Source organism: Stenella coeruleoalba (genome assembly GCF_951394435.1).
Source record: "Stenella coeruleoalba genome assembly, chromosome: 1".
Taxonomy (NCBI): Eukaryota; Metazoa; Chordata; class Mammalia; order Artiodactyla; family Delphinidae; genus Stenella; species Stenella coeruleoalba.
This window is the reverse complement of record NC_137169.1, coordinates 108,133,965-108,241,045: the sequence shown is the minus strand read 5'-3', so window position 1 is coordinate 108,241,045 and position 107,081 is coordinate 108,133,965. Positions and strand designations below refer to the sequence as shown.

The 107,081-nt window shown below is 39.3% G+C and overlaps 3 protein-coding genes and 1 pseudogene across 10 annotated transcripts; 3 read left to right on the top strand and 1 right to left on the bottom strand.

Moving 5' to 3' along the window:
* Positions 1–3,491: 3,491 nt before the first annotated feature.
* Positions 3,492–3,662, bottom strand: CTXND2 (cortexin domain containing 2; the record flags this gene model as incomplete). The annotated part of the gene is made up of 1 exon (XM_079931569.1): positions 3,492–3,662. Exon 1 carries the CDS (start codon positions 3,657–3,659, stop codon positions 3,492–3,494), a length of 168 nt encoding a protein of 55 aa, XP_079787695.1. The 5' UTR covers positions 3,660–3,662.
* Positions 3,663–9,391: 5,729 nt separating this feature from the next.
* LOC307197056 (WW domain binding protein 1-like) lies at positions 9,392–10,546 on the top strand (annotated as a pseudogene). Its single transcript has 2 exons — positions 9,392–9,487; positions 9,957–10,546. The product of its transcript is annotated as a WW domain binding protein 1-like (transcript).
* Positions 10,547–29,794: 19,248 nt separating this feature from the next.
* ARNT (aryl hydrocarbon receptor nuclear translocator) lies at positions 29,795–92,167 on the top strand. 6 transcript variants are annotated; one of them, XM_079944571.1, is made up of 22 exons: positions 29,795–29,948; positions 52,728–52,839; positions 56,683–56,727; positions 61,626–61,670; positions 64,420–64,464; positions 66,769–66,982; positions 70,702–70,915; positions 72,111–72,213; positions 75,477–75,542; positions 75,965–76,050; positions 77,599–77,675; positions 78,333–78,467; positions 80,728–80,802; positions 82,974–83,125; positions 85,752–85,862; positions 86,027–86,099; positions 86,250–86,373; positions 86,565–86,667; positions 87,055–87,196; positions 88,342–88,504; positions 89,341–89,507; positions 90,277–92,166. In XM_079944571.1, the coding sequence occupies exons 1-22, from the start codon at positions 29,924–29,926 to the stop codon at positions 90,364–90,366; spliced, it is 2,367 nt and encodes a 788-aa protein (XP_079800697.1). In that variant the 5' UTR covers positions 29,795–29,923; the 3' UTR covers positions 90,367–92,166. The 6 variants fall into 6 exon arrangements, with proteins under 6 accessions (XP_079800697.1, XP_079800696.1, XP_079800695.1 ...); XM_079944570.1 differs by having other exon boundaries at positions 87,049–87,196; positions 88,345–88,504; XM_079944569.1 differs by having other exon boundaries at positions 87,049–87,196; positions 90,277–92,165.
* Positions 92,168–93,285: 1,118 nt separating this feature from the next.
* On the top strand, positions 93,286–106,844 carry CTSK (cathepsin K). 2 transcript variants are annotated; one of them, XM_079944603.1, is made up of 8 exons: positions 93,582–93,804; positions 95,395–95,518; positions 96,003–96,125; positions 96,211–96,363; positions 97,843–98,061; positions 101,434–101,599; positions 101,864–101,969; positions 103,876–106,844. In XM_079944603.1, the coding sequence occupies exons 2-8, from the start codon at positions 95,396–95,398 to the stop codon at positions 103,973–103,975; spliced, it is 990 nt and encodes a 329-aa protein (XP_079800729.1). In that variant the 5' UTR covers positions 93,582–93,804; position 95,395; the 3' UTR covers positions 103,976–106,844. The 2 variants fall into 2 exon arrangements, with proteins under 2 accessions (XP_079800730.1, XP_079800729.1); XM_079944604.1 differs by lacking the exon at positions 101,864–101,969 and having other exon boundaries at positions 93,286–93,804.
* The last annotated feature ends 237 nt before the right edge of the window (positions 106,845–107,081 follow it).

Below are 107,081 nucleotides of genomic sequence, written 5' to 3'. Positions count from 1 at the left end.
CACTTTATTAAATGAGAAAAACAAGTGCAGAACATGGTATACACCATGCTATCAGTTGTTAAATAATAGTAAAAATATACATTTTTATACATATACATAAAATATCACTGGATGGATACCTAAGAAATTAACACTGGTTGTCTCTGAAGAGGGCAAATGGAAGGGTGGGGGACAAGAGTGAGAGTAAGAGTTTTTACAGTACACCATTTTATACCTTTTGAATTTTGAAACATGAAAATAGATAGTTTATTCAAAAATATTACTTTAAAAATAAAAGGAAAAGAAGAATGTCTGGAAAGATACACATATATGCAAAAACAAACTACCTTAATTGCAGTTACCTCTAGAAAGAAGGATTGGGAAACAAGGCAATGTCTAGGAACTTTCTGCATTTTTATCCTTAGGTAATGATTGAAAAAAATTTTTTTTTATTATGTGCATTTGTTACTTTTACAATAATAATTTTAAAATGTCAACTCAAAAAGCAAATATAAAACCCAACACATAACCACACACGCTTTGTAGATTACACTGGAGGGGGTCTGGCCCAATAAAACTTCTTTGCAGACCCACTGGATTTCTAAATCGCCAGTTTAAGGTAAGTGAAAGGAATGTTTAAGGACACCAGATTAACAGAGGTAATGTGGGCAATAAAACCAGACAGACCCAAGGTCTGTGGGCTGCAGCTCCCTGAATCTCTGCACCAAGGACTATCTGGCTACTGAGCCTAGAAATAATCAGCTGTCCAATGGCTAATTGCCTTCTTTCCTGAACAGCATTCACTCTGGCCCTGTGTGAGTTTGCCTTGGGTTGCTACTCTTTCTCTGCTTCCACATATGATCCGTTTCTTCTGACTGACGCACTTTTTTTTTTTCCTTGGATAGGTTACTGGAGAAAGTAGGATAACAGTCAAACCTGTCACTCTCTAGTGACTATATATGGATGCTCTCATTAACCATGTGTTTGTCTTGCATTTTATTTTATAAGGTGGAGAAAAGGTTAATTTCTGAGCTTCTGGAGGGAAACACATGTAACCCTCAAGTACTGCTTCAATCTTAATCTGCTTTCATTGTACCCTGACCTGCACCTTGTCCTGAATTTCTTTTCAGCCAATAAGGGTACAATCACCTCTTGCTCTCTTTCTCCAGTTTAACCAATACAGCACCATCTGTTCTGGTGAAGGCAAAGTCTAGTATCTCCAGTGGAAGGCTCCAGTATCCCTGCCTCCATTTTCAAATAATCCTGAGCATTTACTCATGCCAAGCAGGGGGGCAGTCCTGCTTCCAGGAATCAGGAACACAGACAATTATCAAGTCTCTGCTAACAGTGCATGGCTAGAGTTATGTCTCCATACCATTTCGTATTGCTGCTAAAGCCTGGTCCAGCATGGTCCCAAGGATACAAGTCTCCTCTGAAGTGACTGCATGCTGGTACAAGTCCCTGCACAAGCCCAAGTGATGCCCCACACTTAGATTCCAGGGTTACAACTCTCTTAGTTCACATTCCCATGCGAGGTCACTGTTGCCTAGAACATTTGGCCAGCCTGGTTGGACTTGAGAGCTTTAGTCTCTATTATTTACTGTGCTAGAACCAATTCTCTTCAGCCAAACCTGTGTTGAGCCTTGGTCAGTGGCCTAGATACCTCCTTTCCTTCTAATGAATTCTCTTACAGACTTTCCTGCCGGTTAGCCCTAGTTCACTCTACCAAATTTCCATTAACTTCAGACTTTGGAGAGTAGGCATTATGATTTCCTTCTTTTTTCTCTTAAAAGGTCCCTGGGATGCTGATTGTGACACTCATCATCATCATCATGATGTATTATATATGAACTTCCTGTGACTGCCATAACAAATTATGGCTTAAAACAATAGAATTTTGTCTCAGAGTTGAGACAAACTAGGTGGCTTAAAACAATAGAATTTTGTCTCAGAGTTCTGGAGCCTAGAAGTCCAAAATCAAGGTGTTGGCAGGGCTGCACTCCCTCCAAAGGCTCTGGGGAGAATACATCCTTGCCTCTTCCAGCTTCTGATGGCTCCCACCAAGGATTCTTTAGATGTGGTTGCAGAACTCCAATCTCTGCACTCATCTTCACATGACCTTTTCATCTCCCTCTCTCTGTGTCTTCTCTTCTGTCTTTTATAAAGACACTTGTCATTGGATTTAGGGCTCACCCCACTAATCCAGGTTGAGTTCATCTTGAGGTCCTTAACTTTCCATTTGCAAAGACCCTTTATCCAAATAAGGTCACATTCATAGATTTCAGGGGTAAGGACATGGACATATCATTTTGAGGGCCTCTTTTCAACCCACTAGATGTTATTTTATAAATGAGTAAATGAGTAAATGTAGGCTGAGGGAGATTAAGGGACTCACGCAAGGCAAATTTGTTCCCCTCTACCACAGAGCTCTGCCTGCTTGAGAAGGGCATCAGCTTTTTTTTTTCTTTTTTTGGCTGCGTTGGGTCTTCGTTGCTGCGCACGGGCTTTCTCTAGTTGCGGCAAGTGGAGGCTACTCTCCATTGCAGTGCGCGGGCTTCTCATTGTGGTGGCTTCTCTTGTTGAGGAGCTGGGGCTCTAGGCGCACGGGCTTCAGTAGTTGTGGCTTGCGGGTTCAGTAGTTGTGGCTTGCGGGCTCTAGAGCACAGGCTCAGTAGTTGTGGCGCGTGGCTTAGTTGCTCCCCGGCATGTGGGATCTTCCCGGACCAGGGCTTGAACCCACGTCCCCTGCACTGGCAGGCAGATTCTCAACCACTGTGCCACCAGGGAAGCCCCGGGTCATCACGTTTTATAAAACCTCACACACTAAAAAGGTCCTGTAAGACTCTTTATCTTATAAGGTTCCTGCTGCCCTTATATTTGCATAGCTAAAGGTACTTCCTAGGGCCACCTCTAGGAGGGCTTCTAGTTTTAGATGCACCTTACCAAGCATCATGATATTATATTACATTACCTCATAAAATTATGGCCAACTTTCTTATCTTAAGAATATTAGATACTGGAGGATTGAAACCCATGGCCTTATTTTTTTTTTTTTTTTGCTGTACATGGGCCTCTCACTGTTGTGGCCTCTCCCGTTGCGGAGCACAGGCTCCAGACGCGCAAGCTCAGCGGCCATGGCTCACGGGCCCAGCTGCTCCGCGGCACGTGGGATCTTCCCGGACCGGGGCATGAACCCATGTCCCCTGCATCGGCAGGCGGACTCTCAACCACTGCGCCACCAGGGAAGCCCATCATGGCCTTATTTTAATCAATAAGTTCAACCTGTCTCTGTCCCACTTTGGTAACTATTTTCCTGAATAGGAACAACACAGACTGACTTGTGTTTCATCCTTGTTATTATTCTCAACTCAACCTCATGTGCCTATTGTGGAATGCAAGAGTGAGAAGGCTGAGAAACAGGGAGGTGAAATAATAAAAGTCTGTTTCATAAATGTCTGTATAAAAGATTTCATATCTCCTGTGAAGGAAGGTCTACCAGGCTTTTTCATAGTTCAGCTCAGAGATGATTCTGTGGCTGTGGAGCTGGCCTTATAGGGATTCTTCACCAACTTGGCACACCGAAAAATCATCACCATTAGGAACAAAAAAAGAAGAACAACAAAGGCAATGGCAAAGCCTTTGTCTACATCAACACTGCTGGACAGGCTTGAATCATCCATGAGAACACACACCTCTTTACCCTTGTCCAGCTGTAGCTACTTCCTCAGGAATGTCTTCAGATTTGTCATATTCCTAGACAAAAGAGGATAAAACAAGTTTACTGGTTTGTATAGGTATATATGTATTTTCTTAATAATGCTATGCTGAAACCAGAGGGTTTTCAAAAAAAATTAGCAAGATTTATTTGAGGCACTTGTGAAACTGATAACATTAGTATAGGTGACCTTCAAGAAATACACATATGCAAAAGCGGAAGAAATACTCCAAGGCAAAACATGAGCAATTATGTGTATCTCAGAAATCAACTGGGGCTTCCTTGCTCTGTTAAATCCAGGTAAAATTGTCTTGAACACCCCAGTTCTGTGTTAAGTCCAAATCGTTCTCTAATATTTATTCAAATTCTGAGTACTTTAAGTAATTTCTTGTAGGGTCTTAACTTAGTAGGTATGAACATAAAATTGTTTTATTTTTTCTAATCACTATGTGCTGTCATTCCCATGTCTTAATTAAAAATCAGGTATGTCGCAGAAGTGATCAGTTTCAGTTATTAAAACTTAATCGGACTTCCCTGGTGGTCCAGTGGTTAAGAAACTGAGCTTCCAATGCACGTGATGTGGGTTCGATCCCTGGTCAGGGAACTAAGATCCTACATGCCGTGTGATGCAGCAAAAAACCCCCAAAAAACAAAAGACAGCTTAATCCACCAAAACAATACTGAAAAGAACAAAGTCAGAGGACTCCCTCTTCTCAATTTCAAAACTCACCATAAAGCTACAGTTATTGAGATAGTGCCGTATTGGCATAAGGATAGACATATAGATCAATGGAATAGAATTGAGAGTACAGAAATAAACTCATATATGTATTGTCAACTGATTTTTGAGAAGGGTGCCAATACCATTCAATGAGGAAAGAAAACAAATGGTGCTTGGATAACTGAATAGCCATATGCCAAAGAATGAAGTTGGACCCTTTCTTCACACCATATATAAATATTAACTCAAAATAGATCAAAGACCCAAATGTAAGAACTAAAACTATAGAACGCAGAAGAAAACAAAGGGGTAAATTTTCATAACTTTGGATTTGGCAAAGGATTTTTAGATATGACACCAAAATCACAGGCAACAAAAGAAAAAAATAGATAAATTGGACTTCCTCAAAATTTAAAACTTTTGAGCTTCAAAAGACACTATCAAGAAAGTGAAAAAACCCACACAATGGAAGAAAATGTTAGCAAATCTTATATCTGATAAGGGATTTGTATCTAGAATATCTAAAGTATTCTTACAACTAAATAATAACACAACCCAATTAAAAATTGGGCAAAGGATGTGAATAGATATTCCTCTAAGGAAGATATACAAATGGCCGATAAGTACATGAAAAAATGCTCAACATCATTAGTCATGGGGAATTACGCTAATCAGCAGGCATAAAGTTTCAGTGAAGCAAGATGGATAAGCTCTAGAGATCTGCTGTATGACATTGCACGTGTAGTGAATGATAATGTATCATACACTTAAAAATTTGTTAAGGTATATCTCATGTTAAGTGTTCTTACTATAGTAAAACAAAATTTGAAAAAAGAAAGAAAGAAAAGAGGTTGGCTGAAGCAGCCTGTGGCAGTAGAGAAGAAGGCAGCGTTGAGATTGAATTGATCAAGGGGGATTTTTTTTTTTCTTGAGGACCAGATACGGACCACAGATAGGGACCAGCCTGGGGGTCACATAAAAGAGGATCTAGCCCAACAGAGCTTCTTGCTAAGATGACGGTTACCTTAATAGAAAATGGCTGGAGGTGAACTCGGATTCAGCATTGTAACGACCAGTCAGAGGAGAAACATTGACCTGGAGGGATCTGCAGTTAGATAACCCTAGTGAGGGAATTTCTGGGGAGCTCACGAAAAGCACATCATGAGCGAAAGAGTCCTGAACATCATCCAAGCCTAGAGAGAAAAAATGTCAATAGATTTGTTGTGAAAAATGGTTTAATGGGTCTTTTGGTGACACACAGAGAAAACTAAAATATTGTTTTATAAAAGATTAATTGGGATGGTGAGGAGATAAATTGCTCTGTGAAACAATATCAAGAATTGCGTTCATAATGGGCAGAGTTGTACCTTGGCAGAGAATTGTAAGGAAGTGTTCCTAAACTGAAGATGAGAGAAAAACTAGTCTGGTAGCTGGAAAATGGGGGAAGATTGGTAGATATTTGTACCGTCTTTAAGATATGTATCTCATTTACGTATGTATTACATTCTTTATGTGCCTTATCCTTTCTACAGTGCAGAGTCATGTGTATTTTTGCATTGAGCATTTCAGTGGCTTATCACTCTCTACCTCTGTTAATATCCTTTCAGGCCTACTTCCCAAATATGTCTCAGATCAATTCCCTTTTCTTTATCCCTTATGGCCACCCCTGTGCTCTAGGCCATCAAATGCCAGACACCTGCAAATACTCTCTGATCTCCTGAAAACACTCTTATTCTCCTCCAAACCACAAAGCAATCTTTAACAAATGTAAATCAATCAGTCTGCAGATTAAAATCCTTCAGCAGCTTCCCACTGTCTTCAAACTTCTTGATGGGGTTTCAAGGCTGTCCACGATTTGGTCTCATCTTGTTTCCTGCCACTCTCTTCTTTGTACTTTTTTACCCAGCAATGCTGGGCTTCTCACAGTTCCATGAGTTTTGCATGATCCTCCTTTGCCTCCATCCCTTTTCTGTTAACATTATCTTTGCATTACTCCCATCCTTCTACATTCAACTTTTAGGCCTTAGCTTAAATGTTAATTTCCTAGGGAGATATTCTAGTAACATTCACTATAGTTTATTATAGTTAGTTTCTGTCTTCTCTGATAAAATAGTAATCCTACATGAGACTAAGGACCTTAGATAATTTTTTTTTTTTTTTTTGCGGAACGCGGGCCTCTCACTGTTGTGGCCTCTCCCGTTGCCGAGCACAGGCTCCGGACGTGCAGGCTCAGCGGCCATGGCTCACGGACCCAGACGCTCCGCGGCATGTGGGACCTTCCCGGACCGGGGCACGAACCCGTGTCCCCTGCATCGGCAGGCGGATTCTCAACCACTGCGCCACCAGGGAAGCCCTATAATTTGTTTTTTTATCTAAAAGTCTGGCATACATTAGATGTTCAGTAAGTATCTGTTCAATGAATGACAGTAGCACTACACTTTGTAAAGATGCTCATTGAATGAATGAATGACTTTGAGAATGTGGCACTGAATTAAGAAAGGAGAAGACTGTTGCTGATGTAAAAGGATAGTGTTAGCAGAGTGGTAAAGAAGGAATCCAGACTTTAGTGGATTAAGCAGGAAAGGGCAGTGAGGAAATGAAGACACCGAGATTTTAAATCGTTTATGAGGAGTTCATCTAGGAAAGAAAGAATAGCAGCTAAAAGCCTATTGCAGAATCAAACGAGGGATTCCTTTTCAAAGGCAGAATGGAAAGGTATCAGGTAGGATGTTTTTGGTTGCAAGAGACAGAGAAGTCCACTTAAGTGAGATTAAATAATACATGAAATTTATTGACTTATAAGACTGAAGTCCAGAGTAAGGATAACTTTAGGTATGGTTGGATCCAGAGATTCAAGGTGTTATCAGGGTTCTGCATTTATATGTCTACCTTTCTTCTATGTTGATTTTATACCCAGGCTGGGTTCCCTGTTGTAACAAGAATGGCTCCAGAAAATCCAGACCTCACATATTCCCCTTTCATATTATCTCCTCTTCATCAATTCCAGAGGAAGAAAGAACACTTTTATATCCGTCAGGATTCTTGTTTGCAAGCGATAGAAACAGGGTTTCCTTTACTTAAGCAAAAAAGGGTATTTATTATAAAGAGATCAGGTGGCTTCCAGAATCAAGCAGAAGGAGAACTGGTCCTATAAAACAAGCAGAAACCAAGAGAGGCCAGGCGTTGGGAACCACAGCCAAGGTCAGCACAGGAAAAGTCTGGTTAGGACACTGTCGGCACTGGACACTACCACAATTGGACACTGCTGCTGCTGAGCACTGCTGCTACCGTCATTGGATACTCTGCCTCTGCCATGCCTGAATTATAAATTGTGTCATCTTTGTGTCATTCAATATTCCAGACCCTGGCTGGAGCATCCGACTGGTCAAGGCTGAGTCATGCCCCAGGACTTAGCCACCACAGGGTGGAAGAGGGAATATTTGGTATCTCTAGGCACTGTAGTGAAAATGATGTTCTGCCTCTCACAGACTCACATAAAGGAAGATTTCCCTCAAGTAAGACGAGGTTTGGGATGTTGAGCAGACCAAAAATGACAAACATCTATTTTTCGGTCTTGGCCCCAATCCAACTATATGCTGTTTATAAGAGACTCACTTAAAATTTAAAGGCATAAAAACATTGAAAGTAAAATGTATGCTAAGTAAATACTCACCAAAAGATAACTGAGGTGCTATATTAATGTCAGACAAAATAGACCTTAAGACCAGAAGCATTATTAGGGATACAGAGGAATAACATTATGATGAAGGGCAAAATTCAGTAGGAAGATGTAACAGTTCTAAATTGTATGCACCTAATAAAATAGTCTCAAGAGAAATAAGAAAACAATAGGACTATAGGGAGAAATTGATAAAAATTGTAGTGGATAATAAACACATTCTTCTCAATCATTGATAGGTCAACTAGACAGAAATCAGTGAAGATACAGAATATTTCATTAATACAATTAACAAGCTTGATTTATAGAACCATGCATTCAACACTGAGCAAACTCATACTTTTCCACATATTGTTTAATCACATTTGAGTTGGCTTTGGGATTTTTTTTGGTAATTTGAAACTAAAAACATCCTAATTCCATGTATTAAATCCTGTTCTGCTTAGAATAGCTAGAATGGTTTCTGTTCTCTGCAAGTAAGCCTTGATGGATATAGATACCAAGCTGAGTTTATCCCAGAAGTAGAAGTGTACTATATATATATGTAAACCATATGAATACCTCAGTTGTTGCAGAAAAAGCATTTGATACATTTCAATACTAATATAAAACACCCATATTAATATTCTTAGCAAAATAGGGGTAGAAGGGAACACCTTTAACCCAATAAAGGTACCAACAACAAAAAATGTATAGCAAACATCCTACTTAATGGTCAAAAGTTGAAAGATTTTCCTTTTAAAATTGGGAACAAGACAAAGATGTTCACTAGCTTCACTTTATTCAACATCATTCTGGACGTTCTAGCCAGTGCAGTAAAATAAGATAAAGAAAGAAAAAAAAAGGGCTTCCCTGGTGGTGCAGTGGTTGAGAGTCCGCCTGCCGATGTGGGGGACACGGGTTCGTGCCCCGGTCCGGGAAGATCCCACATGCCGCAGAGCGGCTGTGCCTGTGAGCCATGGCGTCTGAGCCTGTGCGTCCGGAGCCTGTGTTCCGCGACGGGAGAGGCTGCGGCAGTGAGAGGCCCGCGTACCGCAAAAAAAAAAAAAAAAAAGAAAGAAAAAAAAGAAAAAACAAAGATTTAAAAGGAAAAAACAAAAATGTTCGTCATTCACAGATGTCATTTCCTTCAGAATAGTCTATAGAAAATATGAGAAATAGGCAATTTAGCAAGGTGTCTGGATGAGATACATAAGTCAATTGCATTTCTAAATGCCAGTAACAAACAATAAGCAGAAGGAAGAAGAGGGAGGAGGAGGAGGGAGGTGGTGGAGCGTGGTGGAGGAGGGGGAGGGGGATGGAGAAGAGAAAGCTCCTGGGTGGCGTGGCGCCCCTGCTCCCCCAGGCGCTGCCCAGCCCCCTGTCAGCCAGGGCTGATCCCCCGCAGATCTTGGCTCTCCTCTCATTTTCGGCCTCACGAATGTTATTTTGTTCTCACACACGCTCAGCCTGCAGAAACCGTTAGATGTTCTCAGGTCGCCACGAGGGAAGCTGAGGGTCCTGGACTTCACCAGAGCTGTGTCTGGAGGACAGCTCTCTCTTCCAGGTCCAGGATGCCCCTCATCTGTGGGTGCTGGGCACAAGCTGGGTACTCTGTGGGTGCTGTGGTTGCTGGACTGATGTTTGAGGTACCATGAGGACCAGGTGGAGCAATGACCAGTTTGCTAGATTCCTAGAAGTGGAACTGGGGACTGTGGGATTACAGGCTCTCCAGGGCCTAGGCTGGCTATCCCCATCCCGTGTCTGGCTGACCATGCCCACCCTCAAGATTCCTTGATTGCGAAATGAGAAACTCAGGGGCCCTCAACCCTAGTCTCCTTTAGCCTCCACTGGCCAGATGACAAACACTTTACCAAGATAAGGAAACCTGCGTGGGTCCCAACAATCAAAGCTACATCTGTGACGCAGGACACTGCTGTGGACAGTCTCAGTGCTGCAGCTACTACTATGAATTCTGGTGGTTCTGGCCCTTGTGGACCATCATCATCCTCCTGAGCTGCTGCTGCGTGTGCCACCACCGCCGAGCCAAGCACCGCCGTCAGGTCCGACAGCGGCAACATGAAATCCACCTGATCGCCTACCGGGAAGCCCACAATTACTCAGCGCTGCCATTTTATTTCAGGTTTTTGCCAAACTATTTACTACCTCCTTATGAGGAAGTGGTGAACCGACTCCGACTCCTGCCCCACCATACAGTGCCTTCCAGCTCCAGCAGCAGCTGCCTGCACAGTGTGGCCCTACAGGCGGCAGCCCCCGGGGCGCCGACCCCACCAGGGGCTCCCAGGGGGCTCAGAGCAGCCCCTCGCCCGGGCCCAGCAGAAGCAGCACGCGACCCCCGAGCATCACTGACCCTGAGTCCTCCAACATGCCAGCAGACCCAGCAGTCGAGCCAGAAGGAGAAGTTTTGTGTGCAGGCTTGGCTGGGGGCTATCTCTGGAACTTCTACGGGTGAGCAGAAGGCCCTGCACTGTGGCAGTGGATAGAGGTGCAGCTTACTGCATCTCTCCCCTTTTCATCTGTGCCCACAGGTGATCAGTACCTCCCCCATCCCAAACACACGTCTGCCGGCCTTCACGTCTCACTGTTCTCTATGAACAAATGAGGAGGCTGTGGGACCTGAGAAAGGGGAGTCCCGCAGCCTGACTCTCACACAGTATTTTCTCTTGATTCTGAGTAAGTTGTTTTGTTTATTTGTTTGTTTTTTCAAACTGACCATTTGGAAAAAATGCCTTGGTTATCTGTGGTTTTCATGTCCTTTCCCTGCTCCGCCCCGCCTTGAGTGGGGTAACTAATTTTGTAGCCTATGTAAAGTGTCTAAGTGGCCCAGGTAGGAGGGTGAAGGCAGCCATCCTGAAGGACCACAGGATCCTTATTACTGTAGTTTGGCTTCAAAAACCAGTTGAGTTTTGATAGGAATAATCTGAATGGAGAAAGCGAACTTCTGAAACTAACATTCCCTGTCCAGCCCTGTTCATATGAAGAGTTTGGTTCTTCCCCCACTCTTGAACGATGACATTCAGACTAGGCATTGATGTTATGGTAAGAAAGGAAGGTATATATATGTATATATATGAATACACACGTATATATGTGTATGTGTGTATATATGTGTATACACACACACAAAATAGACAAATCCAAGGCTGTGAGGTGAACGAGTGTCTGAGTTTGGAGTCCACAAAACCAAAATCCATGTTGAACAAAGTGCAGTCCGTATACAGTGACTTTTTGGATAACCTGTGTGTGTCTGTTGTGTGTGAGCCCGCAGCCCTGTTTTCCTGTGACTACACTTTGAACGGCAGCCTCTCTGCTCACGTTACCCATGCGTTTGGAGCAGGCGCAGCCTTCTCAAGGTAATTTGTTTTATGCATTTACTGTTTACTGAGCAAATGTCTGACTGTGCGCTTGGGTGTACCCAGCAGCGCTGTCGGCGGCAGTCCCCACGTTTGCCAGAGATCCTGTGCTCCAAGTAGAGGTTTTACTTTACCCATCACTGCAATTTGCACATTGCTCCGTGGACACTCGGAGGCCTGTGTTCTGCTCCCTGTAAACAGAAACGTGCTCTGAGCCTATCTGCCTCCCTCAGCTGCTCCTGGCCCTCGGCCTCAGCCCCCGGGGGTGTCCACAACAGCTCGGGACAGAAGGCCAGGGTGGAACCTCCGACAGAAGCTGGACTGGATCTTCAGTGTCCAGCTTGGACTGGCTGTGGCCCAGACGTCAGCCCTGCCCAGAATTGCCAGGAGGGTTTGGCGGCCACCACAGTGCCGTAGGGCTTACCTCCCTCTGCTGAGGTCCAGCGCGTGGCTGATGTGTGGTGAAAGTGGGCAGAAATGTGCCACAGCCCTCAGATGCCTTTCCTGCCACCTTTTGGTTTTTGGTTTTTGTTTTTGTCTCAAACAACTCACTGAAGTGTCTCAAAGGAGATCAAGTTTTACCAAAATGAACCCTGCTTGAGTTAACTGGTCGAAGGGATGGATTCTGGCCCTCTCAGGATTCCTTCTCCAGTCAGAGTGGGGAACTGGTCCACGTGTTTACTGCTGGGTTCACTGCAGCATCCAACCCAAAAGGCATGAAAAGAAGAAAACGCAACGGGTGGAGCTGGGCTCGAGTCCAGCGTCACAGTCTGGTCCCTGCTACATGAGGCTGCCCTGCATGACGAAAGACGGAAGTAGGGAGCTGAAGGACTTGGGAGGGGGCCAGGGAGATGTGAGGGAGTCTTGTGTTCCAGGTGAACGAGAAGAAAGGGGTTGGTCGAGTGTTTGGTGCTACAGTCGGAAGATTTGCAAATGCTAACACATTCCCCTGTGAGGCACATCACCTTTTGTCAGTTATTGTGAATATGTGTATTTTAAGCAATAAGATTCAGTTGGTCAGACTTTTCTGGGCAGTCTCGGTGGCGCATTTCCTGTGCTGTGATTGTTCTGAAGACGGAGTGGCTCTAACCACTGTGAGAAGCCCAAATAAAATCGATCCCCGAAAAACAAAACAAAACAAAACAATAAGCAAATGTAATTTAAAAAAGACACCGCTGGGAATTCCCTGGCGGTCCAGTGGTTAGGATTCAGCACTTTCACTGCCGTGGCCCAGGTTCAATCCCTGGTTGAGGAACTAAGATCTTGCAAGCCATGTGCCGTGGTCAAAAAAAACCAAAACCAAAACAACTCATTATTTACAATAGCATAAGAATATATAAGGTATTTAAAAATAAATCTAAGAAAAGTTGAGCAGGACCTGTTTGGAAGAAATTATCAAACTTTACTGAAAGTCATTAAAAACACCTAAGTAAATAGAGAGATATGCCATATTTATGGATTCAACATGGTAGAGCTTTAATTCCAACTCTCCCCAAACTAACCTTTAGAGGCAGTGTAACTCCACCAAAATCCCATCAGGGTTTTTAGAGAAAACTGACAAACTGATTTTCTTAATTGTATATGGGACCTCACAGGCCCAAGAATTAAAAAGACATTCTAAAGAAAAAGAATAGGGTGGGGAGATTTCCCATATCAGTTATTAAGGTTTATTACAGAGCTATAGTATTTTTGACATGGGGTATATGTACATGTGTAGATAATAGACTATTTGAGCAGACTAGAAAGCCCAGAAACAAATTGCACATTTAGGGAAACTTGAGTTATAACAGAATGGGCATTTTTGACTGCAGAAAAAGAATGGACTATTTAATAAGTGATACTGGAAAATAGGATATCCATTTAAAAAAACACATCTATGGTCAAGATCAAACTTTAATAAAACGTTTAGAAGAAAATACAGAATTTTTTTTGACCTCAGAATAGGAAAAGATCTCTTAAACCAGACACAAATGGTACAACATATATTTTAAAAGATGGATAAGTTTAACTTCAGAGTTAAGAACTCCTGATCACCACAGACATGATAAAGTAAGTAAAAATACAAGTCACAAACTTGGAGAAACATATTTCTAAAAAAGGATTAGTATCCAAAGTTAGAAAAATAACTCCTCCAACTGAATAAGTAAAGGACAAATAATAGGAAAATTAGCAAAAGACATGAACTGGCATTAAAAAAAAAGAAACATGAAAGGTACAAAAATATATGAAAAGGTGTTCAAGTTCACTAGTAATCATTGAAATACAGATGTTAATTTTTTATCAACTAGATTGGTAGACATTAAGAAGTCTGATAATACAAAGTGTTGGCAAGGATGCAACTCATCCAAAGTTCTTATACACTGCTGATCAGTGGTATCGAAGTACAAATTGATAAAAATCCCCTGTAGAAAACCATCTAGCATTACCTCTTAAAGTTGAATATACATATTCTCCACAAACCAACAATTCCACTCCCGTATATATACCAGGAGAAATATAAAAGAATGCTATTGTGGCATTGTACATACAAGCAAAAACCAAACAACTCAAATGACCACAGCCTGGAGAATTATCACAAAAATTATGGCATAGTCACAATTGAATATTATAAAGCAGTGAAAAGAATGAATGAATGAACTAGAGTTGCATCCAATAATATGGGTGACTCTTAGAAACATATTAGTGAGTGAAAGAAGCAAATTACAGAAGATTGCATACATTATTATATTATTTTTATAAATCTCAAAATAAAACACTATTTACAATAACAATGCACTATTTAGGGATGCATACCTATGTGATAAATCTATTTTTGAAAAAGCAAAGGAGGGAATTCCCTGGCAGTCCAGTGGTTGAGACTTGGCACTTTCACTGCTGTGGTCTGGGTGCACAGCCAAAAAAACCAAAAAGCAAAGGAGTGATATAGAAAATTCAGGATAATGATCACTTCTGGGAAGGAGGCAGGAAGATGATTTAAAGGAAAAACACACAGGTAGATGCACTGAAATGGTAATGCTATATGTTTTAAACTGGGTAATGGATTCATAATAGTTCATTTATTACTATGTTTCATAACTAATATGTTACATATCTTCTTTTGAATGTATCAAGGGACTTCCCTGGTGGCCCAGTGGGTAAAAACTCCGCACTCCCAACGGAAGGGTCATGGGTTTGATTCCTGGTCGGGGAACTAGATCCTGCATGCTGCAACTAAGAAGCCCACATGCCACAACTAAGGAGCCTGCATGCCACAATGAAGATCTTGTGTGCAGCAACTAAGACCCAGCGCAGCCAAAATAAATATTTTAAAAAGTATTAGACTTGATGAAGGCAGGGAAAAGAACAATTTTCCTGCACTGCAAGTATATTATCAGAAATCCAAAGTTCTTTGGCATACAGAACTCATTGGCTCCAGAGATCACTATGTGTTCGTGGGGGTGTCCTCTGAAGAGCCGAAGAGGGAACAGCTTAGAGAAAGCTCATTGGAAACTCTTGCTTGTCCATGCAATTCTTGGTTTCAGAGGGGCAAAGGGCTTTCCTTCCAGATAAGTCAACCCCCAATGAGAACAATTCAATGGCAATCATGAAATATAACATGGTAGTGGAGAGCATGAATTCTGTAGTCAGTCCCTCTGGATTTGGATCCTGGCTCTAATAAAGTTTGGTGATCCTGAGCAAGTTACTTAACTTTTTAGAGCCTTGGTTTCCTCATCTGTAAAATGGGGATAATAATACAATAATCCTATGACGCAGATGTTGAAATTAAATAAATAAGTGTATGTAGAACACAGCACAGTGCCTGGCACTTAACAACTGCTATATAAGTGTTTGCTAGTATTATCCTCCCTGGGTTTACTATGTTCCTCATTTCTTGCACCTTTTCTCTTGCTATGGAGTGTCTGGAAGTCAATGCTGTTTTACTTTTTCATTCAAGTGGAGTTCTAGAGCAAACTCTTCCCATATCACAGTTGTGCAGTATTGATAGTGTGTAACAGCAGCAGAGAGGGGAGGCTAAGAAGTTCCACAGTTCCACAGTACAGTTCCACAGTACTGACAACTACTCTGGGTTACATACAGTTCATTTGGTGCTAGAAATGTAATAGATATTCAATGTATGATACGACTTGAAGAAAGGATTCCAATTTAAGCTTAGCCTGTATGTGTCCCAGAATTTAAGTGTCAAAACAAGTCTTGGGACTTCCCTGGTGGTGCAGTGGATAAGAATCCACCTGCCAATGGAGGGAATGCGGCTTTGAGCCCTGTTCTGGGAAGATCCCACATGCTGCGGAGCAAATAAGCCTGTGCACCACAACTACTGAGCCTGCGCTCTACAGCCCGCGAGCCACAACTACTGAGCCCACGTGCCACAGCTACTGAAGCCCGTGCACCTAGAGCCCGTGATCCGTAACAAGAGAAGCCACCACAAGGAGAAGCCCGCGCGTGGCAACGAAGAGTAGCCCCTGCTCGCCACAAACTAGAGAAAGCCCGTGCGCAGCAACGAAAACCCAACATAGCCAAAAATAAATAAAATTAAATCTTTAAAACAAACAAAAAAAACAAGTCTTTATGATGGTTGGGGATTGGTCTTCCAGACATTTGGTTTATTTCTAATTAGAAATTTCCCTGGTGAAAAATTCATCCTAAGGGAAGAGATAGTCTAGGTTGTGGGTTTAGCTAGAGTCAGAGCAGAGGTAATATTCTGACAATACAGTCTCTATGAGGTAAAGTGTTTTTTGACCCACCTCTTCTGAGTTCACTCAAACCTCAGTCCTAGGGTATGGGAAATTCTCCTTTATCGTTGCTCTTGTCACTTTATTTTACCTACAGACTTGTGTGGTTTGGGAACTAGAGATTACAAACAGATCCGTCTCTATTACTATATGAACTCTATCAACTTTCAATTTACTTTCAATGCACCACTTACCATTTAATAAGTAAAGCACAAAAACTAGGTTCTGTGGGCATAAAAAGATATATAACAAGGCCTGATTTCTGTCTTTAGGAAACTTACAGTCTGGTATGGGAGATGACATATCCATACAACTATGACACCAGTATTAAAATGATAAATGCCAGAACAGAAGGTAGTGGGCCTCTGTGAAATTGTCTGGCCCACACTTCCCCTCCTGTCCATCCATATGGCTATTGTGAGAGCTGCCGTGTTCTGACATGGCTCCACCATGCTGGCTGCCACAGTTCAACAGTCTGGGGTAGACATCCAAGCTGGGCCAAAGCTCTTCTCTTGAATTTTTGTAACTGGAATGGGAAATGCATCCTGGCACTTACTAGGTATTCAATATGTACTTGCTGATAATTGAGTTGTAGTGAGAAAAGCAATTTCATTGCAGTTTTAATACCATGCCTGTGTCTTTATCCATTTGTATATACCTCAGATGTCACTTTCTAGATATATTTCTTTAATATCTCATTACATTTGCAGGCATGTACCTTCTCTTTATTCATCATTACAGTCCCTCAAAAAGGTCATATTATTTTACCCTGGTACTTACGTATCTCACTAGACCCTTTACAGTCTGGATAGTTCATTAATTTCCCAACTTCTCTCCATTATTGCATTTCAAGAGACTTGTGTTTCTATCATTTATTCTCCTTACTACAGATTTCTAGCTATGATTTTATATACTATGTAAACCATCTCCATTTTATAAAGTTAAAGAGAAAAATAAATAAAAATATATACCTCCTGAATGAAAATAAATAATTCCAAAGCAATCGCTGATAAAAGTGTGAAAGGAACCCAAAGGGAAGAATCAGGAATGTTTCACTGAAGAGGCAAATACCTGAATTGAATTGAGAATGAGTAGGAGTTTACCAAGCTGATAAACGTGGGAAAGGGGAGAAGCAGGAGAGAAGATAGTTCAAGTACAAACATGAAAGTTTAAGGGAGGACAGCATAGTATGTTTGAGAAACAGTAAGTGTTCAGTAAGTATTTGAGATGTATTCTCCCACCGAATGGGCAGAAGCAGTAACCTAGGGGCCTTATATGTCACTTTAAAGACTCTGGACTCAACTTTGCAATCAGTGGGAAGCCATTAAAAGCTTTTAAGCATGGAAATTATACCATTAGATGGTGGTTTTAGAAATATTAGACTGACAGGAATATGGAGGGTGCACGAGACAACAATTAACCTGAAATTCTTCCATTAATATGAGCTTCTAGAGGGCAAAAATCTCAAAGTTTTTCTTTTTTTTCTTTTTGTGACTTCTCGCAACATAGATTAACACAGTGCCCACACCTAGTAGGAAATGTTTGCTGATGTAGAGACTCCAGTGTCAGAAGGAACACTCTGCTCCTCTTGGGTGATGAGAATGGACAGGATGACCCTTGTCTGATTAACAAACTCAGCTGGGGTAGGATTAGTCATAGAAGTCTTTCTACAGGTGATGGTCAAGCTCAATCTGGAGGACGGAAAGTACACTCCAAATGAAGGAACAGTGATAGAGACAAGGAAGCATGGGAACTTTTGGGGAAATACTGCTTAATTCAGTATGTTGGAGCTGACAATACATGAAAATGAAAGGTATAAAATCACAGAATCTCAGAGTTGGAAGGAACCTTTAAAAGTAATCTTGTCGCATCAGCCTTCTAATCATTCCTGCAAAGCCCCTGGGGGTAGGGTGAATTTAAAGGTACTGGTGTGGCATATGCTCAGGTGGCAAAAACATGGGACTGAAGTTTAGGCGTAAAGAAGAGCGAGATCTTTAGAGCTGATAGTCACCCAAGGACAGGATAGTTGAATCACAGGAGTAGATGAGATGGTCAAAGGAGAATTAGAAACAAGTGAATGTCTGCATTTATGGTGGAGGAAAGAGGTCAAGGAACCACAGATGGAATAGTTACAAGTAGGAAAACTAGAAGAGATGGGAGAATTTCAGGGAGGGGGCGGTTTGCAAACAGCCTTGTATGCTAGAGAGGCACGGACAACCTTCAATGTCTGGAAATTTGAAAACGTCAAGTTATCTTTGATTCTCCTTCTCCTCTAATTACATCTGAATTCCTGAACTTTGAATCAAAGGTCTCTAGTTTACTCATTCAAACTTCTCACTCATAGCTGCCAAATTTCAACAAACTAATTTTGCCCCTGTTAGGCTATCTTTCCTCTCTCTCCCTTAAAAAGTAAAACACATTCTTATTGAGAAGAGAAAAGAAAAAGGATGATGTTGTTTTGGTTTCAAGTATGACATATATGTTCTTGGCTTTTATTTTCAAATGTATGGATCTGATCCAGGTTTTATAGGGTCTGAAGTTTATACAAGTTGGAGGTCTCTCTTTAAGAAAAAAAAAATTTTTAATACAAAATTAGGTTTAAAGTTTTTAGAATGGGAAAAGATCACAATAAATTATTGGAGACTTGGATATTCAGTTTCCATTCTTCTGAAAACTCTTAGATAAAATAGCTTTTCTTGACAGATACAAATGACAGATAAAGTGGTAAATTCAAGATCTGTTTTCCAAAGAGAAGAACTGCCCTAGAATTTTTTAAAGTAGCACTTAAGTTCCTGTTTTGTTTGGGTTGAATAGCAGCACTGCTCGGGACTAGCATAGGGAAAAAGAGGTAGGGCCTGAATCTATCGGTTTATGTAAAATTTGGTCTTGCTAAAATAAGAAACAGAATAACCGTACTTACTTACAAATCTATAGCAATGTCAGTCCCTCTTTCACTTAACACTTTCCAGAAAGATCAATCACCTTCTCCTTTCCTTGTGTTCTCTTCCCAAGTCACTTAATTTTTCCCATCTGTAGTGCCCTATATTTCTTTTCTGTTTTTAAACATTTTTATTGGAGTATAATTGCTTTACAATGGTGTGTTAGTTTCTGCTTTATAACAAAGTGAATCAGTTATACATATACATATGTTCCCATATCTCTTCCCTCTTGCTATATTTCTTATAAAAAAAACCCCAAAAACCAAAAATCCCAAAACTTAAAAAGACCCAGATTCTTTCGTGGCCATAAGTTTAGTCTGAAGGGAGAGGTGATGGTGAAGAACTACAATAATGAAGATTTCTTAACGATAATCCCTAAAATCAAAGACTTCCTCTAGCTAATAGGACTAACAGAAGTTCCACCTAATTTGCCTCAAACACGACTGTGCCCAAGATATCCCCTCTCAAATGAAAATTTCGCTTTTCAAAAACTCTCTAAGGAAAAAAAGCTCTTTACTTCCCTCAGTCATATCCCTAGTATTCCCCAAGCTTGTAGAAAGGTGTTATTAAATTCAGAAGAATTGTTGGAATTATTCCCATAAAAACTTTACCAGGAAGGTAATACAGGTAGTTATTTACCTTTTGAGAGAGTGATATCCAAGGCTGGCTGTTGGTAGGGCAGTCTCCTCCTACTCAAGCACATCTCTTGGCAGCCTCTCCTCTTTTCATCAACCCCTTCTTACAAAAGGAGAGTGGTTGGTGGCTCTCTCCCTTCCCCACTCCCACACTGAACTCAGAAGCGTCATGAATAGTTCAACTAAAACAGGATCAAGTTTCAGACACTCCCATAGTGGGTGAGAAAATGATCCCACTAGATTAAATTGGAGCCTAGATCAGTAGAAGTATATTTCCACAACTCTAGTAGGGCTGGGGCAGCCAAGGTTAATGGCTCAAGTAATACCTTTTAAGTAGGATCACATGGGTGGTAGAAGTTGGGTCAGTAGCCAGCTTTTTTGATCTCTGCGATGATTCTCTGCACTAGTAGCATCACCTGAGAAATTGTTAGAAATGTGAATTATTGAACCCCTATTCCAGCTTTAATGAATCAGGAACTTTGGAGGTGTCGGCACCTTTGTTTTAACCAGCCCTTCTGGTTACCTGCAATGCTCAAGTTTGAGAATTACTTGCCAACAAGATCAGTGAAGCTCTAAAATCTCCCCTTTTCCTCAAAAAGAATTTACTTAGGACATTTGGATCAGAAAAGTCAAAACTATTTCACTTAGCATTAGTTATTATACATGTACATACACTTCAAATGCAAAATTTACTGCTATTTCCTCTTAGGTTTTATTTGGTTCATTTAAAAAACTTCCATAGGATGTGTGTGCCTGTGTGTGTGTGTGTGTGTGTGTGTGTGTGTGTGTGTGTGTGTGTGTGTGTGTGTGTGTGTGTGTGTGTGAGGGAGAGTGTGTGTATGCTTATAAGTATACAGAATATTTCTGGAGGGACGCACTCCAGGGCTTCAAGGTGAGAATTGGGTGGCTTATATTGTACCATGGGCATATTATCTAGTCAAAATTAATTTGTTTCAATTAGACAAAATTTTAAACTATCATCACACCTTAAAAAAGTAACTATCCCAAAAGATGTGCTATATTTAATAAATATTTACCGAATGCCTACTGTGTGTCAGTCATTGTGCTGGATCCTGAGGACAGAATGGAGAATGAAGTGTAGTCCCAGCCCTCAAATTTTTATTTTCCCAGAACACTAATTATAGCAATTAAAAAATATTTTCAGTTTCCAAATTTCTTTTGAACTTGCCCGTACCATTTCAAATTGTGTGAAGGAACTGAGGGAAGGTAAGCGTATTATCTCTTTCTTTCCAGGAAAAACTAAAACCTGAAACAAAACCACTCACTATAATAGGTACCATCTATTTAGTGATGCACCTTAAAACAAAATTGTTATATCTTTCTGTTTTGCATAATTATAAGTGTAATGTAAAGTCATAGTACATTCAAACATTACAGACATACACACCAAAAGGTAGAAATCTCCTATTAATCCCACTCTCTAGAGATATACTGTTAACAGTTTGGTGGATTTCTCCAGCTTCAATTTCTATATTTACCATAATTTATTATTATTTACAAAATAATACTTATTTTATGCTTTTTCATTTAACAGTATATCTTGGACATCTTTCCATTTTAATACATATAAATCCATTTCATTCTTTTTAATGGCTGCTGAGCACGCAGGTACTCCATTACATAGATATCCCATGGTCCATTTTCTCTATAAATAGGCATTTGGGCTGTCTCAAAAAATCTTTTTAAATTAATTAATTTATTTGTTTTTGGCTGCATTGGGTCTTCGTTGCTGCGCACAGACTTTCTCTAGTTGTGGTGAGCGGGGGCTACTCTTCGTTGCAGTGTGTGGGCTTCTCATTGCGGTGGCTTCTCTTGTTGCGGAGCACGGGCTCTAGGCGCGTGGGCTTCAGTACTTGTGGAACGTAGGCTTCAGTACTTGTGGCTCACAGGCTCTAGAGCTCAGGCTCAGTAATTGTGGTGCGCAGGCTTAGTTGCTCCGTGGCATCTTGCTCTGTGGGATCTTCCCAGACCAGGGCTCGAACCTGTGTCCCTTGAATTGGCAGGCGGATTCTTAACTGCTGTGTCACCAGGGAAGTCCCTTGAATTTCTTATTATTATACCAACATTGCAATGGATATCCTGTACATATATCTCTGTGTACTTGTGGAAATATTTTGTGGGATGCATTCTTCAAAATATTAGAAATATAAATGCTGAGTTACAGGTTATGAACATCCAGAATTTTAATAGGTATTGCCAAATTACACACTAAAATGGTTATAGCAATTTGTGCTTCATTCTTGTTTTTTTAACGGGGTCACCAATATAGATTACTTTCAATCTCTGAAATACTTGTCCATCCAACAGGCAAAAAATAATATCTTAGTTTCTTAGAAACTTGCATTTCCCTAAATACTATGGTATTTGAAGCTCTATTGTTTGAACATCTTTTGTAGATTTCCTGTAACCTATCCTTTCCCTTCTTTTAACTGGGCTATTCATCTTTCACTTACTGATTTGAAGAATATATGAATTCTTATATATTCTTATATATATACATATACATATATATTAAAATATATTTTTACTTATAACTTTTTTTGATTTGTGCTTTTCCTAGTTCCTATCCTCTACCACTCCCAATCCCTCATATTTTTTGTGTGTGTTATAAATTTATTTATTGATTTGTTTTTGGGTCTTCGTTGCTGCGCACGGGCTTTCTCTAGTTGCGGTGATCGCTTTGTTGCAGTGCTCAGGCTTCTCATTGCAGTGGCTTCTCTTGTTGCGGAGCGCAGCTCTAGGCGCACAGGCTTCAGTAGTTGTGGCTCGTGGGCTCAGTAGTTGTGGCACACGGGCTTAGCTGCTCCGCAGCATGTGGGATCTTCCCGGACCAGGGCTCGAACCCATGTCCCCTGCATTGGCAGGCGGATTCTTAACCACTGCGCCACCAGGGAAGTCCCAATCTCTAATTTTTGAATCTGCTCTTTATCAACATCAGCTTCCAGAATTCAACCTCTTTTCTCAGCCCAATAACCTCTTTCTGGCTTCTCTTGTTTCCCTGAGCAGTCTCACCCCCTTCCAGACACTTGTAAACTATACTTCTTCTGCAGCTCTAGAATCTTCCATTCTCAAGATACTGATCTAATTTGTCAGTCATTTCTCCAATTCTGGGTAAATTGCTCTGTTTCCTTTCTTTCCTCAGGCTTCTGAGTATTGGCAGAGAAAGTAATTACAATGCTCCATAGTTTCACGAAAATTTATGCCTTCTCACTTTGGGCTCTCAGAGCATTTGACAATCTTTGTATTATACTTTTTTTTTTTTTTACATCTTTATTAGAGTATAATTGCTTTACAATGGTGTGTTAGTTTCTGCTCTATAACAAAGTGAATCAGTTATACATATACATATGTTCCCATATCTCTTCCCTCTTGCGTCCCCCTCCCTCCCACCCTCCCTATCCCACCCCTCCAGGCGATCACAAAGCACCGAGCTAATCTCCCTGTGCTATGCGGCTGCTTCCCACTAGCTATCCACCTTAAGTATTCATACTTTTTTATCCATACACTTCCTAACCAATTGCCTACAGCTGTACAGCTACAACCAACACCATTTCTACCTCTTATTCTCAGTGGAAGTTTCAGCTATTATTTCTCTTTGAGCATTGAAGCCATTGCACATGTGTTGTCAATTACTCTCTCTTCTAGTTCAAAATGTTTATACATTTTCAGTAAAAGGGTGCCTTGGTTTTTCCGAGACTAACACTTCCGCACGCAGCCCAACCTATCTCCTGGTCCCTACTAAGATCAGTCTTACTTGTTTTCTTGAGCATATATATTTTATTGCATTTTTAAATTGTATTTTTCATTTGCCCCTTTCCACAAGCTCAGTCTGTAGACATATTTTTATATCTCTACCCCTACCCTATGCCTCACCCCAAACTAATGTTTGATTATATTCTCTTAATTGCCATATTTCTTGAGAAAATGGTGTATGCTAACAACCTGCCTGTATTTACCCACTTTCTATTCACGTCTCACTCATCTGAACTATGGGTTTCATTCCTTCTACCTCCCTTAGGTTTGTTCATCCTCATCTCTGAACATATGATGCTGTTTCTCAAACTCTTTTATCTGGAAATTCCTTTGGCTTCCATTGCCCTGTTCTTTCCAGGTTGCCTCTTCCTTCTTCTATAACCTGAAACAGGCATTTCTTTTTTTTTTTAATTGAAGTACAGTTGATTTACAATGTTGTATTAGTTTCTGATGTACAGCAAAGTGATTCTGCTATACATACATATATATATATTCTTTCTCATATTCTTTTCCATTATGGTTTATTACAGGATATTGAATAGAGTTCCCTGGGATCTACAGTGGGACCTTGTTGTTTATTTTATATATAATAGTTTGTATCTGCTACTCTCAAACTCCTAATTTATCTCTCTTCCCTTTCCCCTTTGGTAACCATAAGTTTGTTTTCTATGTCTGTGAGTCTGTTGCTGTTTTGTAAATAAGTTCATTTGTATCACATCTTAGATTCCACATATATGTGTTATCATATGATATTTGTCTTTCTCTTTCTGAATTACTTCAGTATGATAACCACTAGGTTCATTCGTGTTGCTGCAAATGGTATCATTACATTCTTTTTTTTAATGACTGAGTAGTATTCCATTGTATATATATACCACATGTTCTTTGTTCATTCATCTGTTGATGGATATTTAGGTTGCTTCCATGTCTTGGCTATTGTAAATAGTGCCGCTATGAATATTGGGATGCATGTATCTTCTCGAATTATAGCTTTGTCTGGTTATATGCCCAGGAGTGGGATTACTGGATCATATGGCAACTCTATTTTTAGCTTTTTAAGGAACCCCTGTACTGTTTTCCATAATGGCTGTACCAATTTACACTCCCACCAACAATGTAGGAGGGTTTCCTTCTTTCCACACCCTCTCCAGCATTTATTATTTGTAGACTTTTTAATGATGGCCATTCTGACTGGTGTGATGTGATACCTCATTGTAGGTTTGATTTGCATTTCTCTAATAATTAGCGAAGTTGAGGATATTTTCATGTGTCTGTTGGCCATCTGCATGTCTTCTTTGGAGAAATGTGAATTTAGGTCTTCTGTCCTATTTTCTTTTCTTTTCTTTTTTTTTTTTTGCGGTATGCAGGCCTCTCACTGTTGTGGACTCTCCCGTTGCGGAGCACAGGCTCCGGACGCGCAGGCCCAGCGGCCATGGCTCACAGGCCCAGCCGCTCCGCGGCATGTGGGATCTTCCCTGACAGGGGCACGAACCTGCATCCGCTGCATCAGCAGGCGGACTCTCAACCACTGCGCCACCAGGGAAGCCCTTCTGCCCATTTTTGATTGGGTTCTTTTTTGTTATTGAGTTGTATGAGCTGTTTGTATATTTTGGAAATTAAGCCCTTGTTGGTCGCATTGTTTGCAAATATTTTCTACCATTCCATAGGTTGTTGTTTCATTTTGTTTATGGTTTCCTTTTCTGTGCAAAAGCTTATAAGTTTGATTAGGTCCCATTTGTTTATTTTTGCTTGTATTTCTATTGCTTTGGGAGACTGACATAAGAAAATGTTGCTACAATTTACATCAGAGAATGTTTTGCCTATGTTCTCTTCTAGGAGTTTTATGGTGTCATGTCTTATTAAATATATTTAAGTCTTTAAGCCATTTTAAGTTTATTTTTGTGTAGGGTGTGAAGGAGTGTTCTAACGTCATTGATTTACTTGTGACTGTAACAGGCATTTCTTGAGGTGTTCTTTGTGTCCTTTTTCTTACCTGTTTTAGTTTTTGTGCTATCATTCCTGCAGCCACAAGTCTCTTGTGGCTGATGTACAAATTTAGGTCTAGGTCCTATCCTCTCTTTTGCACAGATGTCCTGTAATTCCATACGCTTAATAAGCATTTTTACCTGGTTTTCCCACCAAGCAATCCAACAACTGAACTTCAACTGAACAAATCTGAACTTCCAGTTAGCATCTGTCTCTGTCATTGATATCATCCAAAAGACTTCTTTGACATCACAGCTTCCTTTCATTCCATATACAATTACATGGTAGGCCTTGTTGATTATTCTGTCACAACAGTATTTGTGGCAATCATTTTCTTTTCAGTTCCATTGACCTATGTCAAGTCCTTGTAATTTCTCCCCTGGATTTCTGAAAAAGTAGAATCCACCTAAGTGGATTTCCTGCTTGTAGTCTCTCCCCTCCCCAAAATAACCTGGATCAGTGTTCCTTAAAATTTTAACTTCGAGAAGTAGTATTTCCAGATAAAAGATGAATATTTTTAATTATAAATATGTCACATGCAATATTTAGAACACACTGATACTAAAAATTTATTTGTTGTTTATCTGAAATTCAAATTGACTGGCCAGCTTATATTTTTATTAGCTAAATCTGGCAACTCTATCTGGAGAGACTAAGTAAAACTGATGTATCTGCAGACCACCATTTTAAGTAATTAAAAAAACTGGCTTATCATGAACTTACCAAAAAACTTGTGATAGTTAAAAATTTAATAGTAGTAATGGTAACTGTTTAATATTGGCAAGCTGAATACACGTGCAATAGGGCAGGTTTCACAAATGACTTCTTAATTTTTATTTCTACTAAAATTAGAAAATCTAAATGCACAATGAGCTTGTCAGATATTGCAATGAGTGTTAGGTGGCTACTAGATAATTCCGAACAGTTGAATCTAGCGTGGATCTAGCATCATGAGGAGCTTCTAATTGAAGACAGCTTTTAGTAGTGTTAGATCCTAAGTAGAAGAGCATATGGCAACCTAAAAAATTGAAGTTTCAAGTTGAGAAAGAGTAGGAGTTGTATTCAATTGCATGGATTGCATTCAGCTCTGAAAAGCATTTTTTCCATACAGTTGCAACATTTGGATGTGGTTGAAAATATGTTGAATAATGTGTCATCCATTTTTTTCTCTTAATAAGAAAGAAAATTATCATGTATTGGGAAATAATAAACTCCTGGAAGTAAAGGCATTTGCATAAAAGTCTGGTTTTCTTACAAAACCCTGATACTTTGTTTTTTTTAAAAAAAATTAATTTATTTATTTTTGGCTGCGTCGGGTCTTTGTTGCTGCGCACAGGCTTTCTCCAGTTGCAGAGAGGGTGTGGTACTCTTCCTTGCGGTGCATGGGCTTCTCATTGCGGTGGCTTCTCTTGTTGCGGAGCACAGGCTCTAGGCGCATGGGCTTCAGTAGTTGTGGCTTGCGGGCTCTAGAATGCAGGCTCAGTAGTTGTGGCACACAGGCTTAGTTGCTCCAAGGTATGTGGGATCTTCCCGCACTAGAGCTTGAACCCGTGTCCCCTGCATTGGCAGGCGGATTCTTAACCACTGCACCACCAGGAAAGTCCCGAAAAATCCTGATACTTTGTTCCTAACATTAAAAATCATGGCATTTAGAATTTGAAGTAATAATTCAGGTTAATAAAAAAAATGAAAATGTTGCTCAGATAAGCCATTTGAACAAGTCTACTTGGAAAAATTAAAATAGTTTTTGTTAGCATTATTTGTATAGTAAAGAAGGGATTTTTACTCTAGCCCTTATTTAGAAACTTGTGAGAGCACCTTCCCCATTACTGGCCTCCATACTTTATTGTGGAAAAAGCAGTGTTCTAACATTTGCCTGTTTCTTCTCAATGATTATGCTTACTGGCTGCTATTACTATATACATAGTAATATGTTTACAGTTTACACTACTTTGTTATATGTTGAATCAGAATCAGGAGAAATATTGTTTGACTACCAATGTTCTCTGAATAAAACACGAAGTGGACTGACATTTTGCTTATTGTAGGAATAATATCCTTTGTACACCCAAAGCTACAACCCCATCAGTTTTTTTTGCGGGGGTACGCGGGCCTCTCACCGCTGCGGCCTCTCCCGTTGCGGAGCACAGGCTCCGGATGCGCAGGCTCAGCGGCCATGGCTCACGGGCCCAGCCGCTCCGCGGCATGTGGGATCCTCCAGGACCGGGGCACGAACCCGTGTCCCCTGCATCGGCAGGCGGACTCTCAACCACTGCTCCACCAGGGAAGCCCACAAAATAATTTTCTAAGTGAAAATTTTTCTAAATGAAAATGTCTTCTTCTATAAGCTGAATTTTTAATGATAAACCAAACAGGAAATTTCTGGGCATCTTTCCTTGTGTACCACATATACACTGTGAAATGATTCATATTGTGTATATCAGTGCATCCACTCATAAGATAAACGTCTGTTTAGCAAGTACAGGGTGATACTGCCCTTTCATGTTGTATACCATGATTTTGTATGATATTGATATTTGATTAGGGATTTTTGCCTAGAGCTTGTTATACTTTCTGCAAGCAAAATATTTATTAACTGTGTAGCTAGTTGCACAAGTTATCTCTGAAACAAAGTGACCTTTACCATTTTTTTAAAAAATGAGGGAAGTAACTTGATCTTTTTTTATCCACAAGTTCATCTATTTCATTCTGGAAAACATTGCTTTTATTCCAGAAAAATACATTTCTTGGCAATGAAGTTATTGTATTTGGGTCAAAACTGACTTGAAGGCTTTGATGGCTTTCCAAGTCATTGACAAAATTTCCTAAACAGTCGAGGTGTATTGGGCAAGGGACAAATGGATGCTAGCCCAATAAAATCCAATTTTTAGATCTTCATAGCTGTACTTCCTATTTACTGTTTATTTTTTGTTGCTTGGATCAACTTACCACATTTAAAGCCACATAATGATTCATATTCTATATCTGCACTGCAGTCTTGTTTAATAGCTAGCTACCTTTAACACGTAATTTGAATTGAAGTACTTGTTACCTTTTTTCACCACTACTTCTAATGCTTCAATGTACTTCATTTGAGTGAATGATTTTTCTCTTTTTGGTGAATTGGAAATATAATACAACAAAATGGTAACAAAGAAAAATTTAATTTTAACAAATGTAAACAATAATATATGAATTATGTTAAAATACCTTGGTTGAGATAAACTATACTGATAACTAAATGAGGGAAATGGATCTGTGTAATCTTTGTAGTACATATACAACCTACAAGAATTCAAAGATGCTCAATAGCATAATGGGATTTCTGTTAAAATTGGAATAAATTTATGTTAGACAATTTGTGAAAGATGTGTGAAGAGGTAGTACACTGTAGTGCTAAAACAGGGGTATGGGTGGAATATAGTCCCAGAGTCAGCCTTCTTCAGTTTGCCTCCCGCAACACTACTTACCAGCTGGGTGTCCCTTGCTTAACCTCTTTGCTTCTGTTTCCTTATCTGCAAAATGTAAATAATAGAATCTACCTCACAGTGTTGTTATGAGGATTAAATAAGTACTTATAAAGCAGTATGGACAGTGTCCGGCTCGAAGTGCTCAATGCTTCCTATTATTATAAAATAAATCTGTGCAATCATCTTACCACTTCTCTACTAAAAACTTGTCACTATGTCCCTATCGTTGATCAAAGGAAGTTATCCCACTCTTAATCAAAATACATTGCCTCCTGTTTTGGCTGTCGGTATTTCTCCTACCAGACATAAGCGCCCAGATCCTCTTACACTACCAGTTCTATAGCAGGCATTCAAAACTTGCTGAACTTTTTCCCACTAGGGACAAAGGTCCTTAAAAGAGGAAAAAACTAGAAAGGATTACAAATCACGAAGTGAAGTTTAAGCAGTAGGGCACCTAAAGAAGATTTACAAAACAAATCATCTGCAGAGTGGCCAACCAGGCGAATCCACCACCCAGCGAAGCTTTTTAGTAAAATTATTTTTCACTGACGTCACTCGATCGCTGACCTCTAAGGTAGAAGAGGCGGAATTAGAGAGAGACAGCTGGACTTCTTCCTCGCCCTCCCTCCTCCACTGGACTGGCTGGCAGCTCCGTGGCCAGCCCTGCTTCTGGTCGTTTTGCGATTCCATTGGTCAGTTTTCCCGAGGAGGCTGGCCTTGGGGATGACCCCGCCCCCTCTAGGGGCGGGTCTCTCCGTCGTAGGGGCTGGGGATGGTGGGGCGGGGGGCGGTTGCTGCAGCCGCCATCTTGGATTCCGCGGTAGCATTGGCGGCAGTACGGCGCCGCGTCTGGGGAGTGGCTCTCCCCTCCCCCTCCCCCCGGTTCCTTGGCGGTGGCTCCTCCCACTGGGGGGGGGTGCGGCGGCGGTGGCATCTACAGCTATGGCGGCGACTACTGCTAATCCCGGTGAGGAGACGGAGGACTGGGGTGCCTCTCAAGGAGGAGGGGCTGAAGGGGTTGGCAACTGGGTAGACCCAGCGCTGAGGGGCCGTAGTTGGGGCTGAGGGCGCTGAGACGCGTGGGGGTGGCTACGGGGCGGTGGGGGAGGGGAGTGACCTGGGGGAGGGGAGTGACCTGGGGGAGGGGCCCGCCCCTGGGGAACAGGGGAGACCCGAGGTGGAGGGAGGGAGCAGGCGGGTGGGAGTTGGGGATTCCTTGCCCCGAGTTCTGTTTGAGCAGCTGTCCGTGCGGGGCTGGCCCGCCTCCACTCTTGTGGCGGCTTTCTGGTGTGCGATGTAGTCCTCTTTCAGCCTTCTGCCCACTGTGGACCTGCTTGATGCCGAATAACTGTGGGCAGTGTGGCTCGTTTTACTTTAAAGGTAGTTGGGACTCATAGGATCATGTTGCTGTTTAGCTGAGGTGTTACTTCCAAACGTTTAGATTTTAAATTTTAAAAATCTTTGAATTCATACTCAGTTTCTTAAAAAAAAAGAAGCTGTACCTCCTCCCTCCCTATCCGAGGGCTATCCTTTGAAACTTGCGTTTATGTATTAAGAGGTGCCTCTAGTGTCATTAGCTGCTGAAGGCAGAGGTTTGTGTAATGTTTGAGTTACAGGATAGATCTTGCCAACAGCAAGCATCCAGGACCCAGGTTTAAATCTTGTTAGGTGGGTCAAGGCAGTTCCCATTCTTTAAGAAAAGTTCAGTTCATGCTATTTCTCAATGAACATCTCTTCTAAAGTGGGAGCTTGAACGTTAAAAATCTAGTCAGTCATGTCTAAAAGATGGAATGGGGTGTAGTGCAGCAGCAGGTCTAGACAGATCAGGTCTTCAAATTCCTAGTCCCAGTCCTCTTTCCAGTACATTACAGTCATTTCTCCCTAGGAAGTATTTCATTTAAGGGATCCTAGTTTACTTTGCTGACCTTGGCTATTCCCCAGAAATCCTTATCTTTGATAGCCTTAGAAAAGAAGTGAGAGGTGGGGGTGAATAACTTGAAAATATGGTAGTGGGAAGGATTCACTGCTGTTCCCTTGTTAAAACTTAAACTGGATTTTTTTTCGTGTCTCTGAAAGGCAGTAGTATTTTACAGTACTCAGCTTTTGCTATTACAATTGAATCACTGAAATTTACTGTCTTTCCTACCATGTTTCTGGGAACAGACCTATTTAAAGAAGTTAATTTGTCACATGTCAATATCATATTTTTAAATCTTTTAAATATTTTAAGAGGAAAAGGAGATAAAGTTAATGGCTAAAATTGCATTGCAGGAAGTGCTGAGTGATGGAATAAAATCAGAAAGATGCTATTATTATGGCAGACCTGACCTTGAAGTAAAATAACCTGTTAACTAGGGAGTAAATAAACAAGATTTTAAACTGATAACACATTGCAAAATACTTATATAACCCTAGTCAAGTTGCAAAGCATTTCTCTTATTAAGAGGTGGCCTGGGTAAAGAAGTTTAGTGCATATGTCAGAAGCTTTTTTCCCAGCAGTGTGGGTTGGGTTGCTTTATTTTGTTTTGTTTTTTAAACAACAGTAACCAGAATGACAATCTCTTGACCACATTTTCATTAGCTGATCAATATCAACTTAAAACTGTAAGCAGAAAATAACATTCATTTGTGCAGAATCCTTGCTTATGATGAAACAGTTACTTTGTTTATTGCCCTTTGGCAGCCTGCTTCTGCAGTTTTTAGGGTTCTTTTTTTGCGGACCTCTCACTGTTGTGGCCTTTCCCGTTGCGGAGCACAGGCTCAGCGGCCATGGCTCACGGGCCTAGCCGCTCCGCTCGGCATGTGGGATCTTCCTGGACCAGGGCACGAACCCGGGACTCTCAACCACTGCGCCACAAGGGAAGCCCTAGGGTTCTTTTTCGATGTTGGATAATTCTCCCATCTCTTACAAGTTATTGATCCCAAGTTCAACACATGATAATTAAATTAGAAAGTGCATTTTCTTCCTTCAATTCTTGTTTTGCCTCTTTGTATCAAAAGGAAGAGATCATAGTTGCATTGTGGAGTTTTGATAGCCTGTTCCATTTTGGGAAATGAGGACCATAAATGTAGGGACACAGGGTGGGAATGAACTGTGCTCAGTGAAAAGAAAGTAAATGGTTTTCAGGTCAGAATTCTTTGTTGCATGGTCAAACCTTTAATCCTTAGAGTCATTTTAAGGACTAGGGACATCAGACTGATTTCTTTGAGTTTTTTCTACTTTGTCATTTTGCTAGTTAAGTTTCCCTATGGTTCTTGTTTGTTCTGTCCTCACATATGTCTGCAAAGAATTTTGGTAATAATTATTTAACTCTTCTAAGCTTCATTTAAGTTAATCCTTAGTGTTAATAACAATACTTGATCATTTTAGTTGTATTTAGAGTTTGATTTAGAGACTGTTGGTGTTCTTTCAGGGTCTTGCAGGGGACCTGGTTCCTTTGCATTTTTCTCTATGTCTTAACATGGTGCTGGATCAAAAGAAGAGTAAGATATAGTTTATACTCCACAATCTAAGAGTTACGTTGAAGTAATAGTTCTAATGTGGTGGTGGCTTTTTTCTGCGTAATTGATAATTCTTCATATTCTATTATTTTTCACTAATTCTACTTAGCAGTGGCAAGATAAGTGAGTGGGTGGGTGGTCCATGAAGTCTTAGGCTATATCTTTCTTGTCTACATAACTAAACATTTTGAGAAACATTTAAAAAATTGCACGTGTGATTTGTAATGTATCGGCTAAGGCACTGTTTGGGAATAGATTAGTTATTTGATTTATAATTCAGTATTCAAACCAGAGATGTGAATGAATTTTTAGGAGTACAGTTTTCTTCTTCCTTGATTCTGGTGTTCTCTTTCCCAGGGACCTCTTTTTGTGGTATTAGGTACCATTTATTGTGGGTAGAGAACGGGTAGAAGGCAAAGGAAGGAACACACTTGTTTGGGTTTGTAAGGCTGACACTTAGGAAAACTTTTTTTTTCCACATAATTTTTACCTTCATAAATTATAGTTTTTAAAGCATCAATTAGCAGACTTCTTACCCATTACCTTTACTTAACCTTTTTCAGATACAGGAAAATAGGAATTTATGCAGTATAAAATTACAATGCCAAGATACTTTAAAAATTATATTCTATTGCAAAAACCTATTTCAAAAGTGTTTAAATATAGTTTACTAATTCAGCAATTGAAATACAATTAACATTTTTGAAAAAGAACCTTAATCCATATACTTTTTATGCTGTTCGAATTGTGGCACCAGACTGAATCTTTTCTGTTTTTTTAGAAATTAAGAAGTAGATACTTCTGCATTCTTGAAACTCTACTTTTCTTGTTGTTTTGAAATAGTGGTCTCTCACTTTACTTTTTTGCATTCCAACCCTACTCCTCTACTCAAACAATCCACTAACAGATGAGAATATGTTGTTTCATGGATGTTTTGTGAAAGTCTTTTGTGGTTGTCTGCTATGGATGACTTTCTTCTAAGGCAGTAACAGTAGGGATTTCCACAGTACCAAGTGGTGGTTGATCTTCAAAAAACTAAATTGCAACACTCAAGGAAACTAAACACTTTTTCCTTGATTTTACTTAGGTTATGACATTTGGGGCATATTTAATTTCAAAACTAGTAAAATTTGAATCCTTAATTGTAGAAACTATCTTTGGAACCATCTTTTTTTTTTCCCCTTCAGGCTATTTACCATATTTATTTTAAATGTTAATTCCCTGGTGGTATAGTCCTGTATAGAGGTGCAAGGGTGACATTTCTGTCAGTGTTATCCAGTGTCTCTGTGGTTGTATAGCTGATCTTATTTAGATGTAACAGTAAAGGATACATTTAAAGCTCTTGTGATATGCAAGGCCTGAGCTCAGTGGAGTCTATTTGGGCCCATCACCCACACCCAATGATAGGCCCTGCCTGTACAGCCATCTGTTTTTAAGAATGCTGCCTAATATGCCATGATGATTTCAATAAGTAGACATCAACGAATATTGGAGTTGGATTCAAGGTAACTCCTGTCATTTTACATGTAAGAAAACAAACCTAGAGAGAGGAACTGGCACATTTATTAAACATCTATTAAGTTCTTACTATATGCCAGGCTACACTTTCCTGTTTTGTTGGCTATTCTGTATGTTAGAAACCATCTCTTAGTTTCCAAATAAATTCTCTAAATTTGCATCTCTTTTCATCATTTCTTCATTTTGTATTTGTCCCTTCACATTTTCTCTAGTTGAGTAGACAAACTAAGTTTATGACTTCAACAACTTAATTAGAATTTAAGTTCCATGAGAGTAGGACCTTTACCTCCCTTGTTCACCACAGCACCCTACTGCTCCCAGGGGTGCCTAGTACGTAGGACTACAGTTCAGTAAATGTTTGTTGAATAAATGAATGTTGTAAAACCTGGCATTGGAGGTTCATATCTTTATGCACTGTTAATATGAAAATACCTTTGAAAGGATAACACTAATTAAACCATTAACAACATGAATTAATTTATAATAGCTAACAATAATTATATGCCAGATATTGTTATAAATATATTACCTCACTTAATATTCATATATTTATCTCATTTAATATTTTTCTTTAGAAAAAGTTATTTATTTATTTTTTTAATTTTAGCTGTGTCTGGTCTTAGTTGTGGCGCACAGACTCCAGAGCACACGGGCTCAATAGTTGTGGCATGTGGACTCTCTAGTTGTGGTGCAGAGGCTCAGTAGTTGCGGTGCGCGGACTTAGTTGCCCTGCGGCATGTGGGATCTTAGTTGCCTGACCAGGGGTCGAACCTGGGTCCCCTGCATTGGAAGGCGGATTCTTAATCGTTGGACCACCAGGGAAGTCTCCTCATTTAATCTTTACAAGACTCCTATGAGGTATATATTAATATTCTTGTTTTCAGATGAGGAAACTAAGGCACAGAGTGAATAATTAGTTTGTCTGAAGTCACATAGCTAGTAGCGGGTAGAGACAGTTTTTTTGGGGGGTGGGTAGAGACATTTTGATTGCTGGCAGTCCGTCTACACAAATTTTTTTTTTAGGAGTTTTTTTTTCTTTTTTTAAATTAAAATATAGTTGATGTACAATATTATATGTTTCAGGTGTACAACATAGTGACTCACAATTTTAAAGGTTATATTCCATTTATAGTTATTATTAAATATTGGCTGTATGCCCTTTGTTGTACTATAGATCCTTGTAGCTTATTTATTTTATATATAGTAGTTTGTAGCTCTTAATCCCCTACCCTCATCTTGTCTCTCCCCTCTTCCTTCTCCCTACTAGTAACCACTAATTTGTTTTCTATATCTGTGAGTCTGTTTCTTGTTTGTTACGTTCAGGAGTATGTATTATTTTTTAGATTCCACATATAAGTGATATCATACATTGTTTGTCTTTCTCTGTTTGACTTATTTCACTTAACATAATACCCTCCAAGTCCATCCATGTTTTTGCAAATGGCAAGTTTCATTTTTATGGCTGAGTAGTATTCCGTTGTATATATGTACTACATCTTCTTTATCCATTTGTCTGTTGATGGACACTTAGGTTGCTTCCATATCTTGGCAATTGTAAATAATGCTGCTATGAACATTGGAGTACAAGTATCTTTTGAATTAGTGTTTTGTTTTGTTTTTTTTGGATAAATTCCCCCGAGTGGGATTGCTGGGTCATATGGTACTTTAATTTTTAGTCTTTTTTGGGAAACCTCCATACTGTTTTGCACAGTGGCTACGCCGTTTTACATTTCCACTAACAGTGTCTGAGGGTTCCTATTTTTCCACATCCTCACCAACATTTATTATTTGTGGTCTTTAGACAGTATTCTTTTTTTTTTTTTTTTTTTTGCGATACGCAGGCCTCTCACTGTTGTGGCCTTTCCCGTTGCAGAGCTCAGGCTCAGCAGCCATGGCTCACGGGCCCAGCCGCTCCACGGCATGTGGGATCCTCCCGGACCGGGGCACGAACCCGTGTCCCCTGCATTGGCAGGCGGACTCTCAACCACTGCGCCACCAGGGAAGCCCTAGACAGTATTCTTAATTACTAAGTTATAAGACTTTCTCCATTGTGACTTAAAGTCACTTCCTACAGAAATGTGGCACAATGGATACTTTTTGAGGAGGAGGAGGGTGGGGTATTGTCTTTTTTAGTAGATGAAGAAGGTGAAATACCACGTCCAACAGCCAGGATGGCACAGTTGCTTGGATGGAGAAGTGAGTGCAAGGTGCTGAAAAAGTTGCTGGAAGAGTGTTGCAGTTCCTAAAATCGTTTCTATAACTTCTTGTATTCTTTCTTCATAGTTGTTTTTCACCTCTTTAAACAACTTTTACTGGAATCCTTAACTCTTACTGGAATCCTTCTCCTAGTTTTTCATACCCCATTATTGTCCCTTTTTGATGAACTTCTTGAATTTGGCTTCAGAGACACTGCATTGCTTGTTCTTTCTCACTGACTCTTCCTTCTTTGTTCCTTAGGCCTGCTCATTTTCTTTTTCTTGTTTATTATGCTTCTCCTTTTCTAGTCTCACTCCTGGGACTGGAGCTCTTAATTGATTAATTAATTAGTAAGCCAGTCAACTTCCTTCATTTCTATTTGCCCACCTACCTGCCTCAATTAAACATTTATTTGGTAACTACTGTATCTCCTTCCCTCATTTATCTTTTATATATTGAAGACTCTCTAAAATTTTTATTCCTGTCTTCTCACATAAGCTTCTTTTCCTGTATTTTCATCTATTTAAAAAAAAACTTTATTTGAATAACTGTAACATGTTATTTTTATATATATATATATATATATATATAGTCACTAGTATTTCCTTCAGATCTGCTGACCTTCCTAATTTTTCTGTATCTTTTGTGACTATTGCAGTTTTTCCAGTTCCCCAGGTTAAGCAATTAGATGTGTTTGGATTCTTTTATGTATTTATCTGATTTGTTATCACATCTTGTTTTTTTTTGCATTTAAAAAAAGCATTTTTAAACATATAAGGATATTAAAACATATAAAACATTTTAACCATATAAAATATATACCCAAAATAGATGTATTTATTAATTTTTTAAAATTGATCTTTATTGGATTATAGTTGCTTTACAATGTTGTGTTAGTTTCTGCTGTACAGCAAAGTGTATCAGTTATACATATATGTATATCTACTCTTTTTTAGATTCTTTTCCCATATAAGTCATTACAGAGTATTGAGTATAGTTCCCTGTGCTATATAAGTAGGTTCTTAATTAGTTATCTGTTTTATATATAGTAGTGTGTATATGTCAATCCCAATCTCCCAAGTTATCCCTCTCCCCCTTTCCCCCTTGGTAACCATAAGTTTGTTTTCTACATCTGTGATTCTTAAAATATATTTATTTAAACATATATATGTTAAAAATTATTTTAATAAAAATTACCCATGCATATATTTAATGACTTAGTGTTACATGATTTGTTATAAAAACAGCAGTCCTCTACCCCTTCTCTCAGCTTCTTCTCGCCAGTGACATCCATTTTTATTTCTTTTAACCAAACTTTTAACTTTTGATTAAATAAAATGTCCCAGAAGTAAAAGGCAAGAGTTTTCAAATTGAAGGAGCCAGAACAATGAATGAAAAACTCACCCACTCAAGGCACATTATTATGAAATTTCAGCATCAGATACAAAGAGTATCCTATAAGCTCCAGAGAGAAGAAAATTGGTCAGTTAAAAATAAGAAGGGGGCTTCCCTGGTGGCGCAGTGGTTGAGAGTCTGCCTGCCGATGCAGGGGACACGGGTTTGTGCCCCAGTCCGGGAAGATCCCACATGCCGCGGAGCGGCTGGGCCCGTGAGCCATGGCCGCTGAGCCTGCGCGTCCGGAGCCTGTGCACCGCAGCGGGAGAGGCCACAGCAGTGAGAGGCCCGCGTACCGCAAAAAAAATAAATAAATAAGGAATCAGATTAGTTTTGCTTCTCAGTAGTCACACTGGAAGATAGATGACAATGGAGCAATGCCTTCAAAATTCTGAGGGAAAGTAATCTCCAACTCAGAATTCCATACCTAGGCAAACTATCAGTTAGTGAAGTGGAAGAAAGATACTTTCACATACCCAAGGTCTCCCTTATACTCTTTCTCAGGAACTTACTAGGGGATGAGATTTACCAATAGGCAAGAGTAAACCAAGAAAGAGGAAACATGGAATACAGGAAAGAAGCAGTACAACAGGATACATCCATTTTGCATACATTGCTGTTAGTTACCCTGTTTTCAGTATTGTAACCTCACTTTCAAATTTGTCTGGTGTTCCCCAGTCCAGAGGACCTCTGGTTTACACTCTTCAGAGAATAAATCAGTTTTTTGACTGGGTGGTGGAGGGGCATTTTCCCTGCTGGAAGGGACAGGGAGAGGATCTGGGAATCCACCTGCTGCTTAAACAGATATCAAACTAATCCTTTTTATTTTAGCTTTCATTTGCCCTGCCTTCTACACCCCACACCTCATTTTTGATTAGTCTCGTTTCCCTGCTTCTATTCAAATTTTAAATCTGTCAAATTAATCTTTTAACTTACATTTTCTTCTTGTCACTCTGACTTAATATATTTTGTCTTTCAGTTGCTTATTGAATCAGATTTAAGATCTCATCTTGGCATTCAAGGCCTTCTTACAGTTGGCTAGCATTTGACATCTTATATTTTCTCCTGAATACAGACTCTGCTCTTTACAGGCCTGTTTCCCTACACCTCCTCACAGCTATGTTCATACCTCCCTTTATGATTTGCTCATGTTCTTTTGTCTATGTGGGATGTCTTTTTCCTCTTCTTTAGTTTTTCTGAGGTCCAGCTTGACCAACTTTTCTGAAACTTCCTGGCTGGCTGGCTGGCTGGCTGGTAGCTTTATTTCCTTTAGTTTTTCCTTCCTGTTGAGTACCTTCTCTGTGCTAGGGAGTGTGTCAGACCTTAATTTAAACCATCTCAATTATCTTTTTTTTCTCTAAATTTCTCTATCCTTTAGATCCCATAAAAACCTATTATTGAAAGTATGGAATTTATTTTTTATGGGAAAATTTTGTTTTTTCTTAGGAAAGTTACATATATTAGCTATTTAAAATTTAACTGGAAAAAGTTAATAGTAATAACATATAAAGTAAACTCAGTTTTACTAATGATAGAGAAATCCACATCAAACCAACAATGATAATCATTTTATACCTGGAAAATTAGTAAAAATTTGAAGATTGCTAAGGTCCAGTGCTGTTGGAGGTATGGGTAATTTGATACCATTGGTGAGGTTCTTAATTGGTATGACCTTCTTGGAGGGTAATGGGCAGTTTTAAATATGCTCCTTTACATCCAGCGAGTCATTTTTAGAAATTTTTTAGTTGTAGGTAATACTGGCATCTTTGCTTAAAGATATACAAGGATATTCATTGAAACATTATTTATGATAATGATAGTTTGAATGTCATAAATGTGTACGTTTGTACTATGAAATACTGTATAACTTAAAAAGAATGAGCTAACAGTATTTATCGACATGATATACCTTCCAAGATACATTGTTAATTGGAAAAAAATAAAAGTTTCAGAATAAATATAATATGGTCCCTCTCCTTTGTTATGTAAAAATTGCTAAAACCCTGTAATATATGGTGTATAGAAAAAGGTCTGGAAGGATTCGTATCAAAATGTTAACAGCAGTTTCCCATGGGGGAAGCTGGGGTATATGTGTGGAGGATTTTACTTTTGACTGTTTGCTTCTGTATTGAGTATTTTTAGAGACGTCTACATCTGAGTTTCTGTATATCCATATTTTAATATATTACTTTTGTAATGTAAAAATTAGTAATGGCAAAACCAGTTAACAAATTGGTGTTCGATATATTTTTACAAAGCTACTATTCAAGGCGTACTTTACAATGTCAGGCACTATTCACGTGCAGTATCTAATTTAATCTTCCCCAAAGGTAGGTACTGTCATTAGCTACATTTTACAGATAAACCCTGAGAGATTAAATAATTTGCCCAAGGTCATACGTAGTAAGTGGTAACCCTAGGATTGGAATCTAGATTTATCTCACTTTAGAGTTTGATTTGTGTTCTCTAAGATTTTCAACACATGCCACACACATAGACACATGCACATAAATTTTCTTTTTAAAAAATTGGGATCACGCATTTCCTGATTGTAAAAGTAATATATGTTTAATGTAAAAGAGAAAACGAAATGGATATGTAGAAAATCAAATATAGGAGTCTCTAAATGCCATCCCATAGATAACGACTGTTAATAGTTTATTGTGTAACATTTGCTCACTCCGTTCTAGCCATGATGTCATCCACACCATTTCTAGAACCTAGGCATGCTCTCACCTCTGGGTCTTCGCACTCTGCCTGGAATGCATTTTTCCCAGATACCTGCATGGTTTGTTCCTTTACCTCCTTCTGACCTTTCCTTAAATGTTAACCTTTTCAGCGAGGTCTTCCCTCAGCATCTAAAATTGCTGGAACCTTTATGTATTTCTGAGTTGACTCCCCTAGTTTATTTTTCTCCACATTTATCACTATATAACATATCGTTAGGTCAAACCAAATGAAATGACTATCCATTTTTTACCTATAAAATGTCAGTTTCGGGCTTCCCTGGTGGCGCAGTGGTTGAGAGTCCGCCTGCCAATGCAGGGGACACGGGTTCGTGCCCCGGTCCGGGAGGATCCCACGTGCTGTGGAACGGCTGGGCCCGTGAGCCATGGCCGCTGAGCCTGCGCGTCCGGAGCCTGTGCTCCGCAACGGAAGAGGCCACAGCAGTGAGAGGCCCGCGTACTGCAAAAAATAAATAAATAAATAAAATGTCAGTTTCATATTATCAACCCATTTTATATTTTAATCATTTCTCAATTTATCTTTCTCTTCCACTAACATGTAAAAAAAGTTAGGATTTTTGTCTCTTTTATTTATTGTTCTATCTCTAGGGCCTGCAACAATGCCTGGCATATAATAGGCATGCACTAAATAGAAATGAATTCTTCCAGGCTTTTGTTATGCATATAACCTTATAAAGGATTATATTATATATAATTTTCTGTAGCTTATTGTTCCATATCATATATGGTGAATAACTTTCCATTTCAATCATATAGATCCACCTCAAAAATTTTTTTATATATTGAAATTTTTTTATTGTGGCAAAATACACATAAAATTTGCCTTTTTAACTTTTTAAAAATTTATTAACAATTTAAAAACAATTTTTATTTTATTTATTTCTTTTTGGCTGTGTTGGGTCTTCGTTGCTGCACACAGGCTTTCTCTAGTTGCGGCAAGCGGGGGCCACTCTTTGTTGTGGTGTGCGGGCCATCCATCACGGTGGCCTCTCCTGTTGTGGAGCCCGGGCTCTAGGCACACGGGCTCAGTAGTTGTGGCTCACGGGCTCTCAAGCGCAAGCTCAGTAGTTGTGGCGCACGGGCTTAGTTGCTCTGCGGCATGTGGGATCCTTCTGGACCAGGGAACAAACCCGTGTCTACTGCATTGTCAGGCAGACTCCTATCCACTGCGCCACCAGGGAAGCCCCTAAAATTTATTTTTAATTGAAGTGTAGCTGAATTACAATGTTGTGTTAATTACTGATGTACAGCAAAATGACTCAGTTACACCATTATATGTACATTATTTTTCATATTCTTTTTAACTATTTTTAAGTGTACAGGTCAGTGGCATTAGTATAGTCACATTGTTATGCAGCCATCACCACCATCCACTTCCAGAACTTTTTCATCTTGCAAAATTAAAACTCTGTACTTATTAAACAATTACTTCCTGTTCCCCAGTCCCTCCAGCCCACGCCGCCATTCTACACTCTATGAATCTGACTATTCTAGGTACCTTATATAAGTGGAATCCTGCAGTATTTGTCTTTTTGTGACTGGATTATTTCACTTAGCATAATATTTTCAAGGTTCATCCATGTTGTAGCATGTTGCAGAATTTCCTTCTTTTTAAAGGCTGGATAGTATTCCATTGGATGTATATGCTGTGTATTTAAAGATCCATTCATCTTGATCAACACTGGGTTGCTTCTTCCTCTTGGCTTTTGTGACTAATGCTGCTTTGAACCTGGGTGTTGTACAAGTGTCTTTTCAAGACCCTACTTTCAAATTTCAGTTCTTTTTAGTATATGCCCAGAAGTGGAATTGCTGGATTATATATTCATTGTAGTTTTAATTTTTTGAGGAATTTCCATACTATTCTCAATAGTGGCTGCCACTTTTACATTCCTACCAAAAGTGTACAATAGTTTCAATTCCCTCACATCCTTGTTAACACATATTATTATTTTTTTTATTTTTCATGGTGTCCATCCTAATGGGTGTGAGGTGATATCTCAGTGTAGTTTTGATTTGCATTTCTCTAATGATTAGTGATATTAGGCATCTTTTCATGTGCTTATTGGCCATTTGTATATTTTCTTTGGAGAAACATGTTCAAGTCCTTTGTCCATTTTTTAATTAGGTTGTCTTTTTTTTGTTGTTGTTGAGTCATAGGAGTTCTTTATGTATTCTGGATTTTAATCTCATCACACATATGGATCACAACTGTTTTCTCCCATTCTGTGGGTTGCCTTTTTACTCTGTTGATACAGTGTTCTTTGATGCACAAAATTTCTAATTTTGATGAAGTCCAATTTATCTATTTTTTACTTTTGTTGCTTGTGCTTTTGATATATCCAAGAAATTGCCACATCCAGTGTCATGAAGCTTTTTCCCTGTTTTCTTCTATGAGTTGCATACTTTTTGCTCTTACGTTTAGATCTTTGATCCACTTTGAGTTAATTTTTGTATATTAGGTAATGTAAGGAAGGATACAACTTCATTTTTTTTAACATGCAGGTATCCAGTTTTCCCAGCACCATTTGTTGAAAAGATTATCCTTTCCCCATTGAACGGTTGTGACACTCTTGTTGAAAATCGTTTGACCGTATATGTGAGGTTTTATTTCTGGGCTCTGTATTCTATTTTGTTGGTCTATGTGTCTGTCTCTATGCCACTGTCACACTATTTTGATTACTGTAGCTTTGTGATGCATCAACATTTTAATGGTGAGTATTTGAGTACTCTCTTTATCCAGTATTAAAGGCAGTTATAATGCTTGGGCATGTAACAAAAGACATGCATAAAAGAGGTTTTGTATTTTGAGTTTAGATGCAGTTTATTATAAATATAATTTGGAGGTAGGTTTTAGGAATAATAAGTAAAATATTAAAAAACACATCCAGGACTTCTCTGGTGGCACAGTGGTTGGGAGTCTGCCTGCCAGTGCAGGGTACATGGGTTCGATCCCTGGCCCGGGAGGATCCCACATGCTGCAGAGCAGCTGGGCCTGTGTGCCATGACTGCTGAGCCTGCGCTCTAGAGCCTGAGAGCCACAACTACTGAGCCCTTGCCCCTAGAGCCGGTGGTCTGCTGCGGGAGAGGCCACAGCAATGAGAGGCCCGTGCACCACAGGGAAGAGTGGTCCCTGCTCCCCACAACTGGAGAGGGCCCGCGTGTAGTAGCAAAGACACAACGCAGCCAAAAATAAAAATGAGTAAATAGGGCTTCCCTGGTGGCGCAGTGGTTGAGAGTCCGCCTGCCGATGCAGGGGATGCAGGTTCGTGCCCCTGTCTGGGAAGATCCCACATGCCGTGGAGCGGATGGGCCCGTGAGCCATGGCTGCTGAGCCTGCGCGTCCAGAGCCTGTGCTCTGCAACGGGAGAGGCCACAACAGTGAGAGGCCCGCATACCGCAAAAAAAAAAAAAAAAAAAAGAGTAAATAAACAGGTTTATGAAAAAAAGAAAACACATCCAAAGTGGTTCATATTTTATACAAGGTAGGAATATGATGAATTATTGTTATCAACATTTCTTTTTGAACATTTCATTATCTGTTCAACTTTTAATGCTTCCTTTATCATTTCTGTTTTCGTCATTCATGTTTTCAATGACTTAGTTTTGTATTATTTCTCCTATTTCAGGAAAGGAAGTCACATTTAGTTAAAATTTATTTATTTATTTATTTGGGTGTGCTGGGTCTTAATTGTAGCACGCGGGATCTTCATTGCCGCGTGCAGGATCTTTTTTGCAGCATGCGGGATCTTTAGGTGCAGCATGCGGGATGTAGTTCCCTGACCAGGGATCGAACCTGGGCCCCCTGCATTAGGAGTGCGGAGTCTTAACCACTCAACCATGAGGGAAGTCCCGAGAAGTACCTTTTCTATAAATTTGGGAGACTGTGTTGACTAAAATATTTACTATTTTTCTGTAATTTATGTCAAGTTATGATTTTAATAGAAGGTGCTTTTGTTCAGTGCACTAAGAATACTCCTTAACTGTGCTACACTTAACATCACGCTAAGTTCCTCTTCCATTTAAAAGGAGCTAATCTTAGTAAGTTAAATCCAGAGTATGTTAAAAGAATCATACATCATTATTATATTAGGTCCTCAGGCCTGTAGTGACAAATTACCACAAACTAGAGGGCTTAAAACAACAGAAATTTATTCTCTTGCAGCTCTGGAGACTCAGCGTCCGAAATGAAGATATTGGCTGGTTAGGTTCCCTCTTTTCTAGGTTGTAGACACATCACTCCAGTCTCTGTATCCAAATGTCTGTCTCTTTACGTTTATAAAAACAGCAGTCATTGGATTTAGAGCCCATCCTAACTCAATATGATCTCCGTCTTCACTAATTATATCTTCAGAGACCCTATTTCCAAGTAAGATCACATTCTGCGTCTCTGTGGACATGCATTTTTACACTCTTCAGCCCACTACAATTTATTGAGCAAGATTTATTCTAGGAACTCAAGGATTGGTCACCCTGAGAAAACCTATATACTTGGGTCGTTAACAAACTAAAGGGGGAAAAATGATTGTATCAATAAATGCTTTATAAAAACATTTGTTTCTGATTTTTAAAAATCCATTCCTGATTTAAAGAAAAAAAGACTATTAAATCAGAATATGGGAATTCCTGAGCAGTCCAGTGGTTAAGATTTGGTGCTTTGCTGTCACTGCCGTGGGCCTGAGTTCAATCCCTGGTCAGGGAACTAAGATCCCACGAGCTGCATGGCATGGCCAAAAAAAAAAAGTGAGTAAAGAAAGAGATTCTTAACCTTTTGTATCACGTGGACCCCTATGACTGGTGACATTTGTTGAACGCTTCTTCAACCTCATTGGGTCATTGTGGGAATAAATGAGAGGCACACAAGTTGCCCAGCACAGTGCCTGGCACACAGTGAAGACATAGAAAAAAATTAGTCATTATTATCACTGATTATCCATGCACTCACTGTAAAGCCAAGGAGTAACACTTTTGCTTCGAGGCTTCAAAAGTTCTTATCACACTTTTTGTGTTGCATCCACTCCTAAATAAAAACCTTCTCTGGCCTGGGCCAAGTTGGAGACCCTGGTGAGGGACAGAAAGACTTGCACATGGGAGGAAACTCTGGTGAGCTGGTGGGGCAGGTCCCTAGGCCCCCAGATCACCCTGGCGTGCAGCTTGCTCTCCCTGTTGAACCCGTAGAATGTTGTTCAGAGTGTAAATAACACTACATAGTATTTTGAAAAATCAATTCTATTAAAAATATAGCTATCAGAATATAAAAAATTACAAATTTGTAATACAAAAATTAATGTTTCTTCTTTATTAACACAATAAATAAGATGTAGTGACAAGTCTAATAATTGCCATATTCTCAAAGTAGTATTGAATGTAACAGTAATTCTAGATATCTGTAATAACTGTCATGTGATATCTGATTTTATTGATGACAAAATCACAGATACTGCTAAAACTACTGTTATACTGTACTTTCATGATTGAAGGAAATGCTAAATTTCAGCTAGAGATTAATGAAAGTAAAGAAAGAAAATTGTTCTTCATCCAAGTTTACCGGTGGATTTTATCCATTGACACACAGATTAAGAACCCTTGCAATAATGCAGTAAGAGAAGGAAACTAATTACTAGTGTAGGGCTTCCCTGGTGGTGCAGTGGTTGAGAGTCCGCCTGCTGATGCAGGGGACATGGGTTCGTGCCCCGTTCCGGGAAGATCCCACATGCCGTGGAGCGGCTGGGCCCGTGAGCCATGGCTGCTGAGCCTGTGCGTCCGGAGCCTGCGCTCCGCAACGGGAGAGGCCACAGCAGTGAGAGGCCTGCGTACCGCAAAAAAAAAAAAAGACTGTTTGCTTTTTTACTGTTGAGTTTTGAGAGTTCTTTTTATATTCTAGATACAAGTCCTTTGTCCTTTGTTGCAATGTTTTTCCCACTCTGTAACTTGTCTTTTGATCCTCTCACAGTCTTTCACAGAGCAAAAGTTTTTCATTTCAGTGATGTCCTTCACAGAGCAAAAGGTTTTCATTTCAGTGATGTCCAGTTTGCCAGTTTTTCCTTTCGTGGATCATGCTTATGGTACCAAGTCTGAGAACTCTTTGGCTAGCCCCTAGATCCTGCAGATTTTGTCCTATTTTTTTTTAAATTTATTTTTATTTATTTATTTTTGGCTGCGTTGGGTCTTCATTGCTGCGTGTGGGCTTTCTCTAGTTCCGGCGAGCGGGGGCTACTCTTCGTTGCCGTGCGCGGGCTTCTTATGCGGTGGCTTCTCTTGTTGCCGAGCACATGCTCTAGGTGCACAGGCTTCAGTAGTTGTGGCACGTGGACTCAGTAGTTGTGGCTCACGGGCTCTAGAGCGCAGGCTCAGTAGTTGTGGCACACGGGCTTAATTGCTCTGCGGCATGTGGGATCTTCCCAGACCAGGGATCGAACCCGTGTTCTTTGCACTGGCAGGCGGATTCTTAACCACTGCGCCACCAGGGAAGTCCGACTCCTGTGTTTTTTTCTAAAAGTTACATAGTTTTACACTTTACATATAAGTCCATGATCCATTTTGATTAATTTTTGTATAAGGGGTCAAGGTTCATTTTTTGGCCTATGGATGTCTGGTTGCTCTAGCACCATTTGTTGAAAAGGCTATCTTTCCTCCATTGAATTGCTTTTGCACTTTTGTCAAAATCATTTGGGCATATTTGTGTGGGTCTGTTTCTGGGTTCCATCGATCTAAGTGTCTGTCCCTTTGCCAGGGCCACACAGTCTTAATTGCTGTAGCTATATTAGAAGTCTTTCAGGTAGATTTTTCTCCCACTTTTTCTTTGTTTTAGCTATTATAGTTTCCTTACCTTCCTGTATAAATTTTAGAATGGTCATGTTTAATTTTTTATTTATTTTTATTTTTTTTGTGGTACACAGGCCTCTCCCTGTTGTGGCTTCTCCCGTTGTGGAGCACGGGCTCCGGATGCGTAGGCTCAGTGGCCATGGCTCATGGGCCTAGCCTCTCCGTGGCATGTGGGATCTTCCCGGACCGGGGCATGAACCTGTGTCCCCTGCATCGGCAGGCGGACTCTCAACCACTGTGCCACCAGGGAAGCCCCATGTTTAATTTTTTTTTTTTTTTTTTTTGGGTACGCGGGCCTCTCACTGCTGTGGCCTCTCCCGTTGCGGAGCACAGGCTCCGGACGCGCAGGCTCAGCGGCCATGGCTCACGGGCCCAGCCGCTCCGCGGCATGTGGGATCTTCCCGGACGGGGCACGAACCCGTGTCCCCTGCATCGGCAGGCGGACTCTCAACCATTGCACCACCAGGGAAGCCCTAATTTTTTAAAAAAAATTTTTAGTTAAAAACATTTTTTTTAATACAATTAGTTTTTTAGTTTTTTTTTTTTTTTTTTACCATTAGTTTTTTTTTATTTTTGGCTGCGTTTGGTCTTCATTGCTGTGTGCAGGCTTTCTCTAGTTGCGGCGAACAGGGGCTACTCTTCATTGCAGTGCACAGGCTTCTCATTGCAGTGGTTTCTCTTGTTGTGGAGCACGGGCTCTAGGCATGCGGGCTTCAGTAGTTGAGGCACATGGGCTCAGTAGTTGTGGCTTGCAGGCTTAGTTGCTCCGTGGCATGTGGGATCGTCCCAGTCCAGGGATCGAACCTGTGTCCCCTGCATTGGCAGGTGGATTCTTAACCACTGTGTCACCAGGGAAGTCCCTAGAATGGTCATGTTTATATCTTCAGAAACATCTGGGTAGAATTTTGATAGGAATTGCATTAAACCTGTTTATCAGTTTGAAGAGAATTAACATCTTTTGTTGAGTCTTCCAATCCATGAACATGGTATGTCTCTCCATTTATTTAGGTCTTTGGTTCTTTGATCAGCATTCTTTCAGCATACAAATCTTGTGCCTGTTTGATAGATTTATACTTAAATATTTTTTCTTTTTTGAAGTGGTTATGAATGGTTTTATAGTTTAAATTTTGATGCCCATGTGTTAATTGCTAGTATATAGAAACACAATTGATTTTTGTATATTTATTTTGTATACTGCAACTTCGTTGAATTCACTTATTTGTTCTAGGAGGGTTTTTTGTTTGTTTTGGTAGATTCCTTAGGATTTTCTGCAAAGACAATCATGTAATCTGCAAATGGGGGCAGTTTTATTTTTTCCTTTCTGATCTGTATGCCTTCTATTTCCTTTTCCTGCACTTTTGCACAGGCTAGAACTTCCCACACTATGTTTAAATAAGTGATGAGAGTGAACATTTTTTCCTAGTTCCCAAATCTTAGGGAGAAAACATTGTCCTTCACCATTAAGTATATTAGCAGTAGTTTTTTTTTTTCTTTCTTTTTGTAGATACTTTTATCAAGGTGAGGACGTTTCACTTTATTTTAATTTTTCTATGTTTTTATCAGAATGGGTATTGAATTTTAGCAAATACTTTTTATGCATAGGCTGATATGATCATGTTATTTTTCTTCTTAGCCAATTAATATGTTGATTGATTTCAAGTATTGAACCAGTTTACTTCCCTTGAATAAAACACATGGTCATGTTGTATAGTTCTTTAGCTATTGCTAAATTCTGTTTGCTAAAATTGCTAAATTTTATTTACTAATATTTTGTTAAGGATTTTTGCATCTATTTTCATGAGGAACATTGATCTCTAGTTTTTGTTTTGTTTTTCTACTGTCGTTGTCTGGTTTTTGTATCAGGGTAATACTAGCTTCAAAAGATGAATTGGTAAGTGTCCCCTTCCTCAAATAGTTTCTGGAGGAGATTGTGTAGCATTGCTGTTAGTTCTTTAAATGTTTGGTCGCATTCTCCAGTGAAATCAGCTAGACCTAGAATTTTTTTTTTTTGAGAGTGCTTAAATTATGAATTCAGTTTTCTAATAGGTATGAGGCCATTCATATCAACTATTTTGTGTTTGAACAGTTGTTTTAGTTTGTATTTTTTAAGGAATTGATCCTTTTGGTCTAAGTTGTCAAATTTATGTGTGTAAGTTTTAGTATTCCTAATTATCTCTTAGATTTCTTCAGGGTCTCTAGTGATATCCCTGGGTTTTTTTCCCTGATTTTGGTAGTTTGTGTGTCTTGCTAGAGGTTTGTCAATTTTATTGATCTATTTAAAGAATTCTTTGTTTTATTTTTAAATTGTTTTTCTGTTTTAAAATTTTATTATTTTGTGTTTTCCATTATTTCTTTCCTTTTGCTTGCTTTGCGTTTATTTATTTATTTATTTATCCTAGGTTCTTGAGGTGAAAGTTTAGATGATTTATTTGACTTTTCCTCTTTTCTAATATAGCATTTTAATGACTATAGCTTCTGGGGTGTCCCACAAATTTTACCATCTTGTAATTTCATTAAAATTTTTAAAAATAAATTTATTTATTTATTTATTTTTGTCTGTGTCGGGTCTTCGTTGCTATGCATGGGCTTTCTCTAGTTGCAGCGAGTGGGGGCTGCTCTTTGTTGTAGTGCGTGAGCTTTTCATTGCAGTGGCTTCTCGTGTTATGGAGCACGGGCTCTAGGCACACGGGCTTCACTAGTTGTGGCACAGGGGTGGGCTCAGTAGTTGTGGCTTGCGGGCTGTAGAGTGCAGGCTCAGTAGTTGTGGTGCACGGGCTTAGTTGCTCCGCGGCATGTGGGATCTTCCCGGACCAGGGCTTGAACCTGTGTCCCCTGCATTGGCAGGCGGATTCTTAACCACTGCACCACCAGGGAAGTCCCTCATTTTAATTTTAGTTCACTGTACTTTTTATTCCCTTTGAGACTTTCTCTTTGACTGATTATTTAGAAATGTGTTATTTAATGTCCAAGTGAATGGAGATTTTCCTGTTATCTTTCTGTTACTGATTTCTAAATAGTTTGATTCCACTGTGGTTGGAGAATCCAATCTATGATTATTTTATTTATTTGTTTGTTTTTTAAATTTTTGGCTGCACTGGGTCTTCCTTGCAGCGTGCGGGCTTTTCGTTGTGGGTTTCTCTCTAGTTGCGGGCTCAGGAGCATGCGGGCTCAGTAGTTGTGACACGCAGGCTTCTCTCTAGTTGTGGCTCGCAGTTTTGGTTGCCTCGTGGCATGTGGGATCTTAGTTCCCCAACCAGGGATCGAACCCGCATCCCCTGCATTGGAAGGCGGATTCTTCACCACTGGACTACCAGGGAATTCCCGCAATTCTTTTATACTTGTTGAGGTTTGTTTAAAGGCCCAGGATATGGTCTATCTTGGTATATGTTCTGGGGACACTTGAAAAGAATGTATATCTGCTGTTGTTGGGTGTAGTGTTTTTATAAATGTTAATTGGACCCTGTTGATTGAGGTATCATTGAGAACTTCTATATCTTTGCTGATTTTCTTTTTTTCTTTTAAGTTCTCTTTAATACTTATTTATTTTATTTTGGCTGTGTTGACTCTTAGTTGAGGTATGCCAGATCTTTGTTGGCGGCATACCGGATCCTCCCCTGCGGTGCGGACTCCTCGTTGTGGCGCGCGAGCTTCTCTGTAGTGGCGCGTGGGTTGCAGAGCGTGTGGGCTCTATAGTTGTGGCGTGCGGGCTCCAGAGCTTGTGGGCTCTGTAGTTTGCAGCACGTGGGCTCTCTAGTTGTGGCCCGCATGCTTAGAAGTTGCAGCGCGCAGGCTTAGTTGCCCCGCAGCATGTGGGATCTTAGTTCCCTGACCAGGGATCAAACCCACGTCCTCTGCATTGGAAGGTGGATTCTTAACCCCTGGACCACCAGAGAAGTCCCTGTTTAGCTATAGGTCTGCTGGTGACAAATCCTCCTTAGTTTTCCATCATCAGAGAATGTGATTTCCCACTCATCTCTTAAACTTTTTTTTTAATTTTTAAAAATTTTATTTAATTTTGGCTGAAGCAGAAGTAGTATATGACATTTAATAAGAAAATTTTGTAAAATAAATTAATGGAGAATGGAGGACTTTCCTATTAGATAATTCAAATGTACTATAAAGCTGTAGTTATCAAACATGTTCAGTATTGACATAGGAGCTGGAAAATATATTAATACAGAATAAAAGTATAGAAAGAGATCAATTATTTGCAGACACCTAAAAGTAAAGTAAAGTAAGTAAAGTAGTAAAGTAAAAGTAAAGTAGTAAAGGAGTCATTTCCGATAAGTGAGGAAAGGATGGATTATCCCATAAATGATATTAGAATAATTATCTAACCATGTGTAAGAAAATAATCAGAGTCCTGCCTTATGCCAGGTAGGCATAAGTAGTAAATTCCATATGGATTAAAAATCTAAATGTGAAACACAAAAGTATTATAAGAAAATATAGAAATAATCTCGAGGGTGGGGAGCTTTCCTAAGTAAGACAGAAATCCCGGAATTATTTAGGAAAACACTGATAAATTTTACAGCATAAAATTGTGAAATGTTATATATTTAAAGGCTAAGGTAGGTGATGAAAAATATTTGTAATACGTAACAGGCATATATTATCTTTTATATATTGATATCCTTTAATATCCTTTATATACTGATAGATCTTACAAATTCATTAGAAAAAGATATTCAGTATAAAAATATTAAAGATATGAAGAGTCAACTCATTGATTTCAGATGACTAATGTAAAAAGATACAAGAATTACAACAAATACTGTACCATTTTTACCTGTCAGGTTTGGTGAAATTAAAAAGTATAATATGCAGTTCTGGTGAGGGAAATAGGTACTCTCATATCCTGTTAGTGGGAGCAAAAATTGTAGCAGGCTTTCTGGAACATAATTAGCCATGACCAAATGTGCCTGTTTTTGATCAGAGAGATAGGTGTATATAATCTGAGGGAAAAAATAAGAAATAAAATGAGCTCAACTTAAAAAAAAAACACATTTGTTTATTTATTTGGCTGCACTGGGTCTTCGTTGCAGCACGTGGGATCTAGTTCCTTGACCAGGGATCAAACCCGGGCCGCCTGCATTGGGAGCGCAGAGTCTACTGGACCACCAGGGAAGTCCCTACTCTATATAGTTTTTTTTTGAGTATTGGAATTTAGGTGATTTTTTAAATTTTGGGTTTTTTTTGTATTTTCCAAAAAAAAAAAATCAGAGGAGCTAAGTTATGTATATTTGTTGCATTAGTGAAATATGTAAACCAATTTGTGTGTGTGTTTTAGATTAATATTATGTCACTATTACCAGCTTTTAAAAGAGAAGGCTATAGAATATAGTGCTACCTCTTCCAAACTGTATGAAGTTGGGGGAATTGAAGTGTAGGGAAATCTTTTCTCAGGGTAAGAATTAAAGAAAAGCAGCCTGGACGTGAGCATTTGGGTTTTCTAGCAAACTCCTGAGATTTTATCCATAGCTTGAGCCTTTCTTCTAGCCAGTTTGATGATGATGATAAGCAAGAACAATCTTTTTAAAATCTGTATTTCTGTTTTTCTCTGACAGAAATGACATCAGATGTACCATCACTGGGTCCAGCCATTGCCTCTGGAAACCCTGGGCCTGGAATTCAAGGTGGAGGAGCCATTGTCCAGAGGGCTATTAAGCGGCGACCAGGGTGAGTTTGAGTGTACTATGTTACAAATGTCTCTCCTTTAAACCAGCCTGATTTTGTTAGTCGCTGAACCATCTATTCCTAACCCTCTCACTTCTTCTGGCTACTTACTACACTCCTATCAGATAACTTTCTTTAATCCCTGGATTTTTCTTTGTATGGAATTGATGTCTTTATCTTAGTTTCTTACAAGCAGTTTTATTTTGTTTTTTTAAAACAAAAATCTCTAAGAGGTAAAGGACTCTGGCTAAGCCCAAAGATTTCACCATTGCTGAGAAAATTTCACTGCTTTCATTAAGCTTTGTATCTGCATTCTCAAAATTTTTTTGGTAGGCCTTTTTTTTTTCTTGGCTGCGTTGGGTCTTCGCTGCTGCACTTGGGCTTTCTCTAGTTGCAGCAGGCAGGGGCTACTCTTAGTAGCGGTACATGGGCTTCTCATTGCGGTGGCTTCTCGTTGTGGAGCACGGGCTGTAGGTGCGTAGGCGTCAGTAGTTGCAGCACACGGGCTTAATAGTCACGACACAAGGGCTCTAGGGCGCGCGGGCTTCAGTAGTTGTGGTGCTCAGGCTCCGTAGTGGTGGCTTGCGGGCCCTAGAGCGCAGGCTCAGTAGTTGTGGTGCACGGGCTTAGTTGCTCCATGGCATGTGGGATCTTCCCAGACCAGGGATCGAACCTATGTCCCCTGCATTGGCAGGTGGATTCTTAACTACTGTGCCACCAGGGAAGTCCCTGGTAGGCTTTTTACTTTTCTGAATTTAGAGAATGCTGAACTGTAGAATATGTCTCCTTTAAGTTATTGATCTGTTGCCTTGCTTGGAACCTAGAGTCCATTCAGTTCCAAAATTATTTATTAGATGCCTCATTAGTGTAAGTCATTGTGCCGATTGCTACTAGGATACAGAGGTAAATAAGGCACAGTCTTCGTCTTTTAGTTGCTTATGTTCTGAAAGGGATAATCACTACATGCATAAATATAATTCAAGATAGAATATGCCAGGTTTGCTAAGAAAGGAGCAGATACACTGCTGTGTGTTCCAGTGTATGGGAATACCACCATTGGTTGTTAGAAATTGGGAAAGGCTTCAGAAAAGAGGTTGCTTTAGAAAGGCCTGGAAGAATGGGTAGTATTTTACCTACTTTTTAAAGTATTAAAGTATTGAATTTCTTTTTCTTTCTTTTGCTTTTAATAATTATGTAGCTAGTGTTATAACTAGTCTTTAAGTTTCCTCTTACCAGTAGTAATGAAAGAGTGATCCCTGGGTTAAGGTGTTAACATGAGTAACATATTAAGACTTGCTATGTCTCCAAGAGCTTTATACATTTTAACTCATTTACTGAGGTATCTGGTGAATAAGTAACTTACCCAAGGTTTTGAAGCTAGTAAGTGGAAGATCTATGATATGAACCTTGGGAGGTTAGCTTTTATTGTCTACTCTCTTAAACACAGTGTTATGGTTATATATAATAGCAAACAATTAGAAGCAGTATTATCAAAATTAGGGGATTGATTGAGAAAGTTGTATTGAAAATGTACAGCTATTAGAAGTGACAAATATGTATTGGTACAGAAAAATGTTTACAGTATATTGAGAAAAGAGGTTACAGGGGCTTCCCTGGTGGCACAGTGGTTAAGAATCCGCATGCCAATGCAGGGGACACGGGTTCAAGCCGTGGTCCGGAAGCTCCCACATACCACGGAGCAACTAAGCCCATGTGCCACAACTACTGAGCCTGCGCTGTAGAGCCCACGAGCCACAACAACTGAAGCCCGTGTGCCACAACTACTGAAGCCTGCACGCCTAGAGCCTGTGCTCTGCAACAAGAGCAGCCACCACAATGAGAAGCCCTCGCACCACAATGAAGAGTAGCCCCCGCTCACCGCAACTAGAGAAAGGCACACAGCAACAGAAGACCCAACGCAGCCAATAAATAAACAAATAAATAAATAAAATATATTTTAAAAAAAGGATAAAATGAAATAAAAAAGGTTACAGTGTATGTAATATACCAACTCTATCAGAAAAAAATATATAAATAACATGTGTGCATAGCAAAAAAACTGAAAGGATACTCATCAGATGTATGGGTGATGGGATTATGGGTGATTTATTTTTTCTTTTGTTTTTAGTTATTTCTAGATTTTCTGAAGTAAGTGTGTTTTATTGATAATCAGGAAAATATATTAAAATAAATATACATTTTTTAAAAGAAAGATTGGAAAATATAGAAAGAAGACTAAAGAGCAATAATCCTACTACCCAAAGTCATCTCCCATCAGTTTTTTTTAGGGTAATTACTTCACTCTTTATTCTATATGTAGATTTCTTTAAATAGTTATAATCATATAATTATGTAGGTTTATATAGCCTGGTCTTTTCACCTAATTGTATACAATAACCTTTTTTCCATATTGTCACATATGCTATAGAAACATAATTTAAAATACTTACATAGAGGGGATGTACTTAATTGCTATTTTGGGACATTTAAACTGTTTTGAAGATTTGCTGTTATATATAATGCTTAATGAATATCTTTGTATATAAATTTTTTTCTCTGAGTTATTTCTTTAGGATAGATTCTTAGAAGTGGAGTTATTGGGTAAATAGGTAGACTTTGACAGGTGATCTGGGGCTACAGAGAGGAAGAAGAATGGACACTTTCAGGGTTGATGCTATGTACTTCATATATAACCCATTTAGAGGCCCATAATATCAGGTTATCACAGTAGTAGAGATGCCAAGATCATTGGGTTAAGGTGGTAACATGAGTAATGTTTTAGTTTAATGGAGTATAGAGATTAATAGGAGATTGGCCTATCTTGTTACCTATAATCTTGCCTAATCCCTTGAAATGAAAGTCACCTCTGCTTTTACGAAACATTTAAAGTTTATTGATTGTGCTCTCCATATGAAGCTTTCTCATTCTCACTTGTATATTTTATTTGTCTAGGCAAAGAATCCCTTGAGGGCAAGTCTTTTGTTTTCACCTCATCTAGCACAGTATCCGGAATGTAGCATATATTACTTGTTCATTAGGTGAATGAAGGAGAGAAACATCATTTAACAACCTTCGGGGAATTCCCTGTTGGTTCAGTGGTTAGAACTCCGCGCTTTCACTGCTGAGGACACGGGTTCAATCCTGGGTTCAGTCCCTTGGGAACTAAGATCCCACAAGCTGTGCAGCGCAGCCAAAAAGCAACCAACCAACCAACCAGCCAACCTCCAGAGGTCTTAAAATCACTCCCTATGGAACATCACTGTTTTGAGAGATGTTTCAGAGAGCTTAACATAGCCTAAGGCAGACTATAGAAATGAAAAACAGTCCTGAATTATTCATATTAATTTTTTCTTGTCTTTTTGAGTTGATCCTGCTCCTTTTGTAGAGGTTGTACTGTGATATAAAACTTTGGCAAAGGTGGATTGCTACCCTAGGAAAATGAAAGGTAGCAATAGGTATTCCTTTTTTTTTTTTTCTTTTTGCGGTACGCTGGCCTCTCACTGTCGTGGCCTCTCTCGTTGCGGAGCATAGGCTCACAGGCCTAGCCGCTCCGCGGCATGTGGGGTCTTCCCGGACCGGAGCACAAACCCGTGTCCCCTGCATCGGCAGGCGGACTCTCAACCACTGCGCCACCAGGGAAGCCCCGGTATTCCCTTTTGATTGGCTAATTTCTTTGCCCAGTTTGGTACAACAGGAAGAGGTAATATACCTTTACTTATTCCACTTCCTCTTTTCCTTCTTCCATCTGAGTGGGTGTTCAGATAGCTTGTAGATTTAGAATTTTAATTTTTTTAATGTTCTGCATTTTCAATAGGCTGATAATAATTTTTTGTTGGCTTTCCCCAGATTGGATTTTGATGATGATGGAGAAGGGAACAGTAAATTTTTGAGGTAAGATCTTAAAAAACTTTCTCTAGATTTCTGATATTAAAAATTATTTCATTATCTTTATATTTCTGACTCATAATATTTTTGTCTTTAGGCCTAAGGAGAGTGCTTCACCCTAAAACTAAAGTTACCTATTACATTATACCCCATAAAATTTTCAAGCATTCTGGTAATAGCTCCAGAGGAAAGAGCTCAATGAGGGGAGAGCAGAGGAATTTACAAGACCCTCTGTGTCAGTTATCTATTGTTGTGTGGCTTAAAAAGAAAACTGATTTATTATTTCTCACAATTCTGTGGATTGGTTAGATGGTTATTCTGCTGATCTTGCCTAGACTCACTCATAAGACTGCATTCAGCTGCCTTGTCAGCTGGGAACTGGACTCAGCTGATAAGGCTGGGTATCTCTTTCTTTGTGGTCTTTTATCCTTAAGGAGGGCAGACTGAGTGTCTTTACATGGTGATGGCTGCAATCCAAAGGGCAGGTCCCAGTCTGAATGCTTATCAAGCTATTGCTTTGGATTGACGTTTGCTGTTGTCCCATTGGCTAAAGCAAGTCATATGTCTGAGTCCTGATTCAGTACAGGATGGTGCTATACCAGGTAGTGAATACTGCAAGGTGTAATTAGTTTGGGGGTCATTAATGTACTAATCTTTCATGCCCTCTAATACTCACTGACTTCTCCTACAGAGCAGGAATTGGAATTTGTATCTTTGAGTAGTGAATCTTCTGGAGAACTGAAAATGGACTTTTCAGTATATTGATGAAGGAGTTTTTTCAGAAAAGGGAAATTTTTATTTTTGCTTAAGACCAGTCACTTGGCTTTGTTTTTAAGTAAGGAAAGCAATAAGAGTCAAAGAATGGAAGATAACCTTGACTGCAACCTGCCTTTTTTCTTTTCAAATTTGAAAATATTACCTAGGTAGTGTCTACATTGCAGAATAACAAATATTTGAGAAATAAATAAAGGAGCCCTATTTTTTAAACAATTTATTTTATTATGTGAGTGCCCAGGCTTCATTATTTGTTTGTTTTATTAACTAAGTTCTTAAAAGAAATATAAACATTATATTGCAAAATTTTTAAACAGTGCAGAGTTATATGTAATGAAAGTACATCTTCCCTCACTTCAGACCTTCAGAATCCTTCCCCTTAGACAATTATAGTTTCCAGTTTATTAAGTATCCTTCCAGAAATATTCAGTGCATATGTAAGTGTATTTAAATGCACATATATGTGTGCACATACACACACTGTCTCCTCAGTTTTTGTTTTTACACAGAGGATGCCCATATTCTAAATTGCTTGCCATTGTTTAGTTTTGTAATGCTTAGTCAGTTACATCTATCTGTGTATTTTTTTTAATATCTTTGTTGTTTTTGCAATGTTTAAAGTGAAAGCTTGTGTTTCTAGCAACTGCCTAGTTGCAGAACACTGCCATATATTCTTGAAAACAACAACCATGGCTTGGCCACCATAAAGAGATAGTTGCAAAATATTGGAGAAAGCAATTCTCCAGGAGAGCTCTTTAGACTTAATGAGTGTCAACAAATGTGAAGAGGGGTAGAGATTTCAATTTCTGTTCAAGAATAGACTTTTTTCATACAGTTCCATTGGGAATTCCTCCAGTTAGGAATCCCTAATTATAATGATAAATACTGTTAGTGGAACTGTGTTGTGCATATGAATGAGATAGGGGTAACCACTAGTCTTATTTATACCTATCAGTTAGCTCTATCCCTGAGTCATTGCTTCCATTTCCACAAAATCTGGTAGTCACAAACTATATGCAAATTTAAAAAGGTTTATTTGTCTTTTCCCCAACCATAAAAAAAGGTTTTCATAATTCATCTTACCAAGTAGGTCATTATGCCCAAGTGAGGCATCACCAATTTTTTTTATTTGACCATCGGTACTTTTTTTTTTTGGCCTCGCGGCTTGTGGGATCTTAGTTCCCCAACCAGGGATCGAACCCATGTCTCCTGCAGTGGAAGCATGGAGTCCTAACCACTGGACCGCCAGGGAATTCCCAGTACTTTTTTTTTTTTTTTAATTGGAATTCTCCACTTTGGTCAATGAGTGAAAGTCTTATTTGCATTGTATCTGTAAATCAATATTAAATCTCCTTGGTGGATGAAAGCTGTAATTTATTACCTCTTTTCATCACTTTGTTCAAGTGTCATTTTTTTAAAAAATTCATTTTTTAAATTTATTTACTTTTGGCTGCATTGGGTCTTCATTGCTGTGCGTGGGCTTTCTCTAGTTGCGGCGAGCGGGGGCTACTCTTCATTGTGGTGCGCATGCTTCTCATTGCAGCGGCTTCTCTTGTTGCAGAGCACAGACAACAGAGAGATATAGGCTATATATAACGCTATAGGCGTGCGGGCTTCAGTAGTTGTGGCACACGGGCTCTACTAACTAACTAACTACTGATAGCTGTGGCTTGTGGGCTCTAGAGTGCAGGCTCGGTAGTTGTGGCGCACAGGCTTAGTTGCTCTGTGACATGTGAGATCTTCCGGGACCAGGGCTCGAACCTGTGTCCCCTGCGTTGGCAGGCGGATTCTTAACCACTGTGCAACCAGTGAAGTCCCAAGTGTCATTTTGTTATATTCTCCAGACAACATCTATAAAATATATATATTTTTTTAAACAGAAGAAATTTATTTTCTTACAGTTCTAGAGGCTGGAAGTCTGCGGTCAAGGCACCAGCATGGTTGGGCTCTGGTGAGAGCTCTCTTCTTGGCTTGCAGATGGTTGCTTTCTTGTTGTGTCCTCACACAACAGAGGAAGAGGAAGAGAAGTAAGAGAGAAAAAGAGAGAGAGAGAGAGAGACCATAAAATAATTTTTAAGAATATAAAGGCTTTGAAATTCTAGGTACAATATTAGAGTTGCTAGTATCTGGAATGCTTCTCAAATTCAAACAAATGCATGTACAAATCCACCAGGGGTTCTTGATAAGATAGAGATTATAATTCATTAGGTCTGTGGTAGTACCCAAGATTCTGCATTCTAATAGATTCCTAAGTGATGCTGCTGTTTCTGGTCCACTGACCACATTTTGAGTAGCAAATATCTGCAAGATTCATTCTTGAGATTCAAAATTAATATGAAAGGACTTCCCTGGTAGTGCAGTGGTTAAGAATCCGCCTGCCAGTGCAGGGGACATGGGTTCGAGCCCTGGTCCGGGAAAATCCCACATGCTGTGGAGCAACTAAGCCTGTGCACTGCAGCTACTGAGCCCATGTGCCACAACTACTGAAGCCTGTGTGCTTAGAGTCCGTGCTCCGCGACAAGAGAAGCCACCGCAGTGAGAAGCCCACACACGGCAACGAAAAGTAGCCCCTGCTTGCCACAACTAGAGAAAGCCTGTGCACAGCAACGAAGACCCAACTCAGCCAAAAGTAAATTAAAACAAACAAACAAACAAAATTAATATGTAAATTATAGGTCTCTTTTTTCAGCTTAGATCACTGTTTTCATTAAAAGTTTGTAGCGGGCTTCCCTGGTGGCGCAGTGGTTGAGAGTCTGCCTGCCGATGCAGGGGACACGGGTTCGTGCCCCGGTCCGGGAAGATCCCAGGTGCCGTGGAGCAGCTGGGCCCGTGAGCCATGGCCGCTGAGCCTGCGCGTCCAGAGCCTGTGCTCCGCAACAGGAGAGGCCACAACAGTGAGAGGCCCGAGTACCACAAAAAAAAAAAAAAAGATAATTTCCATGATACTTGAAGAACTCCTGCAACTCAATAACAAAAAAACAACCTGATTAAAAAATGGGCAAAGGACTTTCAATAGACATTTCTCCAAAGAAGATACACAAATGGCCAAAAAGCATATGGAAAGATGCTCATGATCACTAATCAGAGAAATGTAAATCAAAACCACAATGAGTAGGCCATTAGGCTGGCCACCATCAAAAAACCCGGAAAATAACAAGTGTTGGTGAGGATATGGGGGAATTGGAACTCTTGTGTACTGTGGATGGGAATGTAAAATGGTGCGGCCACTTTGGAGGAACATTAAAAACAGAATTATCATATGATCCAGCAGTGCCACTTCTGGTGATATATCCAAAAGAATTGAAAGCAGGATCTTGGAGAGATATTTGCACACTCATGTTCACTGCCCAATTTTTCATAATAGCTGAGAGGTGGAAGCACCCCAAATATCCATTGACGAATAAAGAAGTGTGGTATATACAGCTAGTGGAATATTATTCAGCCTTAAAAAAGAAGGAAGTTCTATCACATACTACAACGTGGGTGAACCTTGAGGACATTATACTAAATGAAATGAGCCAGTCACAAAAAGATAAATACTGTACGATTTCACTTATATGAGGATGTAAATAAAGTAGCCAAAATCAGAGAGACAGAAAGTAGAATGGTGGTTGCCAGGAGCTGGGCGTGGGATGGGGGCAGGGAGAGTGGGAGGATGGTGTTCAGTAGCTATAGAATTTCAGTTTTTCAAGGTGAAAAAGTTCTAGAGATATTTTGTACAACAGTGTGAACATATTGTAGTTAGCACTACTGAATTGTACACTTAAAAATGGTTAAGATGGTAAATTTTGTGTTACACGTTTTTTGCCATAATTAATGAAAAACAAAAACAAAACAATCCCTAACCTCAGTGGTGTTGACAGGGTAGTCAGCTGTGCCCTCATGAGATCATCATCTGTTTTTGGAGTGTCTGATAAGTAAGAGTAAAGGACACATTAGAACCCTGACAAATAATAGTCATGGGTTTTTAAGTTCTGTGGGATGCTGTTATTATCTCTGTTGTTTTGTGATGCCTTTTCATTGGCTTTTTTTTGTTGAATATTTTTTACCCCTTTCTAGTTTTCCTTTCAGAGTGAAATAGATATAACAAGTGTAATGCCTTGGACTAAGCCCCTTTTTTTCTCCTTCAGGTGTGATGACGATCAGATGTCTAATGATAAGGAGCGGTTTGCCAGGTAATGTAGTAGAGCATCTTGGTCCTTGTCGTGGGACCAGGCAATTCAAAAATACTGAGTTTTAATTTTATCTCAGTGAGAGTTAATTTCTCTATCCAGTCTGTTTCTTCTTCTGAAAGCTGTTGAAATTTAGTATTATACTTGTTTACGTTCGGGTAACAGGGCTTCAGACTTACGGCTTCAAACTAATGGTATATTTTACCCAGTGTTTTTATGTATGTGTTAGATAGCTATACAGTGTGCTTGCTGGGTGTCCACAGGAACACAAACAATATGAATTTCTTTGTTGCATTTATTATTAAGTGGATCTACAAAATCTGTATAGATAATGGTTTTATTTTTTTAAAAATAACAGCAAAGAAATGATTTATGTGAAGACTGGAGTTTTTATTGAAAACAATATGTTTATCTGTCAAGAGGATGAAAAATAATTTGCTTTATTAAACAGATCCTTCTCAAGTCAAATATTGGTTTATTTTTAGAAAGTTTATTCTATATATTATTAAGTAGTAAGTTATTTGTTTTTTAAATATCGAGTTTGCAGCCACCTCAGAAAAGTGAATAATCCCAAATCCAGTGCTTAACTAATAAGCATTTACTATTTATTCATTGCTGATACTGCTGGTCTGGGGCCCATACATTGAGAACAATTGATGTAGAGGGCTAAGAAATATCAGTCAGAGTAGTTTAAAACTACTCTGAAGCAGTGAGATGCCATCATAAGCTTTGAATGAGATGCTAATATATAAAATGCATATGGGATTTTTCTCTAGTAGCAGTATATAGGACTGATTAAACAGAAGCACTATAGTGAGGGAGGTAGATATGAGGCTATTGAAATAATAAGACAGTGATAAAATCATGAGGGCCTGGGCTAGAATGGTGGCAATGACAGTAGGAAAGGAGTGAATTTAAGAGGTTTTTGAAGAATTTGTTTATCGAAGTAGATACTTGTAAACATTTTAGGATGTGGACCATCTCTAAAATGAGAAGTTAATAATAGGGATTTGGGGAGTAGTTTTTCAAAAGCTGCATTAGAAAGTGAAGCCATCAAATAGTAGTGGTGGTGGTACAGGTTCATAGTCTCTTGACTGAAATTCCTAAAAGCTATGAAAACATGACCTGAACTGTTTTAGACTTCATTTGTCTTGCTTAATGTGAATATTTATACATTCATGTATTTCACTCGGAAATATTAGAGTGGATAAGGGATTATGGATCTGTAGGAGTAGGAGTAGTAATAGGAATTTTAGATATTTAACTTTCAAACAAAGGAACTCATTTCTTTTTCTTTTTTTTTTTTCTTTTTGGCTACACTGTGTGGCTTGTGGTATCTTAGTTCGCTGACCAGGAGTTGAACCTGTGCCCTCAGCAGTGAAAGTGTGGAGTCCTAACCACTGGACTTCCAGGGAATTCCCAGAACTCATTTCTTTAAGATATGATTTGTTAAGCTAGTTCACCTCACATATCCTCCTTCGGAATTCAGTTAGAGGGTCTTTAGAAGCTTAAATGAATTTTCCCAACTTTTTGAAAAAATGATTTGTAGTTTGTTAAGGAATTATAACAACCCAATGAACATGAAACTTCACTTAATATCACTGTTTTCTTTCTCTTCTGGTAAGTATGCATAAGTTTTCACATGATTCTTATCATTACTGTGTTATTTTTTGTCTCTTTTTTTTTCCTGCTGGCCATTTTTTAGAAACTTTCCCATATATTGATAAAGTCATTATATTTGTCATTTTTAATAGCTAGTCTTTCAGCCTGTTATGTCATACTTAGACTTTTTTTGTTACTCTATTTATTGTTATCTCTTTATGTTTATATATATATATATATATATATATATATATATATATATATATATTTAAGATGGAATTGATTACTGATAAACTGGCCTACCGACACCTTGTTTCTTCAGCTGTCACCAACCCTTATAGTATTTTAGTTATCCAGAGAAATTTAGTGATAATCTTTGTAGCCCCCTCCAGGAAGGGGGAGTTGGTACTAGGATCTAGCAATGTTATGGCTTTATTGCAGAGAAATGGGAAAGTGACTGAATCGAAATTTACTACTTTAGGATCAAATCATTGATAGGGAATATATCAGAAACTTAGCTCTTAGTTTTATTTATGTAATTTCTCCAGTGAAGCTGTTTGGTTATTTTGTCTGTGAGTGCATGTGTGCTATATGTGTGTTATAGAAAGATTGTGATCACTTGTTTGACATTCTTATCATGATTTACTGTTTGATTTTTTTTCATTATAGAATAGCATATGTGGATATCATTTTCTTTTCAGATTGGGATCATTGTGTGAGAATGGTATTCCCTTGTTTGTTTCTTGTTCAAACTGTATATCCTTGGTTTCTACAGAGAATGATTGGCTTACTGTGCTCAGATTATGTTAATTTATAATGAATATTAGCCTTGCTTTTATGTTGACCTTTGTCCTGTAAGTAACTTTTTCTTAATCCTAACAGATGGCTTTTTAGAGTTACAGGCAAGGTTCTTGTCCATATTTCCATTTTCCCCTCTCTTCTCTGCATCTGTTTTGTTCTATTTCTTTTCTTTCCTTCCCTTCCCTTTTTTCTCTGTCCCTTCCCTCTCTCCTTCCCTTCCTCCCTCCCTTCCTTTCTTCCTTCCTTCCTCTTTCTTCCCTTCTTCCCTTCCTCCCTCCCTCCCTTCTTTCCTTCCTTCCTTCTTTCTTTTTATTTTACTTTTAGCTTAGTTCGTTAATTCTGTTTTTAGGTCGGATGATGAGCAGAGCTCTGCGGATAAGGAGAGACTCGCCAGGTAGGAGAACAGTGTCTTTTGGCATGATGAAGCAGATCATGCTGCTTTTTCTATCCTTTTTCTTATTCTGCTCTTTTCTTCCCCTTTCTCTTCGTGTTTTTCCTTGTCTGTGGCAAGAGAGGACAAGATTTTTAGAAGTTTGTGTGTAACAGGAACTTTGGCTTCCCCCATCAGAAAGTGGGTGGTTGAAGGAACTTTACTTAGGAATTTAAGAAATTGCTATTAGTTTTTATAGATTTCTCTTTTTATCTTTATCTTAGCACTAAGTTTCACAGAATAAAAAGCTTTCAGAAACAGTGCAGCTGTGCCAGTTGGTACTTTAGCAGGGAAATACTCCTTTATCAGAAAACCAGTAAAATATATCTGTGTTTGCAATTAGTTCCCAGTCTTTAGGCCTCAGTATTTACTCCACACCTCTCTAGAAGGCTCACCCTTATTTTCCTGTGTAGACTCACAGTCTAGATTACTTTGTCACAGCAGTACTGGTGTTGCTTTGGTGATTGAATCTTTTGTGTTTCCCAGAAAAGCTTAGCAGCCTAGATGTGGCTGTTTAAAAGATCAGCCTTATGGATTTCAGTGTCAGAAATCTGTCAGATACTAGGAAAATGGGTGCTTTATGTTTGAGTATTGAATTTTATGTTTCTCAGGCAAAGTAACTGAATGTCAATCTATGTTGTGAGACCTTTTCAGTAAAGGAGACTCTATGGAGTTCTCTTTGGAGACTGTTGTCGATAATGTAGAAATACTGTGGAAGAAATGTTGTGCCCAAATTTTCCTGTTTTTTGGTCTCTGTGATTTGGGATACTCAGTAGGAGGTAGATCACTAATACCAGTACCAGTTTTTATTACTTCCCCCCTCTTACCTACCATTTCCTCTTTCAGCTGGGCCGCAAGCTCATTTTGCTGCCATTTCAACTTATGTCTCCTACGAACTCTTTCACTTTCATAAAACTGATTGGTGTGGTATGGTGGGAAGAACATTGCCTTCATTGGGAATGAGGGCAGCCCTTAGAAGAGTCAGTTAACTGCTTGACCTTAGTTTGCTCTTATCATAAAAAAGAGATTTATGTTAGATTTGTTGTGTTCTTTTTGTTTTGGCAGAGAACTTTTGTTCCAATAGAATCCTTAAGTGGTAATAGAAGTCAATAAAAAAGACAAAAGCAAAGCTGCTCAAGTAAAAACAGAAATGTAGCATGTTGTTTGGGTCTTTCCTTGAAGCAGTCCCACAGAAGACACTGAGGAACTATTAGGCTTTTCAGAAATCCAGTTTGAAAACTACTGGATTACTATTTTTAACAATGATACTCTGTTTGATTTTGAGGAAGTCAGTATTGGAGATATGTTCCACTTACCCTGGTGAGATCCAGATTGTATGTTTTCAGGCCTTTAAACATCTTCCTGTCCACTTCACTCCTATTCTCCAGTTCGCTTTGTCCCAAATTGGGCACCCATAAGGGACCTCTAGTAGATGATATCTTACAAATCTCATGAGCTCAGTATACTGGCACCAAACCCAGATAGAGAAGGTAGGGCTTTGTGCATTAGTGGGACAAGTAAAACTTCCAATTCTGCTGTCTAGTATTGAGAATAAGAGAGAAGCTTAGAACAAACAGCATTTTATAGACCAAGGGAATCTATACTATCAATTCTTGTATCAGCTGTTGAGCAACATACTTGTGTTGGAAAAAATTGGTCATTTTATGTTTTCAGCCTTTAAAAAGTTGAATTGGTAGACATGAAATCAGCCAAGCTGCTTTCAGCATTTTTTAAGACTGTCATTTCTTTTTTTTTTCCTAACATCTTTATTGGAGTATAATTGCTTTACAATGGTGTGTTACTTTCTGCTTTATAACAAAGTGAATCAGCTGTACATATACATATATCCCCATATCTCTTCCGTCTTGTGTCTCCCTCCCTCCCACCCTCCCTATCCCACCCCTCTAGATGGTCACAAAGCACTGAGGTAATCTCCCTGTGCTATGTGGCTGCTTCCCAAGACTGTCATTTCTTAAAACACATTTTGTTCTGAGGGAGTGGTAATTTACATAGGAAGTGAAGTTTCCAGGAGTTAGAATTGCTGGTATCTGCTTGTACCCTGTCTGCCTCATTAGTTTCTATTCCATACTTGCTCTGCATGAGAAGTTTGGCAAACTTTACTTTAACTTCTGAGACTTAAGCATCACTAAATCTGAATACCATATTTCTTCAGCAGCTCACTTGGTATTCATATCTCTCTCCCGGCTCCCAAATGGCCAGATGTGACCACCTGGATGGGGCTTCTCCTCTCTCTCTCTCTCCATGCAGGGAAAACCATAGTGAAATTGAACGGCGCCGACGGAACAAGATGACAGCCTACATAACAGAACTGTCAGACATGGTACCCACCTGTAGTGCCCTGGCTCGAAAACCAGACAAGCTAACCATCTTACGCATGGCGGTTTCTCACATGAAGTCCTTGCGAGGAACTGGCAACACATCCACTGATGGCACCTACAAGCCGTCTTTCCTCACTGATCAGGTCTCTGGGAAGCACAGCTGAGAGAGTCTAGAATCTTTTGAAGGTTTTGATCCTTTTGGGGTAGATGACCATAATCCTGAATAGCACATTATATTGGGAGTCAGAGCAGAGCTAAGTCTGTAGTTTCTTATTTATTTATTTAATTTATTTTTCGACTGCTTTGGGTCTTCGTTGCTGCGTGCAGGCTTTTTCTAGTTACGGTGAGTGGGAACTACTCTTAGTTGTGGTGCGCAGCCTTCTCATTGCGGTGGCTTCTCTTGTTGTGGAGCACGGGCTCTAGGTGCGCGAGCTTCAGTAGTTGTGGCTTGTGGGCTCAGTAGTTGTGGTTTGTGGGCTCTAGAGAACAGGCTCAGTAGTTGTGGCACATGGGCTTAGTTGCTCCGCAGCATATGGGATCTTCTGGGACCAGGGCTCAAACCCGTGTCCCCTGCATTGGCAGGCAGATTCTTAACCACTGTGCCACTAGGGAAATCCCTGTAGATTCTTTAAAGCACAAGAATTCCGCTCTGAAGGAAATATTCAGACCATGGGAGAGTGAGTTTTGATCCCTGACTATATCATTTATTAGCTTTGGAGCAGTGAGAAGTAGAGAAGAATTGTGAAAGCTATTTAGCAAAACTTATAGGTACTTTAGAACTGTACTCATGAAGAACAGTGGAATCACAGGGAGAAGAAATGACTGTGTCCATGAACCAGTTCTTTTCCTTGGCTTTAGGGTTATAGAAGATGGAAGGAAACTAGTTTTTATTCTTGAAGCAGCTTCCAGTTTTAGTGATACAAGGAGTCTAATAGGAAGTTGTTGCTTAGAGATGTACTCTGGTACATTTGATGCACTATGAGAGAAATAGAGAAGGCAAAAACATTTCCAGCCTTTCAGGAACTCAGTCTGAATATGGATATGTGAGTGGTAGGATACACACATAAGTGAAAAATGATAGGAAAATGGGTACGGAGAAGAAATGCCTTAAAAAACTTATTAATAATTTATATAGGATTAAATATGTGTGTGTGTGTGTGCGCGTGTGTGTGTGTGTGTGTGTGTACACACATTAGAGGAATAGCTAAAGTGAATAGAATGGCCAGGCCTGAGTGAGAATAGTCAGCAAAAACTTCAAAGAGTAAGGAAGCCATGTTGTGTTTTATTAAAAATAACACTTGGTTATTGCAGAAAAACTTGTAAAATATAGGAAGTATAGGGAAGAAAAAATTGACCTGTGATGCCATGCTTTTATTCAGAGGATTAGAAGGAAAGAAAGAATATAATTTGGAAGAAAGGAATAAGAATTTTCCAAATAGGATGGTCTGTATGACAGTACATATAGCACAGATATTATATATATGTACAATGAAATAGCTAATCAATTTGTTCTAACAGAACACATACAGATATTGATTCAACAAACTCCAGTAATGCACATTTTTAAGCTAACCAGGTTCTTTGTGCTATTAGAAATGTAAAGAGTGGTAAGAGATAGTCACTGGTAGAAACAGACATGTAAGTAAATCAATCATAATATAAACACAGAATCAGTTCTGTATCAGAAAGAGGTGCAGTAATAAGTCCTGTAGAAGTGCAAATATGGAAAGCAAAGAATAGGGGAATAGGATTGTAAGTATTGGAAATAACTTGATCAAAAGCATAGTGAGAATAATCAGGTTATTCAAGGAAAATCAGGTAGTTTAGCGTGCCTTGGGAGATGGTAATAGGAAAGTAGGCTGGGACCTGATGATGGAATATTTAGGTGTTATGTTAAATAATTTAGATTTTAATTTTTAGGCAATGGGGAGCTATAAAAAATGTGGTAGCATTTTAAGGATGGATTGGAGACAGTGAAAGCAGGAAGACCATTTGTCTTGGCATGAGATGATTAGGACAGTGACGTTGTATTTGAAAATAAAATTGATAAAACTGAATTATCCCTGGAGTGTGAGAAAAAGGAGTTAAGAGTTTTGAGGCCTGTATCCTGAGAGGAAGGGAATACTGTTAATCAAGAAAGGGAATGCTAGAAGAGCACAGAGGATTGTTTTCGAAGGGGGAAATGATGGGTTTTGAGATGTTGAAATTGAATTGCTGGTAAAATGTCTATTTGGAGATGCTTAATAGATTTTAGGCAAGTCTAGGCATATGGATTTGGGTATCATTTCTTAGTGGAGGAGTGGATATGATTTCTCAGGGAGAGAGTATGGGATAGAGAAGAGAACTTAGGATAGAACCTTGGAAATGCCTACACTTGAGACTTGAATAAAGGAAAGGGAACCTGAAGCAGAGAAGGTACATTTGGAAAGGAAGTATAAGTTGGAGTGCAGTGTCATAGAAGCTAGGGAGAAATAAAATTTAAAGGGTAAAGTGAACAACACTATCAGATATGCAGTGACATTGAGTAAAATGATATGGACTCAGGAAAGGGGACTTGAGTTGGCATTTAGGAATACATTAGTAACCTGAAAAAACATGAATGTAGTGGTTTAGAGTGAAGATTGCAGTGGGTTTGAGAAATAAGTGAAAAGAGAGTAGAGCCAGTGAGTGTAACACTACTCTTAATTTAAGCTTGGCGCTGAAAGATGAATTGGGCGAAGTTGAGGGAAGTTTTGTATAGAATTGAGAAAACTTGATCATGTTTAAGATCTGAGGGGAGGGGCTTCCCTTGTGGCACAGTGTTTAAGAATCCACCTGCCAGTGCAGGGGACACAGGTTTGAGCCCTCGTCCAGGAAGATCCCACATGCGGCGGAGCAACTAAGCCCATGTGCCACAACTACTGAGCCTGCGCTCTAGAGCCCGTGACCCACAACGACTGAAGCCCGTGTGCCAAGAGCCCGTGCTCCGCAACAAGAGAAGCCAGCGCAATGAGAAGCCCGCACACTGCAACGAAGAGTGGCCCCCACTCGCCACAACTAGAGAAAGCCCGCGCACAGCAACCAAGACCCAACGCAGCCAAAAATAAATAAATAAATAAATTTATTTTAAAAAAAAAAAGATCTGAGGGGAAAGAGAGAGAACACCAATATTTGCAGAGCAAGATCCTAAAAAGAGACCAGAGAGAGTGAGATCTAGAACTCATTTATTTATTTATTTATTTAAAAAGTAATTTTTAAAAATTTATTTATTTATTTAATTTATTTTTGGCTGTGTTGGATCTTCATTGGTGTGCGCGGGCTGTCTCTAGTTGTGGAGAGTGGGGGCCACTTTTCGTTGCGGTGCGCAGGCTTCTTATTGCGGTGGCTTTTCTTGCGGCGGAGCATGGGCTCTAGGCATGGGGGCTTCAGTAGTTGTGGCGAGCGGGCTCTAGAGCGCAGGCTCAGTAGTTGTGGCGCATGGGCTTCGTTGCTCCACGGCATGTGGGAACTTCCCGGACCAGGGCTTGAACCCGTGTCCCCTGCATTGGCAGGTGGATTCTTAACCACTGTGCCACCAGGGAAGCCCAAGAACTCAATTATTGTTAATGGTAAGCCTTTTTATTCCCTGTCTTGAGTTCTGAGGTAAAGAGGAGGAGATGGATAGTGACATAGACACATTGAGGAAATACCTATTGGAAAAACCTCTCTTGTCCATGAAGGTGGTTACATTTAGGTTGCAAAGCTGTGCCTGTGGATTAGACAGAAGCCAGCAATTACTTATGGAGAGATACATATGGCCTGAAGTGTCTTACTTCTTTCCATGAATAATATTTGGTTTTTCAGAAGAGTTCAGTTTTAACTTGTATTTCTCTTCCTTGGGCAGGAACTGAAACATTTGATCTTGGAGGCAGCAGATGGCTTTCTGTTTATTGTCTCATGTGAGACAGGCCGGGTGGTATATGTCTCTGACTCAGTGACCCCTGTTTTGAACCAGCCGCAGTCTGAATGGTTTGGTAGCACGCTCTATGATCAGGTGCACCCAGATGATGTGGACAAACTTCGTGAGCAGCTTTCCACTTCGGAAAATGCCCTGACAGGTATGAGTTAATACGGATGGAAAATGAATAGCAAATTCTTCCTTCTTTTTTTTTCTGAGATAGAAGAGGTGTTTTAACTCTTAAATTTTTTGATTGAATCTGGCAAAACTTTTAGAATTTTCTCCTTCAATGAATATAATTGTTCTTTTTATCCACATGCAGGTAATATATTTTGTAGCTCATCTTTAGAAAATGTTTCATTAGTGACAATGCTTATAAAAAGTTTACTTTGATCTTAATATTAGTGTAAATACACAGTAAAGGCCAAGCCTACAATAACCCCCACCCCCACCCCTCCAGCCATTCCAGAAGAATGAAATTATCCATTTTCTGTCTCATTTGTTGGGTAAATACCTGGTATTTTTTCTACCCAGTTGTGCTTGGCTTTGACTTGGTATTAGGTTCTATGATAGTAGATTTTTATTTTAGAGGGGGATGATTATCAGTGTGTAAGGTGTTTTCTTGGTTTTTTTTTGTATTTATACTATCTTTCTGTCTTGTTTTTGCCCCCACCTCCACACCCCCATTTAATGTTATTCAGTCCTTCTGCCCTAGTTTGGCTGAAGGAAACAAGTCACATCTGCTCCTAAGCGATCTAGAAAAAATTTTAATGTGGAAGCAGATTAAAACTGGTAATTAAAATAAAATCCATTACGGTCATATTAATGTTGGTATTTAGCTTTCATTTATGTTTTTATGGGTTTCATTTTCCTAATTCTTCTTTTTCCCAAAAGTTCCCACTGGTTTCTGTATAATAAAGGGAGGAACAATTTTAGCATGAGACAGATGGGTGTTTCTGTAGCATATAAAATTACTTGTTATTAAACCAGTGACATTCACTCCATGTGTGTGTGTGTGCGTGCATACGCACATGCATGTGTGTTTATAAAAATAATCAGACCTAAGGATATAGCCTTGCTCTTGCTTGCCAACTTTACCTACTTCTACTCCTGTCTTGCCTTGCACAAAGTTATTTCCAGTGCTTTGAACTGAAGAGTAAGTAAGATTCACTGATGGGAACAGAGGTGTTTTAGGCTTGAAAAAAATCCATCTCCTACTTGGCTTATTCTCTTATAAGCAAGGAGATTGGAGAGCATGAATAGGCTACTTACTTATCTTTGCCTCCAGTATCTCTCTCTCCCTCTTCCCCACACACAAGAATGTACTCCAGACTGTTCTTCACATCCTTCTTCAGGGCGTATCCTTGATCTGAAGACTGGAACAGTGAAAAAGGAAGGTCAACAGTCTTCCATGAGGATGTGTATGGGCTCAAGGAGATCTTTTATTTGCCGTATGAGGTGAGTGTCAGGATGAGGATTGTGATTTGCCATAGGAAGAATTAAGAGCTGAGGGTTTGATTTCTGGTCAGAGGAGTTAAACTTCTAAATCCAAGATCCAATTAGATTAAATTTAGCTCTCGAGACCCACGTAAGTTGTAACACAGAATAAAGCGTTAAGGAAACTAACATTTACTGAACTCCTCCTATGCCAAACATTATGATAGGTGCTTTATGTCTGTCATCTCATTTCCCACAACTGCCCAGTAGGGTAGAATTCATGGTTACTATTTTGCTGATTAAAAAAAAAAAAAAGACTCAAAGAAATTGACTTCCCAGGATTACATAGATAATGTTTGATACAAGATTTTATTCTAATCCATACTAGTCGGATGCCGATACCTATGTTTTTTCCCAGTATATCACAAGGCAACATCCATGTACTCAGATCATTTCTGCACCCCTCCTTTTTTTGTAGAAATTTAAGACTTTATTATGTCTTTCACTTAATATTTAGCATTAATAAATTATATACTATACATTTTAGGATTCTGAAGAAAGGATAGTGATACTTTTCTTCACAGCTAGAGAAAATACTTCTTAAAGTCACAAATTCAGGTTGTATAATGGAAATTGACTACATTGTACGAGAGGATGCTTCTTAGAAATGATGAATAGGATATTAAGAAAGGTTTCCTGGGGGAGTTTAAAAATTGAATATTATATGGCTTAGTGGTTTAGTTTCTGGACCCAGACTACTGGATTTATCACTTATCTTCTGAGACCTTGAGCAGATTAAATGACTGCTTTGTGTTTGCTTTTTTAAAAAATATTTATTTATTTATTTATTTTTGGCTGGATCGGGTCGTAGTTGCAGCGCATGGGCTCTTTGTTGCAGTGCATGGGCTTCTCTCTATTTGTGGTGTGCAGGCTCCAGAGCACATGGACTCAGTAGTTGTGACGTGTGGGCTCTCTGGTTGTGGTGCGCGGGCTCCAGAGCGGGTGGTCTCAGTAGTTGTGGCTCACAGGCTTAGTTGCTCCACAGCATCTGGGATCTTAGTTCCCTGACGAGGGATCGAACCTGCCTCTCCTGCATTGGAAGGCAGATTCTTAACCACTGGACCACGAGGGAGGGTCCCCCTGCTTTGTGTTTTTATTTCTTCATCTAATATAGGGAGTTATATCAACCTCATAAAGTTGTTATAAGGATTAGATGAATAAATATATGTAAAGATGCTTAAAATAGTGCATGACACATGTAAAATTCTGTGTAAGTTTTATTTATTATTAAAGAAGTGAAAGAAAGAAAGTAGAGGATGGGAGAGAGTGTTGCAACATGTGGACATGGCTAATGCAAAGACATAGGCAGGAACAAGATAAATAATAACGAAATGTAGCAAATAGATTGTGTTGCAGCATAGCGCTGGAGTCAACAAACCACAACTCTTAGTTTGTAAATAAATCTTTATTAGAACATAGCCATGCCCATTTGTTCGCATACTGTCTGTAGCTGCTTTTGTGCTATAATAGCAGAATTGACTAGTTGCAACAGATTGTATGGCCCACAAAGCTGAAAATATTTACTGTCTGGTCATTTACAGAAAAAGTATACTAACCCCTGATGTAGAGAATCTCTGCATTTGCAGAGCATGTAGAACATTTTGACTTAAAATTCTGGGACAGTTACAAGTTTTAGAAATACCAAACCTGACTTCTTTATCCTTCCTTGTTAGGGGCATTGTTACCAATTTTCTGTGTCAAGTTGTATTCAGAACCTGTTATCTGGCTGTTAACTGATGGAAGCTTCTTTGATAGTGTAGTGCAACTTTTTTTTTAATTTATTTTTTTATTGAAGTATAGTTGAATTATAGTGTTGTGTTAATTACTGCTGTGCAGCAAAGTGACTCAGTTATATATTTTCATATTCTTTTCCATTATAGTTTATCACAGGATGTTGAATATAGTTCCCTGTGCTATGCAGTAGGACCTTGTTGTTTATCCATTCTACATATACCAGTTTGCATCTGCTAATCCCAGACTCCCAATCCAGTCCTCTCCTACCTCCCTCTCCCTTGGCAACCTCCAGTCTGTTCTCTATGCCCCTGATTCTGTTTCTGTTTCATAGATAGGTTCATTTGTGTCATATTTTAGGTTCCACATATAGGTGATATCATATGGTATTTGTCTTTCTCCTTCTGTTTTACTTCACTTAATATAATGATCTCTAGTTGCATCCATGTTGCTGCAAATGGCATTTCATTCTTTTTGTGGCTGCATAGTATTCCATTGTATATATGTATCACATCTTCTTTATCCATTCTTCTTTCAGTGGACATTTAGGTTGTTTCCATGTCTTGGCTATCGTGAAAAGTGCTGCTGTGAATGTAGGGGTGCATGTATAATACCCTTTTTTTTTTTTTTTTTTTGGTAGTACGCAGGCCTCTCACTGTTGTGGCCTCTCCCGTTGCGGAGCACAGGCTCCGGACACGCAGGCTCAGCGGCCGTGGCTCACGGGCCCAGCCGCTCCGCGGCATGTGGGATCTTCCCGGACCAGGGCACAATCCCGTGTCCCCTGCATCGGCAGGCGGACTCTCAACCACTGTGCCACCAGGGAAGCCCTATAATACCTTTTTTTTTTTTTTTGTGGTACGCAGGCCTCTCACCATTGTGGCCTCTTCCATTGTGGAGCACAGGCCCCGGACGCGCAGGCTCAGTGGCCATGGCTCACGGGCCCAGCTGCTCCGTGGCATGTGGGATCCTCCCAGACTGGGGCACGAACCCGTGTCCCCTGCATCGGCAGGTGGACTCTCAACCACTGTGCCACCAGGGAAGCCCTATAATACCTTTTTGAATTATAGTTTTGTCTGGGTATATTCCCAGGAGTGGGATTGCTAGATCATATGGTAATTCTATTTTTAGTTTTCTGAGGAACCTCCATACTGTTTTCCACAGTGGCTGCACCAACTTACATTCCCACCAACAGTGTCGGAGGGTTCCCTTTTCTCCATACCCTCTCCAGCATTTGTGATTTGTAGACATTTTAATGATGGCCATTCTGACTGGCATGAAGTGGTACCTCATTGTAGTTTTGATTTGCATTTCTCTAATAATTAGCGGTGTTGAGCATCTTTTCATGTGCCTATTGGCCATCTGTATTTCTTCTTTGGAGAAATGTCTCTTTAAGTCTTCTGCCCATTTTTCCATTGAGTTGTTTGTTTTTCTGTTGAGTTGTATGAATGATAGTGCAACTTAATTGCTTTTAATCTCTCTGTTCATTGAAACAGGTGTGGCAGTAGCTCTGTGGACCCAGTCTCCATGAATAGACTGAGCTTTGTAAGAAACAGATGCAGGTGAGATCCTAAGCTGTAAAAATAAAAACCCAAAGGGATGGCCAAGTACCTTTAGAGATCGTCACATTTTCAACTATTTTACTATTGTACTTCCTTCAGCAGCCCTCACCCTCATCCCTCACTTCCCAGTTACTTTTTTTCTGGCAGTATTTTCCTGAACTTCTAAATCTTTTGCTCATCCTGTTTAAGGAAGTTACGCTACCACTTTACCTATTGATACTTTCTTCCTGCTGCAGTACCTTTCAGTTGCTTTACTTTGGCAAAGGTAAAATATATGCTGGTCACTTTTGGGTGGGAAAGGTCCAAGTACAGTCGTCCTGTTTTATAAACACCCAAGAGCCTAAAGTTAAAGGTACTAAGCCAGCATTGCCTTTTAAATGTTACTGGGTAGGGTTTTCTCCTCACACCTGTAATTTTTCTAGGAATGGACTTGGCTCTGTGAAGGATGGGGAACCTCATTTCGTGGTGGTCCACTGCACAGGCTATATCAAGGCCTGGCCCCCAGCAGGTAGGAAAGTTGAATAGTGACTTCTTCCTGGGTGCAGCAAGTTCCTCACAGTGTCCAAGAAAGTTAGCTAATATTTATCATGTACCTGTAGTATATGAAATGTACTTTGGTATAAACTGTAATAGGAAAGAAAAAGTGGACTCCTTCCCTTCCTCTATGGATCTTATATTCCAGTTAGGGAGATGGATTACTCAGACTTGAAAATGACTTGGTGATGGCTGTGTCACAGAATGTAGTTTTTAAATGTCCAAATAGTAATGTATACTGAATACCTGTATCTAAGTATTTGCGTGCAAAGAAGCAGTTGACATTGAATGCAGTTGATTTGGGAAGGTTTTCTAAAGAAGGAGCAAGACTTGGATGGAGAAGCGGGTAAATGGCTTGATTGTAGTAACTTGTAAAGGGGATGTTCTCTGCAAAGACTTTAAATCAGGATGTGAGCGGATTAATTTTACTAGAACTTGAAGTCAAAAAGGGAATGTGAGAAAAGTGGTTGGGGTACAAGGATCAGCCTTTTAACCTGGCTTGTCAGAGTTTCCAAATCGTAGCAATTTTATTACCTCCCTGCTGGCTAGGTGTGCCTGGGAAGTGGGGGTTTTAGGGAGATAGAAACTAAGAGAGGCAAGGTGGTGTGTTTTGGTAAAGGTTAAACTTTGGATTTGGAAAAACCTGGGTTTGATTCTGGCATTGTTATTTATTAGTGGTATAACTTAGGGTAAGTTGCTTGACTTGTATGGGAAAAAAAAACCCTCAATTTTCTCATCTATAATTTAGAGATAATATAACCCATATAGAGTTATTGTGAGGATTAGATTTAATGTAAGGAAAGCACCCAGCCTAGTGCCTGGCATATGGTAGGCACCCAATAAATGGTAGTTAAATGTAATTAAGAAAAATTAATTTTAAGTCATAATGAAGTTTGAACTTTTTAGTTTATATACTGTATAAACCATGCGTTTGAGATACACATGATCTTTTATACTTCTATGTAGCTCTCAAAGAAATACTATTTTTCTTGGTAAAAAGAAGAAAAATATGCAAAGAGTAGGGGGAAAGTGCATCCTTCTTCCCTTTCCACATAAACATTGAAACACTAGCTTGTCTCTTTTCCAAAGTACATAAATAACTATTGGTGTTTGGTTTAATCTCATTTTTGGTTGTTTGCTTACTTTGAAAGTCACAGGTTAGGCAAGACATCCGTTCTCTGCCTGTGATATGGTCACAGAGTAAATGGCTGTCTTCATATGTATTTGGTTTGGCCAGCATAGTCTTTTAGAATACTTTGAGTGGGACTGTACTCTGCAGTTTATTATAATTAATGTGAGTATAATATATGAATTAATATATATATAAGTACTTAAAATAGTACCTGATATATATGGTAAGTTCTTTGGGTTGTTTACCTTTATTTCTTATTTTCAGCAGTCTGTATTGTTTCATACCTAGTCTCTTCATACCTACATGTGTTTTAAATCTTTACATATCTGACTTTTGAAGGCAATTGAGTTTGAGATACCTGTTAAACCTTTTAACTTCACCTTCCTGAAGGTGTCTCCCTCCCAGATGATGACCCAGAGGCTGGCCAGGGGAGCAAGTTTTGCCTGGTGGCTATTGGCAGACTACAGGCAAGTATGAATTTTTCACATCTATATCACCCATTTTCAGTGGGAGAAAATCTCCTTCAGGATGTGTTCATGTTATTTTTTCTTTTACTCTCTGAATACAAATGAAGAATTCTGAAAAACTCCGAACATTTTGAGGAATATGGTATTCATAGTTAACATTGCTTCTCTTGGATTTAGCAGAAGCTGAAGAGAGTGAGAGAGAGAGATCTTTTCCTCTTTCATACTTTTAGCTTTGCAATGCTGAATTTTCTATTTCCAACTAATTTCTTTTGCTCCTATACAATAGAAGAGAGATCTTTTCATTTTTCATTACATGACTAACAGTAGAGAATTGGAATTATTTTGATTCTCCTTATAAAAACAGATGTTTCTTGGTTACTTGGGAGTATAATTTTCCAATCTGAATAGTGAATACCACCTAGCTAAATGAAAGTAAGTGGGTTTTAGGTTGAATGAATTATTACCTTTCTTTACAAAGTTCGTGAAGAGTACATGTGTAGGAGTGGAGCTAGGCCTCATGCCCTATCTGTGATGATCACTTTTTCCTTTTTGGATGGGTTGTGAAAGTTTAGAAATTCCTAAAATTGGAAACCTGATGGGAAATACATCTGTAAAGAATGGTGTCATTTTATCTCATTTTTATCTCTTTTCTTTCAGGTAACTAGTTCTCCCAACTGTACAGACATGAGTAATGTTTGTCAGCCAACGGAGTTCATCTCTCGACACAATATTGAGGGAATCTTCACTTTTGTGGATCATCGCTGTGTGGCTACCGTTGGCTACCAACCACAGGTGAGGAGCTGGAGCTATTACACCACTGATATTTAGGCTTCTGTTTTCCCTTTGCTATGCTGAGATTATTCAATCGTATAATTCCAGAGATAACCAAAACATGTCAGCCCCAACTCAGAAAAAGAGATGATCCTAGTCTGTTGATAGCTAAATATAATTTCAGCTTCCTACCAAGGTTGTCTGATCTAGAAAAATATGGCTTGTGAAACCAGGCTGGAGCAGCAGGTACAGGTAATGTATTTCTTTTTTGTTAGTGATATTAATACAGATGATGATGCAAAAACTAGTTATAATGATTTGGCCACCTTTAGATAATTCATATAATCATCTAGTTGCATAGTAACCCATAAAGTATGCAAATTTAGCACCAGTTATTATGATTTATTTAGATATCTCATTCAGCAGACCAGGTAACTATGTCTGAATTGAGAAACAAGTCATTACATAAACTTTCAAAATTATAGCTGCCAGGAGGGACTTCTGTAAAGAGGTTGGTGCAAAAGAGATCTTGAAAAAGGAGAACAAAGTCAGAGAGCATTTACAGTACCTGATGCAACACCTGTTGTAAAGCTGTTGTTACCAACACAGCGTGGTGTTGGTGTAGGAATAGTTACATAGATCAGTAGATAAGAATCGAGTCTGTTCTCATATTTATGGTCAACTGATTTTCAACAAAGATGCCGAGACAATTCAAGGGGAAAAGAAGCTTTTCCAATAGATGGTGACGGAACAATTGTATACTCATAGGCAAAACAAAACAGAAAGAACTTAGACTCTTACCTCACACCATACACAGAACTCAACTCGAAGATATAAATGTGTAAGTGCCAAAGTTTTATAAAACATCTAGAAGAAAATAGGATAAAATCTTTGTGATCTTGAGTTAGGCAAAGATTTTTTTTTTGGCCACGTTGTGCAGCTTGCAGGATCTTAATTCCCCCACCAGGGATTGAACCAGGGCCACAGCAGTGAAAGTGCCGAGTTCTAATGACTGGACTGCCAGGGAATTCCCTAGGCAAAGATTTTCTATATGACCCTAAAAGCATGATTCACAAAAGAAAAAATTTGGTAAGTTGGGTTTCATAAAAGTTAAAATTTGCCCTCTTAAAAGGGCATCATTAAGAAAGTGAAAAGACCAGCCACAAATTGGGGGAAAATATTTGTAAATCATATGTGTGAAAAAGGATTTGTATCCAGAATAAAGAACTCTCAGAACTCATTAAGACAACCAGCCAGTAAAAAAGGGGCACAAGATTTGAATAGACATTTCACCAGAGAAGCAATATGAATGGCATATAAATAGTTGCTTGTCATTAGGAAAGTACAGATTAAAGCCACAATGAGATACCACTATATGCCCATTAGAATGGCTATCATCAAAAAGTACTGGCAGGAACATGGAGAAACAGAACCTTCATACATTGTTAGTAGATAAGTAAAATGGTATAACTACTTCGGAAAACCATTTTGGCAGTTTCTTTAAAAGTTAAACATACACTTACCCTACAAATTAGCAATTCCACTCTTAAGTATTTACCCAAGAGAAATGAAAACATATGTTCACACAAAGATTTATACACAGATGTTCATATCTGTATTATTCATAATAGCCAAAAAGTGGAATGTCCATTAACTAGTGAATGGATACACACTGTGTTATATCCATGTTAGAATATTTATGAGCAATAGAAGGGATATACTATTGATACATGGAACAACATAGATGAACTTCAAAAATATTGTGTTAAATGAAGGCAGCCAGACACAGAAGACTACCTATTGTATGATTCCATTTGTATAGAAAAGGCAACACTGAAGAAGCAGAAGCAGATCAGTGGTTGGCCAAAGGATTAGGAGCAGGGATTGACTACAAACGGGCAGAAGGGCACTTTTGGGTGCAGTGGACGTGTTCTAAAACTGAATTGTGGTAATGGTTGTACAACTGTATAAATTTATTATAGGTCATCAAATTAGAATTATAAAATTCATTTAGAATGAGTGAGTTTATCTAAATTATACCTCAAATCTGTAAAAAATTCACTTAAAATAAATGTACAATATCCTGAAAAAGAAGAATGCTCTAGAGGTCAGTTGTTTAGCAGATTCCATCTTTTTTTGTTTGTCTTTTTTTCCCCCCTCCACTCTTATCCATAATCTTAGGATAAAAGCAAGAGAAATGAAATCCAAGTCTCCTACTAATGGCCCAGGAAAGTTCGATGATCATAAAAGTGTCAATTTTACTCTTCTTTTTCTCTTTTAGGAACTCTTAGGAAAGAATATTGTAGAATTCTGTCATCCTGAAGACCAGCAGCTTCTAAGAGACAGCTTCCAACAGGTAACTTTTTTTCCTGGTTTGGATTGGAATAGTATTTTAATCTAATATCTATTATTACATTCATTCCACAAATATTTATTGACTGCTGATTAACCTAGTACTGTGGCAGGCCCTGCAGTTTTATGTACTTTAGTACTTAACCTGTATTTTTAAGAAACAGAAAAGGACCAGTACTTTGAAACTATGGATAATGTTCAAGGTATTTTTCTTTGGCTTTGGCTACTCAGTGTCTTATATCCAAGAGGCTGTCTTTAAAATATTTAAAATAGTCTACACTTCACTGAACAGTGGATAGTAGTTGAAAAATTCATTTCATGGTTCTTTTATAGATAAGTGAAAGTTGGCTCTTAATTGTAAGCAAACTCTTAATTTCAGGCCCTAGATCCTGAAAACATCTGGCGAATTTAATTTCAGGACAGGCTTCGCTTTAGATAGTAGCTCTTACTTTATATTAGACTGGTTAGTTTTCCTCTTTAAACCTCAATAGTGTTTTTACTGATACAATGGGTATATAAGATAAAGCATTTAAAGCACAAAGGCCAACTTCTAGAGGAAATCAGACAATGGCAGTAAAAAGTCTCTCTGTCTCTAATTCCTCAGCATCACCTGTTCCATCCACTCACATTCCATGTACGGGTAGTCTTTTTTTTTTTTTTTTTTGGTAGTGTAGTCTTAGAAAAGCTATTCTGACTTCTGTTGAAACCATTCAAAGCTAAGGACGTGGACTTCTGGCAGTGCGAGATGTTGTACAGTATATTTTAAATCCATGAAATTCATAATTCTCACGCTTAGGGCCACAGAGTATCACTTGATCATTTCTAGAAAAATGTTTATTCCAAAGCAATGGGCCATATATACACTCTGTAATCTCATGGTTTTTATTCTGACATCAGTTGCTGCTATGATACTAGAGTACAGAAGCAAAGGTACTTTTTAATGTGCAGACTAGTTGCTGCTTACTAGTTGCTGATATCTAGATTTTGATGTTTCTTATGTCTAGATGGATTTGTATTTCTTTTTGCTTTTCAGTACATAAATTTAGTTGCTATTTCTAGGGAAGGTTGTTTTTCTCTTTTTTTTTTTTCTTCCATTTTGGTTCTTGTCATGCTTTGTTTCACATTTGATTTTTTAAAATTTTATTTATGTATTTTAAATGTGCCATTTTATTATTGCTAAGTGAAGTATGTCCCGTTTTCTGTTATAATTATTTCTCAGTCAGATTGTAATGTCAGCGGTTACTGCCACACTCTTGTCAACTTAAACACAAATGTTATCACTTAACTTTTTCTTAAAAAGCAATTTAAAGTGTAGGTATTTTGAATTACTGGGCTTATACTTCATTGGCATGAATATGTACAGTAATAATCAGGTTTCAAATCCAGTATTTAGTTTGTATACAAATGTAATGATGTTCGTTGTGCATATATTATACAGTGAGCGCATGTATTAAAGACTACTTATTATTGTTTAAATGTAGATGTTCATATCTCATTTCTTTTTTATAATGTTAAATAAATGTTGTTCTTAAAAAAAGAAAAAATACATAGCCTAGTGCTTGACATATAGTAAGTACCAAATAAATGTTAGCTGCTAATATTATTTTTTTACTGTTAAGGAGGGGATTCAAAAGATTATTTTCTGTTCTTTGAGATTAGAAACTAAAATGATCTAAAATTGCTTTCTTTTAAAAAATAAAAGCAAAACAAAACTAAAGCCAACTTAGTTTTATTTATAGAAACCTTCATGGGTGCTATGAAAACAAATTCTCAGGCTTGGCAGAAAAAGCTAGGATTGAGGGGCAACATATAAGCTATGTTCAGTGTCATTAAACTTATAAACTCCTAGTAAATTTGCTAGATCAGTGTATCTTTAAGGGACTTTCTAAAGGAAGTGGGGAAAGGTAGTCTTTTCTCTCCTGGAATAATTGTTACTCCTGTTTGATATTGACAAGAGTGGTTAGATAGCTTGGGACTCTGAGAAGAAACATGATAAATATACCTCCTTATTGTTTAGTCACTTATTTTTACTCCCCAAAACAACAAAATGTTGTTTTGCTAGTAACATTGCAAGAGACTGTTACTTCAAGGACAGTGACACAAGGATCTTAAGGTTGTAAATGTCTAAAGAAAATTTTTTGTGGGTTTCAACTGATAGCATGAAAACTTTTTCAGGTGGTGAAGTTAAAAGGCCAGGTGCTATCTGTCATGTTCCGGTTTCGGTCTAAGAACCGAGAATGGCTCTGGATGAGAACCAGCTCTTTTACTTTCCAGAACCCTTACTCAGATGAAATTGAGTACATCATCTGTACCAACACCAATGTGAAGTATGTACCATAAAGACCTTTTCCAATGTTGGGATTTCTCACGGGCCAAGTCTGCTTAGCCTTATCAGGTTACCTCCTCTTCTACTTTTCTAGTAGTAAACACCATTATTTCTTCATCTTCCAACTTCTTAGAATTTGGGGTAGTTCATCCAGGTAGAGTAAAATTTTTTTTAATTTAATTTTTTACTAGAGTATAGTTGACTTATACAGGTAGAGTAAAATTTTAACAAACAGTAGCTTAGAGACTAGATTCTGAAATGTGAAGGGTTTGGTCAGTTGACCTTTGAACAACATGAATTTGAACTGTGTGGGTCCACTTATATGCAGATTTTTTTCAGTAGTAAATGCTACAGTACTACGTGAGCTGCATATACAGAGGGCCGACTATAAGTTATACTCAGATTTTCGACTGCTCAGAGCGTCGGTTCCCCTAACCCCCGTGTTATTCAAGGGTCAACTGTATTTCAACTTTATGTTTCAACCCTTTTTAGAAAGGATTTTTTGTTGTTGTTGTTGTTTTTGTTTTGTTTTGCGGTACGAGGGCCTCTCACTGTTGTGGCCTCTCCCGTTGCGGAGCACAGGCTCCGGATGCGCAGGCTCAGCGGCCATGGCTCACGGGCCCAGCAGCTCCGCGGCATGTGGGATCTTCCCGGACCAGGGCACGAACCCGCGTCCCCTGCATTGGCAGGCGGACTCTCAACCACTGTGCCACCAGGGAAGCCCAGGATTTTGTTTTTTATACACCAGTTTATTACTCTAGTCTGACAGGAATTTCTTCTAGAGCAGGTATCTGCAAACTTTCTGTAAAAGACCAGATACTAAATATTTTAGCATTGTGGGGCATACAGTCTCTATTGCAGCTTCTCAATTCTGCTGTTACAGCACGAAAACAGTTCCAGACAAATGAAATGGATAAAGATGGCTGTGTTCCAGTTAACTTTTATTTACAAAAGCAGGCAACGGACTGGATTTGGCCCACGGACCATAGTTTGCTTTAGAGCATAGCTATATTCACTCTTTTGTTAGCTTCTGTTTCTCTGTTCCTTGATTCTTTTCTCTTTGAAATTTCTCAGCTTTGTAAGAAACAATTTTATTAAAATAGATTTCATATACCGTACAGTTTACTCATTTAAAGTGTACAGTTTCTTAAGTATGTCACAGGGTTGTGCAAGTATTACCACACACACACAAAAACTATTACCTCCAAAGAAATCCTGTACTAATTAACAGTCATCCTCCCCAAGCCGTATGTAACAACTATTCTATTCTGTGTCTCTATAAATTTGTCTGTTCTTATAAATGGAAACATATAATATATGGTTCTTTTGTGACTGGCCTCTTTCACTTAGTTTAATATTTTAAGGATCATCCATGTTGTAGCATGTATCTGTACTTCATTTCTTTTTATTGCCAAATAATATTGCTTTGTATTGGTATACCACATTTTGTTTATCCACTCGTCAGTTGATGGATATTGAGTTGTTTACACTTTCTGGCTACTAAGACTGCTGCTATGAACATTTGTTTACTAGTTTTTGTGTGGATATGTTTTTATTCTCTTTGGTATATACCTAGGAGTAGAATTGCTGGGTCTCATGGTGACTCTATGTTTAATCTTTTGAGGAACTCCCAAACTGTTTTCCAAAGCTGCTGTACCATTTTACATTCTCATCAGCAATGTATGAGGGTTCCAGCTTCTCCATGTTCTTGCTGTCTTTGTTTATTGTACCCATCCTAGTGGGTGTCGGTTGTCAAGGTACTTCTTTTCCATTTAATCTATCTGTGTAGAATTGGCCTTAAACCCACGTGTGAAGATCTGATTATGAATAATTAGCAAGTGTGAATAATATCGGTGACAACATTGAGTCTCTGTCCTCCAATTCAACTTTTAGGGCTTGTAAAGTTTAGTTCTTTGCTAATTAATTTTAGTATAACTGAGTGGATTCAGTTAGAAATTTTCATTAACTTAGGACTCAGGTCATTGTAGTTTTTTTGGGTTTTGATTTTGTATCTTTATATTACAGAACAACAACTGTTTTGTATTTCTGTTTTGCTTAAGTTTTGAAATGTGTTAAGTCTTTTTAAGAAGTTGTTTCTGGAAATAATGGCTTTCCCCATTTTTGCATACTACAGTTTTTCCCCCTACAGTAAGTTTTAGTTGATTCTTAATATTTTATTTTGTAATAAATACTCTTTGTAGAAAATTCGGAAGGTATTGAAAATAGTAAAGAGAAGGAAAAAAATTCTCACTATCCAGAAATAGTCTTTGTTAATGTTTCATTGTGTACTTTCAGTTTTTTACTTATGCTTTTTTTAAAACACAATATATGGATATACAACATATACATACACACATCCACAACGACTAGGTATTGAATACCTGGAAGGAGTTAGAGCCCAAACAGGATGAACTCTTGTTCCATAGGACATAGTTTCTATTTGTACCATGTTTTCTGTAGTGTGAATTATTTGCTGAATCTGAAGTTACAGGTTATCATAGGATTGGACTTGAAAGGGGAATTGATCCAGTGATTACCCCATGTACAGGTGAATCTATAATGTCTTATGTACAAACAGAGTCAGATACTTTTTTTTTCTTTGTTCTCTCTACTCTTCATTTTCCTAGGAACTCTAGCCAGGAACCACGGCCTACACTGCCCAACACAATCCAGAGGCCACAGCTAGGTCCCACAGCTAATTTATCCCTGGAGATGGGCTCAGGGCAGCTGGCACCCAGGTGAGAAATGGTCGGAGAATCATTTATTGAGCAGTGACTAGCCTGGGGTGGTGGCCGTATACAGTCCCACTTTTTTGTTTATTTGTTTGTTTTAAGCCCTTTCCCCAGATTCTTTTTAAAAATCTCTTTTCCCGTTTCTCTCTTTACTTGCCTTTAACATATAGGCAGCAGCAACAGCAAACAGAATTGGATGTGGTACAAGGAAGAGATGGACTAGCCAGCTACAATCATTCCCAGGTTAGTGTGTCTTCTTTGAAGGATGGTGAGCATTTCCTTAAGAAGTATCCCTGAGAGCCAGTTAGAGTATATTTGTATCTTTACATGAATTTTAGGGTTATTGAGTTGTCATGTTAAACCTTCGTTATTTTTATCATTGTATTTCCACAGGTTTCTGTTCAGCCTGTGACAACCACAGGGCCAGAACACAGCAAGCCCCTCGAGAAGTCAGAGGGTCTATTTGCCCAAGATAGAGATCCAAGATTTTCAGAAATCTACTCCAACATCAATACGGGTATGTTTCTTCCTTATTCTCGTTTTAAATTCTCATTTTCATCACTTACTGATGGGCCTACAATTGCCCAATCAGTAGTCTCCCAGTATATTTCCATTTAATCCTAATACCTCGTGAGTAAATAGGAACTTGCTGAACTAATATACTACAGCCCCTTGACTGGCCCTCCCCCAACTCCTTTTGGTCCACAGATCAGAGTAAAGGCATCTCCTCCAGCACTGTCCCTGCCACCCAACAGTTATTCTCCCAGGGCAACACATTCCCTCCTACCTCCCGGCCGGCAGAGAGTTTCAGGTGAGCCCCACATGTGTGTGCTACTTTACATGGCAACTGAGGGATTCAGTTACTGAATCCAAGTTTTATTCTTCCCTAACTTTCTCTGGTTATTTCACACAAAGCAGTGGAACTTGTAGGCCTAGGATGAGACAAGCTTGTTTTTCTTCCTCCTTTTTCTTTGCACCTGTCCTGTTGCCATGTTCTAGGTTCCATCTCTGTGTGTCCTGATCAGTGTGTGACTGTCAGTCTTTCTCGTCTTTTCCAAATTCTGTTATCAAGTTTTCCTTAACCCCAGGGAGTCAAGGGAATCTAGGTATAGCACTAGATTGTCCTGTGATTCCTAGATTCTGTGATAAATGCACCTTTTAAATCCTTACCTCACTATGTGTTCACTCCTAGAAATAGTGGTCTGGCCCCTCCTGTAACCATTGTCCAGCCATCAGCTTCTGCAGGGCAGATGTTGGCCCAGATTTCTCGCCACTCCAATCCTACCCAGGGAGCAGCCCCAGCTTGGACCCCTAGCACCCGCCCAGGCTTCTCTGCCCAGGTAAACCTTCTCATCTGTCTGTCCCTTGTGTATTTTTTGTTTGCTTGGTTAGGCTTTTCTACATATGTAAAATTATTGCTGTCTGTCTTAGACATCTTCTTTCCACCCCTCCATCCCCTTCCTTCCAATTTTTATCTTTATTGGGAGCAGCTAGATAATTAAAAACCATAGATAATATAAACATCTCAGAGTCCATGGTTTTCACATTCACCTTAAATCAAAAATTGCTCACAAACATCTTGAACAGGTTTCAGTTTCAGATTTGTTTTGGAGTAAATTCTGAGACGTTTCCACTTTGGTTAGGGCTACAAAATACAGGGACAAAGGAGAAAATTAATCACTAATTTATACACAGTGATATCTATTTACCAAAATAAAAAAAATTGTGTTGAAAAATCCTCATATAGTATATATGTGTATATATAAAATATATGTTAAGGCTAAAGCTAATGTCCTGTCATATGTTGATATATACTTATATTGCTAAGTAATATCTTAAATAAAAAAGCCAAAACCAGAAGTAAGCTCCAGAATTGTTATATGCAGTATGACCTCATTGTATAAAAAATGCATAGGAAAATAAAAACTGGAAGAAGTTATCCAAAAATGTTAACCATGGGTCTTTGGTGGTAGAATTATGGATGATTATTTCCTTTTTATTTTCCTTCCTTTTGAAAATATCCCACAGTACATATGCATTAATATTGTAGTGAGAAAAATGTTTAGTTTCCAAAAACAAAAATCATTAGGAATAAATAAATGTGGTACAGACTAAATAAAATGATACAAAGTGTTTTTTCTCTCTATATAATGCTATACTATTATTAATACCTCTAGTTTTTGTATAACTTTACAGTTTATAAAATGCTTTCGGTTAAGTCATTTTCGTTTAATTCTCACAACTCTAAATAAACGTGTACTGTTACTAATCCCATAGTTCTTTGTTTTTTGCAATTTATCACGTGTCTAAAAATAGTGTCAAGGGAGATTGGGAGTTAATTGGAAGAAATATACAATGGCATATAAGTAATGAGCTTGGCTCAGAAGAATCCAGTGATTGACAGAGGTAACATTAACTCTCACAGGAATGGCCTGTGCAATAATATTAATGTTCCATTTGTTCTCTACCCCTTTCTTTCTTTTAGCAGGTGGCTACCCAGGCTACAGCCAAGACTCGTTCTTCCCAATTTGGTGTAGGCAACTTTCAGACTCCATCCTCCTTCAGCCCCATGTCCCTCCCTGGAGCTTCCACTGCATCACCTGGTGCCGCTGCCTACCCAAGTCTCACCAATCGTGGATCCAACTTTGGTGAGTTCAGACTAGAAGGAGAAATATCACACCACTAAAGTGAAAGGATTTTGGGCTTCCCTGGTGGCGCAGTGGTTAAGAGTCCCCCTGCCAATGCAGGGGACACGGGTTCCAGCCCTGGTCTGGGAAGATCACACGTACCGCGGAGCAACTAAGCCCGTGCACCACAACTGCTGAGCCTGCGCTCTAGAGCCCAGGAGCCACAACTACTGAACCCACGTGCCACAACTACTGAAACCTGCGCGCCTAGAGCCCGCAAGCCACAACTATTGAGCCCGCGTGCTTAGAGCCTGTGCTGCACAGCAAAGAGAAGCCACTGCAATGAGAAGCCCGCGCACCACAAGGAAGAGTAGCCCCCGCTCGTCGCAACTGGAGAAAGCCCGCATGCAGCAATGAAGACCCAGTGCAGCCAAAAATAAATAAATAAAATAAATAAATTTATTTTAAAAAAAAGAGAGAGAAAGAATTTCGTAGTTAAAATTGCTTGCTTTTGTCACGGCTGTACTGACCTAACAAGGTGACAGTCCATTTGGAATATAAAACATACCCACATGAAAAAGACTTTAGCACATATAACAGAAAGCATGTAAAGTATTATAAATTTAATAATATGCAAGTATAGTGTGAATGAGCAAAGGACTCTTTGGAAAGGGTACCTAGAGAAGAAAAATGAATCTGAGACCAGGGTTTGAAATAGAAGAGGCATTGATTTGCAGAAAGAAGGGCAGAAAGTGTCTAGGTAAAATTAATTATTTGCATGTGATAATATGCTAGTTTCTCCTCTCTAGTGGAGTTAGCAGATTGAAGTTGTTTATTCTTCCTTGCTGTATTTTTAGCTCCTGAGACTGGACAGACTGCAGGACAATTCCAGACACGGACAGCAGAGGGTGTGGGTGTCTGGCCACAGTGGCAGGGCCAGCAGCCTCATCATCGTTCAAGTTCTAATGAGCAACATGTTCAACAGCCATCAGCACAGCAACCTGGCCAGCCAGAGGTCTTCCAGGTGAGAGGGTGAACAGACTTCAGAAAACCAGAAACTGGGAGAGAGTCAGGGAGGAGAGACAGAGAAGAAAGCATGCATGGATTCAGGTGTTTGATTGAGGTTAGTAAGAAGAGAAGAAAAGAGTCAAGACATATAGGAATAGATGTCATTAATTGAAAAGATTGTGAAGTTAGTGTGCTGCACAGCCTTTGACTAGACCATCGTTAGTGATGTGAAGCGCCATGTGAAGACATCAAAAAAAGTAATTTTGGCCCATTCACAGAGAACCGTGTGCCTGCTTGATAGTACTTTAGGTATAAAAATACTGAATACAGCTCTAAAGGTCTATTTACATACATCCTGAGGGGACTGCAAGAGTCAGTGGAGTAATCTCAGGTGGGACAAAGGAGGAGCTTAGTTTAAAACACAGGTCGAAAGATGGCAAAACAAGGTTTTGGTGGAAAACATAATAGGATAAGAGATATTCCATATGTATCCAGAGGGGGGTTTTATGAAATGTGACAAGCAGATTTTTCTCCTTTTGAAAATACTGAGGTCTAGAAAAGAGGGAAAATGTGGAACTGTAGGAGGAAGACAGAGAAGGAACTAGGAAAAAAGGTTGTCATCTAAAGGAGTCATTGTTGCTGGGAGTAAGGAAGGCTAAGAGAACTCAGCACAGCAGAAACTCTCTGGGGCCAGAGATGACAGTTCAGGGGAATGTTGGGAGGCAGCTTGATAAATGTAAAGGATCAAGGTGTGTGACCCAAACTTATTCTTTTTCACTTATTAGGAGATGCTGTCCATGCTGGGAGACCAGAGCAACAGTTACAACAATGAAGAATTTCCTGATCTAACTATGTTTCCCTCCTTTTCAGAATAGAACTATTGGGGTGAGGATAAGGGGTGGGGGAGAAAAAAAAGATCACCATTTGTTTTTAAAAAGCAAATCTTACTATAAACAGAATAAAAGTTCCTCTCCCTTCCCTTCCCTCACCCCTGATGTATACCCCCTTTTCCTTCTGACCTTTCCCTTGTCTTCCTTGTTTCTCTCTGAGAGAACATTTATAGAAGAAATGGAGTTGAATCCTCAAGGCTTTGGGGACCCTTTGAAAAATTGAGACTGGATAAGGTTAAGAATGCCTTTCCTTATGTCTCCTGACCAGAAATTTTGTGCAGAGATGATTTGTGCTGGGTCAAGGGGCAGGTTAGAGAACCTGGCATCCACTATTTGTCTTGGATACTATGGCTTATTTCTGGAAAGAAATTCTCAATAAGGTGGAGGAGGGGAGAAATGTCCTCATGTTTGAGGACCATGAAGCATGGTAGGTATACATGGGGCTTTAGGAAGTGAGCATAGGCTCTTTCTGCTGCCTGTGAGCAATTCCTCTGGAAAGAAACATGAGTAAGGAAGTGTGAGAGAGAGAGGGAGAGAGAGAGAGAGAGAGTGTGTGTGTGTGTGTGTGTGTGTCTGTGTGTGCGCGTGCATGCATGTGCACATGTGTGTGCATGAGCACATGCACGTTTGTTTCTGTGTTTCTTTCTCCCTGTTGGGGAGTTATGCAAAATTTGTCCCAGATTTTGTCTTTCTTTGTGTTTTTTAAAGAGTCCTAAGGAGTTAACTCTTCCAGGTATTTTCCACTTAGTATTGCAGCCAAAGAGTATTTAAATAAATGTCTTTGCTGCACTTATATCTATGCCCAGCCAATAGGCAACTATAAGCAAGTATATAAAGTCTTCTATTGAAATCGTTGGTTTCTCATCGAACACATATAGTGATAAAGATGGGTCATTCCTGCTTTTGGTGCTCTCACCTTATATGGAAGATCTGTAAACATTACAGAAGTAGGCTGGCAAGATAAACACTTTTAGAAACCCCCTACTTGGCCATAATGATAATGCTGCATTTTTCTGTCAGAATCACATATGATGTGTGTTCTGTAGAGGTTATATATGCATGGAAACTCAACTTCTTGGATTAGCAGTCCCAGTGAAAATCCTCACTGGTGGAGTTTAAACCAAATACCAAGCCTTCTTGCAAAGTAACCTCTTTCATCCCATTCTCAAAGTATCCAGTCTGCAAGAAACGGAGATTTAGGTCTCTTCTGGGCCTATAGTTCTTTCCTCTTTGCTCCCTTTCCAATCTTGAGATTGGATTTTGCTTTATAGTACAAGTGTAATAAATCCATGTGATAGATGGGACCTGGACTCCCATCCCGACAGGGTCACTTAGCAATTAACTATAGCCATATAAACGCGGATACAGGTTACTACTCTCACTCTTTCCCTTCCTCAGGTAACAGCCATGTGTATCGGCCTTTTTTTGTTTATTTGTTTGGCTCAGGCCAGTATCTTAAGTGCAAGATTGAATAAGGAGAAGACATACTAAATGTAGCCATAGGGGACTGAGGAACATAGGTGGCCTTGGAGAGGCTGAAAGAATGTCATTAGGTTTCCCTCCCTTTTGTCTCCAATCTGGTGCCAGGTAGTGGAATGGAAAAGGAGACAGTTTATTTTTTTATTCTATGTGCACACATACAATATACATATATATTTATATCACAGTTTAAGAAACCAAAAAGTTGAGTTTCCAATGAAATCCTTGTTTTTTAATAATCAGCTGTTTTTAAATGTGATCAGGACTATAATATTGTACAGTTATTATAGGGCTTCTGGGGAAGGGGAGGGGTGGGAGAAGATGCTCTGGGGGTTTTGTTTCTGCTTTTCCTTCAGGGTTTTATTTTTGATTTTTTTTTTCCTTGTTGGCCATTTCTGTACTGCTGGCATCTGTGCTGAGCCTTACAGTGGCAAAAATAATGACATGTAGCAAAGATTTTAAAACAAAATATTTTTTCCTTTTGTAAACTTTCCTGTGTTGTGTGATCTTGATTGCGGCTTTATTATTCCTTCCCAGCTCATAAACAACAAACACCCACAACTAGTTGAATCCATAGCTTGCGCTTCAAATATACAAACATAAAAGCACAGTATGTCTATAATTCCAGGAATCAGAAATCATAGGGCTCTGATCACTCAGCGTTCCTTGGTTGTCCTCCTGATCTTGACTCATTCTGAGTAAAATCATCGGAAACATCTGACCATGGGATGGGAGTGGGGGATTGCCCAAGTCCTTGGGAGAGGGGGAAAGTTGGGACTTGAGACCAAGAGGGCACTTCTGGATTTAAAGGTATTAAGAATGGGGAAATTTAAACTATTCAGGTCTAGACCTAGTTTCCCTCTAGGACAGTGTGTTTCATTAGGAAATTTAAAAAACCCATAAGCATAAGCCTGTGTTCTTGAGGGTCTATGTGTGTAATCCAGCTAGAAACTGACTCTAGATTCCATGTGTTATCCTTTTTGTTCCCAGGACCCCTTTTCCTCTTCGCACACATCTGTTTATGGAAGAAAATGTTTGGGGTTGTGGTTTAGGGACTGAACTAGATTCTTATGATCTGTCACATGCCTGGATGTTGAGGGAAGCATTTGGTGAAGCTCATATGACTGGACCTGGATTGGGGATTTTAATAATTGAGACAGATAATGTTCATCATCCCACCATCTGAGAGTTGTAGCAACAAAGAAGTCACATGTGAATTTGTCAGTACTTATGGCATTGATTCAAGTGCTGTCATAAATAACCAGGAATACTGTTTCTGGTTACTTTTAGAACTGGTTTCATCTGGACTTTTCTTGATGTATCCTTCCTCAGCAAAACCATGTTAGTCTGGGGAAGATATTCCCCTGCCTGGAAGCAATGACAACTTTTAGTCAACAAGTTTATAAAATACAAATGATTTTGGAGCCTGTGACTTCCCTTACATACTTTTTTCTAGCCTTTTGTGTTCATTTCCTCATCCCTCATGTGAGGGTCAGACATATTGGAAAACTGAGGTTTCAAAGTTGGAGAGATGAATAATAACAGGAAAGGGACTGGAAAGTTGTAATCCCCCAGTGTAATAATATTTTGTCCACGAAAGAGAAGGTAAGCCGCAACTTGGATAATATGTATTGAGGTATTTTTTTTGTCTGCTCTCAAAGGCAGGCAGCCACGTGAAACTAAATACCTAACTCTCTGCCCTGGCACACATGCTCCACATGCGCACACAGAAACGATGCAAATCTGCTGCCTCCTTCCCTCCTCCCTAATCCCCGTCTCTCAGCATTTCTATCTCCACTGCCCTCCCCATCCAAATTTTCCAGCCAACAGCTACAGTTGACTTCCGCAATCCTGGTGGAATAAATCCAGCACCCCTAGTCATCCGCCCACATTATCCACACTTCCCTGCTGAGACGAGCCCAGAGAACAGATCCCCATCAGCAGGTAACATTTTCAACTTCCTAGATCTTTTAGCTTCTCATTCCTTTCAGTTCTCCATTTTAAGGAATATTAGGAACGGAGTGACTTGGGGATCAAAATGAACTTTATAGGCTTTGCAGATGAAAACAGTGATGCCCTTCTTAGGTTATTTCCTGGCTAAGTAAAATTTGCCTGGAAATCTTTAGGACTCCTTTTACGGTTTGTTTGTATGTATACATGGTTATTAGTGAAAGCAAAGAATATAGGGCATCCTTTACCCATCCCTCAAGGAGTGACCTCTCAGGGTTGGTTTTTTTTTGGGGGGGGGAGGTGCGGGGGTGGGTGGGCAGGTACCATAAGGGTTAACTTACTAGCAGGGGGGAGGAGTGGTGCAGGGAGGTGGTAGCTCAGTAAGGTCTTCCTGCTGTTTGAGACATCCCAAAGCCCTTAACACTCCAGATATTAAACGTCCTCCTGGACATTTTGCCAGTTTGCAAAGATTACACAAAAATGGACTATAAATTCAAAATTTATGCAAGCTGTGTGGCTTGATGCAGACTAACTTGCTCTTAAAATGGAGGACATGAAATTAGCAAGACACTGCGAGAAGTGAATGAAGCTAGAGTAAACTTCTGAAAAGCTGTGTATCTAATAATCACAGAACATTGCTTTTCTGTCTTACATTCTTCTAACAAACTCTGGTTCTGAGGCTTTTTGTCCTGTGAGGCAGTCACAGAGGTTTTGTGGGCTTTTTGGTCAGAAAAAAAGAAATTTTTCCTGCCCACAGCAGCTGGTTGAGATTAGGACAGTTTCCTGCCTGAGGAAGGAACAGGAAGAGAAAGGAGGAAGAAATGCATAAGACGACTGAGGAGACAGTAAACATCTCATAGTTTGAGAACAGGAAATGCTGTGAGCTTTTCCCTTGTCCTCTCCTAGCAAGATCAGAAGTATCAGAATTTAGGCAAGGAACAAAAGAATGCCTTGAAGAAATAATCAGGAAGCAAAACTTAGCTGAAAATCTCTCCTTTGTGTATTCTCCGACCCCACTCATCCCACCCTGCACTTACCTTGTCTATCTCCTCCAAGTCTGCTGGGGACACTGGAGCAGACAGGTGTTGTCCCATTCTGATTGTCCATTTTCTATCCCATTGCTGGTTATCTGTGCAAGTGTATCTGTGTGTATGTGTGTGTATATGTGTGTGTATGTGTGTGTGTGTGTTGAATCTCCCTAGGTCAAAATACTTGTAACCAGATGTATCAGCGTCCCACCCAAATCCAGAACCCTCCTGACTATCACTGTTTTTATCATATGGAAGTCATCCTCAATCTCTGTCTACCTTCCTTGTAAAGCCTAGTTTTCCTCTGCCTCGTGGTCCAGAGGAAGGCGTTCTTAACTTCGGATTCATGAACCCCCCAGAATTATTGTGTGTGCATTCATTTTTCTGGGACTAAAGTGGGTTGAAAATTTTTATTAGCTTGTCGTGGGAGTCTATGAATCCCAAAGGTTAAGAACCACCTGTCTGAGAATATGGTTCCAGCTATTTCCTCATCCCAAGCCAGGTTAGGAACCTCTGGGCAAATAGAAGAGTGTCCCCTAATTATCCCCTTCTCCAGGATGTGGGGGCTCAAGGTTCTACTACTGCTGCCTGTGGTGAGCCTTGCTCTGTACCCCGAGGAGATGCTGAACACCCAGTGGGAGCTATGGAAGAAGACCTACAGAAAGCAGTATAACAGCAAGGTGCCTGGGAACCTGGAGGGGAACATGGTGGGAGGGTTGGAACCTGAGACATCTAATCCTAGCTTCCAGACTCCCTTCTTCAACCCCAATACTTTAACCACTACAACCAAGCAAACCTGCCCCTGGTCCCTAACTGTTAACATATACTTTCCATTACTACTCCTCAATTCACCCTCCATCAAGTCCTGTCCTTCCTTTTCTTCATAACTGTCTTATATTTCTCTTTTGGGAAACCTTCTCAGATTAATGCTATTAATCCGTAAGCAATTATTTTCCTATATGTCTCTCCAGAGCTTTGCATTCTATTATTTGTTTTATATATTTCTTTTGCATGCTCTTAATAATCCCATGGTCAGTTCCCCAACTAGATTGTAAACCCTCTATGACTGTAAATTTAATCTCTTCTAGAAACCGCCACAGTATTATGTAGATAACTTTGTACACAGGACACAGTCTATGCCAATACTGACTATGCTCTGTTTAGGTGGATGAAGTCTCTCGGCGTTTAATTTGGGAAAAAAACCTGAAGCATATTTCCATCCATAATCTCGAGGCCTCTCTTGGTGTCCATACATATGAACTGGCCATGAACCATTTGGGGGATATGGTGAGTTGATCCTTAGCTCCTGGTCTACCTTCCCTGTTTGTCTTGGTTCCCTGCTTATGCCTGGCCTCTTTCTTCTTTGTCCCAGACCAGTGAAGAAGTGGTTCAGAAGATGACTGGACTCAAAATACCCCCCTCTCATTCCCGCAGTAATGACACCCTCTATATCCCAGACTGGGAAGGCAGTCCAGACTCTATTGATTATCGGAAGAAGGGATATGTTACTCCTGTCAAAAACCAGGTACCCTCCTTCCTCTTGGGTGTGGGTATGGAAACTGGCATGACCTCTCTGTTCTTCTGCTTCTTTGTTCTTAAGGTAGGAGGGCATCAGAAAAAGAGGGCAAAGAATTAAGTTACCTGTCCCCCTGCTAAGAGAATAAAGTCTATTCTGTTATTTAACTCATCATCTGTTTTTGTAGATTTAGGTTATTTCTGTTTTTTCTTTTCTACAAAGTGTTGCTGTAAGCACCTGTGTGCATATATTTTTGTGAATATATACAAATATTTATGCAAAACAAATCCCAAAATTGGAATCAGTAGGTCACAGAATCCTTTCCAAAAAAGTTTGTATGATCTTACATTCTTACCAGCATGAGAATGTAAGTTTTCCCACAACCTTAACAAGGCTGATTTTATCCACCAGATAAACACTTGATTTAACATTCATTCAACAAACACATTTTTTTCAGAACCTACCAGATATAGTGCTAGGCAGTAGAGATTCAAGATGACTAAGACATAACCTGTGTCCTCAAGAAATCCCCAGTTTTAAAAAATAGAACAGGAAAGAAAGAAAAACGTATAATCTAGCTGAACAAACACTAATAATAATAGCTAGCACTTTTTGAGAGATTATTATTATTACACATAATAATTCATCCTTTACATGAATTAACTTTTTAAATTCTCATAATTCCATTAAGTATATTATAATTATCCACAAGTTACACATAAAGAAAGTGAGGTACAGAGAGGTTTAGTAATTTACCCAAGGTTACACATCTAGTGTGTTGCAAAACCAGTACAGATGGTCCCCAACTTCTGATGGTTCACCTTATGATTTTTTGACTTGATGATGGTGTGAAAGTGATAGGCATTCCATAGAAACTGTACTTCAAATTTTGAATTTTGATCTTTTCCCAGGCTAGGATATGTGGTACGAAACCTTTTCTTGATCTTGGCCTGTGGTAGAGAGCCGCTGCTCCCAGTCAGCCACATGATCACGAGGGTAAACAACCAATACACTTACAACCAGTCTGTTTTTCACTTTCAGTACAGTATTCAATAAATTATGTGAGATATGCAACACTTTAATATAAAATAGGCTTTGTGTTAGATAGTTTTACCCAACTGAAGGCTAACGTAAGTGTACTGAGCACATTTACGGTAGGCTAGGCTAAGTTTTGATGTTCAGTAGGTTAGGGGTATTAAATGCATTTTCGACTTACTATATTTTCAATTTATGATGGATTCATTGGAGGAAGAGCTGTATTCTGCTTTACTACAGCTAATGGTAACAATAGTAACAACAGTTATCAATAGCAACAATAGCAATAGAACACTGTAACAAAGGTTAAATGAAGGGAAATAGGAAGACTTCACAGCAAAGGGGACAGGTGCTGGAATTTATAAAACATATGGAATTTCATCAGGCAGGTAGAAGGAAGAAACAAAAAGTGTGAACAGCAATGACTGGTAGTTTCTCTGTTATGCCTCTCAGGGTCAGTGTGGTTCCTGTTGGGCTTTTAGCTCTGTGGGTGCCCTGGAGGGCCAACTCAAGAAGAAAACTGGCAAACTCTTAAATCTGAGTCCACAGAACCTGGTGGACTGTGTGTCTGAGAATGATGGCTGTGGAGGGGGCTACATGACCAATGCCTTCCAGTATGTGCAGAAGAACCGGGGCATTGACTCTGAAGATGCCTACCCGTATGTTGGACAGGTGAGACTGTCCCATGCAGTCATACAGCTCTGTAATGGCTCCTCCTTCCCCAGCATGACATTTTGTACTGGAAACAAGTCCAGAAATCTTGTTTTCTGTTACCCTATCCAGCCTTCTTGATGGGATAATTTCCCACAGAGGCCAAGAAGATTCCCACAGTCTGGGAGAATTTGGGGAGCTTAGGCTACCATGGTTCCTATCTGCCTCTCTGCCCTGAAGAAAAAACAGAGGACAGGTTATCCCATAGATCTCTGAGTCAGTCTCTGTAACTCTGCTCAATTCCTCCACTCCCATCACAAGTCTCCAGGCCCACCATGCTAATTTCATGAATCACTTGGCCTTATTTTGTATGATCTCAGTGTGGGTTTGGGGAACATTTAAGCAAATTATGTAAGTTAACATGCTAACATGTATAAAATGAGGGAAAAAGCAAGTTGCTTCATATTTATTGCAGTTTTAGAGATCAACTCACTTCCTCCTATAAGGTCCTTTAGTAATAGGAAGATCTTTCTTATCTAAAAGGAAGAAGATCTGAGGGCTTTTTATATACATGGGGTTGATAGATAATATAATATGGGGCCTTTGCAATAAGAGCCTTTGAAGCAGGGATAACAAGGCTGAGTAATACAAATGATGGCTACCATATGCTAAGCCATGTACTTAGTGCATGCTCTCATTTAATCCTCATAAAAGCCCTGTAAGTTACCCTTATCCTCACTTTATAGGTGAGGACATTGACACTTAAGGAGATAAAATAGCATATTCAAACTCACACCTCTAGTTATGTAGCAGAGCCAAGATCTATCTATTGGATCTGTTTATCTGCTGCAAACATTCCCGGGCACGTCTTCTATGCACATGTACAAGAATTTCTTTACCAGAATATAATATCTAGTAACAGAATTGTCTGAGTCTTGGGGTATGTGCATCTTCCTCTTTACTAGATAATGTCAAATTATTTACCAAAGTGTTTGGAAAAATTTGTATTTCCCACCTGCACAGTATAAGAAATCCTATTGATTCATCTCTTCATTGGTATGCTTATCTGGCCATTTGCATTTCTTCTTCAGTGAATTGACTGTTTATATCTTTTCCCATCTTTAGGTTGTGTTCTCCTTTTTACTGATTTTTAGGAATTTTAAAAAGATATTTGGATACTAATACTATGTGTATTGTGAGTCTATTTTTCTTTTCATTCTCTTTATGATGTCTTTCAATCCAGAAAAGTTTTTAATTTTAGTGTAGAAAAATTATTAATTTTTTTCCTTTGCAATTTGTGCCTTTAAAAAATCCAGTAACAACGAGTTTTATTTATTCATGTTTAGTCATCTGAAATGGTATCTCCTGCAACAAAAATGCTCATTAATGTAAATGACTGAACAGATCCATTTTACTGGATACTCAGCAACCTACATAGTAATGTCACTTCAGCACATCATCGTGACATTGGCCACATCAAAACTACTTCATTTCGTAAATGTCATGCCATTAGTATTCCATGTTATGGTTTTTTTAGCTGTCAGGTAAATAAGTCAGAGAAGTTGGAGGTTGTGTGTGGAAAGCTTTTTCTCTACTCTGTGTACAGTTCTCAGAACTGCTGTGTCCCCAGTCCATATCTGACCCTGGGGCTGCTGCCATAAGGCGCAGCACACTGAAGCTGTCCTACAAGGTTAGCTTTTGAATTCTGAGTACATCAGGCCAGTCAGTGAGATAACCTGGGCGTGGTAAAATATTCTTTTTTAAACTGTCAAATATTCTCCTGACAACTTTTTGTTGTCACCTGACATCAAAAAAATTAAACAAATCCTAACAGTGTGTACAAAAAAACAGATTCATGTTTATAACTTTTTTTGTATTGATTAATCCAGGCAACCAATTTAAAGGGTTGTCTAACTATATTAAAAACATAACTTAAATATTATTAGAGCTAGTAGTTGATCACTTATCCATTGACAGCTTGCATCATTTATTCAGTACTATATTAACCAGTTTGTTGAGAGACAGTTTAACTAATAACTCAGAAACTCTGAATAATTTAAAGGAAAATTACATAACATTTGAAACCCTATTTTGGAATAGAAGGAGCAATTGACTTACAATCTCTGTTCTCCTACCCCCTCAGATGATCTCGTCAGCATTTTAGAGAAATGTGCAATGATTTTGGTCTCGTAATCAATTAAAATGAAGAATTAGCCATATAAAACATGTGTTCCATTTTTAACATTCTGAATCTTGGACAACTGTTCTCTTTTTTACTTTACAGTTTTTAGAAGCAGTTATTGTCCAAAACTGAAAGAACATCTTATATGAACGTGTAAATGAATGGAAGGAGGTAAAGAAAAACAAAATTTAAAAAAAGAAGAGATCTGATAGGGCAGCAGCCAGATAATACAGTAATTTAAGTTCCCTCCAGCCATAATACAGGTTATTTTTAAAGTATCATCACGTGGTATCCTTCCAAATCCATTCCCTAGATATTTTATTTTACTTGTAGATCTATGCAATATTTGGCGCTAGGAGGCATCAAGGGTTTGGATCATATGGCAGATAAAGGAATCTTGAGAAATTATTAAGACAGGAGACTACTGTAATCTTAGAATATCATGTCAACTGCTGCCATTATTGTTAATATTTAGACAATGTATTCTTGTAGATGCAACTTCAGGGTTTTGAAGGGGTAGTCTGTAGGAAAATGAACTGCCAAAAAGAATACACCACCTTGATGTGGGTTCCCATTAGATTCCATAATTGTGGCTTGACAATGAAACATATCATCGTTAACTAGACCTGCAAAACATAACTTTGGAAATTCACAAGCTGAATTGCTAAGTTCCTTATTAATTTGTTTTAGTGTCATGTTATGTGCTTTTATCTCATGAGAGCACAAGGGTCCAGCCAGAACTCTTTGCCTGCTATATGTGCATGGGGCCAAGGTCCTCCCTCTAGCTGGGTCTTGGCCTTGGCCTCCTCCCCACACAGCAGCTGCTGCCTCCTTGCCTACCGAGGATCACACATACTACATTGCCGGAAGATGATTTGTGCTTTTAAAAAATCTTATTTCAGAAATCTTTCTCTACCCTGAGGTAGAAATAAAAAATATTCTCTTTTTTAAGTTTTACAGTGTTTCCTTTCACATTTATGTTTTAAAACCACCTGGAGCTGATTTTTGTGTACGGTACAAGGTATCCACTTTTCATATTCTTTTCTTTATAGTTTCTAAAATGGTGAGGAGAGAACAGACCCTTTCTAGAGACTCTAGTCTGCTGCCCCTGTTAGTGCACTGACATCACCCAAAACATTGGCAGAATTCCTCACTCACTGATTCACTGCCTGTTGCTTAGTCCTAGTCCTATTTCAACCTGTTTTTTCCAGGATGAAAGTTGTATGTACAACCCAACAGGCAAGGCAGCTAAGTGCAGAGGGTACAGAGAGATCCCTGAGGGAAATGAAAAAGCCCTGAAGAGGGCAGTGGCCCGAGTGGGACCCGTCTCTGTGGCCATTGATGCAAGCCTGACCTCCTTCCAGTTTTACAGAAAAGGTAAGGCACTGTTCCTATGGGGCACAATCAACCTTCTCTTATGACGTGGGCTGGGCAGCTTCTTGAAGGGTACTGAGCATTTTCAGTACTTGTTTCCATAAAGACTGAGTCTGCCAGGGAGAAACAGCTGCCACAGCACAGAGCATCTCTTTTGTAAGCCCTCCTGACTGGAATGGGATTCTACAGAGGGTCTCCTAGAGTGGGAGACCTCACAGGGCGACCCTTGGATTGCAGGAAGCTTCACCTTGATAGTTTGTTTCCTAGGTGTGTATTACGATGAAAACTGCAATAGTGATAATCTGAACCATGCAGTTTTGGCAGTGGGATACGGGATCCAGAAGGGAAACAAGCACTGGATAATTAAAAACAGGTAATGATGGGAACACTACATGTCATCCTCTTAACACTCACCCTCAACTCCAACTTCCCAATATTCCTTTCTTTCTCTTAAATCAAGAGAAAGTTTTCTCAGATGTTTCAATTCTACCTTCCCAATCAGAGGCTATTAATTCTAACATTTAATGACCAGACAAGAGTACTAAAGGTATGTGTTGGGCAGCTGCTATATGTTCAAGGTACTTAGTCACATACACAAACACATGAGCAGATGTCTGTCTTCAGTGACCTCATTGCCCCCTAAGAAAGACAGACCTAGCTAAATGAGAACATAAAGTAGCACCAAGAACCAGCAGGAGCTTTGGAATTATATTTTTTTCTTTCTTTTCTCTCTAATGTGATTGATTTTTTAGAGAGGTTTCCATCATCAGTCTGTCTATAAGCACTAGGGTACAGTATAAACAAAGTAACAGTTTAGTATCCTCTTGTGCAGCTTTTTGCCCTTCCAGCTACACTTAGGATAGACATATATAAGAACTGGCCAAAGATTTTGAAGTCTGTGAAGAGAAATGCTTTTCAGAAAGTGGATATGAGCAACAACAACAAAAATTAGTGTTTCCCTCTCTATTATTGGGAACAAATAAAACTACACGTTATTAGTAGTTGGCTCCCCATTTCTCTTTAGCCCCTTGTGACTTTGTAGGGGCGCAGATTTAGGGTAGTTATTCTTTTTCTTTCCGCATTGGTCAACACCAGCCTAGCAGTAGCCCTGATTAAATTTTCTGTCCTTGGTGCCCTCCAAAGAGCAGGGGTCCTAGACTCTGGGGAGTGCACAGGCCAATGCAGTAGTATAACCAAGTTGGATTTGCTGCCTGGAGGGCTGGCAGGATAGAATGTAAGGCCGGGAGTTGCTTCAAACCTGAAGCAACTTTTTATATCACAGTCCCAATTAAGAGTGAACCTGAGCACCTTTCTAAGAGGATGTTCCTTCTCCCACAGCTTCTGTCTTGTGTTCTCCCTTTCTTGACTCCCAGCGCAAGCACTTACCCTTTCCTTTCTTGATCAACTGCCAAGAGAGCTGGGAAGAATAAAGGACACACCTAGGCAGGATCAGGATCATTGGGGACCCCTGGAGAAGGGAACAGCGGTAGGGTAAAGGTCTTAAGTAAAATGTACTGGGTAACTGGTGAATTTTCTGGTTGGGGAAAAAGGACAAAAAACTCATGAAAACAATTTAGGAAGATGTATAGACCAATCTTCCCTCTCTCTGTCTGTCTCTGTCTCTGTCTTTGTCTACCTGTATCTAATCTTCCAGTCTCTCCACTTGACTCCTTAGCAATCTCATCAATTCTCATAGTTTCATTCATTTCTTCTATGAAACCAAGATCACCAACTTCAGCCTCTCTTGCCTCTTTCTTATGCTCTAGACTCACGTTTTCAAGATTAGTCTTCATAAAACACAAGTTGAATGATTTTACTCTCCCAATCAGAAAACTTCAGTGTCTCCTCTACTATCATGGGCCAGAGAGTCAAACTCTTTAGCCTGGCAATAAAGATCACTCAACCTGATCTCCCGCTACACCCTGTCAAGCACCCTGTTTTTCAGCTACATGATCCTAACACATGTCGCATGCTTTCCTGCCTCTGTTACTCATTTCACACTCCCCTGCTGGCTTCCATTTCCACAGGTCCAAATTCTATCCGCCTTTGGGCTCAGCTCAAATGCCACCTTTTTCTTAAGCCCTTTTTGATCCCCTTGGTCAGAAGCAATTTCTCCTATAGCACTATGCCTCCATTTCTTGACTTTAAACTGTTTAAAGGTAAAAACTGTCTTGTTCATTTTTGTAAAACATCAGTACCTATACTCAGGTACAATACTCAGTAAATATTTTATTGAATAAACTGAGGGTACTAAATATTTTCCTTGCTTGGTCCTACAGCTGGGGAGAAAACTGGGGGAACAAAGGCTATATCCTCATGGCCCGGAATAAGAACAACGCTTGTGGCATTGCCAACCTGGCCAGCTTCCCCAAGATGTGACTTCAGCCAGGCAACCCCATCCTGCTCTTCCATTCCTTCCACAATGGTGCAACATACTGATATACCTTGGAAGGGAATTGGTGTGCCTTTCTTGAAGAAGATGTAATGATACAGAGATTGTCTGTTCAGTTTCCATGTTTGTTTGTGCTTCAAGTGACACTCCTACTACGTTTCTTCTCTCCACCCAAGGTCTTTATTTTTTCATTAGAAATAGGAAATTTCCCTAACAGGTATGCATTCTTAGGCTAAGAGATGTGACCACAACCTGCCCTGACTGTGTTGTCCTGGGGCCAATGCTGTGTAAATAGAGGCTAGAGATCTTCAGCTAGGCTAGATTCTCATTCACAGGGACTAGTTAGCTTTAACCACTCTAAAGGACTAAGGTGACCTGACTTCTCAGTCTCCACATTTACTTCTATATCTTCAAGGTAGAAATTCCACCCCATTAATAAATCTATTCATAAATCTTTGGTACAAGGTTACATGATACAACAAATGTGTTTTGTTTTTCCTTCTTTGCATTTATAAAGTAAACTGTATTTATCGCTTATCTCTAATTTAATAAATAGCTATTTAGTAAACGTTCATTTTGTGTCAGATACCATGCTAGGTGCTGGAGACAAAAAGATGAACAAAACATATTCCTTATATGTGATGTGTTCACAATTTGTCTGGAGATTCTGCTGCATAAACAATTTGTCCTAATTCATTTATTTGTTCATTCCTTCAACATTTTTATTATTTTTTTAATAGATCTTTATTGGAGTATAATTGCTTCACAATACTGTGTTAGTTTCTGTTGTACAACAAAGTGAATCAGCCATATGCATACATATATCCCCATATCCCCTCCCTCTTGAGCCTCCCTCCCACCCTCCCTAACCCACCTCTCTAGGTGGTCACAAAGCACTGAGCTGATCTCCCTGTGCTATGCTGCTGCTTCCCACTAGCTAACTATTTTACATTTGGTAGTGTATATATATAGATGCTACTCTCACTTCACCCCAGCTTCCCCCTCTCCCGCTGTGTCCTCAAGTCCATTCTCTATGTCTACGTTTTTATTCCTGCCCTGCAGTTTCATCAGTGAGATGAACAATTTTTTTTTTTAGATTCCATATATATGTGTTAGCATATGGTATTTGTTTTTCTCTTTCTGACTTCACTCTGTCTGACAGACTCTAGGTCCATCCACCTCACTACAAATAACCCAATTTCATTTCTTTCTATGGCTGAGTAATATTCCATTGTATATATGTGCCACTTCTTCTTTATCCATTCATCTGTTGATGGACATTTACAACCAACATTTTTAAAGTGCTTACTCAGTATTAAGAATTGTACTAAGAGACTGGTTCAAGATCGTGGAGTAGAAGGACGTGCGCTCACTCCCTCTTGCGAGAGCACCGGAATCACAACTAACTGCTGAACAATCATCGACAGGAAGACAGTGGAACTCACCAAAAAAGATACCCCACATCCAAAGACAAAGGAGAAGCCGCAATGAGACGGTATCAAGAGCTGCACTGGGGTCTAAAGATTCTTCTCAACCACTCCTGTTCCTTTTCCCATTACCCTTCAGAAGCACTGACCCCCAGTAATTGTCTTGCACTTCTAATTCCCTCTTGGTGTCTGCTTCTTGGAGGACCTGAACAGGCATAGCCTATAAATAACAGAAGACTAGTATCTAGAACGTATATGTAAAAACAAACAAACTACAGATTGATGAGATAAAAACAAATAATAGAAAATTAGGCAAAAGACACAAACAGGCAATCCACAGAAGAAATCTAAAAAGCCAATGAATACAGGAAAAGATGCCTGATCTCATAGAGAAAGCCAGGGCATTGCAACAAAAACCCAAAGCAGCTAAACAAACAAATAAATAAATAAATATATTTAAAAAAAAAAAAGATGAAGTACTTACCCATCTTTAGAGACATTCCCACATGTGCATAAGGAGACACACAGAAGAATGCATTGCAGAATTATTTGAAAGAGGAAAAGAACCTAGAACAATCTAAATGTACAGCAAGAGAAAAATGGATGAATATATTGTGAAACAGATATGCTACGGAATATCATACAGCTGTGAAAACAAATAAGCCACAGCAAAAATTTCCACGTGGAATGGAAGTGAAAAACTGACTTTTGGCTGTGAAAAGTCCTAATAATGTATACTTTATTTATCTTGAAAAGTTAAAAAAAAAGAAATTAAAAAAAACAAAAAGACTTGTTTATCCTCTAGTCTACAGGAAGTAAGTTGACAAGTACTTTTGATATGATTTGTCTTGGCCACACTAGCTGCTGAAGGAGACTAATTATGATTTTGTAAATCTTTCATCTATTAAAAACAGAAAAATGTAAAAAAAAAAAGAATTATACTAAGTTTCAGGGATTAAATGGATATAAAAGTATTTCAATATTTAATTCTATCTGTATGGGGACCAGATTAAGTGACACATGAACCTATGTCTTGAAAAATATCTTAATGCCCTTTCTGAGGTTCTGGAACCTAAAATTTTGCTATCACCAAAAGAGGAGATTGAAACTCTTTATAATGATTCCCGAGCAGTATCAATTCTAGAAGAACTTAGCTGGCTAATAATAAATCAGCACAACTGGTTTTGCCATTTTTCACAGAATGTTTATTGAGCATCTGTTATTACCACTAGAAAGAGTTCACATTTATTGAATGCTTACCATGTGTCAGGCGCTACTTTATTTCTTGCTGTGCAAAAATTATTTATTTTTGTGTGTCAGTATTTATTACCATGTGGTAAGCAGTGTATTTAAAGCTACCAGGATGAAACAAATTAGTAAGACATGGCCCTGACTTCTATGAATGTTATAGACTAGTGACAGGCATATAAACAACTGATATCAATATTATTAATAATATCAACCATAATAAAATAAACATGAATTATGGAAGCTCAGGAATGAGTCATTCTTAATCGATTTTAGATGTGGTTTCATTGAAAACAGCTTTGAAAAATCTCAGTGAGCAGAGAAGATTAGGGATTGGAGTGGATGAGGGATTGGAGAGATTTGGGTTGGGGGTGAGGAGTAGGGTTAGAGGAGGGAGGGCGGCATATCAGGCTGAAGG

Bases quoted from the DNA above. Each gene is read 5' to 3' on its own strand.
- ARNT (XM_079944569.1), top strand. From the start codon at position 29,924: ATGGCGGCGACTACTGCTAATCCCG. The intron at 80,803-82,973 runs GTAACTTTTTTT...AAACTTTTTCAG, and splicing joins TAAGAGACAGCTTCCAACAG to GTGGTGAAGTTAAAAGGCCA. The intron at 86,668-87,048 runs GTGAGCCCCACA...GTTCACTCCTAG, and splicing joins CGGCCGGCAGAGAGTTTCAG to AAATAGTGGTCTGGCCCCTC.
- CTSK (XM_079944604.1), top strand. From the start codon at position 95,396: ATGTGGGGGCTCAAGGTTCTACTACTGCTGCCTGTGGTGAGCCTTGCT. The intron at 95,519-96,002 runs GTGCCTGGGAAC...TGCTCTGTTTAG, and splicing joins GAAAGCAGTATAACAGCAAG to GTGGATGAAGTCTCTCGGCG. The intron at 96,126-96,210 runs GTGAGTTGATCC...TCTTTGTCCCAG, and splicing joins TGAACCATTTGGGGGATATG to ACCAGTGAAGAAGTGGTTCA.